Source organism: Ranitomeya imitator, chromosome 5 (assembly GCF_032444005.1).
Source record: "Ranitomeya imitator isolate aRanImi1 chromosome 5, aRanImi1.pri, whole genome shotgun sequence".
NCBI classification, from domain to species: Eukaryota; Metazoa; Chordata; class Amphibia; order Anura; family Dendrobatidae; genus Ranitomeya; species Ranitomeya imitator.
Window position 1 is genome coordinate 647,149,877 of NC_091286.1, and position 144,179 is coordinate 647,294,055.

The 144,179-nt window shown below is 43.5% G+C and overlaps 1 long non-coding RNA gene across 1 annotated transcript; it reads left to right on the forward strand.

Moving 5' to 3' along the window:
- The first annotated feature begins 24,765 nt into the window (after window positions 1-24,765).
- Window positions 24,766-103,120, forward strand: LOC138680953 (uncharacterized). Its single transcript, XR_011321853.1, has 3 exons — window positions 24,766-24,794; window positions 92,336-92,443; window positions 102,721-103,120. It is a non-coding gene; the product is annotated as an uncharacterized lncRNA (long non-coding RNA).
- The last annotated feature ends 41,059 nt before the right edge of the window (window positions 103,121-144,179 follow it).

Consider the following 144,179-nt stretch of genomic DNA (forward strand, 5'->3'; position numbering starts at 1 on the left):
ATTTTAGCATTTGTTTTTTTGTGGGATGAGTTGTATTTTTGAATTACACCATTATTTTATCATTTCATATATTGGCAAAATAGCAAAAAAATAAAGCACAATTCAGCAGTTGTTTTTTTTTTTTAATTTTCAGCATTAATTCAGCGCTGTAATATTTTCAGTTTTGGGTATATGGGGTTATGTGATGGCTTGATTTTTGCACCTTCAGCAAAATTTTTTATTTTATAATTTTGGAGTAGATGCATTGTTTTCATAGCCTGTCATTACATTTTTGTGTGTTGCTGCAGTTTTATTTATTTAATATATTTATTTTATTCAAAGACAGGGAAATGAGCAGTACATCTGTCCACAATGTGTAAAAATTAATTCATGCTTTATTAAAGATTCATTAAATACATGGAATCCCGCAGTTAACACCTGGGTTCGCTGTTTAAAAACCCATTTCTGACCTCGGACGGGATAGTACGTTCAAAGTCAGATCCCCTGCTTTGATGTGGGCTCCGGCGGTGAGCCCGCATCAAAGCCGGGACATGTCAGCTGTTTTGAACAGCTGACATGTGCCCGCAATAGCGGTGGGTGGAATCACGATTCACCCACCACTATTAACTAGTTAAATGCTGCTGTCAAACACAGTGGTATTTAACAAGCGCTTCCGGCCATCGGGCAGGTAATCTGTGCATCGCTGACCAAGTCATGTGATCGGGATCAGGGGTCAGCGCTGCGTTGGCATGACAATCAGAGATCTATTGAAAACCTCTAGGGTTGTTGATGCCGGATTGCTGTGAGCGCCACTCTGTGGCAGGTGCTCATAGCAATGCAGCAATTCTACTACATAGGAGCGATCTGAGATTCGCTCCTGTGTAGCAGAGGCAATTAGGCTATGCCAGCTTCTAGCCTCCCATGGAGGCTATTGAAGCATGGCAAAAGTAAAAAAAATGTTTTAAAAAATATGAAAAAAATATATAAAAGATTAAATCATCTTCCTTTCGCTCCATTCAAAATGAAGCAATAAAAAATATATCAAACCTACACATATTTGATATCGCCGAGTTCAGAATCGCCCGATCTATCAATAAAAAAAAAAGGATTAACCTGATCGCTAAACGGCGTAGCGAGAATCTGCACCAAAATGGTACCATTAAAAACATCAGCTTGGCATGCAAAAAAGAAGCCCTCATCCAACCCGAGATCACGAAATATGGAGACACTACGGGTATCAGAAAATTGCGGATTTTTTTTTTTTTTTAGCAAAGTTGAAGTTTTTTTTCACCACTTAAATAAAAAATAACCTAGACAAGTCTAGTACTGATGAACTCGTACTGACCTGGAAAATCAAAGTAGCAGGTCAGTTTTAGCGTTTAGTGAACCTAGCAAAAAAAGCCAAACAGAAAACCAGTGTGGGATTGCAATTTTTTTGCAATTTCACCGCACTTGAAATTTTTTTCCCGCTTTCAAGTACAAGACATGCAAAAACCAATGATGTCGTTCAAAAGTACAACTTGTATCACCAAAAATAAGCTCTCACATGGCCATATTGACGGAAAAATAAAAAAGTTATGGCTTTGGGAAGGAGGGGAGCGAAAAGTGAAAACAAAAAAACGAAAATACTCTGGGTTATGAAGGGGTTAAGAATGATTATCAATTTCTGTTGCAATTGGCATAGAGCTACAGTGGGGCAAAAAAGTATTTAGTCAGTCAGCAATAGTGCAAGTTCCACCACTTAAAAAGATGAGAGGCGTCTATAATTTACATCATAGGTAGACCTCAACTATGGGAGACAAACTGAGAAAAAAAATCCAGAAAATCACATTGTCTGTTTTTTTAACAATTTATTTGCATATTATGGTGGAAAATAAGTATTTGGTCAGAAACAAACAATCAAGATTTCTGGCTCTCACAGACCTGTAACCTTTGTAGAGGATGAAGATGGCACACCTAAGAATGAAGCAATACCAGCAAGCAAAAAAGAAAAGGGCACACAGCAACAAGTGACAGCAAAAAGTACAGCCAAGAAGCAACGAAGAGTGGTGGTGGTGGGAGACTCACTACTGAGAGGCACAGAAGCAGCCATCTGCAGACCGGACATAACTGCAAGAGAAGTATGCTGCCTTCCAGGTGCGATGATCAAGGATGTGACCGATAGGATACCAAAGCTCTTCAGCTCCAAGGACGTCCACCCATTTCTTCTGATACATGTTGGCACCAATGACACGGCAAGGAAGGACCTACCGACAATCTGCAAAGACTTTGAAGAGTTGGGGAAGAAAGTAAAGGAACTGGATGCACAGGTAGTTTTTTCTTCTATCCTTCCAGTAGACGGGCATGGCACCAGGAGATGGAACAGGATCCTTGATGCAAACAACTGGCTAAGACGATGGTGCAGACAACAAGGATTCGGATTCCTGGACCACGGTGTGAATTACTGGTATGATGGACTCCTCGCCAGAGACGGACTACACCTCAACAAACCTGGGAAACACACATTCGCCAGAAGACTCGCTACACTCATCAGGAGGGCGTTAAACTAGAAGAAGAGGGGACGGGAAGAAAAACATTAGACTTGAACAAAGACGACCCAGGAAAACATACTCAGAAGGGAGGTAAGAACATTTCTAAAACAATCCACAGTGAGGAGATTGGAACAAAACAAAATCCTCTAAACTGCATGCTCGCAAACGCCAGAAGCCTGACAAACAAGATGGAAGAACTAGAAGCAGAAATATCTACAGGTAACTTTGACATAGTGGGAATAACCGAGACATGGTTAGATGAAAGCTATGACTGGGCAGTTAACTTACAGGGTTACAGTCTGTTTAGAAAGGATCGTAAAAATCGGAGAGGAGGAGGGGTTTGTCTCTATGTAAAGTCTTGTCTAAAGTCCACTTTAAGGGAGGATATTAGCGAAGGGAATGAGGATGTCGAGTCCATATGGGTTGAAATTCATGGAGGGAAAAATGGTAACAAAATTCTCATTGGGGTCTGTTACAAACCCCCAAATATAACAGAAAGCATGGAAAGTCTACTTCTAAAGCAGATAGATGAAGCTGCAACCCATAATGAGGTCCTGGTTATGGGGGACTTTAACTACCCGGATATTAACTGGGAAACAGAAACCTGTGAAACCCATAAAGGCAACAGGTTTCTGCTAATAACCAAGAAAAATTATCTTTCACAATTGGTGCAGAATCCAACCAGAGGAGCAGCACTTTTAGACCTAATACTATCTAATAGACCTGACAGAATAACAAATCTGCAGGTGGTTGGGCATTTAGGAAATAGCGACCACAATATTGTGCAGTTTCACCTGTCTTTCACTAGGGGGACTTGTCAGGGAGTCACAAAAACATTGAACTTTAGGAAGGCAAAGTTTGAACAGCTTAGAGATGCCCTTAATCTGGTAGACTGGGACAATATCCTCAGAAATGAGAATACAGATAATAAATGGGAAATGTTTAAGAACATCCTAAATAGGCAGTGTAAGCGGTTTATACCTTGTGGGAATAAAAGGACTAGAAATAGGAAAAACCCAATGTGGCTAAACAAAGAAGTAAGACAGGCAATTAACAGTAAAAAGAAAGCATTTGCACTACTAAAGCAGGATGGCACCATTGAAGCTCTAAAAAACTATAGGGAGAAAAATACTTTATCTAAAAAACTAATTAAAGCTGCCAAAAAGGAAACAGAGAAGCACATTGCTAAGGAGAGTAAAACTAATCCCAAACTGTTCTTCAACTATATCAATAGTAAAAGAATAAAAACTGAAAATGTAGGCCCCTTAAAAAATAGTGAGGAAAGAATGGTTGTAGATGACGAGGAAAAAGCTAACATATTAAACACCTTCTTCTCCACGGTATTCACGGTGGAAAATGAAATGCTAGGTGAAATCCCAAGAAACAATGAAAACCCTATATTAAGGGTCACCAATCTAACCCAAGAAGAGGTGCAAAACCGGCTAAATAAGATTAAAATAGATAAATCTCCGGGTCCGGATGGCATACACCCACGAGTACTAAGAGAACTAAGTAATGTAATAGATAAACCATTATTTCTTTTTTTTAGTGACTCTATAGCGACAGGGTCTGTTCCGCAGGACTGGCGCATAGCAAATGTGGTGCCAATATTCAAAAAGGGCTCTAAAAGTGAACCTGGAAATTATAGGCCAGTAAGTCTAACCTCTATTGTTGGTAAAATATTTGAAGGGTTTCTGAGGGATGTTATTCTGGATTATCTCAATGAGAATAACTGTTTAACTCCATATCAGCATGGGTTTATGAGAAATCGCTCCTGTCAAACCAATCTAATCAGTTTTTATGAAGAGGTAAGCTATAGGCTGGACCACGGTGAGTCATTGGACGTGGTATATCTCGATTTTTCCAAAGCGTTTGATACCGTGCCGCACAAGAGGTTGGTACACAAAATGAGAATGCTTGGTCTGGGGGAAAATGTGTGTAAATGGGTTAGTAACTGGCTTAGTGATAGAAAGCAGAGGGTGGTTATAAATGGTATAGTCTCTAACTGGGTCGCTGTGACCAGTGGGGTACCGCAGGGTCAGTATTGGGACCTGTTCTCTTCAACATATTCATTAATGATCTGGTAGAAGGTTTACACAGTAAAATATCGATATTTGCAGATGATACAAAACTATGTAAAGCAGTTAATACAAGAGAAGATAGTATTCTGCTACAGATGGATCTGGATAAGTTGGAAACTTGGGCTGAAAGGTGGCAGATGAGGTTTAACAATGATAAATGTAAGGTTATACACATGGGAAGAGGGAATCAATATCACCATTACACACTGAACGGGAAACCACTGGGTAAATCTGACAGGGAGAAGGACTTGGGGATCCTAGTTAATGATAAACTTACCTGGAGCAGCCAGTGCCAGGCAGCAGCTGCCAAGGCAAACAGGATCATGGGGTGCATTAAAAGAGGTCTGGATACACATGATGAGAGCATTATACTGCCTCTGTACAAATCCCTAGTTAGACCGCACATGGAGTACTGTGTCCAGTTTTGGGCACCGGTGCTCAGGAAGGATATAATGGAACTAGAGAGAGTACAAAGGAGGGCAACAAAATTAATAAAGGGGATGGGAGAACTACAATACCCAGATAGATTAGCGAAATTAGGATTATTTAGTCTAGAAAAAAGACGACTGAGGGGCGATCTAATAACCATGTATAAGTATATAAGGGGACAATACAAATATCTCGCTGAGGATCTGTTTATACCAAGGAAGGTGACGGGCACAAGGGGGCATTCTTTGCGTCTGGAGGAGAGAAGGTTTTTCCACCAACATAGAAGAGGATTCTTTACTGTTAGGGCAGTGAGAATCTGGAATTGCTTGCCTGAGGAGGTGGTGATGGCGAACTCAGTCGAGGGGTTCAAGAGAGGCCTGGATGTCTTCCTGGAGCAGAACAATATTGTATCATACAATTATTAGGTTCTGTAGAAGGACGTAGATCTGGGTATTTATTTATTATGATGGAATATAGGCTGAACTGGATGGACAAATGTCTTTTTTCGGCCTTACTAACTATGTTACTATGTTACTATGTTACTATGTAACTTCTTCTTTAAGAGTCTCCTCTTTCCTCCACTCATTACCTGTAGTAATCGCACCTGTTTAAACTTGTTATCAGTATAAAAAGACACCTGTGCACACCCTCAAACAGTCTGACTCCAAACTCCACTATGGTGAAGACCAAAGAGCTGTCAAAGGACACCAGAAACAAAATTGTAGCCCTGCACCAGGCTGGGAAGACTGAATCTGCAATAGCCAACCAGCTTGGAGTGAAGAAATCAACAGTGGGAGCAATAATTAGAAAATGGAAGACATACAAGACCACTGATAATCTCCCTCGATCTGGGGCTCCACGCAAAATCCCACCCCGTGGGGTCAGAATGATCACAAGAATGGTGAGCAAAAATCCCAGAACCACGCGGGGGACCTAGTGAATGAACTGCAGAGAGCTGGGACCAATGTAACAAGGCCTACCATAAGTAACACACTACGCAACCATGGACTCAGATCCTGCAGTGCCAGACGTGTCCCACTGCTTAAGCCAGTACATGTCCGGGCCCGTCTGAAGTTTGCTAGAGAGCATTTGGATGATCCAGAGGAGTTTTGGGAGAATGTCCTATGGTCTGATGAAACCAAACTGGAACTGTTTGGTAGAAACACAACTTGTCGTGTTTGGAGGAAAAAGAATACTGAGTTGCATCCATCAAACACCATACCTACTGTAAAGCATGGTGGTGGAAACATCATGCTTTGGGGCTGTTTCTCTGCAAAGGGGCCAGGACGACTGATCCGGGTACATGAAAGAATGAATGGGGCCATGTATCGTGAGATTTTGAGTGCAAACCTCCTTCCATCAGCAAGGGCATTGAAGATGAAATGTGGCTGGGTCTTTCAACATGTCAATGATCCAAAGCACACCGCCAGGGCAACGAAGAAGTGGCTTCGTAAGAAGCATTTCAAGGTCCTTGAGTGGCCTAGCCAGTCTCCAGATCTCAACCCTATAGAAAACCTTTGGAGGGAGTTGAAAGTCCGTGTTGCCAAGCGAAAAGCCAAAAACATCACTGCTCTAAAGGAGATCTGCATGGAGGAATGGGCCAACATACCAACAACAGTGTGTGGCAACCTTGTGAAGACTTACAGAAAACGTTTGACCTCTGTCATTGCCAACAAAGGATATATTACAAAGTATTGAGATGAAATTTTGTTTCTGACCAAATACTTATTTCCCACCATAATATGCAAATAAATTGTTAAAAAAACAGACAATGTGATTTTCTGGATTTTTTTTTCTCAGTTTGTCTCCCATAGTTGAGGTCTACCTATGATGTAAATTACAGACGCCTCTCATCTTTTTAAGTGGTGGAACTTGCACTATTGCTGACTGACTAAATACTTTTTTGCCCCACTGTATATGAATAGATCACTCAGCATATTCTGCCATATGTATGACTAAGGGCACTTGGACACCGGAAACGCGTCAGTTTCTATATGTACAATTTGGATTCCATGTTTTAAATGAATCTCTAATAAAGCGTGAATTAATTTTTGCACATTGTGGACAGATGTGCTGCTCATTTTCCTATCTTTGAATTTGTGGCTTAACTTCACCAGCAGGACCAGCACCCGACACACAGATTCCAACCTCCAACATCAGACGACATGGCGTGGTGAGCTCTAAATATCACCCCCTCTGTTCTAATTTATTTTATATTTTGATATGACTTTTATGAAGGCAATTCTAAATATGTATTTTTTTTCCCTAACTTTTAATGGGAGAAAAGGGAGTGATTTTGAACTTTTATTTATATATTTTTTTCATATTTTTTGGTTTTACTGTTCACTGCATTTGCTAGTCCCTTTTGGAGATTTGAACTTGTGATCATCTTATTACATGCAGGTGTTATATACAGCATTGCTGTATGTAGTAAAACAAATCATGGTCTCCTATAAGCACCAGACAGGGGCTGGTTTTCACAGGTGCACCATCATGACTGGCAAGGAGGACATCAGAAGACCCAGGGTGTCGCGGCAACCCATCGGCATCATTTGGGAGCTCAATGGACGGTTAGAACCGCTTCACTCCAACTGCAGCTGCTATAGGTAGATGATATACAGAAAAACTTGACCAGCACCTCCTAAGTGTGAACATGTGCAAGCTGCCATACTGCATTAAATATAAAAAGAAGTAATAATAAAGAATAAGTTTAGGCCATGTGAAAACACAGAAAAACATTAAAAACATTCAACCTAGATTTTACTACTCAAAAAACATTTTTTCAAAAATTTTTTTTTTACTTATGGAAATTAATGAGAATGAGGTCACCTTGCGAGGTCACCTTGTGGTTGATGGGCATACATGAATTGGCCAATTTATGTACTAAGAACTTTCATTTTCATTCAATTCCGTAAATTAAAAAAAAACAAAATTAGAAAAAAAAATTTGGGAGTAGTAAAATATAGATTGAATGTTTTTAATGTTTTTCTGTGTTTTCACATAACCTAAACTTTTGCATAGTGCTGCTGTGCGTTCTTTTTTATAGGAAGATGATGGCTGAATATTTCAGCCATCATCTGATGGGAAAAATCTTGGTTCTGCTTGCGAGCTCGCATCTGAGACTGGGGAAGGGCATATGACATACATAATATGTCATATGTCATTAAATTAAATCAATTAAAAGTTAATCTCTTCAGCTTCTTTTGTATTTTCTGCAGCTCACAGTCTGCGCAGCATTTTCACGATAAGTTCCATTTTAACCTGCAGTTCCTTGCAGTGAATATTTACAATGTATTACTGTGAACTGTTTTGGAAAAAAAAACAAAACCATGTTCTTTGCCTGCATCCAGTGCTATAGTATCAATGGTGACATTCTGAAATATCAAAATGGTGTCATATTTAAAAACAAGGATCCTCGTTTTCTAATGATTTCTAACAATTTTTAATTCTCATGTGATATGTAATGAATACATTTTTTCAGACACATATGCCTCCTTCTTATAGACCTTAACAGTTTGTTCCTTTAATTACTTTTATTATTGTAATGTGTTCCATATTATGCAAGTGTCATGCTGATCTCCGTGGCATGGGGCAGGAATAAAATAGAGAAATCTCTTAAAACTGCATTGATAAATCATATAACGGAGTATGGTAATGCCGAAGAAGGTTAACAAGAAAATACTTTCTAAAAAAAAATTCATGAAGATTCAGGACACAAATCTCAAACCTTATCTAACCTTGGATAATCAGATCTTTCATAAATGTCCCATGGAATCACAATGGACGTTTCTATTGTAACATTTTGGCAATTTTTTTCATTAGAATCAAGTCATAGAATGCAGCTTCTCTCCCATGATAGTAAAGAATTGGCCATGTTGAAACCCCTCATGTATGATTTTTCTTTCCTTATGACATCTACCATCAAACCATAAAAGATCAGCCACCAATCCTGCTAAAACTTTCAGCTGTGTTTGGACTTTATGGCTTGTGTTAGTATTAACTTCATAAGAACAATTTTTTGTTTTTGCGTTTTCATTTTTTCCTCTCCCTATTGCAAGTGCCATAAGATGTTTATTTTCCAGTTGACATAGTCACATGAGGGCTTGCTTTTCTTGTGGAATGACCTTATAGTTTTGAACTACACCATTTACGTTAATATACAATATAGTGAAAAAACTGATAATATTTCAAGTGGGATGAAATGGGGAAAAAATGCAATTTCGTAATTGTTTATTGGGTTTTGCACGCACACATGATTATCCAGGTCTGTAAAATTTACGGTGACAACAATCTTGCATAGTTTTGTTTTTAGCTTTTTTTTAAATTAACTAATGAAAAAATAAGGAAATTGGTAAAAAAAACTTTTAGGGTTTGTGTTGCCAATACTCAGATATCCAAAAGGCTTTTATTTTCCCATCAACAGAGCTGCGTGAAAGCTTGTTTTCTTTCTTAGGGCATGCTTATTATTTTGTTGAAACCAATTTTGGATGGTTGCAAAGTTTTGATTGATTTCATTTAGGCCTGTCTCACACGTCCAGATAATTCCGGTACCGGAAAAATCGGTACCGTAATTATCCGTGTCCGTGTGCTCACGTTGAACATCAGTGTGGCACATGTGCGGCAGCCGTGTGCTGCCCGTGTCCCGACTGAGGACCACACGGACCGTGCAGGAGACAGCGCTAGAGTTAAGCGCTGTCCCCTGCATCTGGTGCTGAAGCCGCCATTCATTTCTTCTCTCCAGCATCGTTCGCTGGAGAGAAGATATGAAAAATCTTTTTTTTTTTTGGTGTTTAAAATAAAGATCCCTGTCCCCAACCCCCTCCCACCCCCTGTGCGCCCCCCCCGCTGTTAATAAAATACTTACCCGGCTCCCTTGCTGCTTCCTGTCCTCGCCGCAGCTTCTCCTGTATGACCGGTCACGTGGTGCCGCCTATTACAGTGATGAATATGTGGCTCCACCTCTCATAGGGGTGGAGCCGCATATTCATCATTGTAATGACCGGCACCACGTGACCGCTCATACAGGAGAAGCTGTGGTGAGGACAGGAAGCAGCGCCAGTGAGGGAGTCGGGTAAGTATTTTATTAACAGCGGGGGGCGCACAGGGGATGGGAGGGGGTTGGGGACAGGGATCTTTATTTTAAACACCCCCCCCAAAAAAAAAAAGATTTTTCATATCTTCTCTCCAGCGAACGATGCTGGAGAGAAGAAATGAATAGCAGCTTCAGCACCACGCTGGGGGGACAGCGCTTACTGTAGCGCTGTCTCCTGCACGGCACACGGACAACATCCGTGTGCGGTACGTGTTTTACACGGACCCATTGTTAGGAGTCGAGTTTCCTCTGCTGCACAGGGAGAATCTCGATCCGTCTCCGCTGCGGTCTCCCATTCTCCTCCAGCCGCAGTGGAGCCTGCTCAGCAGGGACGTCGATCCCAGCGTCTCGCTCAGTCTGACTCTGTGAGAAGAGTTACTGCTGCTTCTCCAGCTTCTGCCTTTAAAGCCAATACTGGTCAGCAGTGAGTGGACTTCTCTGGGACTAAGTCCTTGTCTGCGCACACTGAGCATGCCCAGGGCAAGATCTCCCTTTGGAGATCGAGGGTCATGTGCTCAGACTCTGCAGCGCATTCTATTGGTCCTCTTGGCAGGTCTTGGAAGGGCAAAGTTTCTGTGGCCGCTTCCTGTCCTGCAGCTATATAAACTGCGCATGACCGCACGGCCATGCGCTAGTGTACAACTTTATACGTGTGTTTGTTGTGAGTGCAAGTCGTCCTTTAAATACCCCTACCCTACTGTATGATTGTTCGCGTATGGTGTATGGCTGCTATCTAGCGCCCGACTTAACACTCAACGTGTCACACACGTGTCAGCGTCCTCTGCTGTGACCGCCAGTGCGGCGCCACGCGCCTGTGTGCGCTTACTGACCCATGTCTGGGTACTTAGTGGTGCCTGCCAGCACGGCACAGTTTGCACTTCGGTGCCTCTATTGTATATACTTTTCACACCCAGTTGTGGTGTAGTGCCAGCAAGGGTCTAATCGGACTACTATCCCTGTTGGGGTCTAGTTTGCTGACCACTTGCTCGCGCTCTATGTGCGGTACCGCGATCCTGTGACGCAACAGGATCGCTTTCTTCACGCTGGGTGAGGTTTAACCCACGCGCGTATACTTATGAGTACCGCCATATCGTCTGTCATGTCCTAGCAGCAGGTTTCACCTGCACGGTGGACCCCGGACTGCGAACGCATCCATTACATCTCTCTTGGTGCGTTCCGCCAGTCCTAACATTACACTAGCGCCAGGGTCTGGCTAGTGATGACAGACATACAGCAATCTCTGCGGCATATCCAGCAGCTGGAGGGTAGGTTGGCGGCTCTCGAGAGCGCGACCTCAGCTGTGGATGTTACTGCAGTAGCTGTACAGGCTGCCAGCGTGGCTGCAGCTACTATGTCCATTGCCACCCCTGTTCCGACATTATCTCACCTCCCGCTGCCAGAAAAATTTTCTGGTGATAGCAAGTTTTGTAGGGGATTTGTGAGTCAGTGCTCTATTCATCTCGAGCTCCTGGCTACATGTTTTCCCACAGAGCGGGCTAAGGTGGGATTTATTTTGTCTCTATTGTCGGACAGGGCGTTGGAATGGGCTACGCCGCTGTGGGAGCGTGGCGATCATGTGGTGCAGAGTGCTCCGCTGTTTCTGAGCGCTCTGAAACAGGTCTTTTTAGGACCTCAAGTCACCCATGATACTGCGCTCCAATTGCTGGCATTAACTCAGGGTGAGGCCTTGGTCAGTCATTTTGCCGTCCAATTCCGCACCTTAGCATCTGAGCTGGATTGGTCGGATAAAGCTCTTATCCCCATATTTTGGAGGGGCTTGGCTGACCACGTAAAGGATGCTCTGGCCACTAGGGAGATTCCTGCCACACTGGAGGAGTTAATAACTGTCTCCACTCGAATTGACCTCCGTTTTAACGAGCGGAGGTTAGAGCGAGCCCAGTGTAGGCAGAGGTTTCGGCTGGCTCCTACTTTTGCCAAACCTCTTGAATTTCCAGTCCTGGTTCCTGAGTCACATGAGGCCAGGGAGGTGTCACAAGCAGGATCTAAGTCCCGGACCGCTTGTGCACTCAGGGTCTGTCATGTTTGCCAGCAGTCAGGACATCTAGCCACCAGATGTCCTCAGCGGTCGAGGAAACGTCAGCGTCTAGTGGTAGTTGGTGGAGGTACACTAGACACGGCGACGTTTGCCTCTAAGTTGTCCTTTAAGGGGACAATTACTATTGGCTCATTTTCCCACTCGGTAGAGCTCTGCGTGGATTCTGGGGCGGAGGGCAACTTTATGTCTTCTGCCTTCGCCCAACGTCACGCAATACCCTTGGTTATGATTGCTCAACCAGTAACGGTGCGAGTGGTGAATGGGTCGACATTGCCCTCACAGATAACACACCAGACCATCCCTTTTACTCTGTCCATGTCGCCATCTCATCAGGAGATAATTTCTCTGCTCGTCATTCCGGAAGGAATTGATGAGATCCTGTTGGGAATACCTTGGCTACGGTACCACTCTCCTCATATCGAGTGGTCCTCAGGCAGAATTCTGGGTTGGGGTGAATCTTGTGGGGGTAGGTGTCAGAGGGAGTGCGTTCAGGTTGCTACTACTGAGGTATCCGCAGATCTATCCTCTCTCCCCAAGCAGTATTGGTCATATGCAGACGTATTCTCCAAAAAGGCGGCGGAGACCCTTCCGCCCCATCGCCCCTATGACTGTCCTATTGACCTCTTGCCTGGTGCTGAGCCTCTCCGGGGTCGAGTCTATCCGCTATCTCTCCCGGAGACGGAGGCAATGTCACAGTACATACAGGAAAATCTGGCAAGAGGGTTCATCAGGAAGTCAGTGTCACCTGCTGGGGCAGGATTCTTCTTCGTGCAGAAGAAGAGTGGGGAATTGCGTCCATGCATAGACTACAGGGGTCTTAACGCCATCACCGTTAAGAATAAATACCCTTTGCCTTTGATATCTGAACTGTTCGATAGGCTTCGGGGAGCAAGGGTATTTACTAAATTAGATCTGCGGGGTGCTTACAACCTGATTCGCATCCGTGAGGGGGACGAATGGAAGACGGCTTTTAACACCAGGGATGGGCACTATGAATATCTGGTGATGCCCTTTGGGCTCTGTAATGCCCCAGCCGTTTTCCAAGACTTTGTGAACGATATCTTCCGGGATATGCTTTCTACCTCGGTCGTAGTCTATCTGGATGATATTCTCATCTACTCTCCAGATATTGACTCCCACCGGAGAGATGTTTGCAAAGTCTTTGACCTCCTACGGGCAAACTCCCTCTATGCCAAGTTGGAGAAGTGCATGTTTGAGCAGGAGTCCCAACCTTTCCTAGGCTACATCATCTCAGCCCAGGGATTGGCTATGGATCCTGCTAAACTACAGGCTGTGATGGACTGGCAGGAACCTCATTCTCTTAAAGCGGTGCAGCGCTTTATGGGGTTCATCAATTATTATCGCCAGTTCATCCCGCATTTCTCAACTTTGGTAGCTCCCTTGGGGGCAAATCCTAAATTGTGGTCTGAGGAGGTCTCCAAGGCCTTTATCTCTATAAAGTCACACTTCGCTAGCGCTCCCATACTTCATCGCCCCGATGTTGATAAGCCATTTATCATGGAGGTGGATGCCTCTTCTGTTGGTGCTGGAGCAGTCCTCTTCCAAAAGGATGCTCAAGGTCGGAAGCATCCTTGCTTCTTTTTCTCCAAGACCTTCGCACCAGCAGAGAGGAATTATTCCATCGGGGACAGGGAGTTGCTAGCCATGAAGTTGGCTTTCTCGGAGTGGAGACATCTCTTGGAGGGAGCACGTTTTCCCTTCCAAGTCTTCACAGATCACAAAAATTTGGTGTATCTGCAGACAGCTCAGCGGTTGAATTCTCGCCAGGCCAGATGGTCCTTGTTCTTCTCCCGGTTTCATTTCACCCTCCATTTCCTTTCTGGGGAGAAGAACATTCGGGCCGATGCTCTCTCTCGCTCCGTTGTGTCATCTGCGGAGGAGGAGGAGGAGCCTCGGCTTATTGTCCCCACCGAGAGTTTGAGAACCGTGGCCCCGGTTTCGCTGGAGTCTGTGCCCCCGGGCAAGACTTTTGTTCCATCTAGTTTGCGGCCGGAGGTTCTCTCTTGGGCGCACTCGTCCAGGGTGGGTGGACATTTTGGTACTAAAAGGACATCTGAGTTACTGGCGAGGACATACTGGTGGCCGCATATGGCTCGTGATGTCGCGGAGTACGTTCGGGCGTGTGTCTCTTGCGCCAGGAACAAGACTCCTCGGCAACGGCCAGCTGGTTTGCTTTACCCTCTGCCCGTGGCTGACAGGCCCTGGGAGATGGTCGGGATGGACTTTGTGGTGGGCTTACCCAAGTCTCGTAATTGCACCATTATCTGGGTGATCACCGACCATTTCTCCAAAATGGTGCATTTGGTGCCTCTTCCACGGCTACCATCTGCACGGGCGTTGGCTGTCTTGTTTATCAAGCATATCTTTCGCTTACACGGTATGCCAGACAAAATTGTTAGTGACCGGGGTCCCCAGTTTGCGTCTCGATTCTGGAGGGAGCTATGTCGTTTACTCAGTATTGAGTTAAATCTCTCTTCGGCATATCATCCCGAGACGAATGGGTTGGTAGAAAGGGCCAACCAGACCTTGGTCACATATCTGCGACATTTTGTTTCTGCCAGACAGGATGACTGGGCATCCTTGCTACCGTGGGCAGAGTTTGCACTTAACAATGCCGTAGCCGACTCCACCGGTCAGACTCCATTCCTCTTAAATTACGGCCAGCATCCGCGTGTTCCAGTGCCCATGCCTGTGTCTTCCGCTGATCCCAGGGTGGCAGACTGGGCTGTGGAGGCACGGGACATTTGGGATCGCACGCAGGATGCCATTCGGGCCTCCAAGGAGAGAATGAGGTCCTCCGCCGATGTTCATCGGCGCCCTGCTCCGACTTTTGTCCCTGGCGACTTGGTGTGGCTCTCCGCCCGTAACATCAGGCTGCGAGTTGAGTCCACTAAGTTTGCTCCTCGCTACTTGGGTCCCTTCAAGGTTCTCGAACAGGTTAATCCTGTGGTCTACCGACTGGCTCTTCCTCCACGCTTGGGTATCACCGACACCTTTCATGTGTCCCTCTTGAAACCCGTATACATGTCCCGGTTTTCCGAGTCATCTGCCGGGACATCGGGTTCGTCTACGGACGATTACGAGGTGAACGCTATTTTGGGGTGTAAGGTGGTACGCGGCAAAAAGTTCTATCTGGTGGATTGGAAGGGTTATGGTCCAGAGAACAGGTCATGGGAGCCTGCTGAAAACATTCGGGCCCCACAGCTCATTGCTGCCATCGAACGTAGCGAGGCCCAAGGAGGGGGGGCCCTAGGAGGGGAGGTAATGTTAGGAGTCGAGTTTCCTCTGCTGCACAGGGGGAATCTCGATCCGTCTCCGCTGCGGTCTCCCATTCTCCTCCAGCCGCAGTGGAGCCTGCTCAGCAGGGACGTCGATCCCAGCGTCTCGCTCAGTCTGACTCTGTGAGAAGAGTTACTGCTGCTTCTCCAGCTTCTGCCTTTAAAGCCAATACTGGTCAGCAGCGAGTGGACTTCTCTGGGACTAAGTCCTTGTCTGCGCACACTGAGCATGCCCAGGGCAAGATCTCCCGTTGGAGATCAAGGGTCATGTGCTCAGACTCTGCAGCGCATTCTATTGGTCCTCTTGGCAGGTCTTGGAAGGGCAAAGTTTCTGTGGCCGCTTCCTGTCCTGCAGCTATATAAACTGCGCATGACCGCACGGCCATGCGCTAGTGTACAACTTTATACGTGTGTTTGTTGTGAGTGCAAGTCGTCCTTTAAATACCCCTACCCTACTGTATGATTGTTCGCGTATGGTGTATGGCTGCTATCTAGCGCCCGACTTAACACTCAACGTGTCACACACGTGTCAGCGTCCTCTGCTGTGACCGCCAGTGCGGCGCCACGCGCCTGTGTGCGCTTCCTGACCCATGTCTGGGTACTTAGTGGTGCCTGCCAGCACGGCACAGTTTGCACTTCGGTGCCTCTATTGTATATACTTTTCACACCCAGTTGTGGTGTAGTGCCAGCAAGGGTCTATTCGGACTACTATCCCTGTTGGGGTCTAGTTCGCTGACCACTTGCTCGCGCTCTATGTGCGGTACCGCGATCCTGTGACGCAACAGGATCGCTTTCTTCACGCTGGGTGAGGTTTAACCCACGCGCGTATACTTATGAGTAACGCCATATCGTCTGTCATGTCCTAGCAGCAGGTTTCACCTGCACGGTGGACCCCGGACTGCGAACGCATCCATTACATCTCTCTTGGTGCGTTCCGCCAGTCCTAACACCCATTGACTTTAATGGGTCCGTGTAATACGTGCGCTCCCACGAACACTGACATGTCTCCGTGTTTTCCAAACGGACACACGGTCCGTGAAAACACGCTGACATGTGCAGAGACACATTGATTTTAATCTGTCTACGTGAGTCAGTGTCTGCCTTACGTGAGGAAACTGTCACCTCACGTACCGGAGCCACTGACGTGTGAAACCGGCCTTATAGGGTGGGTTGTTGACCAAAATACACTATTCAGGTGTTTTAACATTTTTTATCACTTTACCATATTGGTGTATTCATTTTATGTTTCGATCGATCGGAATTTCAAAGTAGTAACAATATTAAATATGTTTATTTTTTTATTTTTAAAACAGGAAATGGTTGTGACTAAAAGTGTGTCATGAACTCCTATGAAGTCCAATTTGTGTTTCACCATATGACAAGAATTTTACAAACTTTAATACCAAATATGTATTTTTTATTTTGTTACTTTTAGAACGGAAAAAGGCAAGATTTACATTTTTCTAGATTTTTTATTATTTGCTTTATTTTACTTTTTACTGCGATTTTTAGTCCCTTTAGGAGACTTGAATCTGCAATTCCTTTGATCGCACCTTATATGTATATTCCATACCATAATATTGCAGTATACAGTGTATATATCATGGCCCTTTATGAAGTCCAGTTCGTGAATCAGCTTCATAGGATTACTGAGATGGCAAACAATGGAACCTTCAAAAGGTAACCCATTAGTAATCGTGGTGGATAGATGGGAGTTGATGCCTTTGCATAGGCGCATGTTCCATTTAGCGTAAATGCTACTGTCAGAATTGCCATCAAAATGGATAAACATCAGCATTCATTATCTGCTGTTAGAGAAACATGCCGGCATCTGCTGAGCATGAAGCGGGCTCAGCTCTTAAGTCACCTCCGAACTTGCATAACCCAGTGTCAAGGTACAGGTATTTCCATTTTGCACTCAGGGGTTAATTAATGCTTTTGTCAGTAGGGATTCTTCAATAGAAGATCATCACAAAGCTTCACTTTTGCCCAAAATTATGGAAATACTAATGCATTCTACATTTGTCAGTTGCATACAACGGATTAACATATTCAGAGACTTATGCCTCCTTCTTATAAACCAGTAACAGTTTGGTCCCATCATTAGTGTGAAAAATATTGTAATGTGTTCTACATTTCTGAGGAGTCATGCTGAGCTTTTCGGCACCAAACATGAATGAATTCAATCCCTTAACGTTGTATTGATAAATCACATTACGGGGTTGGGTAACGCTGAAGAATAATTTGACATTAATACTCTATAAGCCAACAGTTTGATCTTTCGCATTTGACCGGCCACATGACCATGGAACATTGAAGTCCTCGTTGCCACCTTTGGACACAACATTTTTTTTTCCCAAAAAATAAAGACAAAAAGGCTTTTCTCCTACAGTAACGGAATAAATTACTTTATTTTATACTCTAAATTTGACTTAAATGAGTGATATACAGCATATTACTCAGTGGTATAAAGACTGACTATTGAATGACTGCTGTTTCCGTTTTAATAAAACATCAACACTGATTGATCAACCGGAAGGATGATGGTGAGGAGCAGAGAGGCTGTAGAGGTGATCAGTAAGGTGAGCATAAGTGTTTTTTTTACATCTTATATTTGATATGCTATGGGGTCTGATGAGACCCCAGAACGTAGTAAGGGACATTGAGTTCACAGAGAATAACTTCTCTGCAAATTGGATTTACCTGGAAAAAATGTCTAAAGGTACCGTCACACTGAGCATCTTTTGAACGAAAACGATAGCGATTCGTGACGTTGCAGCGTCCTGGATAGCGATCTCGTTGTGTTTGACACGCAGCAGCGATCAGGATCCTGCTGTGACATCGCTGGTCGGAGCTAGAAGGCCAGAACTTTATTTCGTCGCTGGATCACCCGCTGTCATCGCTGGATCGGCGTGTGTGACGCCGATCCAGCATGTGTTCACTTGTAACCAGGGTAAACATCGGGTTACTAAGCACAGGGCCACGATATTTACCCTGGTTACCATTGTAAATGTTAAAAAAAAACACTACATACTCACATTCCGGTGTCTGTCACGTCCCTCGCCGACAGCTTCCCGCACTGACTGTGAGCGCCAGCCGTAAAGCAATGGTAACCAGGGTAAATATCGGGTTACTAAGCGTGGACCTGTGCTTAGTAACCCGATGTTTACCCTGGTTACCCGGGGACTTCGGCATCGTTGGTCGCTGGAGAGCTGTCTGTGTGACAGCTCTCCAGCGACCACACAACGACTTACCAACGATCACGGCCAGGTCATATCGCTGGTCGTGATTGTTGGTAAATCGTTTAGTGTAACGGTACCTTAACAAGGAGCTTCAAGTTATGTTTTTGCTTTTGGGTTACATTGGTTCAGTGTGCACATCTAATTAATGGCAGTATAATTTGGCTTCAGTGTTTGCTTGTTTTTAAATAAAAAATAGATGTATAAAGAACAGGCAAATTGTATCCCAAGAAAAGAAAAAAAAAATCTAACATCTCAGCTTTGTATATTCAGGTATCTTCAGCTGGGAATAAACTGATGGCATTACACTCTCTGGTACACAGGTTTTCACCTAAAAACTAATTTACACACCATTTAACCCCTTAGATTTCACTCACACTGGCTTATCGCATCCGATGATTGTCGCATGGGAGAGAATCAAATGCTATATGCAAATGACCCTCAGCTCAAACTCTGCTGTGAGCGCGAGCCAAGTGTCAGTCATTTTACTTTGATCCTCCGATTCTCTCGCATGCGAGAATCAGAGCTCATGTGCGGAGAAGATGGAAAACTTAATTTCTCCATCTTCTCCATTCTGTGGGTTGATATATATTGAACTGCATTCGGATGACCTCTGAATGCAAACCCAATGTTTTGCACGTGCTCGTAGACTTGTATGGGTGCACGCCGTCCAATAACCTCTGCTATTCGCAGCACGCAGCAATTTTTTCTGATGCCAACTCGACATGAGAAAAAAAAAATGCTAGAGCCAGTGCTATCTGATTAAACATTTCTATTGCATTTTTTAAGAAGCAGTTTTTGGCTATTTTTGCATTTTTTTATACTTCCTAGTATCTGGCTCTATCAAAAAACTTTATTGATACCGTTAGTTGTAGTTTACATAAGTATTAGTAGAAACATAATAAATTCATATGTGTTTTTTACCTGAGGATTTTCTGCATCTAATGCAATTTTATGGGGAAAATCAGGGCAGAAAACTCAGCACCTCCCTCATTGTTTAATGAGTGCCATATATGACTATTCATAAGAAAACTCAGCATACTCACAAAGATTTCTGTTGATATGATGCAGATTTCATCAACTTTTCTGTGTGTCTACCACATGCACTTGATACCAGAACCCCCTAAAAAATTTTCAAGCCAGAGGACATGTTGGTAAAAGTTCAATGTATAGGAGCGCATTCACACTGTGGCCATTTAACCAGCAGAACCTAAGATAATACCAAAATGAGAAAATACCCCACAGTAAGTAAATAAATAATAATAGTGCATATAAATAACTAGGGTACTTAAATAACCTTGTTTTGATCAAAAAAGTTATAAAAGTTTTCCCACGCAACAAGGTTGTACCCAATCGGGATGGTACCTAACCCTTGTAGCGCACCTCGGTTTGTGACTGTAGAAGTAAAAATAGGCAAGGGCAGAGTATGACCTGGGTCCCAACTCAGACACCTGCCTCTAGAAAGATATATAAACAAAGCTGCCCAAAAAATGGGGGAGCCATTCCATAGTTTGTACAAAGTACAAAAAACTAAGCCACAACCAAAACTTTTTTTTCGAGCCAGAGCAAATAAGTGTAGTGCATAAGTGTGAGGATTTTCTGCAACTAGGAAATCGGACACAAAAGATTTCAATGGATATGATGCAGATTTCATCAACTCTTCTCTATGTGTGTCTACCATGCCCACTTGGTTAAAAAAAGACTAGATTTATTTACAGGGAAGAGAGAGCTATATCGAAGGAACAAAAAAAAACATTGGCAGATTCAGAACAGCGGCAGTTACACCAAGTAGAAACCTTTTTATGCTAAGGGACAGGTCCTCTCTAAGTAGATATCCAGTTTAGAAAATCTATCATTTAGGGCTAGGTGATGTTTACGCACTGCCTTTTTGCTGTATTTTTTTATGCAGTAAATAATTAATAAAAGATGTACTATATTCTAACATTTAAAATAAAAAAAAAATGGTATAATTGCATCCAATTAAAAAATTAACTAGCTGGTAAAGTTATTAAAGTAATGATAAAGCTACAACCCTAGGGGGAAAATACCAGCTTGAGATGAGCTCAATAACAGGCGCCTACTTATAGGGACATTTTGCACAGCTACCATTGCATCATTACTCCATTCCCGTAGGCTTCTTGTCATCAAAACCTCCTGAGAAACCACCGTATATAATGGTGAAATGCGTTCGTGGAATGGTAGCTATATGGGATTTTATCGTATGTTTTGAGAGACATCTTCAGTAACTTTTATTCGCAAATATACTTTGTTATTTTCTCTATGCGACCGTGTATCAGACTCATTTCTGTAGATCCTTTGGAATCATCCACTTCTGAGCTCACTGGCTCTCATTTAATAACTATGATATGATATTTTTGCTTGCCTTTATACAGTTTGGCTATGACAAATATCCTGTTTATCTCTAGATTGCAGTTGCAAACATCTGCGGATAGTCACTCTTTGTCCATGATTCAGCGAATGTCTTTTTTTGTGTTTAGGGCAGAGACAGACTGCCGTATTTCTCGTGCGAGAATCGAATTGTAAACCTTGTATTGGCTCTCGGGTCTCCTGACCTGAGCACTTGACAGCCGCATAATAATCCATCACGCTGTCTTGCTCAGGTCAGGAGAAGTGCCAGGCCAATCCGTGCAGTGCGATGCGATTCTCGCATGAAAAATACGGCATCCTGTCTCTGCCCGAAAGGATATTTTGTTTTACTAGGACACTCTAGAGATCCCAAGGGTCAGACGATAGTGAGTGGGGGCTCCTATCTTGTGAGATTTGTAGGTGCCAATCTCCACAGTTAGGTAGGGTGCTATGTAGGGATTGACCTTTAGTGAAAACTATACGTTAACATTGTCTCTATGTTTCTAGGTCTCATCTCTTTAACCTCTTAATGATGAAGGCCATTTCTATTTTTACGTTTTCGTTTTTCCTCTTCCTTCTTCCCAGAGCCATAACTTTTTTTATTTTTCAGTCCAAATAAATAGGAAGACTTGTTTTTTATAGTTGAATTGTACTTTGGAATGACACCATTCATTTTACCACATAGTGTACTGGAAAATAGAAAAAAAAAATCAAATGGAGTGAAATTTTGGTAAAAATTGTAGATTCGTTCAATTAGGAATCAGTGTAGGGTTTTTTTTTACATTTAATTACCAGATTGCCGAAAGGCTAAAAAATGCTTAACTAAAGATTCTAAGATTAATACTTAACTTTTAATATGAAATTAATACTAATTAAGTGCTCATTAAAATTACAGTGCCTAACACACTTGGTTTTATTCGATTTTTGAATTATTAGTCTCAAGATATAGACTAGTTTTCAGCCGTAAAATTACCTTGCTTGATTAGATTCGTTATTATCTTTCTTGGGGGTAAGTATTATTCAATATTCCCCTTTTCAAGCATAGAATTACAATGGAAATTTCCACTATGTAAGCTGACCCACCATGGATTTCCTAAGGGGTAAATAATTTATAATTAAGTATTATTTAATTCTTCCTCTTTCAAGGATTAAGGTACATTGGGTAATTTCCACTGTTTGGCCTAACAGCGGTGGGGTGAAATGTTAGTAGTTTTCCCTCTAACAGTCTGATTATTCGTTGTCTGGTGACCAAAAGTCCATCTCATAATTGGGACATTGTTACAGAGTATGGTAAAGCTAAGAATGTCCTCGGACCTCGACTTAGCTGCTCTAAAAAGTTTAACCAACTGCCTCCCCTGGATTTTTAGGCACTGTAATTGTAATGCACACTTAATTATTATTAATTTTATATTAAAAGTAAAGTATTAATCTTAGAATCTTTAGTTAAGGGTTTATTTGCCTTTTGGCAATCTGGTAATTAAATTTGATAAAAAAGCACAATTTTGACATTGTTATTTGGGAATTGCTTTTACAGTGTACATTTTATGGTGAAATATACTTGGGAATATGATTTTGCTCATCAGTACGATTACATGAATATCGAAAATGTGCAGTTTTTTAGTATTTTAATGGTGACCATTTTTTTTAAGCTTAAAAAGAACATTTTTGAGGGGTTGTTTAACCATTTTCCAAGACTCATAAGTTAACGTTTTCATTGTTTAGCCAATGGAGCTGTAGGATGGTTTCTCTTCTGTAGGGTGAGACAATGTTTTTATTTATATCATATTGGAATAGATATGAAGTTTTTATCACTTGCTACAGCATTTCCTGTGGTATTGCAGTGACCAAGAAAAACAGTCCCCAAGTGCAGTTGCAAAAACCATCAAGCACTACAAAGAAACTGGTTCACATGAGGATCGCCCCAGGAAAGGAAGACCAAGAGTCACCTCTGCTTCTGAGGACAAGTTTATCCGAATCACCAGCCTCAGAAATCGTAGGTTAACAGCAGCTCAGATTAGAGACCAGGTCAATGCCACACAGAGTTCTAGCAGCAGACACATCTCTACAACAACTATTAAGAAGAGACTTTGTGCAGCAGGCCTTCATGGTAAAATAGCTGCTAGGAATCAACTGCTAAGGAAAGACAACAAGCAGAAGATACTTTTTGGGCTAAAGAACACAAAGAATGGACATTAGACCAGGAGAAATCTGTGCTTTGGTCTGATGAGTTCAAATTTGAGATCTTTGGTTCCAACCACCGTGTCTTTGTGCGACGCAGAAAAGGTGAACGGATGGACTCTACATGCCTGGTTCCCACCGTGAAGCATGGAGGAGGAGGTGTGATGGTGTGGGGGTGCTTTGCTGGTGACATTGATGGGGATTTATTCAAAATTGAAGGCATACTGAACCAGCATGGCTACCACAGCATATTGCAGCGGCATGCTATTCCATCCGGCTTGCGTTTAGTTGGACCATCATTTATTTTTCAACTGGACAATGACCCCAAACACACCTCCAGGCTGTGTAAGGGCTATTTGACCAAGAAGGAGAGTGATGTGGTGCTATGCCAGATGACCTGGCCTCCACGGTCACGAGAGCTGAACCCAATCGAGATGGTTTGGGATGAGCTGGACCGCAGAGTGAAGGCAAAAGGGCCAACAAGTGCTAAGCATCTGTGGGAACTCCTTCAAGATTGTTGGAAGACCATTTCCAGTGACTACCTCTTGAAGCTCATCAAGAGAATGCTAAGAGTGTGCAAAGCAGTCATCAAAGCAAAAGGTGGCTACTTTGAAGAACCTAGAATGTAAGACATAATTTCAGTTGTTTCATACTTTTTTGTTAAGTATATAATTCCACATGTGTTAATTCATAGCTTTGATGCCTTTAGTATGAATTTACTATTTTCATAGTCATGAAAATGCAGAAAAATCTTTAAATGAGAAAGTGTGTCCAAACTTTTGGTCTGTACTGAATATATATATATATATATATATATACCGTATTTTTGGGACCATAAGTTGCTTTTTTTCCTCCATATTTGGGAGGAAAGTGTGGGGTGCGTCTTATGGTCCGAATGTAATATGTGCTGAGTGGGCAGCGGGGTAGTGGGATTTCCCTGGCAGGGGGCAGAAAAATGTCGCTGCTGCAGGAAACCGGTGCTGGGGAAACCATGTAGTCCTGATGCTTAAAGTGAAGGAATATTCATTAGCTGCTTCCCCGCATACCTGTCAGCGCCGATCAGTGGGCGGGGAGCAGCAAATGAATATTCCTTCACTTACAAAGTGGACCCACATGGTTTCCCCAGCATTGGATTCCTTGAGTGGCTGAGGGGATCATGTGTCTGAAGGAGAAAGAGGTGGCAGGAACAGGGTGCCACAGGAGAGATTGCCACAATTGCATACCTGACAGCACAGCGTGGACTGTGCTGATACTGAGTACTCCCGTCATTATAGGACTTGTGGTAAGGTAATGAAGAAGGTGAGCTGGAGCATCACATGACAGCACAAAGCTCCCTGCAGACACTACACTAGAAACATTGCAACTTCCTCTTACAGGACCTGTGGTGAGATAATAAGAGGGAGGGCTCAGCTCGGTCATGTGATGCTTCAGCCCTTCATTACCTCACCACAGGTCCTGTAAGCTGTAGAGAGAAATACTTTCGGTTTTCTAGCGTGGCTGGCTGGCTGCATGACCTGCACCGATGTGAGCACAGCCTGTACAAGTAAGAATTAATTAGAAGTTTAGTAATTACAACACATAATAAAGCACTCTGCTACATTCTGGGGTTAACTATAACAGCCAGCATGCCCTGGATTATGCAGGACATGCTGGGAATTATATTTCTCCCATGGGATCTTAAAGTAGCAATCCAGTGTTATTTTTCAGTGCTGGAGTGGTGCTTTAAATATAAGCCCTGTGCCCCCATATAGTACCAACACCATACTGGTCCTGCATCACCATCTTCTACTCGTAGCTTCCAACATAAGAACATACTATTATATATAATAACACCACATATAATAGCATGTTATTTATGTTACTAAATATTTTACGCATGTAGAAAAGCCGCGGAGACACCATCATGTGTTTCTCAATGCAAGCAATGAATAGCCAGGTCTTTCACCGGGAAGGAACAACCACGGGAAGGGCAGCATCATAAAGGAAAACCACCTATGCCAAAACATGGTATCCATCCACAGACAGCTGTTTCGGGGTATTTGCCCCTCATCAGTGTGGAGTAGGAATCCGGCTATTAGGAGCAGTGCCTGGTAATCCATCCACAGACAGCTTGCGTTGAGAAACACGTGATGGTGTCTCTGTGGCTTTACTATATGCATCTGCATATTTTCCATAAGGGATGGGGCAGTGTTCTGGATCACTGAGTTGAAAAACACGTGATGGTGTCTCCACGGTGTTGGATGTTTTGATCTCCCCGAGGTCATTCATATTTATGTTTATAGTCCTTTTACTGAGCACTGCTCCTAATAGCCAGTTTTCTACTCCACACTGATGAAGGGCAAATACCCCGAAACAGCTGTCTGTGGATGGATACCATGTTTTGGCATAGGTGGTATTCCTTTTGGATGCTGCCCTTCCCGTGGTTGTTCCTTCCCGGTGAAAGACCTGGCTATTTGTTTGCGTTGAGAAACACGTGATGGTGTCTCCGTGGCTTTTCTACATGCATTTGCATATTTCCCATAAGCGATGGGGGCAGTGTTTTGGATCACTGCGTTGAGAAACACGTGATGGTGTCTTCGCGGTGTTGGATGTTTAGATCTCCCCGAGGTCATTCATCCTTATGTGTATAGTCCTTTTACCAGGCACTGCTCCTAATAGCCGGATTCCTACTCCACACTGATGAGGGGCAAATACCCCGAAACAGCTGTCTGTGGTTGGATACCATGTTTTGGCATAGGTGGTTTTCCTTTTGGGTGCTGCCCTTCCCGTTGTTGTTCCTTCCCGGTGAAAGACCTGGCTATTTATTGCTTGCGTTGAGAAACATGTGATGTGTCTCCGTGGCTTTTCTACATGCATTTGCATATTTCCCATAAGGGATGGGGCAGTGTTCTGGATCACTGCATTGAGAAACACGTGATGGTGTCTCCGTGGTGTTGGATGTTTTGATCTTCCTGAGGTCATTCATCCTTATGTTTATAGTCCTTTTACCAGGCCCTGCTCCTAATAGCCAGTTTCCTACTCCACACTGCTGAGGGGCAAGTACCCCGAAACAGCTGTCTGTGGATGGATACCATGTTTTGGCATAGGTGGTTTTCCTTTTGGATGCTGCACTTCCCGTGGTTGTTCCTTCCCGGTTAAAGACCTGGCTATTTATTGCTTGCGTTGAGAAACACGTGATGTGTCTCCGCGGCTTTTCTACATGCATTTGCATATTTCCCATAAGGGATGGGGCAGTGTTCTGGATCACTGCATTGAGAAACACGTGATGGTGTCTCCGTGGTGTTGGATGTTTTGATCTCCCTGAGGTCATTCATCCTTATGTTTATAGTCCTTTTACCAGGCCCTGCTCCTAATATCCAGTTTCCTACTCCACACTGCTGAGGGGCAAATACCCCGAAACAGCTGTCTGTGGATGAATACCATGTTTTGGCATAGGTGGTTTTCCTTTTGGATGCTGCATTTCCAGTGGTTGTTCCTTCCCGGTTAAAGACCTGGCTATTTATTGCTTGCGTTGAGAAACACGTGATGGTGTCTCCACGGCTTTTCTACATGCATTTGCATATTTCCCATAAGAGATGGGGCAGTGTTCTGGATCACTGCGTTGAGAAACACGTGATGGATGTTTTCATCTCCCCGAGGTCATTCATCCTTATGAATAAATATTTTACAACAATTTTTGCATCAAGTAATTTTTTCCCTTTTTCCCACCCCTAAAACCTGGGTGTATCTTACAGTCCGTTACATCTTATAGTCTGAAAAATTCAGTATATATTTTTATTTTCTTTATTTTTAACCACTTTACCCCCACGCGTGGTTTACACGTTAATGACCGGGCCAATTTTTACAATTCCGACCACTGTCCGTTTATGAGGTTATAACTCTGGAACACTTCAACGGATCCTGATGAATCTGACAATGTTTTCTCAAGACATTGTACTTCATGACATTGGTAAAATTTCTTTAATATTATCTGCATTTATTTGTGAAAAAATGAAAATTTGGCGAAAATTTTGAAAATTTCACAATTTTTCAACTTTGAATTTTTATGCCCTAAAATTACAGAGATATGTCACAAAAAATACTTAATAAGTAACATTTCCCACATGACTACTTTACATAAGCACAATTTTGGAACCAATTTTTTGTTAGGGAGTTATAAGGGTTAAAATTGACCAGCAATTTCTCATTTTTACAACACCATTTTTTTTAGGGACCACATCACATTTGAAGTCACTTTGAGGGGTCTAGATGACAGAAAATACACAAGTGTGACAACATTCTAAAAACTGCACCCCTCAAGTGCAAAACCACATTCAAGAAGTTTATTAACCCATCGGGTGTTTCACAGGAATTTTTGGAATGTTTAAAAAAAAGGAACATTTAACTTTTTTTCACAAAAAAATTAATTCAGCTCCAATTTGTTTTATTTTACCAAGGGTAACAGGAGAAACAGTACACTGATATCCCATATTTGGGGGTAAACCACTGTTTGGGCACATGGCAGAGCTTGGAAGGGAAGGAGCGCCGTTTGACTTTTCAATGCAAAATTGACTGGAATTGAGATAGGATGCCATGTTGCGTTTGGAGAGTCCCTGATGTGCCTAAACAATGAAACCCCCTACAAGTGACACCATTTTGGAAAGTAGATCCGCTAAGGAACTTATCTCGATGTGTGCTGAGCACTTTTACCCACCAAGTGCTTCACAGAAGTTTATAATGTAGAGCCGTAAAAATAAAAAATCATATTTCTTCACAAAAATTTTTTATTTTCCTAATGGTAACAGAAGAAATTGGACCAAAAACGTTGTTGTGCAATTTGTCCTGAGTACGCTGATATCCCATATGTGGGGGTAAACCACTGTTTGGGTGCATGGCAGAGCTCGGAAGGGAAGGAGCGCCGTTTGACTTTTCAATGCAAAATTGACTGGAATTGAGATCGGACGCCATGTCGGGTTTGGAGAGCCCCTGATGTGCCTAAACCTTGAAATCCCCACAAGTGACACCATTTTGGAAAGTAGACCCCCTAAGGAACTTATGTAGATGTGTTGTGAGAACTTAGAACCCCCAAGTGTGTCACTACAGTTTATAACACAGAGCCCTGAAAATAAAAAATCTTATTTTCCTACAAAAATGATTTTTTAGCCCCCAAATTTTTATTTTCCCAAGGGTAACAGGAGAAATTTGACCCTAAAAGTTGTTGTACAGTTTGTTCTGAGTACGCTGATACCTCATATGTGGGGGGAACCACCGTTTGGGAGCATGGCAGAGCTTGGAAGGGAAGGAGCGCCGTTTGGAATGCAGACTTAGATGGAATGGTGTGCAGGTATCACCTTGCATTTGCAGAGCCCCTGATGTACCTAAACAGTAGAAATTCTCCACAAGTGACCCCATATTGGAAACTAGACTCCCGAAGGAACTTACCTAGATGTGTTGTGAGAATTTTAAACCCCCAAGTGTTTCACTACAGTTTAGAATGCAGAGCCGTGAAAATAAAAAAATCTTTTCTTCCACAAAAATTATTTTATCCCCCAGTTTTGTATTTTCCCAAGGCTAACAGGATAAATTAGACCCCAAAAGTTGTTGTACAATTTGTCCTGAGTACGCTGATACCCCATATGTTGGGGTAAACCCCTGTTTGGGCGCATGGGAGAGCTTGGAAAGAAAGGAGCGCTGTTTTACTTTTTCAATGCAGAATTGGCTGGAATTGAGATCAAACGCCATGTCGAATTTGAGAGCCCCTGATGTCAACAGTGGAATCCCCACAATTCTAACTGAAACCCTAATCCAAACACACCCCTAACCCTAATCCCAAACCTATCCATAACCCTAACCACACCCCTAACCCGAACACGCCCCTAACTCTAATCCCAACCCTAACCACACTACTAACTCCAACACACCCCTAATCCTAATCCCACCCGTAACCCTAACCACACCCCTAACCCTGACACACCCCTAGCCCTAATACCAACCCTAATCCCAACCGTAAATGGAATCCAAACCCTAACCCTAACTTTAGCCCCAACCCTTAACTGTAGCCCTAACCTTAACTTTACCTCCATCCCTAACCCTAATGGAAAAATGGAAATAAATTCATTTTTGTAATTTTATTATTTTTCCCTAATTAAGGGGGTGATGAAGGGTGGTTTGATTTACTATTTATAGCGGGGTTTGTTCGCGGATTTATATGATTGGCAGCTATCACACACTAAAAGACGCTTTTTATTGCAAAAAATAGTTTTTGTGTCTCCACATTTTGAGAGCTATAATTTTTCCATATTTTGGTCCAAAGAGTCATGTCAGGTCTTGTATTTTGCGGGACGAGTTGACGTTTTTATTGGTACCATTTTTGGGCATGTGACATTTTTTGATCGCTTTTTATTCCGATTTTTGTGAGGCAAAAAACAGCTATTCCTGAATTTCTTTTGGGGGGGGCGTTTATACCATTCCACGTTTGACAAAATGGATAAAGCAGTTTTATTCTTCGGGTCAGTACGATTACAGCGATACCTCATTTATATCTTTTTTATGTCTTGGCGCTTTTATATGATAAAAACTATTTTATATAAAAAACAATTATTTTTGCATCGCTTTATTCTGAGGACTATAACTTTTTCATTTTTTCGCTGATGATGCTGTATTGGGGCTCGTTTTTTGCGGGACAAGAAGACGTTTTCAGCGGTACCATGCTTTTTTATATCGCGTGTTATTCTACTTTTTGTTTGGCAGTATGATAATTAAGCCTTGTTTTTTTGCCTTGTTTCTTTTTTTTACGGTGTTCACTGAAGGGTTTAACTAGTGGGACAGTTTTATAGGTCAGGTCGTTACGGACACGACGATACTAAATATGTGTACTTTTATTGTTCTTTTAGATAAAGAAATGTATTTCTGGAACAATATTTTTTTTCTTTATATAGGAATTTTTTTTTTACACATGTAAATATATATTTTTTTACTCTTTTACTTTGTCCCAGGATGGAACATCATGGTATAGTGTCAGATCACTGATCTGACACTTTGCAATGCACTGTGTCAGATCAGCAATCTGACAGGCAGTGCTGCAGGCTTGCGCGCCTTCTCTGAGCAGGCACTTGCAAGCTACCTCTCTGCAGAACCCTGAAGGAGCCCCGTGGCCATTTTGGATTCGGGGCCTGCAGGGAGGAGACGCTTGGAGCAACGTGATCACATCGTGTTGTTCCAAGGGTCTCAGGGAAGCCCGCAGGGAGTCCCCACCCTGCTTGATGCTTCTCTATGCCGCCAGAATGCTGCGATCATGTTTGATCGCAGTGTTCCGGGGGTTAATGTGCCAGGAATGATCCGTGACCGCTCCTGGCACAAAGTGCTGGATATCAGCTGTGATAGTCAGCTGACACCCGGCCGTGATCGGCCGCGCTCCCCCCGTGAGCGCGGCTGATCGGTGATGACGTACTATCTCATCATAGGGCCCACCCCACCTCGATAGGATAGTACGTCGGATGTCAGAAAGGAGTTAATGAGGCAACATTGAGAGTGATTTGAACTTATGTTTTTTATGATTTTTTTTAAGTAACATTTTTAATTTCCTTTACTGTTCTTGTTAGTTCCCTTAGAGGACTCGAACATGCCATTTTCTGATCGCTTGCACTATGTACAGCAATACCACATGTAATGACACGCTGGTAAAAACTTGGGGGTGTTGATTCACACTACCAGCATTTGTTAGAGGCAGGTCTTGGCTGCAATGCACAGCCATTACCTGCTCCATTCACCCGTTTGTGACTTGTGTCGTACGTGTACGGTGCCTGTCGTGACGTAGTTAATCACCATTTCCCCCAATATATGGATACATACGCATCTTTATCCTCTATTTATATTCTGGTTTAGATTGTGATCTAACATTGTGGTCACTTGAATAACTTTGCTAGCTTATTAGGTTTGTAATTGAGTAAAATTATATATATATATATATATATATATATATATATATATATATATACAGTATATATCTATATAATTTTTTCACTGTTAAATGTTGTAATAAAACACATCTTTTATGGGGTTTTTTTTCCTTATGTTAGATAGTTTTTTGAGACTCTGATGATATAATCCATTTGTTTGGGTTGTTTTGCAGTTTTTTTTTAATACAATTTAAAAGTTGCTTTTTACAGTACCAGCAAAAGCAATTTGATTTCAGAAATTTTGCGCGCACAGCTTGTTTTTTCTCCCCGACTGAATTGGAAAACAGCTGCATTTTTGATATGTGCAACATGTCAGTTAGTTCAATGTTTTTGTGGCATTGTTGCAGCACAAATATGCCATTTTTCAGAATTTTTGGCTCATAAAACCAATTTTATTACACATGTACTATAGGCAAATGATATGTATAATCCATACCAAAAAAATGCACCAATCAAGAAAATAAGGAGCAAAAAAGCAGCAAAACTTGCTTTTTGTAAACAGCATAATTACGGTCAGGAGAGCAGGTTTTAACTGCAGAAAAAAATGTTGCCATAACTCGTGTGAACATAACTTAAAGATGCTCACATGTTGTCCAGGTGCAGGGCAGTTCTATATAATCTCTTTCCTTCTGGAGGACCTAATTTACATAAATAACTTGTTGATTTGGATGATCAGTGTGTAATACTACATTTCCACTGTGGGAGTGCTGTTGTGAATCTGAACAGCAAAGGGGAGCCATTTGTAATCAGTTTATTTTCAGGGAGCCTATTTTAACCCCTTAGTGACAGAGCCAATTTGGTACTTAATGACCGAGCCAATTTTTGCAATTCTGACCACTGTCACTTTATGAGGTTATAACTCTGGAACTCTTCAACGGATCCCGCTGATTCTGAGATTGTTTTTTCGTGACATATTGTACTTCATGTTAGTGGTAACATTTCTTCGATATTACTTGCGATTATTTATGAAAAAAACGGAAATATGGCGAAAATTTTTAAAATTTTGCAATTTTCAAACTTTGTATTTTTATGCCCTTAAATCAGAGAGATATGTCACGAAAAATAGTTAATAAATAACATTTCCCACATGTCTACTTTACATCAGCACAATTTTGGAAACAAAATTTTTTTTTGTTAGGGAGTTATAAGGGTTAAAAGTTGACCAGCAATTTCTCATTTTTACAACACCATTTTTTTTTAGGGACCACATCACATTTGAAGTCATTTTGAGGGGTCTATATGATAGAAAATAATGAAGTGTGACACCATTCTAAAAACTACACCCCTCAAGGTTCTCAAAACCACATTCAAGAAGTTTATTAACCCTTTACGTGCTTCACAGGAACTGAAACAATGTGGAAGGAAAAAATGAACATTTAACTTTTTTTTGCAAACATCTTAATTCAGAACCATTTTTTTTATTTTCACAAGTGTAAAAACAGAAATGTAACCATAAATTTTGTTATGCAATTTCTCCTGAATACGCCAATACCCCATATGTGGGGGTAAACCACTGTTAGGGCGCACCGCAGAACTTAGAAGTGAAGGAGCGCCGTTTGACTTTTTCAATGCAGAATTGGCTGGAATTGAGATCGGACGCCATGTCACGTTTAGAGAGCCCCTGATGTGCCTAAACAGTGGAAACCCCCCACAAGTGACACCATTTTGGAAACTAGACCCCTTAAGGAACTTATCTAGATGTGTGGCGAGCACTTTGAACCCCCAAGTGCTTCACAGAAGTTTATAACGTAGAGCCGTGAAAATAAAAAAATCGCTTTTGTTTACACAAAAATGATTTTTTTGCCCACAAATTCTTATTTTCACAAGGGTAACAGGAGAAATTAGACCACAAAAGTTGTTGTGCGATTTCTCCTGAATACGTCGATACCCCATATGTGAGGGTAAACCACTGTTTGGGCGCACCGCAGAGCTTGGAAGTGAAGGAGCGCCGTTTTACTTTTTCAATGTAGAATTGGCTGGAATTGAGATTGGACGCCATGTCGCGTTTGGAGAGCCCCTGATGTGCCTAAACAGTGGAAACCCCCCACAAGTGACACCATTTTGGAAACTAGACCCCTTAAGGAACTTATCTAGATGTGTGGCGAGCACTTTGAACCCCCATGTGCTTCACAGAAGTTTATAACGTAGAGCCGTGAAAAAAAAAATCGCATTTTTTCTACAAAAATGATTTTTTGCCCACAAATTTTTATTTTCACAAGGGTAACAGGAGAAATTAGACCACAAAAGTTGTTGTGCAATTTCTCCTGAGTACGCTGATACCCAATATGTGGGGGTAAACCACTGTTAGGGCGCACCGCAGAGCTTGGAAGAGAAGGAGTGCCGTTTTACTTTTTCAATGTAGAATTGGCTGGAATTGAGATCGGACGCCATGTCGCGTTTGGAGAGCCCCTGATGTGCCTAAACAGTAGAAATCCCCCACAAGTGACCCCATTTTGGAAACTAGACCCCCCATGGAACTTATCTAGATGTGTGGTGAGAACCTTGAATGCCCAAGTGCTTCACAGAAGTTTATAATGCAGAGCCGTGAAAATAAAAAATATTTTTTTTTCCACAAAAAAGATATTGTAGCCCCCAAGTTTTTATTTTTACAAGGGTAACAAGAGAAATTGGACCCCAAAAGTTGTTGTCCAATTTGTCTTGAGTATGCTGGTACCCCATATGTGGGGGTAAACCACTGTTTGGGCGCACGGCAGAGCTCGGAAGGAAGGAGCGCCGTTTTGGAATGCAGACTTTGATAGAATGGTCTGCGGGTATTATGTTGCATTTGCAGAGCCCCTGATGTACCTAACCAGTAGAAACCCTCCACAAGTGACCCCATTTTGGAAACTAGACCCCCCAAGGAACTTATCTAGATGTGTGGTGAGAACTTTGAATGCCCAAGTGCTTCACAGAAGTTTAGAATGCAGAGTCGTGAAAATAAAAAATATTTTTTTTTTCACAAAAAAGATTTTGTAGCCCCCAAGTTTTTATTTTCACAAGGGTAACAAGAGAAATTGGACTGCAATAGTTGTTGTCCAATTTATCCCGAGTACGCTGATGTGCCATATGTGGGGGTAAACCACTGTTTGGGCGCACGGCAGAGCTCGGAAGGGAAGGAGCGCCTTTTTGGAATGCAGACTTTGATAGAATGGTCTGTGGGCATTATGTTGCGATTGCAGAGCCCCTGATATACCTAAACTGTAGTAACCCCCCACAAGTGACCCCATTTTGGAAACTAGACCCCCCAAGGAACTTATCTAGATGTGTGGTGAGAACTTTGAATGCCCAAGTGCTTCACAGAAGTTTAGAATGCAGAGTCGTGAAAATAAAAAATATTTTTTTTTTTCACAAAAAAGATTTTGTAGCCCCCAAGTTTTTATTTTCACAAGGGTAACAAGAGAAATTGGACCCCAGAAGTTGTTGTCCAATTTATCCCGAGTACGCTGATGCCCCATATGTGGGGGTAACCCACTGTTTGGGCGCACGGCAGAGCTCAGAAGGGAGGGAGCACCATTTGACTTTTTGAGCGCAAAATTGGCTGTCGTGTTTGGAGACCCCCTGATGTACCTAAACAGTGGAAACCCCCCAATTCTAGCTCCAACCCCTAATCCTAATCCCAACCTGATCCATAATCCTAATTACTAACCCTAACCATAATCACAACCCTTACCCCAAAACAACCCTAATGTCAACCCTAACCATAACCCTAATCAAAACCCTAAATCCAACACACCCCTAATCCTAATCTCAACCCTAACCTCAAACCTAACCCTAATCCCAATACACCCCTAATCACAACCCTAACCTTAACCCTAATCCCAAACCTAACCCTAATCCCAAGCGTAACCCTAATGCCAACCCTAACCCTAATACCAACCCTAATCCAAACCCTAAACCTAATCCCAGCTCTAACCCTAACTTTAGCCCCAACCCTAGCCCTAACTTTAGCCCCAACCCTAACCCTAGCCCTAGGGCTACTTTCACACTTGCGTTGTTTGGCATTCCGTCGCAATCCGTCGTTTTGGACAAGAAACGGATCCTGCAAATGTGCCCGCAGGATGCGTTTTTTGCCCATAGTATTGCCGACGGATCGTGACGGATGGCCACACGTCGCGTCCGTCGTGCACTGGATCAGTTGTGTTTTGGCGGAGCGTCGGCACAAAAAAACGTTCAATGAAACGTTTTTTTGTACGTCGCATCCGCCATTTCTGACCGCGCATGCGTGGCCGTAACTCCGCCCCCTCCTCCCCAGGACATAGATTGGGCAGCGGATGCGTTGAAAAACTACAGCTGCTGCCCACGTTGTGCACAATTTTCACAACGTGCGTCGGTATGTCGGGCCGACGCATTGCGACGGCCCCGTACCGACGTAAGTGTGAAAGAAGCCTAACCCTAAATTTAGCCCCAACCCTAACCCTAAATTTAGCCCCAACCCTAACCCTAAATTTAGCCCCAACCCTACCCCTAACCTAACCCTACCCCTAACCCTAACCTAACCCTACCCCTAACCTAACCCTAGCCGTAACCCTACCCCTAACCTAACCCTACCCCTAACCTAACCCTAGCCGTAACCCTACCCCTAACCTAACCCTAGCCCTAACCCTACCCCTACCCCTACCCTAACCCTACCCCTAACCCTACCCCTAACCCTACCCCTAACCTAACCCTAACCCTACCCTACCCCTACCCCTAACCCTACCCCTAACCCTACCCCTAACCCTACCCCTAACCCTACCCCTAACCCTACCCCTAACCCTAACCCTACCCTACCCCTAACCCTACCCCTAACCCTAACCCTACCCCTAACCCTAACCCTAACCCTAACCCTAATTCTAATTTTAGCCCTAACCGCTGTTCTCCTGCCGGCCGGCAGATGGAGACAGATGGCGGGCGCACTGGGCATGCGTCCGCCATGTTCTTCTGCCGGCGGCCAGGAGGAGCAGCAAGAGGATCCAGGGACCTAGGTGAGTATGCTAGGGTCCCCGAATCCCCCTATTTCTCTGTCCTCTGATGTGCGATCACATCAGAGGACAGAGAATTACACTTTACTTTTTTTTTTTTTTTGCGGTCGCCGGTAAACAGTTAATTACCGGCGATTGCAAAACAGGGGTCGCTAAAACCGACCCCCGATCATGCTCTTTGGGGTCTCGGCTACCCCAGGCAGCCGAGACCCCAAAGATTCTCCCGGTGCCGGCCGGCGGGCGCACTGCGCATGCACCCGCCATTTTGAAGATGGCGGCGCCCACCGGGAGACACGAGGAGCATCGGGGGAGCTAGGTGAGTATTGGGGGGCCACCTGGGACCCCTTTTCTCTGTCCTCCGATGTGCGATCACATCGGAGGACAGAGAAATTAAAAAGAGATCGCTTTTTTTTTTTTTTTTTTTTGCGATCGCCGGTAAACAGTTAATTACCGGCGATCGCAAATGCGGGGAGGGTTAAAAACCCCCCGAATCATGTTCTCTGGGGTCTCGGCTACCCTCGGCAGCCGAGACCCCGGAGAAAATCGGCCTGTGGGGGGCGCTATACACTTTTTCCACAGCGCCGTTAATTAACGGCGCTGTGGTTTAAGTACCCTTAGCGGCCGCCGTTAAAAGGCGTATCGGCGGTCGCTAAGGGGTTAAAGAAGAAAAAATTTCAAAAAAATGGAGATGGCCTAAAGAGGAACATTAGATGAACTTTTTGCTTCAGCCTTCATCCATTAAATATCTTTATATGCTTTGGGAATTAATATCAGACTCCTGCATGGATGTGAGCCATGAAATGAAAGACATTGAGCTTTGGTAAACAAAGATCTCTTCTTCCTTGAGGTATTTTGTAATCAATTTGCCGAGTTCACTCCTCGGGGGAGCCTCCTGTTATACCATGATGATTGCAGTGATAAATCCATCATTATGTTCAGTTCCGTGGAAAGCGCTTTGAGCCTTCCCAATTGTGGCAAATCTTGTGTACGGCAGTCTGATCAGTCCAGCTCGTGCTGACTGTGATTGATTCTGAACGAAATGTCATGAACAATCAAATACTGCTGTTTTATTTTCAGTAACAGAATAGAATTGTCACCCTTAATCTTTACAGAACTTAAAATAGAGCAAAGTGATTGCTTGAAACATATGGTAATTGTGAATCGCTGTCAATCTCCCAGCCTCTATGTCTTTATCTTATTTACCATCTACAGAACTAATTGTACTTTTTGGAGAGTTTCTCTGCCATTAAAAATCTGTGTCATTTGAGGTAGTAACTAGTTAAGTACTTGACATGCACTTTTCAACACAAGTATCGTATAAAGCAATGTAACACAGCGCTGTAACCAACTAAAAGTTGAAGTTATATATAAAAGTTTTATATTATCCATTTTATAACAGTTGAAGGTTTCTGTAAAAGTTTTATATTATCCATTTTTAAAAGTTAACCCCTTCAAGTCGCGGCCCTTTTTCATTTTTGCGTTTTCGTTTTTCGCTCCCCTCCTTCCCAGAGCCATACCTTTTTTATTTTTCCGTCAATATGGTCATGTGAGGGCTTATTTTTTGCGGGACAAGTTGTACTTTTGAACGACACCATTGGTTTTACCATGTCTTTTACTAGAAAATGGGAAAAAAATTCCAAGTGCGGTGAAATTGCAAAAAAAGTGCAATCCCACACTTGTTTTTTGTTTGGCTTTTTTGCTAGGTTCACTAAATGCTAAAATTAACCTGCCATTTTGATTCTCCAGGTCATTACGAGTTCATAGACACCTAACATGTCTAGTTTATTTTTTATCCAAGTGGTGAAAAAAAATTCCAAACTTTGCTTATAAAACAAAAAAGTGCCATTTTCCGATACCCGTAGCGTCTCCATTTTTCGTGACCTGGGGTCAGGTGAGGGCTTATTTTTTGCGTGCCAAGCTGATGTTTTTAATGATACCATTTTTGCGCAGATACGTTCTTTTGATTGCCCGTTATTGCATTTTAATGCAATGTTGCGGCGACCAAAAAAATGTAATTCTGGCATTTCGGATTTTTTTCTCGCTACGCCGTTTAGCGATCAGGTTAATGCTTTTTTTCAATTGATAGATCGGGAGATTCTGAACGCGGCGATACCAAATATATGTATGTTTGATTTTTTTCAATTGTTTTATTTAGGATGGGGCGAAAAGGGGGTGATTTAAACTTTTATATTTTTTATATTTTTTTCATATTTTTAAAAACATTTTTTTTACTTGTGCCATGCTTTAATAGCCTCCATCGGAGGCTAGAAGCTGGCACCACTTGATCGGCTCAGCTACATAACAGCGATCATCAGATCGCTGCTATGTAGCTGAAATGCAGGTGTGCTGTGAGCGCCGACCACAGGGGGGCGCTCACAGCAGGCCTGCATCAATAACCATAGAGGTCTCAAGGACCTCTATGGTTACATTCCTGATGCATCGCCGACCCCGATCATGTGACGGGGGTCGGCGATGACGTCATTTCCGGCCGCCCGGCCGGATGCGGTAGTTAAATGCCGCTGTCTGTGTTTGACAGCGGCATTTAACAGGTTAATAGCGGCGGGTGAATAGCGATTTCACCCGCCGCTATTGCGCGCACATGTCAGCTGTACAAAACAGCTGACATGTCGCGACTTTGATGCGGGCTCACCGCCGGAGCCCACATCAAAGGGGGATTCACGGCATGCGCCGTACATGTACGGCGCATGTCGTGAAAGGGTTAAAGGGAACCTGTCACCCCCAAAATCGAAGGTGAGCTAAGCCGACCAGCATCAGGGGCTTATATACAGCATTCTGTAATGCTGAAGATAAGCCCCAGATGTAACCTGAAAGATGAGAAAAAGAGGTTATATTTCCTGGGATGGCGGTCTGATCCGAAAGGCGTCGCGGTCCGGTCCGGGGCCTCCCTTCTTCTTACGATGACATCCTCTTCTTGTCTTCACACTGTGGCTCCGGCGCAGGCGTACTGTGTCTGCCCTGTTGAGGGCAGAGCAAAGTACTGCAGTGCGCAGGCGCCGGGCCTCTCTGACCTTTCCCGGTGCCTGCGCACTTCAGTACTTTGCTCTGCCCTCAACAGGGCAGACAAAGTGCGCTGGAGTCGCAGCGTGAAGACAAGAAGAGGACGTCATCCTAAGAAGATGGGAGGCCCCGGACCGCAGCGGGACCTCCCCTGGGTGAGTATAATCTAACCTCTTTTTCTCATCTTTCAGGTTACATTGGGGCTTATCTACAGCATTACAGAATACTGTAGATAAGTTCTTAATGCCGGTGGGCTTAGCTCACCTTCGATTTTGGGGGTGACAGGTTCCCTTTAAGTATTTCCATGAAAGTTATAAATTATCCATTTTTAAGGGTTCATTTTTTTCCACCCATCTTCCAAGAGCCATATCTTATTTTATTTATTTTTACGACAATTTAGCCATATGAGGGTTTTTTGTGTCATGATTTAGGCCGGCGTCACACTAGGCATAAGTAAATACTGTCTGTTTTTTACGGCCGTAATACGCAGTAATTGTCCCAAAACACTGTTCCGTATTCAATGCGAGGATGCGATTTTTACGCACAAATTTATCTGTGTGTCATCCGTATGGCTTCCATATGGCTTCCGTACAGCGATTTTTTCTCACAGGCTTGCAAAATGTGTATCACTGACATATATATATATATATATATATATATATACATACCTATACTATGTGTAGACATTTATTCTATCTATTCTATTCTGTCATTGTGATTTTACTGTACACTGCGCTGAATTGCCGGCTTTCTATAGAACACCGCTGCGTATTACTCGCAAGTCACAGTGTTGGTCCGTGTGTAATCCATAATTTTCTTGCCCCCATAGACTTTCATTGGCATATTTTTTGCGCAATACGCTGCCCCATAGAGAATCATTGGGCCGTGTGCAATGCGTATTTTCTGGATGTATTTTCTGCGCTCATACGTCCGTAAAACTCGCTAGTGTGACGCCGGCCTAATACTTTTGAATGACACCATTCACTTTACCATATAATGTACTGGAAAACAGGAAAAAAAAGAAGATAAGTGCAGTGACGATGTGAACAAAATTAAATTTTATCATTGCCTTTTTTGAGTTTTTTTTTTTTTGTGCAGGCAAGTGACCTATTAACATGATTTTTCAGGTCTGTATGACTATGTCAATACCAAACTTTTGTAAAGTTATTTTTTTTTTTTAAAACTTGAAAAAAAATTTTCAAAAATTTGTAATAGAAAAATAGTTTGTATTTGCCATTTTTAAACATTTTCCATTAACCTCTTAGTGAGCAACCCAATTTTATCCTAATGACCAAGCCATATTTTGCAAATCTGCCAAACGTCCATTCATGGGGTAATAAATCTGGAACGTTTCAAACTATCCCGGTGATTCTGTGAAAGTTTTTGAGTGGCACATTGCACTTTATGTTAGTGGTAAATTTAGGTCCATATATTTTGCATTTGTGATAATGTCAGAAGTTTAGTAAAAAGTTTGAAAAGCTTGCAAAATTCAAGTTTTCAGTCTGAATATCCTTAAATCAATCAGTCATACTGTACAAAATAATTCATAAATAACATTTTCCATGTCTATTTCACACCTGCATCCTTTTTAAAATTTAATTTTATTTGTTAGGATGTTAGACGGGGTTAAAGTCTAGCAGCAATTTCGACTTGTTTTCAAGATATTTACAAAACCTGTTTCTTTAGGGAACTTTTCAGATTTAAATTGAATTTGTAGGGCCTATGTGGTCAAAGCTTCCAAAAAGTGATACCATTTTAAAAATTGCCCCCCTCAAATACTACAAAACTGCTGTCCGGAATTTTTTTACACCCTTCAGGTGCTACACATGAATGAAAGAAAAGTTGAAAGAAAAATATTATGAAATTTTTACTCTAAAATATTACTTTAGCCCCATTTTTTTCACTTTTACAAAGAATACCACAATTTGTTACCTAGTTTCTTCTGAACGCGCTGATATCCGACATGTTTTTTTCAGGAAAATGTTGCTTTAACCCCAAATTTTTCACTTTTGCAAGAGGTAACATGAAAAAATGAACCACAGTTTGTTACCCACCTTCTTCTGAGCATGGTGATACCCCACATGTAGTCAAAAAGTTGTTTGGACACATGGCAGGGCTCGGAAGGGGAGAAGTAACATTTGAATTTTGGAGCACAAATTTGGTTGCAGTAAATTGCGGGCACCATGTAACATGTGCATGGCCCCTAAGGAAGATCCAAACAGCAGAAAACCCCCACATGTGACACATTTTGGGAACTAGACCCCTCAAGGATATTAGTCAGGGGTATAGTGAGCATTTTGAACTCACAGATAGGGATGGGTGGATCGGTGTATGTTTGGGTTCTGGTACATGTCCCGAGCTTTTTAGAAAGTTTTGTTCAGGTGGTAACAGAACAGTACCCACACTTCCACCAGAACTCGAACCCCATTGAAAATATAGGTACCCAGTAAGAAACTGGTAACTGATAAGAAAAGAGAAAAAAAAATCTCTTAAAATTTGATTCAGACAAAATCAGAAAAAAACTTTTAACGGAACAATACACCATAATTAGGCAGATGGAGAAACTTGGGATTCCATTTGGTGTCTGTTCTGGGTGTCTGGGTGTTCACAAAACTGTGATCGTTCAAACTTGTGCACTAGACCAGGGGTGTCAAACTGCATTCCTAGAGGGCTGCAAACAGGTCATGTTTTCAGGATTTCCTTGTACTGCACAGGTGATAATTTAATCACCTACACAAATAATGAGTTGGTGATTAAATTATCACCTGTGCAGTACAAGGAAATCCTGAAAACATGACCTGGTTGCAGCCCTCGAGGAATGCAGTTTGACACCCCTGCACTAGACAGATGGCTAAAGTGTTGGAATACTGCCGAAACAGAGACAAGATGGAGTCCAAAGGGACTCCATGTGTCTCATAACGGGATGGTTTTGTCTGGAATTTTGTCTGAATTGCAGATTTGGGGAACTTACACAGAATCACGATGTAAGTGCTCAGCCGAGACGATAGGATAAATGTGAGCCGAGCCTTGATCTGATTTTTGGAAAATGGAATGAACAAATAGACAGCAGTGCAAAAATAGTTCTTATTTTTGTGCAGTGCACCATGTGGTATAAGATTAGATTAATTTATTCTTTGGGTCAGTGCCATTACAGGGATACCAGATTTATATAGTTTTTTTTATGTTTTACTGCTATCTCACAGTAAAAATGCTTTTTTTAATAAAAAAAAATAGTTATTTCGTTGCCATATTCGGTAACTTTTTTATTTTTTGGCGAACAGAGCTTTGTGAGGGCTTCTTTTTTGCACGATGAGTTGGAGATTTTTTTATACCATTTTGGTGTACATAACATTTTTGATCACTTTTTATTCATATCTTTTAGACACAGAATAAACTAAAACCATCTATTCCAGAATAGTTTTTACCTAATTTTTTTAGGATCATTGTGCAGTAAAGTAATGAGTGATTTATTCTTCAGGATGGTACGACCACAGCGACACCATACTTATATATAATTAATGCTTTGCTATATTTACACATTAAAAACAGCATTTTATAAAAATGAATTTGGTTTAGTATCACCATATTCTGAGAGCTGTAACTTTTGTATGTTTCCTGAATGAGTGAAATTGGAGCTTGTTTTTTGCAGGAAGATCATGTGTTTTGTTAATTATCTTTTTTTTACATATCACTTTTTGATCGCTTTTTATAAAAAAATTTCTGTCAGTATGATAAAAAAGTGACATTTTTGAAGTGTTTTTTCAAAACAAAATTACGGTATAAATAACTTGCCAGTTCTATAGATCAGATTGTTCCGGAAGCAGCGATGCCAATGTGTACTTTTTGTGTTAATCTTTGTTTTATCACAAACAATGCATTTTTAGTTGTGAAACAGCTTTTTGCAAAATTTTTTCAAATTTTTGTACCCTTTTTATGATTTTTTACTATTTAATACATTTTTATTTTTTTAAATTTTTTACTTAGTCCCACTGTAGGACTTGTATAATTTATACTCTGATCGCTGGTCTCAGGCACTGCAGTACTCGTGTTCTGCAGTGCCTGAGACCTGTCAGTGAGTCAATGACTGTGCCTGTGAGACCAAACTTATGGCTGGATGCCACCGCAACCTGCGGTCATCAGATTAGGCCCAAATCAGCTTCAAAACTGTCCAGGGAAAATACCGCAGCGTGTCAGCTGTCATGTACAGATGTTACACGTGGGAATTTGGCCATGTGGTGGCTCTATTCTCTTATTCCTGATCGCCTTTTTAAAATGGCGATGAGGTAATAAGGCTCCTTAACGGCCGCCGTTATAATGCATATCAGGGTTTATTAAGGGGTTAATAAAGTTGAATATGGGTTTATTTAATTATTTGTTTTTACCAGTGAATTGTCATTTTGATTAGTACCATATTAGGATTCATACAATGTTTTGACCACTTTTTATTGCAATTTTTGGGGCGATGCGGTGACTAAAAAAAATGGCAATTCTGGTATTTCAATTTTTCAGCTTGTTGTCATTTACTGCATGGACAAAAACATTTTATGCTTAAATAGATGATTCTTGTACTGATGTGACAAGCAAAATGTTTATTTATTTAATCATATTTAGGCTTATTAAATAGTCAAAATTCCTAAAAACATTTTCTTCTATATTTTTTTTAGTCTCCATAAAGACTTGAACCAGCTATCATTTGTTATATATTATTGCTATTATTGCTTATTATAGCAACATTTATTCCATGTGAAAAGGGGTCTAAATAAAACAAACAGTACAGTAATCATTAAACAATACAAGTCACCAACTGGTACAGAAGGAGAGAGAGGACCCTGCCCGCGAGGGCTCACTATCTACAAGGGATGGGTTAGGATACAGCAGGTGAGAATAGAGCTGGTTGTGTAGCAGTATGGTGGGACAAGGGTTACTGCAAGTTGAATACTTGTCCGAAGAGGTGGTTCTTCAGTTTCCTTTTGAAAGTATGGTAGGCGAGAGTTTGATATGTTGCGGTAGAGAATTCCAGAGTAGAGGGGATGCATGGGAGATACTGTATCTTGTATGCGATTATGGGAAGAGGAGATTAGAGGGGAATACAGAAGGAGATTTTCTGAGGATAAGAGTTTGCGTGCAAGTAAGAACTGAGACTAGGTCACAGATGTATGGAGGATACAGATTGTGGGTGGCTTTCTATGCCAAGGTTAGGGTTTTGAACTGGAATTTCTGGGCAATGGGGTGCCAGTGAAGGGATAGACAGAGAGGAGAGGCCTGGGATTAGTGGGTAGATAGGTGGATTAGTCGGGCAGCAGAGCTTAGGATAGATTGGAGGGGTGCAAGAGTGTTAGAGTGGAGGCCACAAAGCAGGAGATTGCAGTAGTAGAGGAGAAAGATGATGAGAGCTAGTACTAGTGTTTTTGCAGATACTTGGTGGAGGAATGTGTGGATCCAGGAGATATATTTGAATTGCAGTCGGCAGGAAGTGGAAAGGTCTTGGATGTGTGATTTAAAGGAGAGATCAGAGGCAAGAGTTACCCCAAGGCAGCGGTCTTTTGGGAGGTTTGAGTAAGATGGTGGAAAGATGATGAATTCTGTTTTATCCATATTAAGTTTTAGAAATCTAGCAGAGAAGAAAGATGAAATATCAGACAGACATTGTGGAATTCTGGTTAGTAATGAGGTGATATCGGGTCCAAAGAGATAGATCTGTGTGTCATCAGCATATAGCTGATACTGAAAGCCATAGGACTCTATGAGATGTCCTAGGCCAAAGGTGTAGATGGAGAAGAGCAGAGGTCCTAGAACTGAACCTTGGGGGACACTGACATATGGGGCGAGAGGAGGAGGTGATGTGTGACTGGGAGATTCTGAATGTCCAGTCTGTTAGGTATGAATAGATCCAGGATAGGGCCAAGTCTGTGATGCCAATAGATGAGAGAATCTATAGTAAGATGGAATGATTCACTGTGTTGAAGGCAGAATACAAGTCCAGGAGTAGAAAGACAGAGTAGTGTCGCTTGGATTTTGAAGTTAGTAGGTTATTGGTGTCTTTAGTCAGGGCAGTTTCAGTGGAATGTTGCAGTCATAAGCCAGATTGTTAGAGGTCAAAGGGGGAGTGAGAGAACAGTTCAAAATGGATGTATTGTCCCAGTAGTTTTGAGGCATAGGGCAGAAGTGACATAGGGCGACAGCTGGACAGAGAGGATGGGTCAAGGGAGGGCTTTTTGAGGTATGTTTAAAGCATGAAGGGAAGACACTAGTTAGTGATAGGTTGAAGAGATGGGTTAGGGTTGAGATGAAAACCCGATTGAGGTTTGGGTTGAGGTGGGACAGTTTTGGGTCAAGTTCACAGGTAGTGAGATGTGATTTGGAGAGAATAGAGAAAAGTTGATCTTCTGTAATAGCGGAGAAGCTGGTTTTGGAGGGGGAGAATTGAGCAGTTATGAGGAGAGGCTGTGGGGATTTTAGGCAAAAGCTTTGCCCGATTTTGTCAATCTTCTGATTGAAGACTAAGGCAACGTCTTCAGCTAAGATGATGGGTGAGGGAGGGGGTGCTAGGGGATGGAAGTGAGAATTGAAATTGTTGAATAGCTGTTATGGTTGTGAGACAGGAAAGATATGAGAGATGAGAAGTATGTTTGATTTGGTGAAGTGAGTGTGGACTTAAAATTAGTGAGGGACTGTTTGAATGCAATGAAGTGCTCATTGGAATGGAACCTTTTCCATCTCTGCTCAGAGACCCTGGAAGCCTGCCTCAGTTCTGAAGTCAGGCTCTTGTGCCAGGGTTACTTGTTGATTGTGCAAGCTTTTGTATGTGTGAGGGAGCTGCAGCTATTGTAGTGTTATATAAAGTGGAATCAGCATCTGCATTGTGTAGGGAACTTATGTCTGTAAGAGTGAGAAGGGATTCAGAGAGTAAGTGTAGGTTGAGGCATTTGAGATTTCTGAGAGGATGTGCAAGATTGTGGAGTGGGGTTTGTATACTCGGAGAAGAGAGGGAAGAGAATATAAGTAGGTTGTCAGAAGGAGGGAGAGGTGAGTTCAAGAGGTTACATAGGGAACAGAGGCAGGTGAAGATGAAGTCAATTAATTAAAGGGAACCTGCCACCCCGTTTTTTCAGATTGAGATAAAAATACTGTTAAATAGGGCCTGCGCTGTGCGTTACAATAGTGTATGTAGTGTACCCTGATTCCCCACCTATGCTGCAAAATACATTACCAAAGTCGCCGTTTTTGCCTGTCAATCAGGCTGGTCAGGTCAGGTGGGCGTGGTGACATCGCTGTTTCTTCCCCAGCTTTCCATTGGTGGCGTAGTGGTGTGCGCATGTCCAAGTGCCGAATCCACTGTGCGCAGGTGAAGAAAAAGCGCGCGATCTGCGCTATTACCCTTGTCATCGGTGGGGGCGGCCATCTTCCTGAGGCCGCGCGTGCGCAGATGGAGTGCTCTGCAGCACGGGGCTTCAGGAAAATGGCCGCGGGATGCTGTGCGTGCGCAGATGGAGATCGCGGTGGCCATTTTCCCAAAGCCAAGTTTGCATCTCGGCTTCAGGAAAATGGCCGCCGCAGCAGAGCACTCCATCTGCGCACGCGCGGCCTCAGGAAGATGGCCGCCCCCACCGATGACAAGGGTAATAGCGCAGATGGCGTGCTTTTTCTTCACCTGTGTGCAGTGGATTCAGCACTTGGACATGCGCACACCACTACGCCACCAACGGAAAGCTGGGGAAGAAACAGCAATGTCACCACACCCACCTGACCTGACCAGCCTGATTGACAGGCGAAAACGGCGACTTTGGTAATGTATTTCGCAGCATTGGTGGGGAATCAGGGTACACTACATACACTATTGTAACGCACAGCGCAGGCCCTATTTAACAGTATTTTTATCTCAATCTGAAAAAACGGGGTGACAGGTTCCCTTTAATATTGCAGTATATAGTCTTAGATAAACTCAGAGGCGTAGCTAGGGTTTTGGTTCGGGGGTGAAACTTCTAAGTGGGCCAATAGCCAGGTAACCTTCTTTACAACTCAGTGACGCGCCCTAGTAGTGGAGGAGAACCTTAGCAGATGACAGCGCTATTACTGAAGATAATCTCTATATATAGATCAACATGGATATTACCGCCATATGGTCAGTGGTAGATACCAGTCCTACTGAACATATAAGAGATCACAGTACAGTTACAGATAATGACTTAACACTGACATTCTTTCTGATGGAATCGTTCACTTTTCCCATCTTTTCCATCTTGCCCAGACCGACATGACTACTTCTTCCAACCAGGACTCGGCTGCAGAGAATACAACAAAGACACCTTTCACTTCTCACATTCCAGCCATCACATCTATTCCCAACCTGCACAAACCCCTCATCCTGCTGATATCCCAAATACTGAGCACCTGCTTCCATATGTGCCTCTATTACTGCACCTGCTGTGTGGTTTTCTGTGCCTTCAAAATTCTAAAGCAACCCTCTATAATATAGTAATGCCGGGTGCAAGTACCGTAGAAAATAGTGCCCATATTTTTCTCCCTAGAAAGTAATAATGCCTTCTGTGTGCCCCTTTGAAAGTCACAGTAACCTGAGTTCCCCTGTAGCAATAAGTGCCCACTTTAGATTTAATAATGTCCAGAGTCTCCACTTTACAGCTCCCCTATACACAGTATGATGCTCTCTTACACACAGTATAATGTCCCTTCATTGTATAGTACCACCCACACAGTATATTGACCCCTTAGTAGCCCCCAAACTGTTTGATGGCTCCAACACTGTATGATAGCCCCTTCACTGTAATCTCCACACTGTATGATGGCCTCCTAGATAGCCCCCATATGGTATAATGCACCAGATCATCCTAAATATAGTATAATGCACTCCCCATAGGCCTCCTCTATATTGTGTAATGCACCCCATAGGCAGACTCTATAGCAAAAGGCAGTACCCATAGGCAGACTCTATAGAACAGGGCAGCACCCATAGGCAGACTCTGTAGTATAAGGCAGCACCCCATAGGCAGACTCTATAGCACAAGGCAGCACCCATAGGCAGACTCTATAGCACAAGACAGCACCCATAGTGAGACTCTATAGTATAAGGCAAACCCATAGGCAGACCCTGTAGTAGAAGGCAGCACCCCATAGGCAGACCCTGTAGTATAAGGCAGCACCCCATAGGCAGACCCTGTGGTATAAGGCAGCACCCCATAGGCAGACCCTGTGGTATAAGGCAGCACCCCATAAAAAAACAGTAAATAAACTCACCACTCTTCCTCCTTGGTCCCAGGCTGCCCCGAGCTCCTGCTCATCTCCTGACAGCGGGCCTCAGGTAGTGACATCATCGCACCCACTGCCAGTGTCGGAATCTATGACGTCAGAAGCTGACAGGGGGATGATGGGAGAAGGAGTGTAGCACAGCGCTCCTTACCTCATCAATGTAGTCAGCTGTATCGGCTAAATACCAAAACAGCTGACCTTGCAATGACGGACGGGAGGCCCCATAGAGGCAGAGCAGGGAGATTGATTCTCGCTGCTCTGCCGCAGAATGTACAGTAACTGTATTGGCATGCTGCATGCACCGATACAGTTACAGTAGCGTAGCTCTGGGTGGGTCCCCTCTGAGTACCGGGCCTGGAGCCATGGCCCCTTCTGCCCCCCGGCAGCTATGCTACTGGATAGTCTTCTATGTATCCAATTCTGTGGGTGGCTTCACAAGAGTGCCAACATGGCAACCAGAAACTGCATTGATTGAAGCAAACAATTTTTCACTATGTAGAGCATTCAGAGAAGCTGATCAGGCACCTGTCCCAGCATATGGCCTTGCAAATAACCTTAAAAGTCCTCACTTACACAGTAAAATGCTATATATCACACCTATAGGTGGTGCACTAGAGTTCCAAATTGAGCATCCAAGAAAAAAAGATGAAAAGCAGTATTCATCAGGTATGTGATTCAAAAAGTATTTTATTTCCAATTCATAGCAGAGCGGAGGGCAGGGTATGTGCAGGAGAGGAATAGAGAACGATGGCCGTTTTGCGCAGCTGCGCTTCAGTGGGTTCAACTCAGTCTCAGTCTCTTTGCCTACATCATGCTGCTTTCATATTTCACATTTAATTTGAGGGTATTCACATCCTAATTGGATTAAGGGTTAAGGAGTTGTAGTTCTTTAATTGTAGCTGACTCTTTTTAGAGAGACCAAAAGTAATTGGACAAGTATCTCAAAAGCTTTCAAATGCTCTGCATGGGCTATTCCCTCATTAATCCATTATCAATTAAGTAGGTAAAAGGTCTGGAGCTGATTCCAGGTGTGGCATTTGCATCTGAAAGCTGTTGCTGTGATCTCACAACATGTGGTCAAACTCAAAGGATCTCTCAATGGAAATAAAAAAAGACCATCAATAGACTTAAAAATAATACTAAATTCATCAGAGAAATAGCATAAATGTTATTAGTGGCCAAATCAACAGTTTGGTACATTCTACAAAAAAAGCACATTGGTGAGTTTGGGAAGTCAAAAAATCCTGGACAACCAGAGAAGAAAACAGTGGTGAATTATAGCAGAATCCTTTACATAGTGAAGAAAAACCTCTTCACATCATCCACCCAAGGGAAGAACATTATCCAGGAAGTAGGTGTTTCAGTTTCTAAGTCTCCCATAAAGAAAAGTCTTTATGAGAGTAAATACAGAAATACAAAAGGTTCACTTTAATTAATAAGCCTTAAAAACAGAAAGGCCAGATTAGACTTTGCCAAAAAATATCTAAAGGAAATGCCATTGTTAGGGCAGGTCCAGGAAGAGCTAGAAATTTACTTTAGTGTGTGTAATGCTGATTGTTGTACTGCTTGTGTGAAACGTCGGCTTTGAGATGATTATCAAGTGAAAATTGAGGCAAAATTGTGTTCACCAGTCCAGGCACTAAAGCCTGGCTCTGATCCCTTCTTCTATGCATGCCACCCTTTGCTGTGCTCAACAACAAGTTTCTCAAGTAAAATGGCAAATTCCTTTGACGTGATCACCCAAGTACTTTTATGGCCAAGTTAAACAGCTGTTTGTCCAAACAAGAAAAAAAAAAAAAAAAAAGTAAAGCTGCACAGCCGCAAATCAATGCCAGCCACAATCCACACGTGGTGTGATAGGAGAGCCCGTTCCTCAGAATGGAGGTGCTCGCATGAAGATAAATAGCAAATCCATGATAAACAGAAGAAAATGCGGCAGCACTCACCGAAGATAGCGTGGTCCAAATCCTTTATTGAAGACAATTATGAAAACAGTAGCATTTTCACGGCACGGGGGAGCAGGAGTAACGAGGAGGTGAGCAGGGAAAGACAACGGCCATTTTACGCCTACAGCAGCGCTTCAACGGGTCTCCAGCCGGACCCGTTGAAGCGCTGCTGTAGGCGCGAAACGGCCATTGTCTTTCCCTGCTCACCTCCTCGTTACTCCTGCTCCCCCGTGCCGTGAAAATGCTACTGTTTTCATAATTGTGTTCAATAAAGGATTTGGACGACTCTATCTTCGGTGAGTGCTGCCGCATTTTCTTCTGTTTATCTTAAACAGCTGTTTGCCCTCTGAGTAATCAATGGTCTTCAGGAGTTTACCTCACTGTCAATTTTTCCAAGCTGACTAATCATCCCATCAATGACTTCTTGTTCCTTATCATCTATCTGCATTTATTTCCTGGCTCAGGCTTGTGGTTAACCATTTATTTAGAATTTGTAGCAAGCATTACAAACTGTTCACTGCTAATACTGGTAATTCACTTAACAACACCACTGCAACACTGTGTAATCTTTTCTACAAGCAAGTATTCAGTTTGCATATTCATTAATACTAATCTGCAGTAAGCCCTTCTCTGTTTGCATTTGTCTCTGCCATTGACCATTAGTATAGTGATAGCATGCAATTACCCATTTGATTGTGGCAAGTCTTGGACTGACGCTCCCGTTTTAACTGCTCTGCTTGTGTGCATGCCATACTGCTTACCCTGCTGTCCTTGTCATTGCTGATCCACGTGCTGATGAGCAGTTCCTGCCTACAGTGCCATCCACTTCTATCCATATTTCTCTGCTTCACCACTAGGTGGACTAATGACACAAAAAAGGGAAAAAATGGATGCCACAAATTTAGAATTATTATTACTATTATTATTATTTATTATTATGGCGCCATTTATTACATGGCGCTTTACATGTGAGGAGGAGTATACATAACAAAAACAGGTACAATAATCTTGAACAATACAAGTCACAACTGGTACAGGAGGAGTGAGGACCCTGCCCGCGAGGGCTCACAATCTACAAATTCTACCTATATCTTTGGCTATGCTACAACAAATGCCTGTGCTTATTTTTAAGACAAGACACCGAGTAGCACTGGCATGAGCCCCACTTGGCACCCATGAAAAGATGTATTGCAACTAGTGATGAGCGAATATACTCGTTACTCGAGATTTCCCCAGCACGCTCGGGTTTCCTCAGAGTATTTTTTAGTGCTCGGAGATTTAATTTTTCTTGCCGCAGCTGAATGATTTACATCTGTTAGCCAGCATAAGTACATGTGCGGGTTGCCTGGTTGTTAGGGAATCCCCACATGTACTTATGCTGGCTAAGAGATGTAAATCAATCAGCTGCGGCAAGAAAAACTAAATCTCCAAGCACTAAAAAGTACTCGGAGGAGTATATTCGCTCATCACTAATTGCAACATGTAACTACATTAGGTGACTGCTTAGTGGCTTAGAGATGTGTCTACTTTTACCTTGTGTGGTGCGGTATCCCATGTTACAGCCAGGGGGCGCTGTGTGTGCTTCGGGATGCGCTTGGAGGCATAATTATGGTGATGGGACAAAGTCTGGCAGAATTGTAAATGGCCGATATGTGTCGCAGAGGTGCTCTGCGCTGTAAGCCCTAAATGATATGGTTATGCTGGGATTTATAGTTCCACAAGAGTTTGTTGTGTTTACTTATAAGGGTGGGCTTATAGGGTTCGCTAGTGAGCTGGGTGGGATGTGCTAACCACACATTCTCCCATCTAGGGGAGTGGTTACAACCATATAATGTGACTAAGGTCTGGTCACATGGTCAGAGTGTATGGATCTGTTGTTTAATCCATGTGCAAGGTCCTGGACGGTCTGTGTTGGAAGCTCCTGTGAGTGGAGACTTCCTGGAAGCACCTAAGAGACCGTGAACCTGAATGCTCAGGATGTTGGATTGTCCCGGAGTGGACTGGAGTCCTGCAAGCACCTGGTGAGACCATGGACTTATGGCCTGTGTGTTGGAAGTGCCTGTGACTGGACTTCCTGAAAGCGCATGGAGAGGCTGAGATGTCTTCTGTGTTGGGGAAGCTACAGTTCTTACTGTGGGTCTGAATTATCCGAGGTGCCCTGGTCACAAGGACGGTGATCCCAGTGAGGCAGCTTTCCCCTGTGAACCAGCACTGGCAGGAGTCAGTGTGTGGAGCCGGAGCTCCTGTAAGGTAACTCAAGGTAACAAGGGGTTACGGGCAGACACGGATCTGCCATTGGAACAGACTGTCGATGGTTAACATGTTCTGTTGATGTATGTAATGAACTGTTTGTGTTATGGTTTATGATGTCTAATAATCCGAATAACACTGTTTACGTGGAGAAACTGTGCCTGAGTGCTTAAATCCCGTGCCAAGCGAGTGTTCACCAACCCACTCAGGAAGCGTTTCACTGCATTTGACATGTATTTTTAAATTCACACAATATAAATTCAATGGAAAATGCTGACATCATAGCTAACCTCTCAAAATATTGACACATAGAAGACAAACAACCCAGAACAAAATATAAAAAAGTCTTATTATTCAAAGTTGATCAATTCATGCCAGTCATCATGTCAATATGTTAAACAAAGAGGAAAGATGAGGACGAATACATCCGTATACCTTTACTGTTTGGCTCTCATATTATAGCCACGGCCAGACTAGGCTTCAGCTGAAGCCCATAAATTAGAGAGGAGCAGATCTTTTGAAATTTATTTGCCGTGATTAATTTTGCAAGAACCTCAATAATGAATAGCTTGCAATTGCTTGGAAATTACACATGGGGAGAGGATAGAGAGAGCACCCAGCTGACCATAAGAACTTACATTCTACAGATGATAGATTGGACCCCACTGACCATAAGAGCTTACACTCTACAGGAGAGAAAGACCTGCTTATTATAAGAGCTTGCACTCAACAGTAAAGATAACTCTACTGACCATAAGAGCTTATATACTACATTAAAGAGTAAGAGAGTACCCTGTTAACCATAAGAGCTTATGTGGCGCCCCTGAGGGTCCAGTCATCACAGAGGTACTGCATCTCAGCCAGAGGTGTGGTGCCCCAACTCTCTGGTAAGGAGGGGACACTGTACAGAACCCTAACACTTGCATCCATCACTAGACCTCCCCAGGCCAGGGATGAATTAGGTAGAGGGTGTGGGTGGAGAAAGTAAACAAGGGGAGGAGAGAGTGAGGAAGTCAGTCAGTCTGTGGGAAGGAAGAGAGGAGAGCAGACATAAGTTGATGAGAAGAAGTGGAGCAGAACAGATGTGTAGGTCTGAAACTCCTGGAGGGAACAGGTCGCAGGAGGGGAACTAGACCCTGAACTAGTGGAGGAACTACAGGTCCCAGCTAGGAACCCGGAGGCTGTCGTGACTGTAAGTGCGACAGCCAGACTCACAACCATTTCGCTTAAAAGGTGGACACAGAGGGTCCAGGGGACAGTGAAGACGTCACCCGACAGGACCCATGATTACCGGCTTGGGTGTGCAGAGCAGGGCAGGAGAGGAGAGAGCCAGCGCAGTGGGTCAGGCAGGAAAGGCACATACAAAGGGGGTTCTGGATGAGTTCCCTAAGCTACTGGAGAGTTTGCTGGATCACTGACATGGAGGACACAGCACCCCGGCTGGGGAATAACATCCGAACTGTGAGTAAAAGGGTGGAAACTGCACCCTGCTGTGTCCTCTCCATTCTATACTGCGGCACCTGCCCTACACCATCACATCCTTCATTTCAATTAACACCTTTAACTGCCCTGGGGTCAAGCTCTGCCTGTGGAGAGCTGTAACAACTTTGCTGCCTCCCCATCTGCCCCAGAGGACCTGAACTGCAGCATCGGCTACTTGTGGCCGAATGCCACAGGTGGCATCACAAACAATCCCCTTTCCCTATCCAAACTTTATTCTCATTTCCACCTTCATCGATTTTCTATTCACAATCCCTTTAATTGCGCACCCAGGGCCACAGACCGGGTCACCGCTGCCATGACCACCCCTTTAAGAACCGTCCGACCCGGTTCCGAGAACCCCACGGCCCTAGCGGTTGCTGCACTTACACTCTACAGGTGAAAGACTTACACAGTGACCATGGAGACGGAAAATCACTCTGCCGTGCTCCACTGAGAACCACTGATCTGTGGTGACCCAGATACTGACCACCACTGTACACGTTATAAACTGCTCGATGTCATAGATGCAAGGCATCATACTTTATCAATGTGGGAAAATGGTATCAGGCAATTTTTTTTTTGCAAACTGCAAATTAAATCTCAATATATTTGACTTCTTGAGAAACCGTCATTTTCAGGAAATTCAACTCAAACTTTATCCTCCGTCTATTGATTGGTTTATGTCTACTGTCAATGATTCAAAAATAGAATTGACGTAAGTAAAACTTTGACTTGCAAGATTGCCTGGTTCTGACCAGACCTAACACTGCATTTTTTGCCTTTGTTTCAAGGTAAAGTATCTTAAAGAAGCTCTCAGAGCAATTTTTTCACTAATCATCTCTAAATGTTTATGTAATGCAGTGTTGGTGTTTTAACGCACTTACCGATCACTGTCTTTCCTGTTTCCAGAGCCAATCCGGGCTACTTTTGGACCACGTGACCTTAAATTAGAATATCCGGCTCACAATGGTGTATAAAGTAACTTTCTCAATGTAAGTCTATCGAGCTTCCTTCTGAGTCCCATAGATTTACATTGAGAAAGGAGACACCGCTCCACATAGTAGACCCTGTGTGAACCAGCAAAGCTGGAAAGTGGTCCCATGGTCCAGAAGAGGACTGGAGCAGCGCTGGAAACTAGAGAAGATGGCAATTGGTGAAGATCTTAAAACACACTTTGTCACATAAATATTTTGAAAGTATTAGCGGAATAAAATGTCGGGAGTACTACTTTAAAAGACAAGAAACTGTTCAAGTTGAGAATTTTTCTACTCTTAGAATTCATTTTTCTTCATATTTCAAAGAAATATCACATGCCGAGTCTGTTTTGCCAGAAAAATGTAATTTTGTCTATGTGTTAATTAAAATAATTTAAATAAGATAATAAAAATATCACTATATGTCTTTTCACTTTATATTTTGCTAATACTAATATAAAAAAATAAACTATTGGTTTTCGGATTTCCTTTATAGTTGGAGGTATCACTTTTAAATTATAGTACAGAACATTCAAAAAGTCATTTAAATGGAAATTTCTTAGATTTTACTCTAAATGTCGCCTCTTTCTGCTGACACTGGCTATTTTAGCGGTAGTTACATTACAGCTTCAGACAATCATTTTTCCTCTGTGATACACTATCAGGCTCTGCATAACTAGTAGTCCCTTTCCTTTAATATTTTAATCTGTCAAAGATAAATTGGTATCATTATTTCTATTAAAGTTAATGTAAAACCTCCTGTTCATTTCTTAGACCCGTGGAATGACGAGATTTGAATCAAAAACTTCCTCGAAACAAGTCAGATGATTTAGAATAGCTAATGCTAGTGCACAATAGGGAAATTAATTCCTGGGATATGTGGGTCAATGTATGGTGTTATCTGTACACAATTTATATGGAATGGATTCCATTAAAATCTAGCATGCAAAGATGGTTTCCTCTAAAAGGAAGAGAACTGACTCTTCTCTGTGCCTTGCATGCAAATCAATGAAAAACCCCTTAAACGGACAGTTGAGCAATTATATTATTTTTCTGCCCAAAGTTTATAAAGTTTTAAAAAATGAAAGCAGCCGCATTTCCCTACAGATGGAAAAAGAAACAAGCGCCAAATTGCTTCTTTCTTTTATTTTAGCCTATTATGAGCTTTAAAAAAAAGTTTACCAACCAGACAACCCTTTCAATAAGGGTATTTTCACATCTTCACCGGTATCTGCCCTTGTGATGTCTGCTTCTATTGACAGGTCCAGCCATATTTATTCTGCAGACAGTGCTTTTGATGGAAGAGATGTTGGAACAAGAAGTTTTAGAAGGCGCAAGCTCTGTCCAGTCACTAAGATTAGTATAGCTGAGACCTGCAGTGCTGCCCTGTGTAACAATATGGGTGTGTGAGCACCACACCTTACTTAAGCTTCCAGCTTACTGCTGGAGGCTGCCAGATATACCCTTGCATTCTACTGGTTGATTGTCGGGAGTTCAGGGTGTTGCATGAATATGAAAGTAGTGCACCACTTTCTTTAAGTGTTTATTATTAGGGATGAGTGAGCCCAAAAATACTCGGATGTTCGTTACTCGAACCGAGCAATGCCTAATGCTTGAATTCTCATTTTGAGTAAAGAGTATAATGGGAGTTAATAGGAAATCAGAGCACTTTTCCACCAGTCCCTACAAGGTTGTCTGGGAGAGCAGTGGAAATGATGGAAAAAGTGCTGAATGTAAGGAGAATAGCATATTATATATCGCTATTGAGAACAATAATGTCACACTTCTACTTCACTTTAAGTACTGACAATAAAACATTCAAAAACGAACATAAATTGGTGTTTACAAGAAAAATAATGTTAAGAAACATTCTTTCCTGTATAATGATGTGTATATAAGGCAAAATTAAAAAAGATTAAAAAAAATAATAATTTAAGTAAACCAAAATTTAATTCTTCATGAAAAAAAAAATGGAAATTTCAATGTAATTATGTAATTTATACAGGAAGAGCTGCCAGACATTTGATGGCAGAGGGATTCAGATACACTTTGTTTTAGACATAAAGGCTGGCCTCATAGATATTCTTTTCAAATTGTCGTGTAGTGGTACTCCTATACTCATAAAGGCTATGTACTAAGAGCAAAGGCTGCCAAAGCTTAGAAGCAGATTCATTCATACACACTTGAGGGCACCAACTGTATTACCTAATTTAAATATTGTGATCCATAGACCACTGAAAGGCAACAATGGTTGAGCATCATTCAAATATTTTGAAAGTGTAGTTGATGTACTCCAAGTCTCCTACACTCATAAAGGCTTTTCACAAAAGTGCAAAGCCAGGAAAAGATGATAAGTAGGGTAATACAGTCATCCTTAGACCATTGAAGGCAGCAACTTGTGGGCCTCATTAAAATATTTTGAAAGTGTAGTTGATGTACTTCTACACTCATAAAAACTTTATTCAAAGTACAAAACCAGGAAAGGCAACAACTAGCGAGACTCATTCAAATATTTAAGATAAAAAATATTTTACCTGCTACTGTAATCTTTATGTGCTGTGCCTGTCTGTTTTTACCCCCCCCCCAGCGGCACTAAAAACCCACTCAGACAAGATGCTATCAGCAGGACAGCAGAACACCTCCAAAGCATAGAGGGACAGCTCATGCCAGGTGTTAAGCTTTGTGTCCCAATAGTTGAAGGTCACAGAGGAATTAGGGAGTACGCTAGTAGGACAAGTATTGCTTGAGCATCTTTAAAAATGTTCCTCATCAAAAATACCTGGTCATCAAGAAATGGACTCTGGGAGGGCATCATGAAATGGCCTAGGCCTTTGACTGTACTCCTGCCTATGCTGTAACTGGTGTGTGTTTCTCTTGCCTCTCCTTCTTAGTTGGGCAAGGAAGCTTGCCCCCTCTCTATAGCATTGTTTGATAGGAATTTTATCAACATATTTTCCACAATGGGCCTCTGGTTTATCACCATTTTAATAGACCTCTCTAACTCAGAAAGGATAGATGCTAGGTTCTCCTTTTAGCATGGGTCTAGCGGGTTGAACATCCAGTGCTCTTTTTTGGCCAAGATAAATGTAACATGAGGGTCTGGTACATTAAGTCAGCCATATTTGCCAGGCTCCCTACAGTCAAGACTTCCTTGTCTCCATCATGATGACTACTCTCCTTGTCCTCCTCCTCCATCTCTTCCTCCTCGTTCCCCTCCTCAGCTCATCCAAGTAGGAGAGATGGAACGAAGCTTGTGTGGGTACCAGCCTCTGTTGCACCATCAACCATCTCCTGTTCCTCCTCCTTAGCCTCCATATTGTTACCCAATATGCACTGAGGTGAGATGAGGCTGGGCTGGGTGGTATACTGACGGGTGTGTGGGAGGTGGTATTTAACAACTGGCCTCTGCTGCTCACAAAGACTTGCCAGTATGTACATTGTGGAGTTTCAGCATGTGGTGATGTCACACACCAGTCGGTGAGCTGGCACTTGCATGCACTGCTGCAACAATGCCGGCGCATCGACAGCTGAAGCCAACTTGCAGAAAAGGGCCAATGGCCAAGCAGTTTTTAAAATTCTTTACCATAATTTTACACAACAGGCACTGTTAGTGGCAATCAGTTGATCACCTGGAGAATGTGCTTATAGAATTTAAGGTGGAACATTTCTGGGAACATTTTGGGCTGGAATCCCACCTGGACCAGTCGGGGTATGTGCCCCAGACTTAGATGCCATAAAGGAGGACTGGGGCCATGATAGCATTGAATATTTTTATCCAGACCATCACTAGCAGCTTCAGATGGTAGAGTTTCCTGTGGATTGCATAGAAAGTTTTGCACGTCTTGTCCTCCAATGTCTGCATGGCTTGTTTGAAGCTCCGTGACTGGTGAATATCCAGGCCCAGGTAAGTGTATTTGTCCTTTCCTATAAGAGGGCAGTTGTTTAGCACAAAGGAAGGGTGCTTGCCCGATCTTGTCTTTCTCATCTGGAACACCATTATGTTGCTTTTTGCTTGGGTTGATGGGCAGTGTTCATGTGGAACTGAATTCCTCCAAGATTTTCAGGTTGTCTTGGAGACATTTCTTGGTTGGTGACAACAGCAGTAGGTCATCTGCATACAGCAGGAATTTCACCTGAGGGTCATGTAGTGTGAGACATGGTGCCAGGGAGGATTCCAGAGAAGTAGCCAGTTTGTTGATGTGGATGACAAAGAGCGTTGGACTTAGGCTGCAGCTCTGTCTGACTACTCAGCTCTTTTGGAAATAAGATATTCTCTTCCCATTCACCATGCTGCAGTTCTCGGAGCAGGAGCTTTTGATGACATTATATGTCTTTCCTTCTATTCCACTCTCCAGTAGTTTTAGGAACAGGCTCAGGTGCCATACTGAATCAATGGCCATTTTAAGCTCTACAAAACAAGCTTATATCCTCCTGTGTTTTGTGTTCTGGACGTTGCTCTGAATAAGGCTTTGCTGGGTGTAAATGTGGTCGGTGGAGCGGTGGTTTGACATGAATCTTGCTTGGATTTTGCTCTAGACATCGTGCTCGGTGAGGAAACTGGGAATTGTCTTGTTCAGAATGCTGTTGAACAGTTTTCCCATGTTGCTGCTGACACACATGCCTCTGTATTTGACAGGGTCATTACTGTCCTCACTCTTGTGTGTGATGAGTGTTGGGTGTGATGAGGCCTTGGTTCCAGGTACAATGAAAGTAGCCAGCGCTCAGCACAATATTAAACAGTTTAACAATTGCAGCCTGTGTTTCTGGTGGGCTGTATTTCAGCATTTTTGGTGAGATTCCATCCATGCCACTGGCTTTTCTACTCCTCAGATATTTTCTCTATAACTTCCTGTAATTTGATTGGTGTATCCAGAGGATTTTAGAAATTTTGGACGTTTTCCTCCATTGCCTTTAGTTTTGCCATTTGTGCCCATGTGATTCCATAGTTCTCAGAAGGAGTTGTCTTAGAGGGCATCTTGGAGATTGTTACATTTGGTGTAGATGTAACCCTGCTTCTTCCTCCTGAGGATGATTTTGTATTGTCTTTGGTGTCTTGGCATCCCTCAGACTCAGGTGGTTGAGGTCTCTGAGTTTCTTGTTTGAGGCTGTTCTCAGGGTCTTCCAAATAGCTTTACATTGTCTGTTAAATCAACCATTGATCTGTTTTTCTTTTGGCCTCTTGTAGTTAACGTTTTTAAGTTCGGACAATTCGGCCATGGTGTATTATCATTGTGGATGAATGTGTATCATTGAGGTCTCTTGCAGTTTGACGCACTCCTTCTGGGCCTGACTTGTACTCATAGTTGCAGAAGTGGTGGAGCATAGCCTGTGTTTGGAACCTCTTTATAATTTACTGCCGACATCGTGGACCATTTATAGGATGAAGGCTGCTCTAGTAAGGCTTTAATGTTGATTTCTTTGTAGATTTCATATACAGAAGAAGTTGGCTGTCATCTGTTAGGTGCTTTTGTGGGGTAACTGTGAAGGCGCCAATAATTGCCGGGTACATATCTGTAATGACATAGTCTACTACACTCCATGCATGGAAGTTTAATGTATATCTTTCTAGAAAATTTCTATAGCTATATATGTACTTGTATCTATATATCTATATCTATCAATAAATAGATACTGGAGATAGATAGATAGATAGATAGATAGATAGATAGATAGATAGATAGATAGATAGATAGATAGATAGATAGATAGATAGATAGATAGACCTGGCATCAGAGCGGCGCGTGGCTCAGATGATTCAAATGAGCTTCTCACAGCAGAGAGAGAGAGAAAATGCCTCCAGAGTTCTTCAACTAACAAAGAGTCCGGCTGACAGAGGAGTCCTTTCTTTCCCAGCTGGGGAATTCCTGGCTTCAGTGTGGAGGGGGGCTCAAATGAGCTTATTACAGGGACCCGAGCACTCCAGCACTATGTGATACTTGGCACTGCTTGATACTCGATCAAGCGCCAAGATGATTGAGGAGCACACTCTCACATCACTATTGTTCAATACTTGTTTTTTATATTTTTTTACATTTTTAAATACTTTATAACCTATATTTAAATAGTTTAGGTCATTGGGTGAATTGGTCAATTACTTTAGAATAATAGTTTTAATACACGTTGGAGATGAAGAGTTATTAAAGTAATTTGTAGCAATGGTTACCTGTTTCACTGAAAATTTTAGAATGTGTCCTTGGATGCCCATGAATTACACATTTATCCTATTATAACAGGTTAAAAATATTAAGAATTCAGTTAAGCTTTTTTGTTTTTTTTTTGCCAATCCTCTCTTATGTACAGGATCACTTACGTTAATGTACTGTAAATCCGGCTTTACACATGAATTTTAAGAGATACTCAAATTATTCTCCAAAGTCATGACAAAGTCATATAGTGGTTCTCAGATTTTTTTTCCAGAGGTTCATTTAAATTCAACTTAAGTCAAATGAGGTTGGCTAATCTGATTCAGACTCACCATTAATTTTGTAGTGAATCTTTTTATACAAAATAAAATCAAATAAAATAAGTTATTGTGTTTTTTTCTCTAGTTTTGAAAGAACATTTTCACAGATACCTCCCACAGATATTGTAAAGATCATCTCAAAGACATTTCACTACGTATTCTGAATGGAAAATACTGCTGTGTACAGCTTTACAATCCAAATTATTCCTTGGGGCTAATTCTTTTATCAGAAATTTTGAGTTGCCAGAGCCCTGGAATATATTCTTCTCCAAGTTTATCTACACTATATTTTATATTTAATTAAAACAGTAGTTGGATACAATAATTCATTAATTGCAACCAAATTATTCACATGATTTCCTGCTGTCCTGTATTCTAGGACTCCAATTAAATATATGTTTCAGGCCTTTCACATTCCATTTTTTACTTGTGGTGGTTCATGTGTATAGAACCCATGGGGGACTTACTGTATCCTTCTGTCTCTCCTATTGTAATATCCGTTCATAATTTGCCATATGCTATATTAAATTAGGTAAAACTTACTTGACATGAGCAAGTCTATGCTAAATTCACTGTAAATTTACTGAATTTGTTTAAAATTTCCTAAAATTTGTGGATTTAGGGAAATCAAATTCCATTGGATTTGCTTTGCTCAAATCCAAAGAAATATGCCCCTCAATAAGTTGGTATACGTGCAAAGCATAAGAGTACATTCACAATGTGGCCATTTCACAAACAAAACTCAAGAAAAAAAAATAAAAAAACAAAATGAGCATAAAGAATATTCTACAGCAAGTAAATAAGTATATAAATAAATAGTAATAGTACAAGAAAATAACATGCACTATTAGACCATGTTCACACGATCAGTATTAGGTCAGTATTTTATCTCAGTATTTATAAGCAAAAATCAGGAGTAAAACAGAGGAAAAGTAAAAATACGTGCACCACTTCAGTATCTTTTGCCCACTCCTGATTTTGGCTTAGGTAAAATACAGACCAAATACTCAACTTGTGAACTTGGCCTTACGTGTACTACCATTTCTTTGGTTTGCTGTAAGCCCTTGTAGTTTGTACAAACAAGTGTGTGGCTCCCCTTTCTGGACTAAGGATTTATTCTGTACCCTTATTCACGTTGATGTCATTTGACACATAATAGGGTTTTAATACGATAGACAAGTTAGGACCATTTCGATGCATATGCCTTGTCACAGTGGAATGTTTTTTATGCCTTTTTTAAATTAAAATAGCATTGACTAAGTACCTTATGTTATTTCCATGTATTACTACTTTTCACTTATTTAAATTCTGTAAGGTATATGTTCATTTAGTTTTTTTTTGCTTTTTTCAAGGGTTTTGTCTGTGAAATGGCCACAGTGTAAACAAGCTCTTACACTTTGCGCATATACCAGCTTATAGTCAAGCTCATTTTTTTAGTTTTGCTGTAATCTCTTGTACTTTGTACAAACAGAGGCCTTTCTGATCTAAGTATTAAATTTGTATAGCCTGCCATGAATGGGTGTCTCTGCTCTGCCTGCAAAGATTCCACCCCTCAGTGTGCCTGGGATGCAGTTACTGGTGGCTCAGCTATCCAATCTGGTACAGGTGTGTGCTGAAGCTGTCAGTTCTTTGATTGATCATCTGGGACAATGAACACCTGAAGACAGCTCAGCATCTCCAAGTATCAGATTGGAAGTCGGAGCTGTCAATAAAAACACCGACAGCTCAGCACCCCCCTGAACCAGACTGGAGACTGAGCTGCAGGACGTTGATTGGCAGATCGGATGTCCAATCTGAGACTTGGAGGTGCTGGGTTGTCTTCAGGTGTTCATTGTCCCAAGTGATTGCCTGACTACTTAGCTGGGCTTGTAGTCCCAGACCTCTGCCAGACATAGCTTCAGCTAAGTGGGGTTGGGTTCCCTGTGCCTTATGGTTTGCTTGATGATATTTCATTGAGTGAAATTGGATCTTATTCTGACCCTCGATCTGTTTATCCTCTTTGTTCTGCTATCCCCCTAATATTTTGACCTTGTCTCTTCCTTCTGTTTATGACTTAACCTCCTGGCTTTTGACCTTTGACTCCTTGCTTATCCTAACTCATCGTCACACTAACCTTTATTCACTTTGATGTTGTTTGACACTTAGTAATGTTTTAATACTAGAGACAGGTTAGGACTGTCCAAATTTTGCACACCTTGTCACGGTGGGATGGCTTTTATGTGTTTTTGATCAAAGTAGCATTGACTAAGTTTCTTATGTTATTTACACATACTCATATGTATGAATGTATATTATTTACTTAATTACTTGCTGAAGGTTATATGTGGAGCGCCAACTAGGGCCATGGGGTACTTGGGCAGGGTCCGACAGTTCTTAAAGCGGTGGTCATGGCAGCAGTGACCTGGTCCATGGCCCTGGGCGTCCAATTAATTAATGAAATGAAGGGGAAATAGAGTCTATAGGGAGTTAGTTCGTGACGCCACCTGTGGTGTTCTGTAATGGATGGCCGACGCTGCTAAGGGGACTGCTGGGGCCGATGGTGACACAGCTGGGATGGTTCTGCTCCCCACAAGTGGAGCGTGGCCCCAGGGTGACTGGTATAGTTGGTAAGGGATAGTAGGCGATGGGCAGCTGGACTGAGGGTGTAGGAAATGACTGGCGGACACAAGGATTGCAGTTTCCTTTACTTGATATTTGCGGGTGCAGTCCGGGACATGGGTCACAAGTGATGATGGGGTCTGGACAGACTGGAAGCAAATTAGGGTCAAGCTAGCCAGGTGGGTTTAGAGGCCTTCCTTCTGCACTATTCTTTAGGTCCTTGCTGCTTTAATCTCAGTTCAAGTTCCTCTCCTTCGTGTTGCTTCTAACCTGTATGGCAGGCAGCGTGAGCCTGTCATGGGCACTGCCTTTTCACTGGCAGCCCCAGCTCTTTTTCTGCGAGGGTGCCTCCAGGCATTCAGTGTGGCTAGGGAGCTAGCAGCTTCCTGCCCTCCAGATTCAGTTTTCGGGTTGTACAGCACCCACACAGCCAAGGACTCTGGCGTCCTCTTTGCCAGTGCTCTGTTCTGGGGTGAGCATATCTACAGCTCCACTCCCCAGGTTCTTCTCTACTAGCCTGCTCTCCTCTCCCTCTCAGACTCCTCACTAGACTGGACTGACTCTGCCTCCAGGCCAGAACTTATAGGGAATCTCCCCTGAAACCGGGTGTTAGAGCTTCCCTTTCTGGTCTGGAGTAAGGAAGGTGTTGGATGCTGGTATCACCTGGTAAGGGGACCCCTCCTTGCTTCCAGGCATGACATCACCCCTTGTGAGGGAGGCAATGTCACTGTGGCAACCGGACTCTTGGGGTGCCACATATGCTCACTTTATGGGTTTTTTTGTTTTGTGTAAATCTAGCAAAGTACCAAATCATCCACTGAATTGAGCACAAAATTAAATTTGGCAACATTTACTCACCTCTAAAACATATAGTTTAGAATTTTGTGTTTGGATTTGTCATTTAAGTTAAGATAGTGCAGCATTTTAATGACTTGGGAACAGAAAAGGACCAAGTTTTTTTTGTGAACAAGCTAATAGAAAATACGTTATTATACTTGCTAGTAGAGTTGAGTTAATTTGTTCAGGTCCCCACTTATTCGGCAAGCTATAGCGCTTACCAAATAAGCTGCAGAGGGAATCTGGATACATGGAGTGTGCGGCTGATCAGCTGATCAGCGTCGCAGCTGCATGTGTTGCGGCTGTTTAACAGTCACAGCTAGAGTTGAGCGACCTTGACCTTTTTAGAGTCGAGCCGGGTTTCGCGAAACCCGACTATCTCAAAAGTCGGGTCGAGTGAAATCGGCCGATTATGACGTAAAGTCGGGATCGACCGAAACACGAAACCCAATGCAAGTCAATGGGGCAGCATAGTCGGCAGTGAGTGGGGGCCAGGAAAACACCTAGAGTGCCCATTTTAATGTCAAAACCATCCATTCTTCTTAATGAAGCTTGTCAAGCGTAATTTACCTTATAATAATTGGAAGGCATTTGAAATTGGGGGTCATTTGGCTAAAGTTGTAACATAGTAACATAGTAACATAGTTAGTAAGGCCGAAAAAAGACATTTGTCCATCCAGTTCAGCCTATATTCCATCATAATAAATACCCAGATCTACGTCCTTCTACAGAACCTAATAATTGTATGATACAATATTGTTCTGCTCCAGGAAGACATCCAGGCCTCTCTTGAACGCCTCGACTGAGTTCGCCATCACCACCTCTTCAGGCAAGCAATTCCAGATTCTCACTGCCCTAACAGTAAAGAATCCTCTTCTATGTTGGTGGAAAAACCTTCTCTCCTCCAGACGCAAAGAATGCCCCCTTGTGCCCGTCACCTTCCTTGGTATAAACAGATCCTCAGCGAGATATTTGTATTGTCCCCTTATATACTTATACATGGTTATTAGATCGCCCCTCAGTCGTCTTTTTTCTAGACTAAATAATCCTAATTTCGCTAATCTATCTGGGTATTGTAGTTCTCCCATCCCCTTTATTAATTTTGTTGCCCTCCTTTGTACTCTCTCTAGTTCCATTATATCCTTCCTGAGCACCGGTGCCCAAAACTGGACACAGTACTCCATGTGCGGTCTAACTAGGGATTTGTACAGAGGCAGTATAATGCTCTCATCATGTGTATCCAGACCTCTTTTAATGCACCCCATGATCCTGTTTGCCTTGGCAGCTGCTGCCTGGCACTGGCTGCTCCAGGTAAGTTTATCATTAACTAGGATCCCCAAGTCCTTCTCCCTGTCAGATTTACCCAGTGGTTTCCCGTTCAGTGTGTAATGGTGATATTGATTCCCTCTTCCCATGTGTATAACCTTACATTTATCATTGTTAAACCTCATCTGCCACCTTTCAGCCCAAGTTTCCAACTTTTCCAGATCCATCTGTAGCAGAATACTATCTTCTCTTGTATTAACTGCTTTACATAGTTTTGTATCATCTGCAAATATCGATATTTTACTGTGTAAACCTTCTACCAGATCATTAATGAATATGTTGAAGAGAACAGGTCCCAATACTGACCCCTGCGGTACCCCACTGGTCACAGCGACCCAGTTAGAGACTATACCATTTATAACCACCCTCTGCTTTCTATCACTAAGCCAGTTACTAACCCATTTACACACATTTTCCCCCAGACCAAGCATTCTCATTTTGTGTAGCAACCTCTTGTGCGGCACGGTATCAAACGCTTTGGAAAAATCGAGATATACCACGTCCAATGACTCACCGTGGTCCAGTCTATAGCTTATCTCTTCATAAAAACTGATTAGATTGGTTTGACAGGAGCGATTTCTCATAAACCCATGCTGATATGGAGTTAAACAGTTATTCTCATTGAGATAATCCAGAATAACATCCCTCAGAAACCCTTCAAATATTTTACCAACAATAGAGGTTAGACTTACTGGCCTATAATTTCCAGGTTCACTTTTAGAGCCCTTTTTGAATATTGGCACCACATTTGCTATGCGCCAATCCTGCGGAACAGACCCTGTCGCTATAGAGTCCCTAAAAATAAGAAATAATGGTTTATCTATTACATTACTTAGTTCTCTTAGTACTCGTGGGTGTATGCCATCCGGACCCGGAGATTTATCTATTTTAATCTTATTTAGCCGGTTTCGCACCTCTTCTTGGGTTAGATTGGTGACCCTTAATATAGGGTTTTCATTGTTTCTTGGGATTTCACCTAGCATTTCATTTTCCACCGTGAATACCGTGGAGAAGAAGGTGTTTAATATGTTAGCTTTTTCCTCGTCATCTACAACCATTCTTTCCTCACTATTTTTTAAGGGGCCTACATTTTCAGTTTTTATTCTTTTACTATTGATATAATTGAAGAACAGTTTGGGATTAGTTTTACTCTCCTTAGCAATGTGCTTCTCTGTTTCCTTTTTGGCAGCTTTAATTAGTTTTTTAGATAAAGTATTTTTCTCCCTATAGTTTTTTAGAGCTTCAATGGTGCCATCCTGCTTTAGTAGTGCAAATGCTTTCTTTTTACTGTTAATTGCCTGTCTTACTTCTTTGTTTAGCCACATTGGGTTTTTCCTATTTCTAGTCCTTTTATTCCCACAAGGTATAAACCGCTTACACTGCCTATTTAGGATGTTCTTAAACATTTCCCATTTATTATCTGTATTCTCATTTCTGAGGATATTGTCCCAGTCTACCAGATTAAGGGCATCTCTAAGCTGTTCAAACTTTGCCTTCCTAAAGTTCAATGTTTTTGTGACTCCCTGACAAGTCCCCCTAGTGAAAGACAGGTGAAACTGCACAATATTGTGGTCGCTATTTCCTAAATGCCCAACCACCTGCAGATTTGTTATTCTGTCAGGTCTATTAGATAGTATTAGGTCTAAAAGTGCTGCTCCTCTGGTTGGATTCTGCACCAATTGTGAAAGATAATTTTTCTTGGTTATTAGCAGAAACCTGTTGCCTTTATGGGTTTCACAGGTTTCTGTTTCCCAGTTAATATCCGGGTAGTTAAAGTCCCCCATAACCAGGACCTCATTATGGGTTGCAGCTTCATCTATCTGCTTTAGAAGTAGACTTTCCATGCTTTCTGTTATATTTGGGGGTTTGTAACAGACCCCAATGAGAATTTTGTTACCATTTTTCCCTCCATGAATTTCAACCCATATGGACTCGACATCCTCATTCCCTTCGCTAATATCCTCCCTTAAAGTGGACTTTAGACAAGACTTTACATAGAGACAAACCCCTCCTCCTCTCCGATTTTTACGATCCTTTCTAAACAGACTGTAACCCTGTAAGTTAACTGCCCAGTCATAGCTTTCATCTAACCATGTCTCGGTTATTCCCACTATGTCAAAGTTACCTGTAGATATTTCTGCTTCTAGTTCTTCCATCTTGTTTGTCAGGCTTCTGGCGTTTGCGAGCATGCAGTTTAGAGGATTTTGTTTTGTTCCAATCTCCTCACTGTGGATTGTTTTAGAAATGTTGTGGTGGGTAGGGCTGGTTCAAGTAATTAGTGGGCCCAGGAAATCTGGACCACGTCACGGCAGTGGAGCAGGGAGAGGTAAGTATTTCAACTTTGCAAGTGCTGTGAACCTGAGCAAGCAGGGGGGGCCCACTCGTTGGCATTGGCACTGGCACAGGGCCCCTCAAAGTACAGCGGTGTGTTTGCACGGCGGGGGCGCCTCCCACCGGCAGCAACACTTTTGCGTACCATGAGAGGCCCTGTGCCAGTGACGTCGCCAACTAGTATTCCTCCCCCCACCTGATGAAGGAACCTGCACTTTCATCTGCACCTTCCTGTTTGTCCCCGTGTAAGGTGGTATGGTATGCGGGAAGGGGGACCTGACTTTCAGCAGGGTCACAATCTTGCAGTGTAGCGTGCACGGGAAATGTTGCGTTATGGGTCAATGTACCAGCAGACTCATCTATCACTGGCTGGGCAATGGGCAGGATGAGGAGGAAACACAGATATAGGCCCAAAGAATAAAGTGGGCTAAATGCAGTTCAAAATTGGTAACACAGGACTAATCAGGGGGCATTGCAGTGGAGGACAACTGGAATGAGAGGCTGACACAGAGAGTAGGCCCAAATCAGTAAGTAGTCGAAATGCAGTTCAAAATTGGCAACAGTAGTAAACAGGCGGCACAGCTTTGTTCAGTGGAGGAGAACAGCAAGGAGTGGCAGACACTAGTGTTGAGCGATACCGTCCGATACTTGAACGTATCGGTATCGGATAGTATCGGCCGATACCCGAAAAATATCGGATATCGCCGATACCGATATCCGATACCAATACAAGTCAATGGGACATCAAGTATCGGAAGGTATTCTCATGGTTCCCAGGGTCTGAAGGAGAGGGAACTCTCCTTCAGGCCCTGGGATCCATAGGGATGTGTAAAATAAAGAATTAAAATAAAAAATATTGATATATTTACCTCTCCGGCGGCCCCTGAACTCAGCGCGGGTAACCGGCAGGCTTCGTTGTTCAAAATCAGCGCTTTTAGGACCTGAGAATCACGTCCCGGCTTCTGATTGGTCGCGGGCCGCCCATGTGACCGCCACGCACCAATCACAAGCCGCGACGTCACCGCAAGCTATTAACGCGCTCATTTTTAAAAATGAGCGCGTTAATGGCTTTCAAAGACGTAGCGGCTTGTGATTGGTCGCGTGGCGGTCACATGGGCGGCCCGCGACCAATCAGAAGCCGGGACATGATTCTCAGGTCCTAAAAGCGCTGATTTTGAACAACGAAGCCTGCCGGTTACCCGCGCTGAGTCCAGGGGCCGCCGGAGAGGTAAATATATCAATATTTTTTATTTTAATTCTTTATTTTACACATCTCTATGTATCCTATACCGATACCCGATACCACAAAAGTATCGGATCTCGGTATCGGAATTCCGATACCGCAAGTATCGGCCGATACCCGATACTTGCGGTATCGGAATGCTCAACACTAGCAGACACCGATAGTAGGCCCCAACCCAACTAGTAGGCCAAATGCAGTCTAACGTTAAGAACTACTTAACGAGCGCCTGAAAACGGAATTTCAGGACAGGAAACCAGGAGAACAGCAAGGAGCGGCAGACACCGACAGTAGGCCCCAAACCAACTAGTACGCCAAATGCAGTTGTTCCGTTTAACCACAATTTAATGAGAGCCTGAAGATAGAAGTTCAGGAAAGGCAACCTGGAGAACACCTTGGAGTGGAACACACCATCTCTCTACACCCCATACCCAATTTGTACGTCTAATGCAGCGTAGTTTCCAACAACTACTAAACGAGAGCATGATGATCGAAGCATTGGCGAGGAAACCTGGGGAACACCTTAGAGTGGAACACACCATCTCTCCACACCCCATACCCAATTTGTAGGCCTAATGCAGCGTAGTTTCCAACAACTACTAAACGAGAGCATGATGATCGAAGCATTGGCGAGGAAACCTGGGGAACACCTTGGAGTGGAACACACCATCTCTCTACAGTGGAACACACCATCTCTCTACACCCCATACCCAATTTGTAGGCCTAATGCAGCGTAGTTTCCAACAACTACTAAACGAGAGCCGGAAGATCGAAGCTCAGGAAAGGCAACCTGGAGAACACCTTGGAGTGGAACACACCATCTCTCTACACCCCATACCCAATTTGTAGGCCCAATGCAGCGTAGTTTCCAACAACTACTAAACGAGAGTCGGAAGATCGAAGCAATGGAGAGGAAACCTGGGGAACACCTTGGAGTGTAACACACCATCTCTCTACACCCCATACCCAATTTGTAGGCCTAATGCAGCGTAGTTTCCAACAACTACTAAACGAGAGCCGGAAGATCGAAGCAATGGAGAGGAAACCTGGGGAACACCTTGGAGTGTAACACACCATCTCTCTACACCCCATACCCAATTTGTAGGCCTAATGCAGCGTAGTTTCCAACAACTACTAAATGAGAGCCGGAAGATCGAAGCTCAGGAAAGGCAACCTGGAGAACACCTTGGAGTGGAACACACCATCTCTCTACACCCCATACCCAATTTGTAGGCCCAATGCAGCGTAGTTTCCAACAACTACTAAACGAGAGCCGGAAGATCGAAGCAATGGAGAGGAAACCTGGGGAACACCTTGGAGTGTAACACACCATCTCTCTACACCCCATACCCAATTTGTAGGCCTAATGCAGCGTAGTTTCCAACAACTACTAAACGAGAGCCGGAAGATCGAAGCAATGGAGAGGAAACCTGGGGAACACCTTGGAGTGTAACACACCATCTCTCTACACCCCATACCCAATTTGTAGGCCTAATGCAGCGTAGTTTCCAACAACTACTAAACGAGAGCATGAAGATCGAAGCAATGGAGAGGAAACCTGGGGAACACCTTGGAGTGGAACACACCATCTCTCTACACCCCATATCCAATTTGTAGGCCTAATGCAGCGTAGTTTCCAACAACTACTAAACGAGAGCATGATGATCGAAGCATTGGCGAGGAAACCTGGGGAACACCTTGGAGTGGAACACACCATCTCTCTACAGTGGAACACACCATCTCTCTACACCCCATACCCAATTTGTAGGCCTAATGCAGCGTAGTTTCCAACAACTACTAAAAGAGAGCTGGAAGATCGAAGCTCAGGAAAGGCAACCTGGGGAACACCTTGGAGTGGAACACACCATCTCTCTACACCCCATACCCAATTTGTAGGCCTAATGCAGCATAGTTTCCAACAACTACTAAACGAGAGCCGGAAGATCGAAGCAACGGAGAGGAAACCTGGGGAACACCTTGGAGTGTAACACACCATCTCTCTACACCCCATACCCAATTTGTAGGCCTAATGCAGCGTTTTTTCCAACAACTACTAAACGAGAGCCGGAAGATCGAAGCAATGGAGAGGAAACCTGGGGAACACCTTGGAGTGTAACACACCATCTCTCTGCACCCCATACCCAATTTGTAGGCCTAATGCAGCGTAGTTTCCAACAACTACTAAACGAGAGCCGGAAGATCGAAGCAATGGAGAGGAAACCTGGGGAACACCTTGGAGTGTAACACACCATCTCTCTACACCCCATACCCAATTTGTAGGCCTAATGCAGCGTAGTTTCCAACAACTACTAAACGAGAGCATGAAGATCGAAGCAATGGAGAGGAAACCTGGGGAACACCTTGGAGTGGAACACACCATCTCTCTACAGTGGAACACACCATCTCTCTACACCCCATACCCAACTTGTAGGCCTAATGCAGCGTAGTTTCCAACAACTACTAAATGAGAGCCGGAAGATTGAAGCTCAGGAAAGGCAACCTGGGGAACACCTTGGAGTGGAACACACCATCTCTCTACACCCCATACCCAATTTGTAGGCCTAATGCAGCGTAGTTTCCAACAACTACTAAACGAGAGCCGAAAGATCGAAGCAATGGAGAGGAAACCTGGGGAACACCTTGGAGTGTAACACACCATCTCTCTACACCCCATACCCAATTTGTAGGCCTAATGCAGCGTTTTTTCCAACAACTACTAAACGAGAGCCGGAAGATCGAAGCAATGGAGAGGAAACCTGGGGAACACCTTGGAGTGTAACACACCATCTCTCTACACCCCATACCCAATTTGTAGGCCTAATGCAGCGTAGTTTCCAACAACTACTAAACGAGAGCCGGAAGATCGAAGCAATGGAGAGGAAACCTGTGGAACACCTTGGAGTGTAACACACCATCTCTCTACACCCCATACCCAATTTGTAGGCCTAATGCAGCGTAGTTTCCAACAACCACTAAACGAGAGCCGGAAGATCGAGGCAATGGAGAGGAAACCTGGGGAACACCTTGGAGTGTAACACACCATCTCTCTACACCCCATACCCAATTTGTAGGCCTAATGCAGCGTAGTTTCCAACAACTACTAAACGAGAGCATGAAGATCGAAGCAATGGAGAGGAAACCTGGGGAACACCTTGGAGTGGAACACACCATCTCTCTACACCCCATACCCAATTTGTAGGCCTAATGCAGCGTAGTTTCCAACAACTACTAAACGAGAGCATGATGATCGAAGCATTGGCGAGGAAACCTGGGGAACACCTTGGAGTGGAACACACCATCTCTCTACAGTGGAACACACCATCTCTCTACACCCCATACCCAATTTGTAGGCCTAATGCAGCGTAGTTTCCAACAACTACTAAACGAGAGCTGGAAGATCGAAGCTCAGGAAAGGCAACCTGGGGAACACCTTGGAGTGGAACACACCATCTCTCTACACCCCATACCCAATTTGTAGGCCTAATGCAGCGTAGTTTCCAACAACTACTAAACGAGAGCCGGAAGATCGAAGCAATGGAGAGGAATCCTGGGGAACACCTTGGAGTGTAACACACCATCTCTCTACACCCCATACCCAATTTGTAGGCCTAATGCAGCGTAGTTTCCAACAACTACTAAACGAGAGCCGGAAGATCGAAGCAATGGAGAGGAAACCTGGGGAACACCTTGGAGTGTAACACACCATCTCTCTACACCCCATACCCAATTTGTAGGCCTAATGCAGCGTAGTTTCCAACAACTACTAAACGAGAGCCGGAAGATCGAAGCAATGGAGAGAAAACCTGGGGAACACCTTGGAGTGTAACACACCATCTCTCTACACCCCATACCCAATTTGTAGGCCTAATGCAGCGTAGTTTCCAACAACTACTAAACGAGAGCATGATGATCGAAGCATTGGCGAGGAAACCTGGAAAACACCTTGGAGTGGAACACACCATCTCTCTACAGTGGAACACACCATCTCTCTACACCCCATACCCAATTTGTAGGCCTAATGCAACGTAGTTTCCAACAACTACTAAACGAGAGCCGGAAGATCGAAGCTCAGGAAAGGCAACCTGGAGAACACCTTGGAGTGGAACACACCATCTCTCTACACCCCATACCCAATTTGTAGGCCCAATGCAGCGTAGTTTCCAACAACTACTAAACGAGAGCCGGAAGATCGAAGAAATGGAGAGGAAACCTGGGGAACACCTTGGAGTGTAACACACCATCTCTCTACACCCCATACCCAATTTGTAGGCCTAATGCAGCGTAGTTTCCAACAACTACTAAACGAGAGCCGGAAGATCGATGCAATGGAGAGGAAACCTGGGGAACACCTTGGAGTGTAACACACCATCTCTCTACACCCCATACCCAATTTGTAGGCCTAATGCAGCGTAGTTTCCAACAACTACTAAACGAGAGCATGAAGATCGAAGCAATGGAGAGGAAACCTGGGGAACACCTTGGAGTGGAACACACCATCTCTCTACACCCCATACCCAATTTGTAGACCTAATGCAGCGTAGTTTCCAGCAACTACTAAACGAGAGCATGATGATCGAAGCATTGGCGAGGAAACCTGGGGAACACCTTGGAGTGGAACACACCATCTCTCTACACCCCATACCCAATTTGTAGGCCTAATGCAGCGTAGTTTCCAACAACTACTAAACGAGAGCCGGAAGATCGAAGCTCAGGAAAGGCAACCTGGGGAACACCTTGGAGTGGAACACACCATCTCTCTACACCCCATACCCAATTTGTAGGCCTAATGCAGCGTAGTTTCCAACAACTACTAAACGAGAGCCGGAAGATCGAAGCAATGGAGAGGAAACCTGGGGAACACCTTGGAGTGTAACACACCATCTCTCTACACCCCATACCCAATTTGTAGGCCTAATGCAGCGTTTTTTCCAACAACTACTAAACGAGAGCCGGAAGATCGAAGCAATGGAGAGGAAACCTGGGGAACACCTTGGAGTGTAACACACCATCTCTCTACACCCCATACCCAATTTGTAGGCCTAATGCAGCGTAGTTTCCAACAACTACTAAACGAGAGCCGGAAGATCGAAGCAATGGAGAGGAAACCTGGGGAACACCTTGGAGTGTAACACACCATCTCTCTACACCCCATACCCAATTTGTAGGCCTAATGCAGCGTAGTTTCCAACAACTACTAAACGAGAGCCGGAAGATCGAAGCAATGGAGAGGAAAAGTGGGGAAAACCTTGGAGTGTAACACACCATCTCTCTACACCCCATACCCAATTTGTAGGCCTAATGCAGCGTAGTTTCCAACAACTACTAAACGAGAGCATGAAGATCGAAGCAATGGAGAGGAAACCTGGGGAACACCTTGGAGTGGAACACACCATCTCTCTACACCCCATACCCAATTTGTAGGCCTAATGCAGCGTAGTTTCCAACAACTACTAAACAAGAGCCGGAAGATCGAAGCAATGGAGAGGAAACCTGGGGAACACCTTGGAGTGTAACACACCATCTCTCTACACCCCATACCCAATTTGTAGGCCTAATGCAGCGTAGTTTCCAACAACTACTAAATAAGAGCATGAAGATCGAAGCAATGGAGAGGAAACCTGGGGAACACCTTGGAGTGGAACACACCATCTCTCTACACCCCATACCCAATTTGTAGGCCTAATGCAGCGTAGTTTCCAACAACTACTAAACGAGAGCCGGAAGATCGATGCAATGGAGAGGAAACCTGGGGAACACCTTGGAGTGTAACACACCATCTCTCTACACCCCATACCCAATTTGTAGGCCTAATGCAGCGTAGTTTCCAACAACTACTAAACGAGAGCATGAAGATCGAAGCAATGGAGAGGAAACCTGGGGAAAACCTTGGAGTGGAACACACCATCTCTCTACACCCCATACCCAATTTGTAGACCTAATGCAGCGTAGTTTCCAGCAACTACTAAACGAGAGCATGATGATCGAAGCATTGGCGAGGAAACCTGGGGAACACCTTGGAGTGGAACACACCATCTCTCTACACCCCATACCCAATTTGTAGGCCTAATGCAGCGTAGTTTCCAACAACTACTAAACGAGAGCCGGAAGATCGAAGCTCAGGAAAGGCAACCTGGGGAACACCTTGGAGTGGAACACACCATCTCTCTACACCCCATACCCAATTTGTAGGCCTAATGCAGCGTAGTTTCCAACAACTACTAAACGAGAGCATGATGATCGAAGCATTGGCGAGGAAACCTGGAAAACACCTTGGAGTGGAACACACCATCTCTCTACAGTGGAACACACCATCTCTCTACACCCCATACCCAATTTGTAGGCCTAATGCAACGTAGTTTCCAACAACTACTAAACGAGAGCCGGAAGATCGAAGCTCAGGAAAGGCAACCTGGAGAACACCTTGGAGTGGAACACACCATCTCTCTACACCCCATACCCAATTTGTAGGCCCAATGCAGCGTAGTTTCCAACAACTACTAAACGAGAGCCGGAAGATCGAAGCAATGGAGAGGAAACCTGGGGAACACCTTGGAGTGTAACACACCATCTCTCTACACCCCATACCCAATTTGTAGGCCTAATGCAGCGTAGTTTCCAACAACTACTAAACGAGAGCCGGAAGATCGATGCAATGGAGAGGAAACCTGGGGAACACCTTGGAGTGTAACACACCATCTCTCTACACCCCATACCCAATTTGTAGGCCTAATGCAGCGTAGTTTCCAACAACTACTAAACGAGAGCTTGAAGATCGAAGCAATGGAGAGGAAACCTGGGGAACACCTTGGAGTGGAACACACCATCTCTCTACACCCCATACCCAATTTGTAGACCTAATGCAGCGTAGTTTCCAGCAACTACTAAATGAGAGCATGATGATCGAAGCATTGGCGAGGAAACCTGGGGAACACCTTGGAGTGGAACACACCATCTCTCTACACCCCATACCCAATTTGTAGGCCTAATGCAGCGTAGTTTCCAACAACTACTAAACGAGAGCCGGAAGATCGAAGCAATGGAGAGGAAACCTGGGGAACACCTTGGAGTGTAACACACCATCTCTCTACACCCCATACCCAATTTGTAGGCCTAATGCAGCGTTTTTTCCAACAACTACTAAACGAGAGCCGGAAGATCGAAGCAATGGAGAGGAAACCTGGGGAACACCTTGGAGTGTAACACACCATCTCTCTACACCCCATACCCAATTTGTAGGCCTAATGCAGCGTAGTTTCCAACAACTACTAAACGAGAGCCGGAAGATCGAAGCAATGGAGAGGAAACCTGGGGAACACCTTGGAGTGTAACACACCATCTCTCTACACCCCATACCCAATTTGTAGGCCTAATGCAGCGTAGTTTCCAACAACTACTAAACGAGAGCCGGAAGATCGAAGCAATGGAGAGGAAAAGTGGGGAACACCTTGGAGTGTAACACACCATCTCTCTACACCCCATACCCAATTTGTAGGCCTAATGCAGCGTAGTTTCCAACAACTACTAAACGAGAGCATGAAGATCGAAGCAATGGAGAGGAAACCTGGGGAACACCTTGGAGTGGAACACACCATCTCTCTACACCCCATACCCAATTTGTAGGCCTAATGCAGCGTAGTTTCCAACAACTACTAAACGAGAGCCGGAAGATCGAAGCAATGGAGAGGAAACCTGGGGAACACCTTGGAGTGTAACACACCATCTCTCTACACCCCATACCCAATTTGTAGGCCTAATGCAGCGTAGTTTCCAACAACTACTAAATAAGAGCATGAAGATCGAAGCAATGGAGAGGAAACCTGGGGAACACCTTGGAGTGGAACACACCATCTCTCTACACCCCATACCCAATTTGTAGGCCTAATGCAGCGTAGTTTCCAACAACTACTAAACGAGAGCATGATGATCGAAGCATTGGAGAGGAAACCTGGGGAACACCTTGGAGTGGAACACACCATCTCTCTACAGTGGAACACACCATCTCTCTACACCCCATACCCAATTTGTAGGCCTAATGCAGTGTAGTTTCCAACAACTACTAAACGAGAGCTGGAAGATCGAAGCTCAGGAAAGGCAACCTGGGGAACACCTTGGAGTGGAACACACCATCTCTCTACACCCCATACCCAATTTGTAGGCCCAATGCAGCGTAGTTTCCAACAACTACTAAACGAGAGCCGGAAGATCGAAGCTCAGGAAAGGCAACCTGGGGAACACCTTGGAGTGGAACACACCATCTCTCTACACCCCATACCCAATTTGTAGGCCTAATGCAGCGTAGTTTCCAACAACTACTAAACGAGAGCCGGAAGATCGAAGCAATGGAGAGGAAACCTGGGGAACACCTTGGAGTGTAACACACCATCTCTCTACACCCCATACCCAATTTGTAGGCCTAATGCAGCGTTTTTTCCAACAACTACTAAACGAGAGCCGGAAGATCGAAGCAATGGAGAGGAAACCTGGGGAACACCTTGGAGTGTAACACACCATCTCTCTACACCCCATACCCAATTTGTAGGCCTAATGCAGCGTAGTTTCCAACAACTACTAAACGAGAGCCGGAAGATCGAAGCAATGGAGAGGAAACCTGGGGAACACCTTGGAGTGTAACACACCATCTCTCTACACCCCATACCCAATTTGTAGGCCTAATGCAGCGTAGTTTCCAACAACTACTAAACGAGAGCCGGAAGATCGAAGCAATGGAGAGGAAAAGTGGGGAACACCTTGGAGTGTAACACACCATCTCTCTACACCCCATACCCAATTTGTAGGCCTAATGCAGCGTAGTTTCCAACAACTACTAAACGAGAGCATGAAGATCGAAGCAATGGAGAGGAAACCTGGGGAACACCTTGGAGTGGAACACACCATCTCTCTACACCCCATACCCAATTTGTAGGCCTAATGCAGCGTAGTTTCCAACAACTACTAAACGAGAGCCGGAAGATCGAAGCAATGGAGAGGAAACCTGGGGAACACCTTGGAGTGTAACACACCATCTCTCTACACCCCATACCCAATTTGTAGGCCTAATGCAGCGTAGTTTCCAACAACTACTAAATAAGAGCATGAAGATCGAAGCAATGGAGAGGAAACCTGGGGAACACCTTGGAGTGGAACACACCATCTCTCTACACCCCATACCCAATTTGTAGGCCTAATGCAGCGTAGTTTCCAACAACTACTAAACGAGAGCATGATGATCGAAGCATTGGCGAGGAAACCTGGGGAACACCTTGGAGTGGAACACACCATCTCTCTACAGTGGAACACACCATCTCTCTACACCCCATACCCAATTTGTAGGCCTAATGCAGTGTAGTTTCCAACAACTACTAAACGAGAGCTGGAAGATCGAAGCTCAGGAAAGGCAACCTGGGGAACACCTTGGAGTGGAACACACCATCTCTCTACACCCCATACCCAATTTGTAGGCCCAATGCAGCGTAGTTTCCAACAACTACTAAACGAGAGCCGGAAGATCGAAGCTCAGGAAAGGCAACCTGGGGAACACCTTGGAGTGTAACAAACCCTCTCTCTACACCACGGAAGGGCTGATTCTTAGGAAGGAAGGCTGTCGGAAAGAAGCAGGGCGCGTCCGAGGGTGATTATATTCTTATTAGGTATATACTCACCCTCGGACGCGCCCTGCTTCTTTATTTGTAATGAATGTTTATTTGCAATGTGGTTTTGACTTACTCTATTTTTTTGGTAAATAATGATTTTATTATTTTCATTGTTTTGCATCTTCTTGGCAATAATATAAAGAAGACGCGACAGGACGACACTCGGTGGATGCCATATCTGTGTTTAAAATTGAAAAAACCTTTCAGTTAACTACTTGCAGGAGAAAGTTATTGTAGCTGGTGGCCATTTTTAGTACTGTACCAGATTTTTGTTGTATGTGTTTGTTTTTAATGTTAAAATGTCTGCATTTGATATCTCTCCAGTATTTTCTTTTTTACAAGCAAAATACTTATTTTTATATTTTCTGATGTTGGTTCCAGGGGTACACGGGCAGCAGTGGTGTGGTCAGTGGAGGCATAGTGGAAGGAGTCACCGCAGACAGGCATCGAAGGCCTAAAATAATAACACATGGCTGTAGGCAATTTTAAATTGGTTCCAGGGGTACACGGGCAGCAGTGGTGTGGTCAGTGGAGGCCTAGTGGAAGGAGTGACCGCAGACAGGCATCGAAGGCCTAAAATAATAACACATGGCTGTAGGCAATTTTAAATTGGTTCCAGGGGTACACGGGCAGCAGTGGTGTGGTCAGTGGAGGCCTAGTGGAAGGAGTCACCGCAGACAGGCATCGAAGGCCTAAAATAATAACACATGGCTGTAGGCAATTTTAAATTGGTTCCAGGGGTACACGGGCAGCAGTGGTGTGGTCAGTGGAGGCCTAGTGGAAGGAGTCACCGCAGACAGGCATCGAAGGCCTAAAATAATAACACATGGCTGTAGGCAATTTTAAATTGGTTCCAGGGGTACACGGGCAGCAGTGGTGTGGTCAGTGGAGGCCTAGTGGAAGGAGTGACCGCAGACAGGCATCGAAGGCCTAAAATAATAACACATGGCTGTAGGCAATTTTAAATTGGTTACAAGGGTACACGGGCAGCAGTGGTGTGGTCAGTGGAGGCCTAGTGGAAGGAGTGACCGCAGACAGGCATCGAAGGCCTAAAATAATAACACATGGCTGTAGGCATTTTTAGTACTGTACCAGATTTTTGTTGTATGTGTTTGTTTTTAATGTTAAAATGTCTGCATTTGATATCTCTCCAGTATTTTCTTTTTTATAAGCAAAATACTTATTTTTATATTTTCTGATGTTGGTTCCAGGGGTACACGGGCAGCAGTGGTGTGGTCAGTGGAGGCATAGTGGAAGGAGTCACCGCAGACAGGCATCGAAGGCCTAAAATAATAACACATGGCTGTAGGCATTTTTAGTACTGTACCAGATTTTTGTTGTATGTGTTTGTTTTTAATGTTAAAATGTCTGCATTTCATATCTCTCCAGTATTTTCTTTTTTATAAGCAAAATACTTATTTTTATATTTTCTGATGTTGGTTCCAGGGGTACACGGGCAGCAGTGGTGTGGTCAGTGGAGGCATAGTGGAAGGAGTCACCGCAGACAGGCATCGAAGGCCTAAAATAATAACACATGGCTGTAGGCAATTTTAAATTGGTTACAAGGGTACACGGGCAGCAGTGGTGTGGTCAGTGGAGGCCTAGTGGAAGGAGTGACCGCAGACAGGCATCGAAGGCCTAAAATAATAACACATGGCTGTAGGCAATTTTAAATTGGTTCCAGGGGTACACGGGCAGCAGTGGTGTGGTCAGTGGAGGCCTAGTGGAAGGAGTGACCGCAGACAGGCATCGAAGGCCTAAAATAATAACACATGGCTGTAGGCAATTTTAAATTGGTTCCAGGGGTACACGGGCAGCAGTGGTGTGGTCAGTGGAGGCCTAGTGGAAGGAGTCACCGCAGACAGGCATCGAAGGCCTAAAATAATAACACATGGCTGTAGGCAATTTTAAATTGGTTCCAGGGGTACACGGGCAGCAGTGGTGTGGTCAGTGGAGGCCTAGTGGAAGGAGTCACCGCAGACAGGCATCGAAGGCCTAAAATAATAACACATGGCTGTAGGCAATTTTAAATTGGTTCCAGGGGTACACGGGCAGCAGTGGTGTGGTCAGTGGAGGCCTAGTGGAAGGAGTGACCGCAGACAGGCATCGAAGGCCTAAAATAATAACACATGGCTGTAGGCAATTTTAAATTGGTTCCAGGGGTACACGGGCAGCAGTGGTGTGGTCAGTGGAGGCCTAGTGGAAGGAGTCACCGCAGACAGGCATCGAAGGCCTAAAATAATAACACATGGCTGTAGGCAATTTTAAATTGGTTCCAGGGGTACACGGGCAGCAGTGGTGTGGTCAGTGGAGGCCTAGTGGAAGGAGTCACCGCAGACAGGCATCGAAGGCCTAAAATAATAACACATGGCTGTAGGCAATTTTAAATTGGTTTCAGGGGTACACGGGCAGCAGTGGTGTGGTCAGTGGAGGCCTAGTGGAAGGAGTGACCGCAGACAGGCATCGAAGGCCTAAAATAATAACACATGGCTGTAGGCAATTTTAAATTGGTTCCAGGGGTACACGGGCAGCAGTGGTGTGGTCAGTGGAGGCCTAGTGGAAGGAGTCACCGCAGACAGGCATCGAAGGCCTAAAATAATAACACATGGCTGTAGGCAATTTTAAATTGGTTCCAGGGGTACACGGGCAGCAGTGGTGTGGTCAGTGGAGGCCTAGTGGAAGGAGTGACCGCAGACAGGCATCGAAGGCCTAAAATAATAACACATGGCTGTAGGCAATTTTAAATTGGTTCCAGGGGTACACGGGCAGCAGTGGTGTGGTCAGTGGAGGCCTAGTGGAAGGAGTGACCGCAGACAGGCATCGAAGGCCTAAAATAATAACACATGGCTGTAGGCAATTTTAAATTGGTTCCAGGGGTACACGGGCAGCAGTGGTGTGGTCAGTGGAGGCCTAGTGGAAGGAGTGACCGCAGACAGGCATCGAAGGCCTAAAATAATAACACATGGCTGTAGGCAATTTTAAATTGGTTCCAGGGGTACACGGGCAGCAGTGGTGTGGTCAGTGGAGGCCTACTGGAAGGAGTGACCGCAGACAGGCATCGAAGGCCTAAAATAATAACACATGGCTGTAGGCAATTTTAAATTGGTTCCAGGGGTACACGGGCAGCAGTGGTGTGGTCAGTGGAGGCCTAGTGGAAGGAGTGACCACAGACAGGCATCGAAGGCCTAACATAACAAAAATGTCAATACAATGGTATTGTCTGTGGCAGGCATTGAAGGATGTCAGCGCATAGACTAAACATTGGTGGAGCTGTGAGATAATTTTGCAAGTGGTAGAGCACTGTTTGAGCTGGGGTGGGGGGAAACTGTCTTGTGGCCGGCGGTACAGGCCCAGGGCCCCTCATATTACAACGGTGTGTCTGACGTTGGGTGCGCACCACCACCGCCAGAGACACTTTATTGTACTAGGAGGGACCTAGTGGCAGTGCCGTCGACCAAAAGCGGGCTCACCCACCTCTTCAGACAAACTGCACTCTCACGGGTGCTGTCGCCAAGTGTCGATACCACGGCCCCGTGTGGGGAGTTTGGCCATTTAGTGAGGTGTAAACATGTCGTATGCTGGACAATCAGGTGCAGAAAATTACGAGATTGGAAAAGGCATTCAGAATAGTCCACAGGCAAGACCTTTTCATAGGAAAGCTAGGTGTCAGCCGGGCAAGGTGGGGCAAAAGATTTCGAAATCCAGTTGTGGTTCATTTTAATGAAGGTTAGATCATCTACATTTTGGGTAGCCAGATGAGTCCTTTTTTCTGTTAGTATTGAACCTGCAGCACTGAATACTCTTTCCGATAGGACACTAGCTGCCGGGCAAGCAAGCTCCTGCAATGCATATTCTGCCAATTCTGGCCAGGTGTCTAATTTTGATGCCCAGTAATCAAATGGGAATGACGGTTGAGGGAGAACATCGATAAGGGATGAAAAATAGTTTGTAACCATACTGGACAAATGTTGTCTCCTGTCACTTTGAATTGATGCTGCAGTACCTGTCCTGTCTGCGGTCATAGCAAAATCACTCCACAACCTGGTCAGAAAACCCCTCTGGCCAACGCCACTTCTGATTTCTGCCCCTCTAACTCCTCTGGTCTGCTGGCCCCTGCAGCTCGTGTGAGAACGATCACGGGCGCTGTGTGCAGGGAATGCCAGAAGCAAACGGTCAACAAGAGTTGATTGTTTGGTTGCTAATATTAGTTCCAAGTTCTCATGTGGCATTATATTTTGCAATTTGCCTTTATAGCGAGGATCAAGGAGGCAGGCCAACCAGTAATCGTCATCATTCATCATTTTAGTTATGCGTGTGTCCCTTTTGAGGATATGTAAGGCATAATCCGCCATGTGGGCCAAAGTTCCAGTTCTCAAATCTGCGGTTGTGCTTGGTTGAGGGGCAGTTTCAGGCAAATCCACGTCACTTGTGTCCCTCAAAAAACCAGAACCCGACCTTGCCGCGCCACCAATTTCCAGTGGCCCCGGAAAAGCTTCCTCATTAAAAATATAATCATCCCCATCATCCTCCTCGTCCTCCTCCTCCTCTTCGCCAGCTACCTCGTCCTGTACACTGCCCTGGCCAGACAATGGTTGACTGTCATCAAGGCTTTCCTCTTCCTCAGCTGCAGACGCCTGATCCTTTATGTGCGTCAAACTTTGCATCAGCAGACGCATTAGGGGGATGCTCATGCTTATTATGGCATTGTCTGCACTAACCAGCCGTGTGCATTCCTCAAAACACTGAAGGACTTGACACATGTCTTGAATCTTCGACCACTGCACACCTGACAACTCCATGTCTGCCATCCTACTGCCTGCCCGTGTATGTGTATCCTCCCACAAAAACATAACAGCCCGCCTCTGTTCACACAGTCTCTGAAGCATGTGCAGTGTTGAGTTCCACCTTGTTGCAACGTCTATGATTAGGCGATGCTGGGGAAGGTTCAAAGAACGCTGATAGGTATGCATACGGCTGGAGTGTACGGGCGAACGGCGGATATGTGAGCAAAGTCCACGCACTTTGAGGAGCAGGTCGGATAACCCCGGATAACTTTTCAGGAAGCACTGCACCACCAGGTTTAAGGTGAGAGCCAGGCAAGGAATGTGTTTCAGTTGGGAAAGGGAGATGGCAGCCATGAAATTCCTTCCGTTATCACTCACTACCTTGCCTGCCTCAAGATCTACAGTGCCCAGCCACGACTGCGTTTCTTTCTGCAAGAACTCGGACAGAACTTCCGCGGTGTGTCTGTTGTCGCCCAAACACTTCATAGCCAATACAGCCTGCTGACGTTTGCCAGTAGCTGCCCCATAATGGGAGACCTGGTGTGCAACAGTGGCAGCTGCGGATGGAGTGGTTGTGCGACTGCGGTCTGTGGACGAGCTCTCGCTTCTGCAGGAGGACGAAGAGGAGGAGGAGGGGGTGCGAACGGCTACAGCCAATTGTTTCCTAGACCGTGGGCTAGGCAGAACTGTCCCAAAATTGCTGTCCCCTGTGGACCCTGCATCCACCACATTTACCCAGTGTGCCGTGATGGACACGTAACGTCCCTGGCCATGCCTACTGGTCCATGCATCTGTTGTCAGGTGCACCTTTGTGCTCACAGATTGCCTGAGCGCATGGACGATGCGCTCTTTAACATGCTGGTGGAGGGCTGGGATGGCTTTTCTGGAAAAAAAGTGTCGACTGGGTAGCTCGTAGCGTGGTACAGCGTAGTCCATCAGGGCTTTGAAAGCTTCGCTTTCAACTAACCGGTAGGGCATCATCTCTAACGAGATTAGTCTAGCTATGTGTGCGTTCAAACCCTGTGTACGCGGATGCGAGGCTAAGTACTTCCTTTTTCTAACCATAGTCTCATGTAGGGTGAGCTGGACTGGAGAGCTGGAGATCGTGGAACTAGCGGGGGTGCCGGTGGACATGGCAGACTGAGAGACGGTGGGAGATGGTATTTTTGCCACCGGTGCCCTAGATGCAGTGTTTCCTACTACGAAACTGGTGATTCCCTGACCCTGACTGCTTTGGCCTGGCAAAGAAACCTGCACAGATACTGCAGGTGGTGCGGAAAATGGTGGCCCTACACTGCCGGAAGGGATGTTGCGTTGCTGACTAGCTTCATTGGCCGAGGGTGCTACAACCTTAAGGGACGTTTGGTAGTTAGTCCAGGCTTGCAAATGCATGGTGGTTAAATGTCTATGCATGCAACTTGTATTGAGACTTTTCAGATTCTGTCCTCTGCTTAAGGTAGTTGAACATTTTTGACAGATGACTTTGAGCTGATCAATTGGATGTTGTTTAAAAAAATGCCAGACTGCACTCTTTCTAGCATCGGATACCTTTTCAGGCATTGCAGACTGAGCTTTAACCGGATGGCCACGCTGTCCTCCAACAGGTTTTGGCTTTGCCACGCGTTTTGGGCAAGATACGGGCCCGGCAGATGGAACCTGTTGCGATGTTGATGCCTGCTGCGGCCCCTCCTCCTCCGCTTCAGAACTGCTGCCGCCTGCACCCTGTTCCCCCAATGGCTGCCAATCGGGGTCAAGAACTGGGTCATCTATTACCTCTTCTTGTAGCTCGTGTGCAACTTCGTCTGTGTCACCGTGTCGGTCAGTGGTATAGCGTTCGTGATGGGGCAACATAGTCTCATCAGGGTCTGATTCTTGATCAGCACCCTGCGAGGGCAATGTTGTGGTCTGAGTCAAAGGACCAGCATAGTAGTCTGGCTGTGGCTGTGCATCAGTGCACTCCATGTCAGATTCAACTTGTAATGGGCATGGACTGTTAACTGCTTCACTTTCTAAGCCAGGGACGGTATGTTTAAAGAGCTCCATGGAGTAACCCGTTGTGTCGCCTGCAGCATTCTTCTCTGTTGTTGTTTTTGCTGAAGAGGGCAAGGAAGCGACTTGTCCCTGACCGTGAACATCCACTAACGACGCGCTGCTTCGACATTTACCAGTTTCACGAGAGGAGGCAAAAGAGCTAGAGGCTGAGTCAGCAAGATAAGCCAAAACTTGCTCTTGCTGCTCCGGCTTTAAAAGCGGTTTTCCTACTCCCAGAAAAGGGAGCGTTCGAGGCCTTGTGTAGCCAGACGACGAACCTGGCTCCACAGCTCCAGACTTAGGTGCAATATTTTTTTTCCCACGACCAGCTGATGCTCCACCACTACCACTACCCTCATTACCAGCTGACAATGAACGCCCCCGGCCACGACCTCTTCCACCAGACTTCCTCATTGTTTTAAAAACGTTACCAAATGAACGGTATTTGTTGCTGTCACACAACTTACACGGTGAGCTATAACTTCAGTATGATTTAGCTACCCCTTTACAGGTGAGTGAGACCACAACGAAAATCAGGCACAATGTTACACACTCTGTTGTTGGTGGCAACAAATGAGAGAGATGCCACACACGCAGGACTGTCACTGAAGCACAAATGTAAATATTAATCTCCCACTGATTTTTTTTTTTTTTTCAGGGAGACTTTAGAAAAAAAAATAATAGAATAAAATGATTTTTTCAGGAAGAATTTAGAAACCAAATAAAATAAAATGATTTCTTCAGGGAGAATTTAGAAAACAAATAAAACAAAAAATAGGCTTTCTATGGCCCACTGAGTGAGAGATGACACACACAGGAGTCAGGAGTGGCACACAAGCCCAGAGGCCAATATTTATCTCCCACTGATTGATTTAGTGATTTTTTCAGGTAGATTTTGGAACCCAAATCAAGCAAAAAAAATAATAGGCTTTCCATGGCCCACAATTGGAGAGAGAGAGAGAGATGGCACACCCAGGAGTCAAGACTGGCACACAAGCAGAAAGGGCAATATTAATCTCCCACTGATTTGTTTTTTTTTGTTTTTTTTTTCAGGGAGATTTTAGGAAAAAAAAAATAGAATAAAATGATTTTTTCAGGAAGAATTTAGAAACCAAATAAAATAAAATGATTTTTTCAGGGAGAATTTAGAAAACAAATAAAACAAAAAAAAGGCTTTCTATGGCCCACTGAGTGAGAGATGACGCACACAGGAGTCAGGAGTGGCACACAAGCCCAGAGGCCAATATTTATCTCCCACTGATTGATGTAGTGATTTTTTCAGGTAGATTTTGGAACCCAAATCAAGCTAAAAAAATAATAGGCTTTCTATGGCCCACAATTGGAGTGAGAGAGAGAGATGGCACACCCAGGAGTCAAGACTGGCACACAAGCAGAAAGGGCAATATTAATCTCCCACTGATTTGTTTTTTTTTTTTTTTTTTTCAGGGACATTTTAGGAAAAAAAAAATAGATTTTTTCAGGAAGAATTTAGAAACCAAATAAAATAAAATGATTTTTTCAGGGAGAATTTAGAAAACAAATAAAACAAAAAAAGGCTTTCTATGGCCCACTGAGTGAGAGATGACGCACACAGGAGTCAGGAGTGGCATACAAGCCCAGAGGCCAATATTTATCTCCCACTGATTGATTTAGTGATTTTTTCAGGTAGATTTTGGAACCCAAATCAAGCAAAAAAAATAATAGGCTTTCTATGGCCCACAATTGGAGAGAGAGAGAGATGGCACACCCAGGAGTCAAGACTGGCACACAAGCAGAAAGGGCAATATTAATCTCCCACTGATTTGTTTGTTTTTTTGTTTTTTTTTCAGGGAGACTTTAGGAAAAAAAAAAAATAGAATAAAATGATTTTTTCAGTAAGAATTTAGAAACCAAAGAAAATAAAATGATTTTTTCAGGGAGAATTTAGAAAACAAATAAAACAAAAAAAGGCTTTCTATGGCCCACTGAGTGAGAGATGACGCACACAGGAGTCAGGAGTGGCACACAAGCCCAGAGGCCAATATTTATCTCCCACTGATTGATGTAGTGATTTTTTCAGGTAGATTTTGGAACCCAAATCAAGCTAAAAAAAATAATAGGCTTTCCATGGCCCACAATTGGAGAGAGAGAGAGAGATGGCACACCCAGGAGTCAAGACTGGCACACAAGCAGAAAGGGCAATATTAATCTCCCACTGATTTGTTTTTTTTTGTTTTTTTTTTTCAGGGAGATTTTAGGAAAAAAAAATAGAATAAAATGATTTTTTCAGGAAGAATTTAGAAACCAAATAAAATAAAATGATTTTTTCAGGGAGAATTTAGAAAACAAATAAAACAAAAAAAAGGCTTTCTATGGCCCACTGAGTGAGAGATGACGCACACAGGAGTCAGGAGTGGCACACAAGCCCAGAGGCCAATATTTATCTCCCACTGATTGATGTAGTGATTTTTTCAGGTAGATTTTGGAACCCAAATCAAGCTAAAAAAATAATAGGCTTTCTATGGCCCACAATTGGAGTGAGAGAGAGAGATGGCACACCCAGGAGTCAAGACTGGCACACAAGCAGAAAGGGCAATATTAATCTCCCACTGATTTGTTTTTTTTTTTTTTTTTTTTCAGGGAGACTTTAGGAAAAAAAAAATAGAATAAAATGATTTTTTCAGGAAGAATTTAGAAACCAAAGAAAATAAAATGATTTTTTCAGGGAGAATTTAGAAAACAAATAAAACAAAAAAAGGCTTTCTATGGCCCACTGAGTGAGAGATGACGCACACAGGAGTCAGGAGTGGCACACAAGCCCAGAGGCCAATATTTATCTCCCACTGATTGATGTAGTGATTTTTTCAGGTAGATTTTGGAACCCAAATCAAGCTAAAAAAATAATAGGCTTTCTATGGCCCACAATTGGAGAGAGAGAGAGAGATGGCACACCCAGGAGTCAAGACTGGCACACAAGCAGAAAGGGCAATATTAATCTCCCACTGATTTGTTTTTTTTTTTTGTTTTTTTCAGGGAGACTTTAGGAAAAAAAAAAATAGAATAAAATGATTTTTTCAGGAAGAATTTAGAAACCAAAGAAAATAAAATGATTTTTTCAGGGAGAATTTAGAAAACAAATAAAACAAAAAACGGCTTTCTATGGCCCACTGAGTGAGAGATGACGCACACAGGAGTCAGGAGTGGCACACAAGCCCAGAGGCCAATATTTATCTCCCACTGATTGATGTAGTGATTTTTTCAGGTAGATTTTGGAACCCAAATCAAGCTAAAAAAAATAATAGGCTTTCTATGGCCCACAATTGGAGAGAGAGAGAGATGGCACACCCAGGAGTCAAGACTGGCACACAAGCAGAAAGGGCAATATTAATCTCCCACTGATTTGTTTTTTTTTTGTTTTTTTTCAGGGACATTTTAGGAAAAAAAAAATAGATTTTTTCAGGAAGAATTTAGAAACCAAATAAGATAAAATGATTTTTTCAGGGAGAATTTAGAAAACAAATAAAACAAAAAAAGGCTTTCTATGGCCCACTGAGTGAGAGATGACGCACACAGGAGTCAGGAGTGGCACACAAGCCCAGAGGCCAATATTTATCTCCCACTGATTGATGTAGTGATTTTTTCAGGTAGATTTTGGAACCCAAATCAAGCTAAAAAAATAATCGGCTTTCTATGGCCCACAATTAGAGAGAGAGAGAGAGATGGCACACCCAGGAGTCAAGACTGGCACACAAGCAGAAAGGGCAATATTAATCTCCCACTGATTTGTTTTTTTTTGTTTTTTTTTTCAGGGAGACTTTAGGAAAAAAAAAATAGAATAAAATGATTTTTTCAGGAAGAATTTAGAAACCAAAGAAAATAAAATGATTTTTTCAGGGAGAATTTAGAAAACAAATAAAACAAAAAAAGGCTTTCTATGGCCCACTGAGTGAGAGATGACGCACACAGGAGTCAGGAGTGGCACACAAGCCCAGAGGCCAATATTTATCTCCCACTTTTTTTTTTTTGTTCCAGGGAAAATTTATAAACCCAATAAAAAAAATAATAAATAGGCTTTCTATGGCCCACTATCTGAGAGACAGAGAGAGATGGCACGCTTAGTACTGGCACACAAGCCCAAAGGCCAATATTAATCTCCCACTGATTGATTTATTGATTTTTTCAGGTAGAATTTAGAACCCAAATAAAGCAAAAAAAAAAAAAAAATGGGCTTTCTATGGCCCACTGAGTGAGTGAGTGAGTGATGATGCACACAGGAGTCAGGAGTGGCACACAAGCCCTGAGGCCAATATTTTTCTCCCACTGATTGATGTAGTGATTTTTTCAGGTAGATTTTAGAACCAAAATCAAGCAAAAAAATTAATAGGCTTTCTATGGCCCACTGAGTGAGTGATGATGCACACAGGAGTCAAGAGTGGCACACAAGCCCTGAGGCCAATATTTTTCTCCCACTGATTGATGTAGTGATTTTTTCAGGTAGATTTTATAACCCAAATCAAGCAAAAAAATAAATAGGCTTTCTATGGCCCACTGAGTGAGAGATGACACAGACAGGGATGGCACTCTAGCAGAAATGTCAATCTTAATCTCCCACAAAAAAAAAAAAAAAAACAGGGAGTGTCCTTCAATTACTATCTCCCTGCAGTAATCTCAGCCAGGTATGGCAGGCAGCAATAAGGAGTGGACTGATGCACAAATTAAATAAAAAGTGTGTACAAACCAAAAAGATAGCTGTGCAGAAAGGAAGGAACAAGAGGATTTGTGCTTTGAAAAAACAGTTGGTTTGCACAGCGGCGTACACACAGCAATGCAGCTATCAGGGAGCCTTCTAGGGCAGCCCAATGAGCTACAGCGCTGAGGGGGAAAAAAAAAAAAAGTAGCTTCCACTGTCCCTGCACACCGAAGGTGGTGTTGGGCAGTGGAAATCGCTACAGCACAAGCGGTTTGGTGGTTAATGGACCCTGCCTAACGCTATCCCTGCTTCTGACGAAGCGGCAGCAACCTCTCCCTAAGCTCAGATCAGCAGCAGTAACATGGCGGTCGGCGGGAACGCCCCTTTATAGCCCCTGTGACGCCGCAGACAGCAAGCCAATCACTGCAATGCCCTTCTCTAAGATGGTGGGGACCAGGACCTATGTCATCACGCTGCCCACACTCTGCGTTTACCTTCATTGGCTGAGAAATGGCGCTTTTCACGTCGCGTACCGCATGGCCGACCCCGCACAGGGGTCGGATCGGGTTTCATGAAACCCGACTTTGCCAAAAGTCGGCGACTTTTGAAAATGAACGACCCGTTTCGCTCAACCCTAGTCACAGCACATGTATGGAGAGCCTGAAAGGTGTGTGCAGGGGAAAGCAGAGTTTCAGACTGGCTGGTATTATTTATTTTATACACTCTAATTAACTGCACCTTTGGATTGATGCTTGCTGACCACATGGTTATTTAAATGTACACTATAGCTATTACGCTTGTCTATTAATTTTTATCACTTCATGGCATGGTCCTTTTATTAATTGTTTTATACATTCTGGCTAAAATATGTGCACTATAACTAGTTTGTATCGACATTAATTTTTATTCATCAATTATATGATTTTCTTGATTGATTGTTTCATTTTTTCATTGTTGTGTACACATTTATTTTTATTATTTTTTAATATTTTTCTCCACTTGGTATTTATTACTTATTTTTCATTCACTATTCTTCACATTTTTTCATGTCCCACATGGTATGGTTATAGGGGTCATATTGGTGCATTATTTTGAATTTATTTATATATTATCTATAATAAAAAATTTTTATATATAAATATATTTTTTTACCTCACAGTCTGATTCCTTTTTTAACATTGTTTTGTGTTACTATTTTTAAAATAAATTCTTTTTGTGACATCAATTTTTTCCCGTATGTGCATATTATTTTATCAATATTTTTTGTTGTTTTGTGGAATCATGTTTTTATAATTATCAATAAAGCAATATATTTCTTATTAGGCACCGTAGGGACACTGGAAGCACGGGTGCAGATGGGACCGGCTGAGGAACAAAAAAGTACTGGCATGTGGGGGCTGGACTAGGTGTTACACAGATGGGCATAAACAGGTATGAGCAGATGGGTATAGAGTAGACAAGCAGATGGGTACATAATAGACAAGAAGATGGGTAGACCTGGGGAACATGATAACTAGCAAGCATGCAAGGCAAACTAGCAACATTGTTCAGACACACAGCCACTAAATGGCAAGGTGATATATGGCATGCTGAATCACATTAGCAACTGGCAAAAAAATGTTTTACTGTACGACAGCTCTACACAAAGAACAATTTCACCACCATAACATTACAACAAGGAATATGGCAGGCTATATCACATTTAGCAAAACAGAATTTTTTTTTAATCTGCAATTTTGCATGAGCTATGCAAACAGTTCAATTTTATCGCCATTAAATGACAAGGTAATATATGTCATGCTGAATCACATTAGCAACTGAAAACAAAAAAAAGAAAAACTGTACATCAGTTCTACATACAGAACAACTTCACCGCCACAAAATTACAATGTGGGATATGGCAGGCTGTATCATGTTTAGCAACAGAATTACATAGTAACATAGTAACATAGTTAGTAAGGCCGAAAAAAGACATTTGTCCATCCAGTTCAGCCTATATTCCATCATAATAAATCCCCAGATCTACGTCCTTCTACAGAACCTAATAATTGTATGATACAATATTGTTCTGCTCCAGGAAGACATCCAGGCCTCTCTTGAACCCCTCGACTGAGTTCGCCATCACCACCTCCTCAGGCAAGCAATTCCAGATTCCCACTGCCCTAACAGTAAAGAATCCTCTTCTATGTTGGTGGAAAAACCTTCTCTCCTCCAGACGCAAAGAATGCCCCCTTGTGCCCGTCACCTTCCTTGGTATAAACAGATCCTCAGCGAGATATTTGTATTGTCCCCTTATATACTTATACATGGTTATTAGATCGCCCCTCAGTCGTCTTTTTTCTAGACTAAATAATCCTAATTTCGCTAATCTATCTGGGTATTGTAGTTCTCCCATCCCCTTTATTAATTTTGTTGCCCTCCTTTGTACTCTCTCTAGTTCCATTATATCCTTCCTGAGCACCGGTGCCCAAAACTGGACACAGTACTCCATGTGCGGTCTAACTAGGGATTTGTACAGAGGCAGTATAATGCTCTCATCATGTGTATCCAGACCTCTTTTAATGCACCCCATGATCCTGTTTGCCTTGGCAGCTGCTGCCTGGCACTGGCTGCTCCAGGTAAGTTTATCATTAACTAGGATCCCCAAGTCCTTCTCCCTGTCAGATTTACCCAGTGGTTTCCCATTCAGTGTGTAATGGTGATATTGATTCCTTCTTCCCATGTGTATAACCTTACACTTATCATTGTTAAACCTCATCTGCCACCTTTCAGCCCAAGTTTCCAACTTATCCAGATCCATCTGTAGCAGAATACTATCTTCTCTTGTATTAACTGCTTTACATAGTTTTGTATCATCTGCAAATATCGATATTTTACTGTGTAAACCTTCTACCAGATCATTAATGAATATGTTGAAGAGAACAGGTCCCAATACCGACCCCTGCGGTACCCCACTGGTCACAGTGACCCAGTTAGAGACTATACCATTTATAACCACCCTCTGCTTTCTATCACTAAGCCAGTTACTAACCCATTTACACACATTTTCCCCCAGACCAAGCATTCTCATTTTGTGTACCAACCTCTTGTGCGGCACGGTATCAAACGCTTTGGAAAAATCGAGATATACCACGTCCAATGACTCACCGTGGTCCAGCCTATAGCTTACCTCTTCATAAAAACTGATTAGATTGGTTTGACAGGAGCGATTTCTCATAAACCCATGCTGATATGGAGTTAAACAGTTATTCTCATTGAGATAATCCAGAATAACATCCCTCAGAAACCCTTCAAATATTTTACCAACAATAGAGGTTAGACTTACTGGCCTATAATTTCCAGGTTCACTTTTAGAGCCCTTTTTGAATATTGGCACCACATTTGCTATGCGCCAGTCCTGCGGAACAGACCCTGTCGCTATAGAGTCACTAAAAATAAGAAATAATGGTTTATCTATTACATTACTTAGTTCTCTTAGTACTCGTGGGTGTATGCCATCCGGACCCGGAGATTTATCTATTTTAATCTTATTTAGCCGGTTTTGCACCTCTTCTTGGGTTAGATTGGTGACCCTTAATATAGGGTTTTCATTGTTTCTTGGGATTTCACCTAGCATTTCATTTTCCACCGTGAATACCGTGGAGAAGAAGGTGTTTAATATGTTAGCTTTTTCCTCGTCATCTACAACCATTCTTTCCTCACTATTTTTTAAGGGGCCTACATTTTCAGTTTTTATTCTTTTACTATTGATATAGTTGAAGAACAGTTTGGGATTAGTTTTACTCTCCTTAGCAATGTGCTTCTCTGTTTCCTTTTTGGCAGCTTTAATTAGTTTTTTAGATAAAGTATTTTTCTCCCTATAGTTTTTTAGAGCTTCAATGGTGCCATCCTGCTTTAGTAGTGCAAATGCTTTCTTTTTACTGTTAATTGCCTGTCTTACTTCTTTGTTTAGCCACATTGGGTTTTTCCTATTTCTAGTCCTTTTATTCCCACAAGGTATAAACCGCTTACACTGCCTATTTAGGATGTTCTTAAACATTTCCCATTTATTATCTGTATTCTCATTTCTGAGGATATTGTCCCAGTCTACCAGATTAAGGGCATCTCTAAGCTGTTCAAACTTTGCCTTCCTAAAGTTCAATGTTTTTGTGACTCCCTGACAAGTCCCCCTAGTGAAAGACAGGTGAAACTGCACAATATTGTGGTCGCTATTTCCTAAATGCCCAACCACCTGCAGATTTGTTATTCTGTCAGGTCTATTAGATAGTATTAGGTCTAAAAGTGCTGCTCCTCTGGTTGGATTCTGCACCAATTGTGAAAGATAATTTTTCTTGGTTATTAGCAGAAACCTGTTGCCTTTATGGGTTTCACAGGTTTCTGTTTCCCAGTTAATATCCGGGTAGTTAAAGTCCCCCATAACCAGGACCTCATTATGGGTTGCAGCTTCATCTATCTGCTTTAGAAGTAGACTTTCCATGCTTTCTGTTATATTTGGGGGTTTGTAACAGACCCCAATGAGAATTTTGTTACCATTTTTCCCTCCATGAATTTCAACCCATATGGACTCGACATCCTCATTCCCTTCGCTAATATCCTCCCTTAAAGTGGACTTTAGACAAGACTTTACATAGAGACAAACCCCTCCTCCTCTCTGATTTTTACGATCCTTTCTAAACAGACTGTAACCCTGTAAGTTAACTGCCCAGTCATAGCTTTCATCTAACCATGTCTCGGTTATTCCCACTATGTCAAAGTTACCTGTAGATATTTCTGCTTCTAGTTCTTCCATCTTGTTTGTCAGGCTTCTGGCGTTTGCGAGCATGCAGTTTAGAGGATTTTGTTTTGTTCCAATCTCCTCACTGTGGATTGTTTTAGAAATGTTCTTACCTCCCTTCTGAGTATGTTTTCCTGGGTCGTCTTTGTTCGAGTCTAATGTTTTTCTTCCCGTCCCCTCTTCTTCTAGTTTAACGCCCTCCTGATGAGTGTAGCGAGTCTTCTGGCGAATGTGTGTTTCCCAGGTTTGTTGAGGTGTAGTCCGTCTCTGGCGAGGAGTCCATCATACCAGTAATTCACACCGTGGTCCAGGAATCCGAATCCTTGTTGTCTGCACCATCGTCTTAGCCAGTTGTTTGCATCAAGGATCCTGTTCCATCTCCTGGTGCCATGCCCGTCTACTGGAAGGATAGAAGAAAAAACTACCTGTGCATCCAGTTCCTTTACTTTCTTCCCCAACTCTTCAAAGTCCTTGCAGATTGTCGGTAGGTCCTTCCTTGCCGTGTCATTGGTGCCAACATGTATCAGAAGAAATGGGTGGACGTCCTTGGAGCTGAAGAGCTTTGGTATCCTATCGGTCACATCCTTGATCATCGCACCTGGAAGGCAGCATACTTCTCTTGCAGTTATGTCCGGTCTGCAGATGGCTGCTTCTGTGCCTCTCAGTAGTGAGTCTCCCACCACCACCACTCTTCGTTGCTTCTTGGCTGTACTTTTTGCTGTCACTTGTTGCTGTGTGCCCTTTTCTTTTTTGCTTGCTGGTATTGCTTCATTCTTAGGTGTGCCATCTTCCTCCTCTACAAAGATTTGATATCGGTTCTTCAGTTGTGTGGTTGGTGATTTCTCCATGGTCTTCTTGCTTCTTTTGGTCACATGCTTCCACTCATCTGCTTTTGGAGGTTCTCTGACACTTTTTGCACCTTCTGTGACCAGTAGAGATGCTTCTGTTCTGTCTAGAAAGTCTTCATTCTCTTTGATGAGTTTCAAAGTTGCTATTCTTTCTTCCAGACCCCGAACCTTTTCTTCTAAAAGGGCCACTAGTCTACACTTCTGACAGGTGAAATTGGATTCTTCTTCTGGTCGATCTGTGAACATGTAGCACATGCTGCAGCTCACCATGTAGGTTGTCACATCTGCCATGTTGCTCCTAGATCCTGCTGACTTGCTGTGTGTTTTCCTCCTTGTGTAATCTACTCAGCCAAGCTCTCTTGCAATAATGTCCTACAGGCAAAAATTCGCGCGCCGTACGGCGCGCGGTTTGGTGATGCTTTCGAAGCAGCTGGTCCCGGCTGTACCCAACGATCTTCTAGCTTAGGGAGACTTCGCTTCTCCCAGAAGGCACCTGGAATATGCAAATTAGCCTCCTGAAGCTTGAATCCCTGGTTTGGTGATGCTTTCGAAGCAGCTGGTCCCGGCTGTACCCAACGATCTTCTAGCTTAGGGAGACTTCGCTTCTCCCAGAAGGCACCTGGAATATGCAAATTAGCCTCCTGAAGCTTGAATCCCTGGTTTGGTGATGCTTTCGAAGCAGCTGGTCCCGGCTGTACCCAACGATCTTCTAGCTTAGGGAGACTTCGCTTCTCCCAGAAGGCACCTGGAATATGCAAATTAGCCTCCTGAAGCTTGAATCCCTGGTTTGGTGATGCTTTCGAAGCAGCTGGTCCCGGCTGTACCCAACGATCTTCTAGCTTAGGGAGACTTCGCTTCTCCCAGAAGGCACCTGGAATATGCAAATTAGCCTCCTGAAGCTTGAATCCCTGGTTTGGTGATGCTTTCGAAGCAGCTGGTCCCGGCTGTACCCAACGATCTTCTAGCTTAGGGAGACTTCGCTTCTCCCAGAAGGCACCTGGAATATGCAAATTAGCCTCCTGAAGCTTGAATCCCTGGTTTGGTGATGCTTTCGAAGCAGCTGGTCCCGGCTGTACCCAACGATCTTCTAGCTTAGGGAGACTTCGCTTCTCCCAGAAGGCACCTGGAATATGCAAATTAGCCTCCTGAAGCTTGAATCCCTGGTTTGGTGATGCTTTCGAAGCAGCTGGTCCCGGCTGTACCCAACGATCTTCTAGCTTAGGGAGACTTCGCTTCTCCCAGAAGGCACCTGGAATATGCAAATTAGCCTCCTGAAGCTTGAATCCCTGGTTTGGTGATGCTTTCGAAGCAGCTGGTCCCGGCTGTACCCAACGATCTTCTAGCTTAGGGAGACTTCGCTTCTCCCAGAAGGCACCTGGAATATGCAAATTAGCCTCCTGAAGCTTGAATCCCTGGTTTGGTGATGCTTTCGAAGCAGCTGGTCCCGGCTGTACCCAACGATCTTCTAGCTTAGGGAGACTTCGCTTCTCCCAGAAGGCACCTGGAATATGCAAATTAGCCTCCTGAAGCTTGAATCCCTGGTTTGGTGATGCTTTCGAAGCAGCTGGTCCCGGCTGTACCCAACGATCTTCTAGCTTAGGGAGACTTTGCTTCTCCCAGAAGGCACCTGGAATATGCAAATTAGCCTCCTGAAGCTTGAATCCCTGGTTTGGTGATGCTTTCGAAGCAGCTGGTCCCGGCTGTACCCAACGATCTTCTAGCTTAGGGAGACTTCGCTTCTCCCAGAAGGCACCTGGAATATGCAAATTAGCCTCCTGAAGCTTGAATCCCTGGTTTGGTGATGCTTTCGAAGCAGCTGGTCCCGGCTGTACCCAACGATCTTCTAGCTTAGGGAGACTTCGCTTCTCCCAGAAGGCACCTGGAATATGCAAATTAGCCTCCTGAAGCTTGAATCCCTGGTTTGGTGATGCTTTCGAAGCAGCTGGTCCCGGCTGTACCCAACGATCTTCTAGCTTAGGGAGACTTCGCTTCTCCCAGAAGGCACCTGGAATATGCAAATTAGCCTCCTGAAGCTTGAATCCCTGGTTTGGTGATGCTTTCGAAGCAGCTGGTCCCGGCTGTACCCAACGATCTTCTAGCTTAGGGAGACTTCGCTTCTCCCAGAAGGCACCTGGAATATGCAAATTAGCCTCCTGAAGCTTGAATCCCTGGTTTGGTGATGCTTTCGAAGCAGCTGGTCCCGGCTGTACCCAACGATCTTCTAGCTTAGGGAGACTTCGCTTCTCCCAGAAGGCACCTGGAATATGCAAATTAGCCTCCTGAAGCTTGAATCCCTGGTTTGGTGATGCTTTCGAAGCAGCTGGTCCCGGCTGTACCCAACGATCTTCTAGCTTAGGGAGACTTCGCTTCTCCCAGAAGGCACCTGGAATATGCAAATTAGCCTCCTGAAGCTTGAATCCCTGGTTTGGTGATGCTTTCGAAGCAGCTGGTCCCGGCTGTACCCAACGATCTTCTAGCTTAGGGAGACTTCGCTTCTCCCAGAAGGCACCTGGAATATGCAAATTAGCCTCCTGAAGCTTGAATCCCTGGTTTGGTGATGCTTTCGAAGCAGCTGGTCCCGGCTGTACCCAACGATCTTCTAGCTTAGGGAGACTTCGCTTCTCCCAGAAGGCACCTGGAATATGCAAATTAGCCTCCTGAAGCTTGAATCCCTGGTTTGGTGATGCTTTCGAAGCAGCTGGTCCCGGCTGTACCCAACGATCTTCTAGCTTAGGGAGACTTCGCTTCTCCCAGAAGGCACCTGGAATATGCAAATTAGCCTCCTGAAGCTTGAATCCCTGGTTTGGTGATGCTTTCGAAGCAGCTGGTCCCGGCTGTACCCAACGATCTTCTAGCTTAGGGAGACTTCGCTTCTCCCAGAAGGCACCTGGAATATGCAAATTAGCCTCCTGAAGCTTGAATCCCTGGTTTGGTGATGCTTTCGAAGCAGCTGGTCCCGGCTGTACCCAACGATCTTCTAGCTTAGGGAGACTTCGCTTCTCCCAGAAGGCACCTGGAATATGCAAATTAGCCTCCTGAAGCTTGAATCCCTGGTTTGGTGATGCTTTCGAAGCAGCTGGTCCCGGCTGTACCCAACGATCTTCTAGCTTAGGGAGACTTCGCTTCTCCCAGAAGGCACCTGGAATATGCAAATTAGCCTCCTGAAGCTTGAATCCCTGGTTTGGTGATGCTTTCGAAGCAGCTGGTCCCGGCTGTACCCAACGATCTTCTAGCTTAGGGAGACTTCGCTTCTCCCAGAAGGCACCTGGAATATGCAAATTAGGCTCCTGAAGCTTGAATCCCTGGTTTGGTGATGCTTTCGAAGCAGCTGGTCCCGGCTGTACCCAACGATCTTCTAGCTTAGGGAGACTTCGCTTCTCCCAGAAGGCACCTGGAATATGCAAATTAGCCTCCTGAAGCTTGAATCCCTGGTTTGGTGATGCTTTCGAAGCAGCTGGTCCCGGCTGTACCCAACGATCTTCTAGCTTAGGGAGACTTCGCTTCTCCCAGAAGGCACCTGGAATATGCAAATTAGGCTCCTGAAGCTTGAATCCCTGGTTTGGTGATGCTTTCGAAGCAGCTGGTCCCGGCTGTACCCAACGATCTTCTAGCTTAGGGAGACTTCGCTTCTCCCAGAAGGCACCTGGAATATGCAAATTAGCCTCCTGAAGCTTGAATCCCTGGTTTGGTGATGCTTTCGAAGCAGCTGGTCCCGGCTGTACCCAACGATCTTCTAGCTTAGGGAGACTTCGCTTCTCCCAGAAGGCACCTGGAATATGCAAATTAGCCTCCTGAAGCTTGAATCCCTGGTTTGGTGATGCTTTCGAAGCAGCTGGTCCCGGCTGTACCCAACGATCTTCTAGCTTAGGGAGACTTCGCTTCTCCCAGAAGGCACCTGGAATATGCAAATTAGCCTCCTGAAGCTTGAATCCCTGGTTTGGTGATGCTTTCGAAGCAGCTGGTCCCGGCTGTACCCAACGATCTTCTAGCTTAGGGAGACTTCGCTTCTCCCAGAAGGCACCTGGAATATGCAAATTAGCCTCCTGAAGCTTGAATCCCTGGTTTGGTGATGCTTTCGAAGCAGCTGGTCCCGGCTGTACCCAACGATCTTCTAGCTTAGGGAGACTTCGCTTCTCCCAGAAGGCACCTGGAATATGCAAATTAGCCTCCTGAAGCTTGAATCCCTGGTTTTTAATGTGTGTGAGGACTGCAGACAGCTTAAGTCCACCTCTATAAAATTACAATGTGGGATATGTCAGGCTGTATCATGTTTAGAAACAAAAAAATATATATTTTTTTATTGCGAATGAGCTCTGCAGACAGCTTCATCTCACCGCCACAATTTACAAAGTGGGATATGGCGGGCTGTATCACTGTAGCAACTGCCAAAAAAATTTTTTCATGCCCAACAGCTCAAATCACAGAACAATGCCACCACCCCACTAAATGACAAGGTGCATATTGAGAAGGTGACATATGCCTTGCTGTATCACATTTAGCAAGTGAAAAAATAAGATTTAGAACACTATACTCATGCATGGAGCACAATAAAAGCAGGGCACAACACACTTCTATGAACTGTGCCTTGCTGTCAATGAATGTGGACCTCAGCAATGGTATAAAAGAAAACAGCTGGAAAGGTCGATTTCATAGCCACACAGGACACTGGCCTTCTAAACTATCTGACTAAGGCACAACCGCAGAGCTAACTAGCTAAAATCTATCAGAATAGACCTTACCCTTGTCAGGAGCAGCCTCTCTGCACTGCTACAATGTCAAAATGGCACTAAAACAAGATGTCCCCTCTTTATAAAGAGAGGGACGTGATTACAGCAGCCAATGACACAAGCTGTTGTGTCAGCACATTGTGGATGTTTCCTGCTCCCTGATTGGCTAGCCGCAATCTGCACACATAAAGTTAGGGAAAAAAGTTTACAAGCACGCTGCTCCTCTTAGCCCTGCCATCCACCTACCCTCATCAAACATTTGACCAACGCTCATCATACACCACCTTTATGGTAGCCAAAGTGATCAAAATACTTAAGTGGCAATGCAAATATTTTCCTGCACCTTTTACCAAATGTTTTTTATTTTTCCCGATTTTATAAAATTGTGCTCGTGTTTCTGATCATGAATTCCATATTTGTGCCGATTTTAAGTTTGGTGATCGTTTTTCGAACAAACTCACTCATTACTACTCAGAACCCTTTTATTAGGTACGGTAATAACACTTGAGGTTGTAGTAGAACAGTGCCTTAAAGAAACACTCATATTAACTTTTTTTACTCCTAAACTTGTGTAAATGTTAATGATTTTTTTCCAGTACCCAGTGCCATTTCACTTATCTTTTGAACCATGTGATGTTGATTCAGACTCTCCAGAACACACTGCCTCCATGAGTGAGCCGGAAGTCTCATGTGCAATGTAGGCTATGGAGCCTTGTTCTGCTGCTCAATAGGCTTACATTGTGAATAACGCATCTGGGACAGATAGTGTAGTGTGACCAGTTACGGATTGGGGCTGAAATTCAACCCTGGCATTTTAAATCACACAGGCCCAGGTTGTCCCCATAAACCAGATTGGATATATTACTAATATTACCCTGGATGGAGGAAAGCAAGATTTATTACAAGTCCTATATTTCTAATGATACCCGTGGCCTGCTGGGGTAAGTGACTTTGTGTTCCATCACAACTCTTAATAATGGGTGTCGTGAGAACACAGATTCTGTTAACAACGTAGCAGACAAGGCAGCCCATGACCAGACAGGCCCTTCTGGCATTTGCCAGAATTGCCAGATGGCCAGTCCGGCCCTGAGTGGGACTCAGAAAGCCTGAATAGCCTTTAAGTGACCCAGAATAGCACTGGAATGGCACTGAAAACCAGAGAAGATGGCAATCGGTGAGTATATTAACACATTGACACAACATTAACATTTACCCAGGTTTAGAGCAAAAAAGCTAATGAAGAAGCTTCTTCAATGCTACAGGTGATGGTATTGCACTTCATATTTAGTTATTTTTCAATTTTATTATCTTGTCCAGTTCATTGATGATCCATTGCTTTAATTCTGTTAATTTTTACAGCAGGTGGGATAGCCAAGTAAAGAACTACGGTGGCCCAACTCAACCATGAACAAAACCTCAACTCTGCTGCTAAAAGACCTCCCTAAAATTCTGCTGCTTATTGGATGCCGCCCAGCATGTGAAACACAATATTTTCAATAGCATAGATGGAGAGCACATTAGCAACAAAGATATGATGGAAGCAAAGTAATGTGTGGCAATGTAGTATTGGATTGAATGAGAGAGCAAATATTCACATATTGAAAGAGAAGGATATCAAACAGTACATAAACAATGACATGATCATATGCCTGCATGGAAGCCTTGATTGCAGATGCACTCCAGCAACAGACAGTGCATTAAACTAAGTGCACACAATTTGTTAAAAAAAAATCAGAAAACACCTATAATTGCATGCATCCACATGGTAAATCCAGAGATTAGCCCAGTGCATATTGAGCAGTGTGCAGGGAAGGAAAGGGCATGAGATGGATTATTCCTGACATACTTTCATTGGTGGATCCTGTGTTATCTGCCTCCACTGTTATGATAGGGGTCTTACCTTACATTATAATTATATTTGTAATGAAAATAAAAGATAGATAATATTTAGATGAGGGTTTTGTGGGGGCAATATTATTACTTTCAGAACTCTTTATTCTTCTTAACACTTATGTTAGTTCTTAATTACATTGGCTGTAAGTTTAGGGTTGTTGTCCTTCTGAAGAATAAACTTGGTGCCAATCAGATGCTGATGATATTGCATGATGTATAAGTATCTGCATGTGTTTCTCAGCACTGAGGACACCAACAAATGGGCATGTTGAGGAACGCAGATGCAGAAGACGGGCAAGGAAACTTAGTGCATCAGATGAAAGGCACATCATGCTTACTTAATAATCTAATATATAATTGAATACTACTTCCTGCAATTTGTGCCAACTTCCGTGGCTTTGTCCGGAGCTAATGTCCGGAGCTAATGTCCGGAGCTAATGTCCGGAGATCAATTGCCTAGAATACTACTTCCTGCAATTTGTGCCAACTTCCGTGGCTTTGTCCGGAGCTAATGTCCGGAGCTAATGTCCGGAGCTAATGTGCGGGGATAATGTCCGGAGCTAATGTCCGGAGCTAATGTCCGGAGATAAGTGACGTCAATAGTGTCCAGTGTCTGATTGGTTGCCGCCTGCTGCGAGCGACCAATCAGAAACGTGCCGTACTGTGACACACTCCGCCCGCCATTTTGGTGTGATTTTTGAATTTTTACCTCACAGCAAGTTTCTACTGCGTGGAGGCGGGCCCAGTGACGTTGCTCTTCAAGCTCCTGCCGAATTTCAAGTATATATGGATTCTAGACTCCCGATTCTTTAGAATCGGGCTGCCATCTAGTAAATAATAATAATCTTTATTTTTATGTAGCGCTAACATATTCCGCAGCGCTTTAAAGTTTGCACACGTTATCATCGCTGTCCCCGATGGGGCTCACATTCTAAATTCCCTATTAGTATGTCTTTGGAATGTGGGAGGAAACCGGAGTACCCGGAGGAAACCCACGCAAACTCTTTGCAGATGTTGTCCTTGGTGGGGTTTGAACCCAAGACTCCAGCGCTGCAAGGCTAGCCACTGCGCCACCGTACTTCACTTTGAAGTTGATCTCCAACAATGTCATCAGCTTAGAACTGACTGCAATCAGTGTGATCACCTAGTGTTCAACGAATTTTGGCTAGAAGTGTTAGTCACGGAAGCATTGCAGCTTGATGCCCATACCTTCAAAATGGAAGCATGGCAAAGCAACTCAAAGTTTTCATGAGAACATAGGAACTGAAATTTAGAAAAATGTTAGCTAGTACTCTCGTCAGCTAGTACTCTCGATTAATATGTCAAAATTTTAAATATTTGTCTGTAACAGAGGATAGTTTGTTGTTTGCTGAGAAATACAGCCAGATACTTATCAATCATGCAATAGCACTAGGTAGGCATTTGATTTGATAGTACTTTATTTTGTAGCAGGATAACAATTCCAAACATACAGCCAATGTATTTTAAGAAGTATCTTCAATACAATTCAAGTGGAAGTGATGATACGGCCCCCACGAGACCTGAATTTACCACTGTGTATGTCTGGGATTATATGAAAAGAAAGAAGAATTTGCATGACTGACATTCAAAGACAATCTGTAGTTAGTTCTCCAAGATGTTTGGAACAACCTCTCTTCTAAGTTCCTTCAAAAACTGTGTGCAAGTGACAAGTACCTAGAATATTTGATACTTTTATGTTGTTTAACAGGATCAATGAAAAAGTGTTTGGTGGTGTGTACATTTTCTCCAAGTCACTGTCTTGTACTGTACATATAAACCAGCCAGGGAGTTTGGTAGCACGAATTTGCCAAATTTTCTGGAAAAATTTGATTTGCGAGAAATAAACTCTCTCAAATCTCAATACTGATCAACACCTCAGATGACTTCTTTAGATTGCTGAAGAGACTTTGGAGCAGGAATCTATCCCAAACATAAGTGTGAATGTTTACATTGCCCAAATGAAGGATAAAATTGACACCCCTTGTAAAAGAGCACTTACAGCAAACCCAGGAGAGTCACACCTGAGTTTAGAATAGGTCTGCTAAAATTAGGAGCTTCAATTCCAGGGTCTTGGTTCCCACAGTGGGGAGTACATCTCTGGCTAAATTGTAAAGAGTAGACCTTATGAAATTATGGAGAAGGCATGAGTGGTAAATGATCGGGTACATTGGCCAGATATAAGTACAAATATAAAGTAAGGATTATTGAAAATGACCCTTCAGGCATAGCAGGCATTCTGGAACATAAAGCAAACTCTGTGTGCCAGCTGGTGTTAATAATACCAGATTTCCAAAAAGAGCTTGTTCTGCAAACTGATACCTCGGATGTGGGTGCAATAGTGGTACTGTCACCAGTGAGGTGTAGAGAAAAATTATCCCATTGTGTAAGAGAGTTTGGAAATTAAATATTCATTGAAAGTTAGTCGCCCGTCAGGGCAGTGGGGATACTCGGTACTGGGTCTTGTCACAATTAAAGGGGTGGTCAGACTAGGTTCGTGGCCCTGGGCGCCCAAGTAAAATGGATGGTCTATAAAGGAGTTGTGGAAATAATAAAAGTTTGTGGTGCCACCTGTGGTTTCTGCTTAAAGGTGTCCTCTGGGGGCAATGGTGCTGCAGCAAAGATGGTGTCACTTCCCACAGGTGAAGAGGGATCCCCAGGGCTCCTGCTGTGTTTGACAGGTATGGTCAATGCCGGCAGATAAAAGGAGGACACAGGGTTGCAGTCTTTACCTGGTTTACTGGTGTTAAGCAGCCTCAGTCCAGGGTACCGGCAACAGTTGTAGATGGAGTCCAGGCAGCCGGAAGACAAGTGGAAATCCCTTTGACAGATCAGTTTGGGAGCCTTCCACAATGCGCTGGCCTGTAGTCCCTTGCTGCCTGTAGTTGTGTAACAAGGTCCTCTTTTTCCCCTGTCCAGGGACAGTACCTGAATGGTAGGCAACATGAGCTGTCTCTTTGGGGTCTCTGTCCATGATGACTCTGGGCTCTGATTGTTGCTATACCTCAGGTATTATGTGGGCAAATCCCTTTTAGTTTACTGCCCTCTGGTTCTGCCGTGGGACCTGTAGTTCCTCACAATCTGGGCTCCCGGTGCCCAGTTTCTATGCTCCTACACTGTCTGCTACCAACTGTCAACTGTCTGTTTGTCTGCACCAGACTATCTGACTCCTCCTCCAGACCAGGATGTATATAGGGAAGTTCCCCTTAAACCGGATTTAGAGCTCCCCCTTCTGGCCTGGAGTCAGAAAGTGTTGCATGTATGATTACCTGCCAAAGGGATCCCTCCTGTCTCCAGGCATGGCACTACCCTTCCCGAGAGGAGCAGCACCACTGTGGTACCCAAACTCCAGGGGTGCCACAGAAGCGCTCAGGTATTACTTGATAAGGAGAACATTCAAATTGGTTACAAACCATGCCCTGTTCAAATGGATGAATCAGAACTGGAAGAAAAACAGACAAATAACCAGCAGTTTCATGTCATGTCATTACAATATTTTAGTATTTTTGTTGTGTATAGACCTGGATGTCAGCTTGGCAATTTAGTTGCCCTGGAGAAACAAAAAACAGGTGGCACATGAATCCACCAGATAAGAAGAGATTCCAGACATTTTAAAGATAAAAACAATATATTTTCATTAATTCACAAAATAAAAACTATTTAAAAAGACAGGGGATATGACCTCCAAAAAGGGAGGGGAAAATGCTGCAAGGCGATGGATAACCTGTTAATAATAAGGAATGCAGAATGTGTGCCGTTTCACTATTGCTTTTTCTGGGGGCATGTGAAGAACATACATGCATGTGGGTACCCGCCCCTGGAAGAAGTAATAGCAAAATGGCTCCTATCGGGTGTTAGGGGATCACTGCATGCCATCCTGACATTACTACCATCTTTGGGCAGGAAAATACTTACAGTTTCATGTCTATACAGCATTGTATGCACTACAGAGGGAAGTGATTGGATTTCTAACCAGTTTATATGCAAATTGCCTCTTCAGAGAAAAAGAGGACTTAAACTCTATAGCGCCACCTGTTGGAAGTAGCGATCCTACAAGTCACAATCAACCCTTTAATGAGTCATGCAATATGACTTAGGATAAAAGCCAAATCAGTATCTCAATTTGCAGACACAGTATTTCAGGCTGTTGGCCCTCGTCAGTGCAAAGCATGAGAACTAATTTGGCTAGGTGAGAGGCTCTGGACTGGGGTCTAAGGGGAAAGGTTTCTCCTTGTGGAGAGTGACATACCATCTCTGGCTTGTCAAGGTAAGGAGGCTTATTCGCCGTGCAATGCTCCTCTGGGAAATTTAATATTCAAATTGCCTCTTTAGAGAAAAAGAGGACTTAAACTCTATAGCGCCACCTGTTGGAAGTAGCGATCCTAGAAGTCAAATCAACCCTTTAACGATTCATGCAATATGACTTAGGATAAAAGCCAAATCAATATCTCAATTCACAGACACAGTGTTTCCGGCTGTTGGCCCTCGTCAGTGCGAAGCGTTAAAACTAATTTGGCTAGGTGAGAGGCTCTGGACTGGGGTCTACGGGGTAAGGTTTCTCCTTGTGGAGAGTGACATACCAGCTCTGGCTTGTCAAGGTAAGGAGGCTTATTCTCCGTGCAATGCTCCTCAGAGAACCAAAATACTGTGTTTGTGAATTGAGATACTGATTTGACTTTTATCCTAAGTCATACGGCACGACTCGTTAAAGGGTTGATTGTGACTGTACATTTCTCCTAGGTTCCTGTATTATTCTGTGTAAATAAATCAGCTAGGGAGTTTGGTAACAGGGATCTGTGTATTTATCTGCTCTATTTAGCCACTCCTAGTTTTTATAATACTCGTGGCAAATCACCTGCAATTTCTAGGTATGTTAATAAAAGGGCAAAGCGTCTACAAGCTAATGCCTCCAGGAAAAACTGCTGTGTGAGTGAAGCAATTGTTTGTTTGTTGTACAGATAGTAGCTAGCCGGCCTAGGATTTTATTTTATACTAGATGGTGGCCCGATTCTAACGCATTGGGTATTCTAGAATATGTATGTATGTATGTATATAGCAGCCACATAATATATAGCAGAGGCCATGTAGTATATAGCAAATACAACGTGGCCTGTGCTATATAATATGTGGCTGCTATATACGTACATACTGTACATATTGTAGAATACCCGATGCATTAATACAGACCACGCAGTATATAACAGTGGCCACGCAGTATATAACACAGCCCACATACTATATAACACAATCCACGCAGTATATAGCAGCCACGCAGTATATAACATAGGCGTCGTAGTATATAACACAGGCCATGCAGTATATAACACAGGGCACTTAGTATATAGCACAGCCCATGCAATATATCACACAGCCCACAGAGTATATCACACAGCCCACGTACTATATAACATAGCCCACGTACTATATAACACAGCCCACGCAGTATATAACACAGGCGATGCAGTATATGACACAGGCGATGCAGTATTTAACACAGCCCACGTAACATATAACACAGGGCACGTAGTATATAGCACAGCCCACGCAGTATATCACACAGCCCACGGAGTATATAACACTGCCCATGTAGTACATAGCAGCTACGTGGTATATAACACAGCCCACACAGTATTTAGCAGTGTGGACACATATCCCTGTTAAAAAAAAATAATTAAAATAAAAAATAGTTATACACTCACTCCCTGGGATCCAGCGAAACTCTGGCGATGCGCGCGCGGTTGCCGCCATCTTCCGTTCCCAGGATGCATTGCGAAATTACCCAGATGACTTAGCAGTCTCGCAAGACCACTAAGTCTTTTGGGTAATTTCGCAATGCATCTGTAGGAACGGAAGATGGCGGCCGGCGCGAGCGCATCGTCGGACTACGAAAGGTGAAAATAGCAGTTTTTGTTTTTTTTAATTATTTTTAACCCCTTAGCGACCGCCGATACGCCTTTTAACGGCGGCCGCTAAGGGTACTTAAACCACAGCGCCGTTACGGCGCTGTGGAAAAAGTCCATAGCGCCCCCCAGAGGCCGATTTTCTCCCGATTTAACCCACCCCGCATTTGCGATCGCCGGTAATTAACCGTTTACCGGCGATCGCAAAAAAAAAAAAAAAAAGCGATCTCTTTTTAATTTCTCTGTCTTCCGATGTGATCGCACATCGGAGGACAGAGAAAAGGGGTCCCAGGTGGCCCCCCAATACTCACCTAGCTCCCCCGATGCTCCTCGTGTCTCCCGGTGGGCGCCGCCATCTTCAAAATGGCGGGCGCATGCGCAGTGTGCCCGCCGGCCGGCACCGGGAGAATCTTTGGGGTCTTGGCTGCCGGGGGTAGCCGAGACCCCAAAGAGCACGATCGGGGTCGGTATTACCGACCCCTGTTTTGCGATCGCCGGTAATTAACTGTTTACCGGCAACCGCAAAAAAAAAAAAAAAAAAGTAAAGTGTAATTCTCTGTCCTCTGATGTGATCGCACATCAGAGGACAGAGAAATAGGGGGATTCGGGGACCCTAGCATACTCACCTAGGTCCCTGGATCCTCTTGCTGCTCCTCCTGGCCGCCGGCAGCAGAACATGGCAGACGCATGCCCAGTGCGCCCGCCATCTGTCTCCATCTGCCGGCCGGCAGGAGAACAGCAGTTGGGGCTAAAATTAGGGGTAGGGTTAGGGTTAGGGGTAGGGTTAGGGTTAGGGGTAGGGTTAGGGTTAGGGTTAGGGGTAGGGTTAGGTTAGGGTTAGGTTAGGGGTAGGGTTAGGTTAGGGTTAGGGGTAGGGTTAGGTTAGGGTTAGGGGTAGGGTTAGGGTTAGGGTTAGGTTAGGGTTAGGTTAGGGGTAGGGTTAGGGGTAGGGTTAGGTTAGGGTTAGGGGTAGGGTTAGGGGTAGGGTTAGGGGTAGGGTTAGGGGTAGGGGTAGGGTTAGGGTTAGGTTAGGGTTAGGGGTAGGGTTAGGGGTAGGGTTAGGTTAGGGGTAGGGGTAGGGTTAGGTTAGGGGTAGGGCTAGGGTTGGGGCTAAATTTAGGGTTAGGGTTGGGGCTAAATTTAGGGTTAGGGTTGGGGCTAAACTTAGGGTTAGGCTTCTTTCACACTTACGTCGGTACGGGGCCGTCGCAATGCGTCGGCCCAACATACCGACGCACGTTGTGAAAATTGTGCACAACGTGGGCAGCAGCTGTAGTTTTTCAACACATCCGCTGCCCAATCTATGTCCTGGGGAGGAGGGGGCGGAGTTACGGCCACGCATGCGCGGTCAGAAATGGCGGATGCGACGTACAAAAAAACGTTTCATTGAACGTTTTTTTGTGCCGACGCTCCGCCAAAACACAACTGATCCAGTGCACGACGGACGCGACGTGTGGCCATCCGTCACGATCCGTCGGCAATACAAGTCTATGGGCAAAAAACGCATCCTGCGGGCACATTTGCAGGATCTGTTTCTTGTCCAAAACGACGGATTGCGATGGAATGCCAAACGACGCAAGTGTGAAAGTAGCCCTAGGGCTAGGGTTAGGGTTGGGGCTAAAGTTAGGGCTAGGGTTGGGGATAAAGTTAGGGTTAGAGCTGGGATTAGGGTTAGGGTTTGGATTAGGGTTCGTATTAGGGTTAGGGTTGGCATTAGGGTTACGCTTGGGATTAGGGTTAGGTTTGGGATTAGGGTTAAGGTTAGGGTTGTGATTAGGGGTGTATTGGGATTAGGGTTAGGTTTGAGGTTAGGGTTGAGATTAGGATTAGGGGTGTGTTGGATTTAGGGTTTTGATTAGGGTTATGGTTAGGGTTGACATTAGGGTTGTTTTGGGGTAAGGGTTGTGATTATGGTTAGGGTTAGTGATTAGGATTATGGATGAGGTTGGGATTAGGGTTAGGGGTGTGTTGGGGTTAGGGTTGGAGCTAGAATTGGGGGGTTTCCACTGTTTAGGTACATCAGGGGGTCTCCAAACACGACAGCCAATTTTGCGCTCAAAAAGTCAAATGGTGCTCCCTCCCTTCTGAGCTCTGCCGTGCGCCCAAACAGTGGGTTACCCCCACATATGGGGCATCAGCGTACTCGGGATAAATTGGACAACAACTTCTGGGGTCCAATTTCTCTTGTTACCCTTGTGAAAATAAAAACTTGGGGGCTACAAAATCTTTTTTGTGAAAAAAAAAAATTTTTTTATTTTCATGACTCTGCATTCTAAACTTCTGTGAAGCACTTGGGCATTCAAAGTTCTCACCACACATCTAGATAAGTTCCTTGGGGGGTCTAGTTTCCAAAATGGGGTCACTTGTGGGGGGTTACTACAGTTTAGGTACATCAGGGGCTCTGCAATCGCAACATAATGCCCACAGACCATTCTATCAAAGTCTGCATTCCAAAACGGCGCTCCTTCCTTCCAAGCTCTGCCGTGCGCCCAAACAGTGGTTTACCCCCACATATGGGGTACCAGCATACTCAGGACAAATTGGACAACAACTTTTGGCGTCCAGTTTCTCTTGTTACCCTTGTGAAAATAAAAATTTGGTGGCTAAAAAATCTTTTTTGTGGAAAAAAAAATATTTTTTATTTTCACGGCTCTGCATTATAAACTTCTGTGAAGCACTTGGGCATTCAAGGTTCTCACCACACATCTAGATAAGTTCCATGGGGGGTCTAGTTTCCAAAATGGGGTCACTTGTGGGGGATTTCTACTGTTTAGGCACATCAGGGGCTCTCTAAACGCGACATGGCGTCCGATCTCTATTCCAGCCAATTCTACATTGAAAAAGTAAAACGGCACTCTTTCTCTTCCAAGCTCTGCGGTGCGCCCAAACAGTGGTTTACCCCCACATATTGGGTATCGACGTACTCAGGAGAAATTGCACAACAACTTTTGTGGTCTAATTTCTCCTGTTACCCTTGTGAAAATAAAAATTTGTGGGCAAAAAGATAATTTTTGTAGAAAAAATGCAATTTTTTTTTTCACGGCTCTACGTTATAAACTTCTGTGAAGCACATGGGGGTTCAAAGTGCTCGCCACACATCTAGATAAGTTCCTTAAGGGGTCTAGTTTCCAAAATGGTGTCACTTGTGGGGGGTTTCCACTGTTTAGGCACATCAGGGGCTCTCCAAACGCGACATGGCGTCCAATCTCAATTCCAGCCAATTCTACATTGAAAAAGTAAAACGGCACTCCTTCTCTTCCAAGCTCTGCGGTGCGCCCTAACAGTTGTTTACCCCCACATATTGGGTATCAGCGTACTCAGGAGAAATTGCACAACAACTTTTGTGGTCTAATTTCTCCTGTTACCCTTGTGAAAATAAGAATTTGTGGGCAAAAAGATCATTTTTGTGTAAACAAAAGCGATTTTTTATTTTCACGGCTCTACGTTATAAATTTCTGTGAAGCACTTGGGGGTTCAAAGTGCTCACCACACATCTAGATAAGTTCCTTAAGGGGTCTAGTTTCCAAAATGGTGTCACTTGTGGGGAGTTTCCACTGTTTAGGTACATCAGGGGCTCTCTAAATGTGACATGGTGTCCGATCTCAATTCCAGCCAATTCTGCATTGAAAAAGTCAAACGGCGCTCCTTCACTTCTAAGTTCTGCGGTGCGTCCTAACAGTGGTTTACCCCCACATATGGGGTATTGGCGTATTCAGGAGAAATTGCATAACAAAATTTATGGTTACATTTCTGTTTTTACACTTGTGAAAATAAAAAAAATGGTTCTGAATTAAGATGTTTGCAAAAAAAAGTTAAATGTTCATTTTTTCCTTCCACATTGTTTCAGTTCCTGTGAAGCACGTAAAGGGTTAATAAACTTCTTGAATGTGGTTTTGAGAACCTTGAGGGGTGTAGTTTTTAGAATGGTGTCACACTTCATTATTTTCTATCATATAGACCCCTCAAAATGACTTCAAATGTGATGTGGTCCCTAAAAAAAAATGGTGTTGTAAAAATGAGAAATTGCTGGTCAACTTTTAACCCTTATAACTCCCTAACAAAAAAAAAATTTGTTTCCAAAATTGTGCTGATGTAAAGTAGACATGTGGGAAATGTTATTTATTAACTATTTTTTATGACATATCTCTCTGATTTAAGGGCATAAAAATACAAAGTTTGAAAATTGCAAAATTTTAAAAATTTTCGCTATATTTCCGTTTTTTTCATAAATAATCGCAAGTAATATCGAAGAAATGTTACCACTCACATGAAGTACAATATGTCATGAAAAAACAATCTCAGAATCAGCGGGATCCGTTGAAGCGTTCCAGAGTTATAACCTCATAAAGTGACAGTGGTCAGAATTGCAAAAATTGGCCTGGTCATAGAGTACCAAATTGGCTCTGTCACTAAGGGGTTAACAATACATCTTTTTACTATTGATGCTGCAAAGGCAGCATCAATAGTAAAAAAGTTGGGGACACACAGGGTTAATAGCAGCGGTAACGGAGTGCGTTACCCGCGGCTCGTTACCGCTGGCATTAACCCTGTGTGAGCGGTGACTGGAGGGGATTACGGAGCGGGCGCCGGGCACTAACTGCAGGGGAGTAGGGGAGGGACTAATCGGACTGTGCCCATCACTGATTGGTCACGGCAGCCATGACAGGCAGCTGGCGAGACCACTCAGCGACGCGGGATTTCCGTGACAGAAGTTGCCGACAGAAAGACGGAAGTACCCCTTAGACAATTATATATATAGATCCTTTACGTTTTACTTTTGCTTATTTATATACCCAACTAAACCCATCTAAACTAATAAAACTGATTTCTGTCACTTGCTTCAAACTTGTCAGTGAACAAATCACCTAACACATCTCAGCTGTTTTGAAAGCAATGTGCGGTCATACCAAAGTTAAATTGTTTTAGTTTCCCCTTCCTCTCATTCACGTTACATTTTAATTGACAAAAATGAGCTATTAACACTTCTATAACTGAACAAATTCGTACTTTGCAGCATTTTTTCCACACCTGCCTAAAACTTTTGCATGGTACTGCATATGTTAAAACTAAACTTCATTTCAATTTTTAAAACAGTGATACCTTAAACTTGCATTTACAAATCTCCAATTGTAACAGGTGCGGAATTCATATTTTTTACATTTAATAATGGTTTAAAATACCAAGTATAATTACTATATGCCTCAATGCTATATCAGTTGTTCATTGGCCTTTTTGTCCTATTCTTCCTAGAAGGTTCTCTATTTTTATTTCATAACATTACTGTAAGCTGTAACCTTCAAGCCTCCCTGACATAACTCCCAGTAAATGTCCTTATTGTGTCATCCTTTATAACATTTGTTTGGGCTTTCTTTAATAATTTATGAACTGCCTAATGTACCATCTGTCATGGAAGAAAATCAAAGATAAAAATCACTTAGTCATAATCACAGATTTCATTTTTTTTATGCTATTCCATGGCTTTTATTTCCGTGTAGATTCGTAGATCGGGAAGTTTTAATGTATCATATCTATTTCCATTTGCGTTTGAAACATAAAATAGATTTTCAGAATAAACAGAGCTGAGAAATGATAAAATACTGAATTTTTTTAAGGGTACCGGAGAATGGCGTATGCTTAAAATGTCTCAACCTGAAAATATAACTTTAGTCATCATTACTGTGCCATATGGTGTGAACTCATGAAGTCTGTTACATTACAAGGGAGGATGAGACTTTTAAAGGCAGTCAATAGGTTTATGTTCCATCTGAATATGCATTTATGTAAATGTGTATCATAAATTTGTACCATAACTAATACAACATTTCAATTACAGAAGCCGCCAGGTTAAAAAACTTTAGATAAATCACCTACGTTTGAAACAGAACTTCTTGAACCAGCAAAACAAAACAAAAAAAATGCTGTCCAACATTGCAGTTAATTCTTTTTGACATGTTTTTATGTTTTGTTACAGGAAATGTTAAATAAGATTTTGGGGAACTTGATTTCCGTGGCAGATATATTGTGGCATAGCACGCAACTTAATGAAGAATTTATGTTAGAGGAGTCAACTGGAGTTTATTCTGGAGGTGTCATGAATGGTAGACCAGATAGTGGCCAAATAGAAATATACATTGTTGTTGCTAAAGATTACCTTAGGTCAATATACTCGTATAATTACATTCATGGGATTAAAGTAATTTATAATTATGTTCTACATATATTTTCAGAGAGGTTGTTCTCCCGGTTCCAACTTACCTACATGAGTAAAGATTCTAACTAAAGAATTAAGGACAGAGCCTTAGTTGGACTTTCACCTGGCGTAAAGTTTCAGTATGCTATCTTAACTGTGTATCTGGCCAAGGCCAAGTGTCTTTTTGGTACCCCGGTGGCACTCAAGACTTATGGCTAGAGATAATCGAATCAATCCACAAAGAATGGACTTTGAGTGGAATTTCCAGAAATTTCCGTTTACTGTGAAATCAGTTTGTGATTCAATTGGCCCCCAAAAATAAATGTCTAGTGCCAAGTCACACACCACTGCTCCACATTCGATTCGACAGATAGACTTAAGGCCCCTTCACATTTAGCGACGCTGCAGCGATACCGACAACGATCCGAATCGCTGCAGCGTCGCTGTTTGGTCGCTGGAGAGCTGTCACACAGACAGCTCTCCAGCGACCAACGATGCCGGTAACCAGGGTAAACATCGGGTAACTAAGCGCAGGGCCGCGCTTAGTAACCCGATGTTTACCCTGGTTACCATGCTAAAAGTAAAAAAAAACAAACAGTACATACTTACCTAAAGCCGTCTGTCCTCCAGCGCTGCGCTCTGCTTCTCTGCTCTCCTCCTGTACTGTCTGGGAGCCGGAAAGCAGAGCGGTGACGTCACCGCTCTGCTTTCCGGCTCACAGCCAGTACAGGAGGAGTGCAGAGCGCAGCGCTGGATCACAGACAGCTGTAGGTAAGTATGTACTGTTTGTTTTTTTTTACTTTTAGCATGGTAACCAGGGTAAACATCGGGTTACTAAGCGCGGCCCTGCGCTTAGTTACCCGATGTTTACCCTGGTTACCAGTAAAGACATCGCTGGATCGGTGTCACACACGCCGATCCAGCGATGTCAGCAGGAGTCCAGCGACGAAATAAAGTTCTGGACTTTGTTCAGCGACCAACGATCTCCCAGCAGGGGCCTGATCGTTGGTCGCTGTCACACATAACGATTTCATTAACGATATCGTTGCTACGTCACAAATAGCAATGATATCGTTAACAATATCGTTATGTGTGAAGGTACCTTTAAGCAATTTCAAATTAGACATCTTATATCATGCAGTAGCACAAATGTAATCTCTTATACTACATGCGGTTGCCCACTAGTGTATGTGGGCTTGACATCTAGAGAACATCAAGTACGGGTGTGGGAACATGTGAGGGACATTGGTGCAGCCAACACAGTGTCCAACCCCTCTGATCCCAAAGCAATCCCCCGGCTTTTTAAGGCTTACCACAACTGTGATCCTAAATCATTCATGGTTAGGGAAATTGATGTTATCCATAGTGGGAACAGAGGAGGAAATATAAAAAAAAACCTGTTCACCTTATGCATTGATATTACATCTCCGGATGGAACTGTTGTGCGCATCATGCTGCCATTTGTCCCACGTACAATCTAGCCTCTACATGCCTTCTACGCATAACCATGTGCTGTGAATCTTCATATGCCCTCGCGGGTGCGTGTTTACGCTTGGTGCCATGGCACGTTTGGGGGAGCGGAGCGAATGCGCTTTAGGAGCTTTTCCATTTGCTCATCATGAATCACTTTGTTGACTATGTGACCCATTACCAGGGAGAAAAATATAGCAGCCCGCAGCCGTTACAGAAAAGGCTCATCTATTAACCACTAACAGCAGCACCATCGGCACTTCTGGCAGAAATCAGCTCGTCTGTAGTAGTACAAAACACACATAATAATTAGCCAATTTTGTCTGTTGCAAACATAGGAGTGTGGATAAAGCAAAGGGTGTAATGGAATATATGTCACATTGCTAGTATGAGTCACGTCAAGTTGACTTACTGGAGGAGATAAACATTCATCATTAATGAAGAATTTATACTGGAGGAGTCAACTGGAGTTTATTCTGGAGGTGTCATGAATGGTAGACCAGATAGTGGCCAAATAGAAATATACATTGTTGTTTCTAAAGATTAACTTAGGTCAATATATGATTACATTCATGGGATTAAAGTAATTTATAATTATTTTCTACATATATTTTCAGAGAGGTTGTTCTCCCAGTTCCAACTTACCTACATGAGTAAAGATTCTAACTAAAGAATTAAGGACAGAGCCTTAGTTAGACTTTCACCTGGTGTAAAGTTTCTGTATGCTATCTTAACTGTGTATCTGGCCAAGGTAAAGTGTCTTTTTGGTACCCCGATGGCACTCAAGACTTATGGCTAGAGATAATCGAATCAATCCACAAAGAATGGACTTTGAGTGGAATTTCCAGAAATTTCCATTTACTGTGAAATCAACCAGTTTGTGATTCAATTGGCCCCCAAAAAATAAATGTCTAGTGCCAAGTCACACACCGCAGAAGAGTCACAAAGTCCACTAATGGTTTCAGACATGGCTGGGCTGGCTATACCAATAATGCCCTGCAGTTGTCACTTCACATGGTTTAGTGTAATTAATCAAGTGGGACTATCTCAGCTAGTATAAAAGATGAGGGCCGGCCAAGGAGTGAAATTTTATGTTTTTACAATGTAGGGATAGGAGGTCACAGTACACAACGCATTCAACGCATTCTCCATATGCCCTCGCGGGTGCGTGTTTACGCTTGGTGCCATGGCACGTTCGGGGGAGTGGAGCGAATGCGCTTTAGGAGCTTTTCCATTTGCTCATCATGAATCACTTTGTTGACTATGTGACCCATTACCAGGGAGATAAAAATAGCAGGCCGCAGCCGTTACAGAAAAGGCTCATCTATTAACCACTAACAGCAGCACCATCGGCACTTCTGGCAGAAATCAGCTCGTCTGTAGTAGTACAAAACACATATAATAATTGGCCAATTTTGCCTGTTGCAAACATATGAGTGTGGATAAAGCAAAGGGTGTAATGGAATATATGTCACATTGCTAGCATGAGTCACTTCAAGTTGACTTACTGGAGGAGATAAACATTCATCATTTATACTTGGAATATATGGAGCCGGTGGAGATGGAGGATCCAGTTCTAACACCAAGCTGGATTGCTGGCTCTGCAAGCCATGAGGTAGGTGCACTCGCATTAATAGTAGCACTCTGAGCCAGTAGAAATCTCACGGTGAAATTCAGGTTGGTGAGAAGAGCTCATCCCATTTACCGCATAAACGTAAATGATATTCGAATTCACGATGATGATGATTCTATGGTGAACAAGACCTGGAAACCAGACAGAAATGCTAAGGGAGTGAGGTTATCAGGGGAGGCGGGTGTTGGCCTTGTTGATGCACAGTGCAGGTGATGTGCAAATAATAGAACATATTTGGCAAAATTCTGCAGTCAGCTCAAGAGCAGATGATGTCAGGACCGCTATTGTTGAAGGAGGCTCAGCAGTACCTGTAAGTTAAGGTGGTTGTAATTCCAAATTTTGGGCATCTTGGGTGTGGGAATTCTTTTCCCCTTGCCTGTGTACTAATCAGTTGCAGTGTACAAGCTGTGCTGTCAAAAAATAAGCAGGGTACATCCTGACACACATGGATTAGTAATTATGTCACTCTTTCACCACATGAAAATGCATCACCTGTGCATATGGAGAAATCAAGCTGACCAGAAACTTGAATAGAGCTTAAGCTGTTCTATATGGAGAAAGCTATCTGACCAGAAAAATGAGCAAGGCTTAAGTTGTACTGCTCCTTCTACTCTTGAATAACTTTCTGTTAGTCAGTCTGAATCTGCAATTAGTGACTTGTAGTTGCTGAAAGCAACTACATCATCATCCTTATCTACTGCTTTCCATACACTTACTCATCTACCACAATAGCATCATTGATTCTACTTTTTGTGCTCCCAAAAACATGTGATCAGTCCTCCATTTATGTGGAAATTGTCATCCCATATGTCCACCATAATTAATTCTAGACCTCCTGGATGACATTGCCTTTTGCGAATGAATTGCATATGCTCAGCATCAAAGAGAAATACCTATCCACCATTTTTTGTATCAAAAAAGCTGTCGCTGCATGGGTTTGGCACAAAATACTAAATATTTTAATCAAACAAAATTCATAGTGTTACAGTAAGTGTTACATCAATTTTGTATACTACTCACTTATGTAGCTTTTGGTGATATTAAATTATATTGTGACTGCATCTGGTGTGGCTTTCCCTGGTAGCGGCGCATGCGCAGATGGATATCTCAGCACCAATATCTCAGGAGATGAGATCTCAATGCTGAGCCATACGCCGGGCCAATCTTACACACATGCCTTGCATGGCGTGCATCCTCAACCTGATGGTACAGCAATTTCTCCCCCACTGGATGCACTGCTGCAGAAACCACTGTCGTGCTGAATTCTACCTTTCCAAAGACAGTGGAGGACTGCCATATCGGAGGCCTACTGCTACAGGCAACACACATAAAGGCGACCCAACATGGAATGTATACATTTACAAAAATTTGTGTTAGACACTAACAAAGTGGCATCAATTTTACCACAGTAGTAATAGTATAATAGGGACTTACAAGTCTTCCACTACACCCAACCCGGCAGATGGACACGCAAGCAGGAGTGTTCACATTTCCACAAATTATTGTTAACATCTCCAGCAGCAGCAGCAACAGCAGGCACATAAGCCCCACTAAAGATATCGGAGACTACAATTACACAAGAACAATGCAGCACACTAAGGACTACAACATCCAGTAACAGAAGTTGTCAGTTGTCCTTGCATAGGACGTCACATTATTGGATCACTAGTGCTTTCAGAAACATTAACACCTACCCCATATACACCTCCAACACCAAGCCTAATCCCCCTTCCTCCACAACCTCGCTTTTTAACAGTCATGTTGCTCAGATAGTGTGGTAGGAGCACACTATTAGCAGCTAAAAATAGATTTTTCACTCTGCATAACCTCTGCACAAAGCTGAATTTCAGCTGCACAAAATTAGAAGATGAAATATAGCGTGATTAATAGTGATGAGTGAATATACTCGTTACTCAAGACTTCTCGAGCATGCTCGGGGGTCCTCCGAGTATTTTTTAGTGCTTGGAGTTTTAGTTTTTCTTGCTGTAGCTGAATGATTTACATCTGATAGGCAGCTTAAGTACATGTGGGGATTCCCTAGCAACCAGGCAACCCCCACATGTACTTATGCTGGCTATCAGATGTAAATCATTCAGCTGCGGCAAGAAAAACTAAAACTCTGAGCACTAAACTCAGAGCATGCTCGAGAAATGTCGCGTAATGAGTATATTTGCTCATCACTAGTGATTAATCATGTTACTCACAGCAGCAAGAATTGTTTCAGTGTCGAAAGAAGCCTGTATGACAAAGAAGATCTGCTCCAAAAAATTTCAAAGTGAGATGTCCCCTACTGTATAGCATTAGTAACAGATTTTTTTTGTTTGGTGTGGATGAGGCCTGTATAACATTGACTAGATGTCCCTTACTGTATGACATTATTGACAGAAGAGTTTTTGGCGGGCCTGTCGATAAGGCCTGTATAACATTGACTAGATTCTCCAAACAATTTCAATCTGACATGTCAACTACTGTTTGACGTTAGTAACAGAAGAATTTTCGGGGGGCCTGTCGATAAGGCCTGTAAAACATTGAGTAGATGCTCCAAAAAAAATTCAAAGTGAGATCTCCCCTTCTGTATTTGGTTTGTAACATAATTTATTTTCTTCCTGTGGATGAGGCCTGTATAATGTAGAAGATTATCTGTGGCGTTGGAATACCCTCTTTCCTACAGTTGCTGCTGGTAAGGTGCAGGTTTGCTGGAGAAATATGGCCAACTTGACATTACATGAACTGAAAGGGCCATGATGACGGTGAGAATGGGAACATACAACAGGATCAATAACAGGATGGCTACGGGAAGTACGAGATCCAGGATCCAACCTACAACTTTTACTCATCTGCCCAACACCAATTACCACAGAGCATTTGATGCTCGTCAGAAGATAGGTGTAACAGATGTGCGTCTCAAGCTAGCAATAAAAGATGCCGATGAGAAATTGGATGCCAAAGATGCACATAATCTAGAAAATAGACTCCAAACAATTTCAAACTCAGATCTTGGGTGCTGTATCACAGTTGTAAAAAAAATAAAATAAATTAATTTCAATGTGCAACAGCTCTGCACACAGAACAATTTCAACACCACTAAATGAAAAGGTTGGATATAGCGGGCTGTATCACATTTATCAACAGAAAAAAATAAATATTTTAATGTGCTTAAGGTCTGCAGTCAGTTTCATATCACCGCCACAAAATGACAATGTGGGATACCGTGGTCTGTATCACATTCAGCAACAGAAAAAATGTGAATTTTTCTTAATGTGCGTGTTAGGTGTTGAGTTCCCACCACTGCACAGGGGAATCTCGAACCATCTCCGCTGTGGTCTCCCATTCTCCTCCAGCTGCAGTGGAGAATAATCGGCAGAGACATCAGTCCCAGCGTCTGGCTCAAGCTGATACTGTGTGGCTGGTTAGTGCTGTCCTTCCAGGCTCAGCCATTGTAACCAGTACTGATCAGCGGTGAGCAGGCATCCCTGGGACTATTTCCTGCTTTTCTTCTTCTGAGCATGCCCAAAGGGATGACTTCTCATTGGACGTCGGGGGTCACATGCTCAGGCCCTGTAGCAGCTCCTATTGGACCACTAGGAAGGTGTTGTGAATTCTGTGGCTGAATTCACTCCTGTGGTCACAAGTGGTACTGCAGCTTCTGAGCTTCCTCCCTCAGGTGTTCTGGTGAGCTCGTTGGCTGCTTTGTTATTTAACTCCACCTGATTCTGTCTTCCTTGCTCCTTGTCAATGTTCCAGTGTTGGATCTGAGCTTCTGGATCTTTCCTGTGGCCTGCTGCTCTGCTTAGATAAGTGCTTCTTTGCTTTTGTTGCTACTTTTTCTGTCCAGCTTGTTAATTCGTTTTGCTGGAAGCTCTGAGACGCAAAGGGTGTACCGCCGTGCCGTTAGTTCGGCACAGTGGGTCTTTTTGCCCCCTTTGCATGGTTTTTTGCTTTAGGGTTTTTTGTAGACTGCAAAGTTCTCTTTGCTATCCTCGCTCTATCTAGAATATCGGGCCTCAATTTGCTGAATCTATTTCATCCCTACGTTTGTCTTTTCATCTTGCTAACAGTCATTATATGTGGGGGGCTGCCTTTTCCTTTGGGGTATTTCTCTGAGGCAAGTCAAGCTTGTTTTTCTATCTTCAGGCTAGTCAGCTCCTCAGGCTGTGCCGAGTTGCATAGGTAGTGTCAGGCGCAATCCACAGCTGCCTTTAGTTGTGTTTAGGATAGGTTCAGGTATCAGAGCTCGTTCTATTGTTTTTTGGGTTATTGTCAGATCACTGTATGTGCTCTGATTGCTGGCACACTGTGTCACTGGATTGCCTACATAACAGTACAAGGAGCCAACCTAATGATTCTCAATAGAGGGAAAAAAGAAGTTCTGACATCATTTTTTTTTCTCAGCTCTGTGTTCAGTCTTTTTTTTCCCCTAGACATTTGGGTGTTTCAGGACACAGGTGTGGACATGGATATTCAGGGTCTGTGCTCTTCAATGGATAATCTCGTTACAAATGTACAAAGGATTCAATATACAATCGATCAGAAATCTATGTTAGAACCAAGAATTCCTATTCCTGATTTGTTTTTTGGTGATAGAACTAAGTTTCTTAATTTCAAAAATAATTGTAAGCTATTTCTGGCCTTGAAACCTCATTCTTCTGGTAATCCTATTCAACAGGTTTTGATTATTATTTCTTTTTTGCGTGGCGACCCTCAGGACTGGGCATTTTCTCTTGCGCCAGGAGACCCTGCATTGAGTAATGTCAATGCGTTTTTCCTGGCGCTCGGATTACTTTACGATGAGCCTAATTCAGTGGATCAGGCTGAGAAAAATTTGCTGGCTTTGTGCCAGGGCCAGGATGAAATAGAAGTATATTGTCAGAAATTTAGGAAGTGGTAAGTACTCACTCTGTGGAATGAATCTGCGCTGGCAGCTTTGTTCAGAAAGGGTCTCTCTGAGACTCTTAAGGATGTCATGGTGGGTTTTCCTATGCCTACTGGTTTGAATGAGTCTATGTCTTTGGCCATTCAGATCGGTCGACGCTTGCGCGAGCGTAAATCTGTGCACCATTTGGCGGTATTGTCTAAGATTAAACCTGAGCCTATGCAGTGCGATAGGACTATGACCAGAGTTGAACGGCAAGAACACAGACGTCTGAATGGTCTGTGTTTCTACTGTGGTGATTCCACTCATGCTATTTCTGATTGTCCTAAGCGCACTAAGCGGTTCGATAGGTCTGCCGTCATTGGTACTGTACAATCCAAATTCCTTCTGTCCATTACCTTGATATGCTCTTTGTCATCGTATTCTGTCATGGCGTTTGTGGATTCAGGCGCTGCCCTGAATCTGATGGATTTGGATTATGCTAAACGTTGTGGGTTTTTCTTGGAGCCTTTGCGGTGTCCTATTCCGTTGAGAGGAATTGATGCTACACCTTTGGCCAAGAATAAACCTCAGTACTGGACCCAGCTGACCATGTGCATGGCTCCTGCACATCAGGAAGTTATTCGCTTTCTGGTGCTACATAATCTGCATGATGTGGTCGTGTTGGGGTTGCCATGGCTGCAAACCCATAATCCAGTATTGGATTGGAACTCTATGTCGGTATCCAGCTGGGGTTGTCAGGGGGTACATGGTGATGTTCCATTTTTGTCTATTTCGTCATCCACTCCTTCTGAGGTCCCAGAGTTCTTGTCTGATTATCAGGATGTATTTGAAGAGCCCAAGTCCGATGCCCTACCTCCGCATAGGGATTGTGATTGTGCTATCAATTTGATTCCTGGTAGTAAAATCCCAAAAGGTCGATTATTTAATTTATCCGTGCCTGAACACGCCGCTATGCGCAGTTATGTGAAGGAATCCCTGGAGAAGGTACATATTCGCCCATCGTCATCACCACTGGGAGCAGGGTTCTTTATTGTCGCCAAGAAGGATGGTTCGCTGAGACCGTGTATTGATTACCGCCTTCTTAATAAAATCACTGTTAAATTTCAGTATCCCTTGCCATTGTTATCTGACTTGTTTGCTCGGATTAAGGGGGCTAGTTGGTTCACTAAGATAGATCTTCGTGGTGCGTATAATCTGGTGAGAATCAGGCAAGGAGATGAATGGAAAACTGCATTTAATACGCCCGAGGGTCATTTTGAGTATCTAGTGATGCCGTTCGGACTTGCCAATGCTCCATCTGTGTTTCAGTCTTTTATGCATGACATCTTCCGTGAGTATCTGGATAAATTCCTGATTGTTTACTTGGATGACATTTTGATCTTCTCAGATGATTGGGACTCTCATGTGAAGCAGGTCAGAATGGTTTTCCAGGTCCTGCGTGCTAATTCTTTGTTTGTGAAGGGATCAAAGTGTCTCTTCGGTGTGCAGAAAGTTTCATTTTTGGGGTTCATCTTTTCCCCTTCTACTATCGAGATGGATCCGGTTAAGGTCCAAGCCATCCAGGATTGGACTCAGCCGACATCTCTGAAAAGTCTGCAAAAGTTCCTGGGCTTTGCTAATTTTTATCGTCGCTTCATCTGTAATTTTTCTATCATTGCCAAACCATTGACCGATTTGACCAAGAAGGGTGCTGATTTGGTTAATTGGTCTTCTGCTGCTGTGGAAGCTTTTCAGGAGTTGAAGCGTCGTTTTTGTTCTGCCCCTGTGTTGTGTCAACCAGATGTTTCTCTTCCGTTCCAGGTCGAGGTTGATGCTTCTGAGATTGGAGCAGGGGCGGTTTTGTCACAGAGAGGTTCTGGTTGCTCAGTGTTGAAACCATGTGCTTTCTTTTCCAGGAAGTTTTCGGCTGCTGAGCGTAATTATGATGTGGGCAACCGAGAGTTGCTGGCCATGAAGTGGGCATTCGAGGAATGGCGTCATTGGCTTGAAGGAGCTAAGCATCGCGTGGTGGTATTGACTGATCATAAGAACTTGACTTATCTCGAGTCTGCCAAGCGCTTGAATCCTAGACAGGCCCGTTGGTCGTTATTTTTTGCCCGCTTCGATTTTGTGATTTCGTACCTTCCTGGCTCTAAAAATGTGAAGGCGGATGCTCTGTCTAGGAGTTTCGTGCCCGACTCTCCGGGTTCATCTGAGCCGGCGAGTATCCTCAAGGAAGGAGTCATTGTGTCTGCCATCTCCCCTGATTTGCGGCGAGTGTTGCAAAAATTTCAGGCGAATAAACCTGATCGTTGTCCGGCGGAGAAACTGTTCGTCCCTGATAGGTGGACTAGTAAAGTTATCTCTGAACTTCATTGTTCGGTGTTGGCTGGTCATCCTGGAATCTTTGGTACCAGAGAGTTAGTGGCTAGATCCTTCTGGTGGCCATCTCTGTCACGGGATGTACGTACTTTTGTGCAGTCCTGTGGGATTTGTGCTAGGGCTAAGCCCTGCTGTTCACGTGCCAGTGGGTTGCTTTTGCCCTTGCCGGTCCCAAAGAGGCCTTGGACACATATTTCGATGGATTTCATTTCTGACCTTCCCGTTTCTCAAAAGATGTCAGTCATTTGGGTGGTCTGTGATCGCTTTTCTAAAATGGTCCATCTTGTGCCCTTGGTTAAATTGCCTTCCTCCTCTGATTTGGTGCCTTTGTTCTTCCAGCATGTGGTTCGTTTGCATGGCATTCCTGAGAATATTGTTTCTGACAGAGGTTCCCAGTTTGTTTCAAGGTTTTGGCGAGCCTTTTGTGGTAGGATGGGCATTGACCTATCTTTTTCCTCGGCTTTCCATCCTCAGACTAATGGCCAGACCGAACGAACCAATCAGACCTTGGAAACATATCTGAGATGTTTTGTTTCTGCAGACCAGGATGATTGGGTGTCCTTTTTGCCGTTGGCTGAGTTCGCCCTTAATAATCGGGCCAGCTCGGCTACCTTGGTCTCTCCATTTTTCTGCAATTCTGGGTTCCATCCTCGTTTCTCTTCAGGACAGGTTGAGTCTTCGGACTGTCCTGGTGTGGATTCTGTGGTGGACAGGTTGCAGCAGATCTGGACTCAGGTAGTGGACAATTTGACCTTGTCCCAGGAGAAGGCTCAATTTTTCGCTAATCGCAGACGCCGTGTGGGTCCCCGACTTCGTGTTGGGGATCTGGTTTGGTTATCTTCTCGTCATATTCCTATGAAGGTTTCCTCTCCTAAATTTAAACCTCGTTTTATTGGTCCGTATAGGATTTCTGAGATTCTCAATCCTGTGTCTTTTCGTCTGACCCTCCCAGACTCCTTTTCCATACATAATGTATTCCATAGGTCGTTGTTGCGGAGATACGTGGCACCTATGGTTCCATCTGTTGAGCCTCCTGCCCCGGTTTTGGTGGAGGGGGAATTGGAGTATATTGTGGAGAAAATTTTGGATTCTCGTGTTTCTAGACGGAAACTCCAGTATCTGGTTAAATGGAATGGTTATGCTCAGGAAGATAATTCCTGGGTTTTTGCCTCTGATGTCCATGCTCCAGATCTTGTTCGTGCCTTTCATGTGGCTCATCCTGGTCGGCCTGGGGGCTCTGGTGAGGGTTCGGTGACCCCTCCTCAAGGGGGGGGTACTGTTGTGAATTCTGTGGCTGAATTCACTCCTGTGGTCACAAGTGGTACTGCAGCTTCTGAGCTTCCTCCCTCAGGTGTTCTGGTGAGCTCGTTGGCTGCTTTGTTATTTAACTCCACCTGATTCTGTCTTCCTTGCTCCTTGTCAATGTTCCAGTGTTGGATCTGAGCTTCTGGATCTTTCCTGTGGCCTGCTGCTCTGCTTAGATAAGTGCTTCTTTGCTTTTGTTGCTACTTTTTCTGTCCAGCTTGTTAATTCGTTTTGCTGGAAGCTCTGAGACGCAAAGGGTGTACCACCGTGCCGTTAGTTCGGCACGGTGGGTCTTTTTGCCCCCTTTGCGTGGTTTTTTGCTTTAGGGTTTTTTGTAGACTGCAAAGTTCTCTTTGCTATCCTCGCTCTATCTAGAATATCGGGCCTCACTTTGCTGAATCTATTTCATCCCTACGTTTGTCTTTTCATCTTGCTAACAGTCATTATATGTGGGGGGCTGCCTTTTCCTTTGGGGTATTTCTCTGAGGCAAGTCAGGCTTGTTTTTCTATCTTCAGGCTAGTCAGCTCCTCAGGCTGTGCCGAGTTGCATAGGTAGTGTCAGGCGCAATCCACAGCTGCCTTTAGTTGTGTTTAGGATAGGTTCAGGTATTGCGGTCTACAGAGATTCCACGTCTCAGAGCTCGTTCTATTGTTTTTTGGGTTATTGTCAGATCACTGTATGTGCTCTGATTGCTGGCACACTGTGTCACTGGATTGCCTACATAACATGAAGGTCCTGGAGAGCTTCCGCTATAAAAGGTTCGCATGGCAGCTCGGCCATGCGCTAGTATAAACTTATTAATGTGTGTGTGTGTGGATGTATGCCTGTCGATGGATGAAAGCTCCGATTCATTCCCATTCCTAGTGTTGTTGACTGTTTGTGAATGTTTGAAGCTACCTAGCGCTGGAGAGTGCTATCCCGCACAGCTAGCACACGATCCAGCTTCTGATAGCAGTGACCGCCAGTGCGGCACCGTGCACTAATAGAGTGCTTTCCTGGCCCAAGTCTGGGTGGTTCGTGGCGTCCACCAGAGCCGCACTGCATGCACTCTTGTGCAGTAAATTATTAGTTCTGTTAATCTCTGACACCCCAGTAGCGGTGTCGAGCGCAAGAGGTCTAGAGGAACTCTTTCCCTGAGTCTTGGGACAGAGTTCTGTGACTCTTTGCTTGCGCTCTTTGTGCGGTACTGCGGCCTTGTGACGCAACAGGCTTCGCTTCCTTCGTACCGTGTGAAGCTAACCCATGTGTATATCCACATTATACCGCCATATAGTCCATCGTTACTCATCAGCAGGTTCCATCTCTGCATGGTGGAACCCGGGATGTAAATGCACCTTATACCATCCTTATAATTATTTGGTGTGTTCCGCTAGCCATAACAGGCATTAGGTCTGCAGACAGGTTCATAATACTGTCAAAACATGACAATGTGGGATACGGCAGGCTGTTTCTCATTCAGCCAAATATTATAATTTTTTTTAATGTGCTTTTGGTCTGCACACAGGTTCATATCACGCCACAAAATGACAAAGTGGGATACGGCATGCTGTTTCACATTTATCAACTGAAAAAATTATATTTTTTTTTAATGTGCCTTAGGTCTGCAGACAGTTTCATATCTCCACAGCACTAAATTACAAGGTGGGATACAGCAGGCTGTTTCACATTTAGCAATAGAACAAATCAGAATTTATTTTTAATGCGCGTTAGATCTGCAGACAAGTTCATATCACCGCCACAACATGACAATGTGGGACACGGCGAGCTCTATCACATTCAGCAACAGAAAAATTTAGACTTTTTTTAAATGCACGTTATGTCTGCAGACAGGTTCATATCACGGGTACAACATGACAACATGGGATACGACAGGCTGTTTCACATTTAGCAACAGAAAAAAATTACATTTTTTTTAATGTGCCTTAGGTCTGCAGACAGTTTCATATCACCACGGCACTAAATGACAAGGTTGGATACAGCAGGCTGTTTCACATTTAGCTAGTGAAAAAATATTAATTAGAATGCTATACTCTTGTATGCAGCACAATAGAAGCAATGCACAACATGTGCCCTGCTGGCATTCTTTGTGGACCTCAGAATGGCAAAAAAAAAGAAAAAAAGTGCTGGAAGGTAAATTTGACAGCCATCCTAGCCACTAGCTACCTATAGGATCTGACTGATATACAACCACCTATCTAAGTAGCTAAAATGTGGATACAGCAGGTTTTTTCACATTTACCTAATGAAAAAATATTATTTAGAATGCTATACTTGTGCATGGAGCACAATAGAAGCAGTGCACAACAGACTTGTAGGACATGTACCCTGATGGCTTTGTCTGTGAACCTCAGTAATGGCGGGAAAAAAAATCCGGAGGGTAATTTTTACAGCCACACAGGACACTATGTAGCTGCACTATCTGACTAGTGTACAACCGCCTAACTAACTAGCTAAAAGTGCCAGCGTTACGAGCAGCCTCTCTGCACTGTTACAGTGTCAAAATGGCGCTAAAACAAGATGTCCGCTCTCTATATGGAGAGGGACATGTGATTTCAGCAGCTGATTGGCTAGCTGCAATGTGCATACATAAAGTTAGGAAAAAAAATAAAAATGACTGCTTACAAGAACGCCGCACTTCTGAGCTCTGCAAACCCCTCCCCTCATCAAACACGTGCCAAACGCTCATGATTCACCACCATTATCATTGCTAAAGTGCTAAAAATAGTTTTGCGGCAACGCAAATATTTTCCTGCACTTTTACCGATTGTTACCGATTTTAAAACATTTTGCTCGGGATTCCAATCATGAATCCAAATGTGCCACATTGTCATATCGAACGCTATTTACACTAGGGCGTCCGACAGACAGCGGTAATTCCGCATTCCTCCACTATGCGCTCAGTGGCGCCGGCTAGATTTTATCAAGGTTGTCCGGAGTTAATCTAGCTGGTACTCGGATTGGAGGCTGGGTCACGCCCTCTGCCTTTAAATAGTTCTGCTGAACTTTGGGCATCGCCGATTATAGCTTGTATCTTGTGCCTGGTGATCTCGGTCTGGAGTGGTGGTCTAGGAGAAGGAATATCGTATCTGGTGGTGTATTATCCTTTGTCATATTTCTCCTTCCTATATTTGTATTTGTTTTGCCCTGTGCACATTTTCGTGTATTCCTGTGTGACTGCGGAGTGGTGCGTTTTTCAGTTTTCCCTGTCTGTGCTTTCTGTGGGGATTGGTGTGTGGTCTCTTCACTGTGTGACGGGAGGTGGTTTCAGCTTGGGGCTGAAACAGGAGACAGGGTGAGGCCTGGCGGCCCAGACATGCACACCTTTAGTGTAACTTCTGGGAGAGGGTCAGACAGGGTTTTCCTAGCCTGAAGGATATCACAGGGGCCCGGGTAACCAGCCTAAGTCTACCCAGTACTCCTGTGACACATATTCATGATGAATTTATGTATGGCGATCATTTTCCAAGCAAATTCGCTCATCACTATTCATTAGTTCAGCTTACTAGGTGAAACTTTCTTTTATAACCTGCTCTATAAATTATAAATGCCATATTCCATTGCTGCAATTGAAAAGGTATCCTCGCTGCCAAAAGTTCAACGTACTATCAAAGACAAAAAATGAGGTATGGCTGCAGTTTATTTCATCAACACGTTTCAAGGTTTGCAAATCTTCTAATCAGGAGAAAACCTCAATGAGCTAATTTTTATACATGTTTGTTATGGGATAAGAGCCTAGCGTGAGCTTCTTGTTTCTCTCCAGTTTCTCTATTTTATACATGATCCCCAGTTAATATATTACAATTTTGTTTACCTTCAGTCGCAACTAGAAGGAGATTTTTGCGTACTCAAAATTTTTGCATTCCAGAAAGTGATGGGCAAGCGTGCTTCCAACTACTCCAGTATCGCATGGTGCTCGAGTGCTTTGGTCCCTTAGCCATGCAGCTCTCTTTCCTTTCTCTCTCATCTGACCCCACCTTAGCTATATAGTAAAAATCTGCCAGAAAAATACTCGACTGGTTTATTAAGCATTATGCTCGTTACTCAAATCAAGCACCTGAGTATTCCAAAGTGCTCGATTAAAGTCACTTTTTAAAGTGCTCATCTATTTTTTTGCAATCGCCACTTTGGTTGACATTTAGGGTTTAGAGTTGTTTTTGCCTGATTCATCATTTGCAACTTTTTTTAAAAAGTCACAAAACTTGTTGCAAATGTAGTTTTAGTCTTCCTCCTGGAGTGACTTAATGGTTCTCTAAAATTGTATTGCAATTTTGCAATTGTAGTAGAACGTATGACTTTCTGCACTGAAAAGTTGTAAGACAGGTTAAAGACAAAAATAATGAGCATGTTTTGATTTTGCACAAATACTTTGAACTGGGTACAACATTTTGTATGAATTTGGTGCAGGGAAGGTCAACGAATATCGCAAAACATAAAGATAAATAGTGACTTAAAAAGAGGCAGCACAGTTCTCCTACAGGGCTATGGTCTTGGGATGAAATCCCACTAAGGACATCATTTACAAGGAGTTTGTATGCTCTCCCCGTATTTGTGTGGGTTCCCCCTGGCTCTCATTTTCCTCCCAAACTACAAGGACATATTGGTAGGGAACTTAGATTGTGATTGTGAGCCCCAATGGGGACAAAGATGAAATTGTTTATACAACAAGGTAGAATTAAGGTGGATACACTTAACAATAAATGACTTGAGCACTAGATATTCTAATAATTTCATTCTTTCTATACAAAATGATAAGGAGCAAACACATATTGCTTTAATACATTGACTGTAAGTAAACTGTATGGCTTATAATTCAGGAATTAGCATAAATGAGCGTTAAGCGAATGCAAACAAGACCTCACAGCACAGCATGGAAATTATTACCACATGGTAACAGCCAGAAGGGCAGAAGCTTCAAAATGTTCAGTTGAAGTAACAGCAGGCAATAGAGCTGGTTCCCGCTGTTTTGAAAATCCTTTTTAATATTTTTTTTATTATATAAAAAAGGCAATTGAATATTTTGGCAATCAGACAAGCTATAAAATAAATTATAGATATGAAAATTCCAAAGAAGATGTAAAATACAGGCAACAAAGAATGGGGCGATTTCTTCACCGTTGACGACACACTAAATAATCTTCTTACATTTTTCTATAACGTTATGCATTCTGTATGTTTAACATTTTTGGATGTAAAATGTTAACTAACTGTACAATTTTTGCCACCTATTAAATAGATGATTTTGGTGTCTTGCACAATAGTTTGCACTTATCAGAAATCTGTAAAATCTAGACTACACATCTGCATGCTATACAAAAGTCTCCATGGTAACAGACTACAAACAAACTGTGTAGTCTGATCCTGTAGTCATAAAATTTTGAGAGGTTCCAGGACTCATGAACTCAGGTTTTTAATCGAAAAAACACATACTGTTAATCCTATTAGGACAAATTTCAGCCCATCCCAGACCTTCCTTGTTGATGAAAGCCTTAAGGTACCTTCACACTGAACGATATCGCTAGCGATCCGTGACGTTGCAGCATCCTGGCTAGCGATATCGTTCAGTTTGACATTCAGCAGCGATCAGGATCCTGCTGTGACATCGTTGGTCGGAGCAGAAAGTCCAGAACTTTATTTCGTCACTTTACCTCCTGCAGACATCGCTGAATCGGCGTCAGTGATGTCTTCACTGGTAACCAGGGTAAAAATCAGGTTACTAAGCGCAGGGCCGCGCTTAGTAACCCGATGTTTACCCTGGTTACCAGCGTAAAAGTAAAAAAAAACAAACACTACATACTTACCTTCCGCTGTCTGTCCCCCGCTGTGCTTCTCTGCACTGTGTAAGCGCCGGCCAGCCGGAAAGCAGAGCACAGCGGTGACGTCACCGCTCTGCCTTCCGGCCGCTTTGCTTACACAGTGCAGAGAAGCACAACGCCAGGGGACAGACAGCGGAAGGTAAGTATGTAGTGTTTTTTTTTTTTTACTTTTATGCTGGTAACCAGGGTAAACATCGGGTTACTAAGCGCGGCCCTGCGCTTAGTTACCCGATGTTTACCCTGGTTACCGGCATCGTTGGTCGCTGGAGAGCTGTCTGTGTGACAGCTCTCCAGCGACCAAACAGCGATGCTGCAGCGATCAGGATCGTTGTCTGGATCGCTGCAGCGTCGCTTAATGTGAAGGTACCTTTAGCATGGGTTGAAATGTACGCTAATTGGATTATTGTATTTAATGGATTAAAAGCATGATTCAATTTGTGAGTGCTGAGATCTGTTTGCATTTTATGCATTGTATTTTCCTGTAGCACTACTTCACATGGAGTGCTGATCCAGTGATAAAGTGATCCTACAGTCATGACCCTTACAATCTGTCCTTGTCCCTTTTAGTGTGAAGCTAAAAGGGACCATGACTGCAGGGTCAGACCATGCCGGGTAAGCATAGTATATCTATAAAAAAAAGTAGATTTTTTTTTTAATCAAGTCTATTTACATTTTTTAAGCAGGTAAAATAGTGTTTATATCCATCAACATATCTTTTAGCATTTTGTAACCCAATGGTCCAAATCCCGAGATCTAGGCAAATAAGTTGCTACTCACTTTTTGCGTATAATAAATGACTTTTTCCCCCCAAAATGTAAAGTTTAATTGTATTTCCAATGATTTCGTTACAGCAGCACAATCTTCCGAGTACTAAAATTCATCCTTTGTATCTCTGAGGTTGATACAAAATTATGAAGTGTGAAATGGAAATGACAAAATGAGAGATGCACATTGCGAGGCATCACTTAGCAACTCCAAATACTGTACATAGACAACGGCTATTTAGACTGAAATGGATAATATGAAAGACCCTGGAAAGAACAAGAGTCCTGAATTATTCTTTAAGTATATCATTATGTCAGAAATAATGCATAGCAGAAAAGCGCAATCTATCAATATAAATGTAACATAGTAACATAGTTAGTAAGGCCGAAAAAAGACATTTGTCCATCCAGTTCAGCCTATATTCCATCATAATAAATCCCCAGATCTACGTCCTTCTACAGAACCTAATAATTGTATGATACAATATTGTTCTGCTCCAGGAAGACATCCAGGCCTCTCTTGAACCCCTCGACTGAGTTTGCCATCACCACCTCCTCAGGCAAGCAATTCCAGATTCTCACTGCCCTAACAGTAAAGAATCCTCTTCTATGTTGGTGGAAAAACCTTCTCTCCTCCAGACGCAAAGAATGCCCCCTTGTGCCCGTCACCTTCCTTGGTATAAACAGATCCTCAGCGAGATATTTGTATTGTCCCCTTATATACTTATACATGGTTATTAGATCGCCCCTCAGTCGTCTTTTTTCTAGTCTAAATAATCCTAATTTCGCTAATCTATCTGGGTATTGTAGTTCTCCCATCTCCTTTATTAATTTTGTTGCCCTCCTTTGTACTCTCTCTAGTTCCATTATATCCTTCCTGAGCACCGGTGCCCAAAACTGGACACAGTACTCCATGTGCGGTCTAACTAGGGATTTGTACAGAGGCAGTATAATGCTCTCATCATGTGTATCCAGACCTCTTTTAATGCACCCCATGATCCTGTTTGCCTTGGCAGCTGCTGCCTGGCACTGGCTGCTCCAGGTAAGTTTATCATTAACTAGGATCCCCAAGTCCTTCTCCCTGTCAGATTTACCCAGTGGTTTCCCGTTCAGTGTGTAATGGTGATATTGATTCCCTCTTCCCATGTGTATAACCTTACATTTATCATTGTTAAACCTCATCTGCCACCTTTCAGCCCAAGTTTCCAACTTATCCAGATCCATCTGTAGCAGAATACTATCTTCTCTTGTATTAACTGCTTTACATAGTTTTGTATCATCTGCAAATATCGATATTTTACTGTGTAAACCTTCTACCAGATCATTAATGAATATGTTGAAGAGAACAGGTCCCAATACTGACCCCTGCGGTACCCCACTGGTCACAGCGACCCAGTTAGAGACTATACCATGTATAACCACCCTCTGCTTTCTATCACTAAGCCAGTTACTAACTACTAACTAAATGCATCGAATCCATAGTAGATGAGTAGGGGTGCTAGCAATAATTCGGTTTCTCTAATAGGAAAAGTGAAAAAGCCACACAAATAATGTTAGAGATCAGCTTACATATGGCTTACGCTATTTAAAAGGGACTACTCACTTTAAGAGGTTGTGTCATGTTTTACAGGGAATTTGTCATTAAAAACAACCTATACACTGGCAACTTTCATTTAAAATAAGCTCTGGGGACAGATTCTTGAGGAGATCTATGCCTGACCCATAAATCTTAGCAGCTCATTTACATATTAAAATAAAACATGGATTTCTCTGGAATAAGACATCAGATTGCAGAAATAAAGGTATAATTTTATTCATCTTTCTATGATGTACATGCCCATATAGGCAGCTTAGGAGGGTTGATTCCATTTTAACCCCTTCACCCCAAAGCCTGTTTTCACCTAAGTGACAGGGCCAATTTTTACAATTCTGACCACTGTCACTTTATGAGGTCATAACTCTGAAACGCTTCAACGGATCCTGGTGATTCTGACACTGTTTTCTCGTGACATATTGTACTTCATGATAGTGGTAAAACTTCTTCGATATGACTTGCATTTATTTGTGAAAAAAACAAAAATTTGTCGGAAATTATGAAAATTTAGCAATTTTCAAACTCTTAGTTTTTATGCCCTTATATTAGAGAGTTATATCACATAATATAGTTAATAAACAACATTTTCCACATGTCTGCTTTACATCAGCACAATTTTGGAAACATAATTTTTTTTTGTTAGGACGTTATAAGGGTTAAAAGTTGACCAGCGATTTCTCATTTTTGCAACAAAATTTGCAAAACCATTTTTTTACGGACCACCTCACACTTGAAGTGACTTTGAGGGGTCTATATGACAGAAAATGCCCAAAAGTGACACCATTCTAAAAACTTCACCCCTCAAGGTACTCAAAACCACATTCAAAAAGTTTATTAACCCTTCAGGTGCTTCACAGGAATTTTTTGAATGTTTAAAAAAAATGAACATTTAACTTTTTTTTCACAAAATTTTTACTTCAGGTCCAATTTGTTTCATTTTACCAAGGGTAACAGGAGAAATTGGACCACAAAAGTCGTTGCACAATTTGTCCTGAGTACGCCGATACCCCATATGTGGGGGTAAACCACTGTTTGGGCACATGGCAGAGCTCAGAAGGGAAGGAGCGCCATTTGACTTTTCAATGCAAGATTTGCTGGAATTGAGATCGGAGCCCATGTCACGATTGGAGAGCCCCTGATGTGCCTAAACAGTGGAAACCCCCACAAGTGACACCATTTTGGAAAGTAGACCCCCTAAGGAACTAATCTAGATGTGTGGTGAGCACTTTGAACCTCCAAGTGCTTCACAGAAGTTTATAATGTAGAGCCGTAAAAAAAAAATTTATATTAATTTTCACAAAAAATGATCTTTTTGCCCCAAATTTTTTATTTTCCCAAGGGTAACAGGATAAATTGGACCCCAAAAGTTGTTGTGCAATTTGTCCTGAGTACGCCGATACTTGATATATGGGGATAAACCACTGTTTGAGCGCATGGCAGAGCTCGGAAGGGAAGGAGTGCCATTTAACTTTTCAATGCATAATTGGCTGGAATTGAGATCGGACGCCATGTCGCATTTGGAGAGCCCCTGACGTGCCTTAACAGTGGAAACCCCCCACAAGTGACCCCATTTTGGAAAGAAGACCCCTTAAGGAACTTATCTAGATGTGTGGTGAGCACTTTTAACCCCCAATTGTTTCACTAAAGTTTAGAATGTAGCATTGTGAAAATTAAAAAATCATTTTTTCTTTCCACAAAATGATGTTTTAGCCCGCAATTTTTTTTTCCCAAGGGTAACAGGAGAAATTGGACCACAAATGTTATTGTCCAATTTGTCCTGAATACGCTGATACCCCACATGTGGGGGGAACCACCGTTTGAGTGCATGGCAGAGCTCGGAAGGGAAGGAGCACCGTTTGAAATGCAGACTTAGATGGAATGGACTGCAGGTGTCATGTTGCATTTGCAGAGCCCCTGATGTACCTAAACAGTAGAAACCCACCACAAGTGACCCCATATTGGAAACTAGACCCCCCAAGGAACTTATCTAGATGTGTTGTGAGAGCTTTGAACCAACAAGTTTTTCACTACAGTTTATAACGCAGAGCCGTGAAAATAAAAAATATTTTTTTTCCACGAAAATGATATTTTAGCCCCCACGTTTTTATTTTCCCAAGGGTAACAGGACAAATTAGACCCCAAAAGTTGTTGTCCAACTTGTCCTGAGAACGCTGATACCCCATATGTTGGGGGGAACCACTGTTTGGGCACACAGGAGAACTCGGAAGGGAAGTAGCACTGTTTTACTTTTTCAAAACAGAATTGGCTGGAATTGAGATCGGACACCATGTCGCGTTTGGAGAGCCCCTGATGTGCCTAAACAGTGGAAACCCCCAATTATAACTGAAACCCTAACCCCAACCCGAACCCTAGACCTAATCCTAACCCTAGCCCTAACCCTAGCCCTAACCCTAGCCCTAACCCTAGCCCTAACGGGAAAATGGAAATAAATACATTTTTTTACATTTTATTATTTTTCCCTAACTGAGGGGGTGATGAAGGGGGGTTTGATTTACTTTTATAGCATTTTTTTGGCGGATTTTTAGGGTGGGCAGCTGTCACACACTAAAAGACGCTTTTTATTGCAAAAAATAGTTTTTGCATCACCACATTTTGAGAGCTATAATTTATCCATATTTTGGCCCACAGAGTCATGTGAGATCTTGTTTTTTGCGGGACGAGTTGACGTTTTTATTGGTAACATTTTCGGGCAGATGACGTTTTTTTATCGCTTTTTATTTCGATTTTTGGGAGGCGGAATGAACAAAAACCAGCAATTCCTGAATTTCTTTTAGGGGGGCGTTTATACCGTTCCACGTGTGGTAAAATGGATAAAGCAGTTTTATTCTTCAGGTCAGTACGATTACAGCGATACCTCATTTATGTAATTTTTTTTATGTTTTGGCGCTTTTACACAATAAAAACTATTTTATATAAAAAATAATTGTTTTTGCATCGCTTTATTCTGAGGACTATAACTTTTTTATTTTTCTGCTGATGATGCTGTATGGTGGCTTTTTTTTTGCGGGACAAGATGACGTTTTCAGCGGTACCATGGTTATTTATATCTGTCGTTTTAATCGCGTGTTATTCCACTTTTTGTTCGCCTGTATGATAATAAAGCAATGTTTTTTGCCTTGTTTTTTATTTATTTTTTTTGCGGTGTTCACTGAAGGGGTTAACTAGTGGGACAGTTTTATAGAGCGGGTCGTTACGGACGCGGCGATACCAAATATGTGTACATTTATTGTTTTTTTTTAATTTACATAAATAAATGGATTTTTTGGGAAATGTTTTTTCTTGGGGGGGGGGGGATTTTTTTTTTTTTTACACATTCTATTTTTTTTTTTACTTTCTACCATTGTCCCAGGGTGGGACATCTCTGTATTAGATCAGATCGTTGATCTGACACTGTGCATAGCACAGTGTCAGATCAACGATCTGACAGGCAGTTTAGCTGGCTTTCCAGCGCCTGCTCTCAGCAGGCGCCGGCTAGCCAGGTCATTTCATGACCCGGAAGGAGTCCGGCGGCCATCTTGGATCCGGGGACTTTTTCTGGGTCACCGGAGCAACGCGATCTCATTGCGTTGCTCCGGTGGGAGAGCGCAGGGAGCCCCCGTCCCTGCACGATCCCCCTCTATGCCGCTGTCACTACTGACAGCGGCATCAGAGGGGTTAAATGCCCGCGATCGGCGATAGCACCGATTGTGGGCATTGCTGCGGGGTGTCAGCTGTCATATACAGCTGACACCCGCACCCGATCACCGCGGCGCTCAGCGCGAGACCGCGGTGATCGGTGCGCCGCACTACTACTGCTGCTGGCACAAATGCAGTGCCGGCAGCGCAGTACTAGTACGGCGCGTGGCGCGAAGGGGTTAAAATTCTCACCAGAAATAAGCAAATCTGCAGAAATTCTGCCTGGAAATCAAATTCTCATTTATTTGTTTGATGCAATTCGAATTCTGCTCAGTCCCTGTGTAGGGGTTTACTCGCTGGTACTATTTAGGAGGAATTCTTTGTCTCGGTCTAGGGGGGTTTCCCTGTGGGCCTACTTGTTTGAAGTCACCAATAAAGACTTGCAATTTATCTTACATCCTTGTCTGGCTGGTTCCTTGGGTTCTTCTTCCACAGTATACTCTGTGGTCCAGTGGGTTCACTATCCCCATTCTGCCTGCCTCAGAGTGACAGATTTTGCCCAGGCCATGGACCCCACTGATACACAATTTTACACCCAAAGGGAGCTAGCCAGTCTGCAACAAAGTCAGGACCAACTGGTGACTTTCATGCAGACGCTGGATGCTCGTCGCAGTTCCCTTCAGGCTGCTGAACTCACCAATGCTACCCAACTTGCAGATCTACATCTGAAATTTAACCGGCAATGCGAGATGCAGACCCGGATGCTGAATTTCATGTCTTCTCATGTCTGCAAATAGCTGCCACCTCTCCTTCTGTTTAAGTTCCAGTACTTAATTCAGTGGTCGTTGCTGCATCCGGTCCAGCTCCTCACCTCTGCAAACCCACTCAGTATTCTGGTTATCCTAAGCTGTGCAGGGGGTTTCTCAATCAGTGTCAGTTGCACTTTCAGTTGTTGCCCAAGCAGTATCCAACAGACATTGCTAAAGTGGCATTCTTAGATTCCCATTTGGAGGGAGAGGCCTTGGCGCGGTTTAATCCCTTACTGAACTGGAATGATCCCATTGTGTCTCATCTCCAAGACTTCCTGGATACCTTCCACAAGATCTTTGACAAGCAAGGAAGAGTGTCGTCGTCGATGGAGGCTCTCTTCAACCTACAACAATGTTCTCTCTCGGTCAGTCAGTATGCCATCCAGTTTCGTACTCTGGCTTCTGAGCTACAGTGGACCAATGAACCTTTGATTGGAGTCTTCCAACGTGGACTATCCGGGAGACTAAATGACGAATTGGCGGTTTGGGAGCTACTCGATACCTTGGATGACTTAATCTCTCTTGCAATCCAAATTGATCATCGCATAGAGGAACAGACCAAGGAAAGAACCCATGAAAGGCTAGCTCCATCCTTCCATAGCCTCCTCATCCTGTCAGTTCCTACTCCAACTTTGAGCCTATGGAGGTTGACTGCATCAAGTTGGATGAACGTGATTGTGGGAAAAGGTTTGCCAAAAAACTCTGCCTATACTGTGGGAGTGCTACCAATTTTTGTGGCCGGTGTCCCAAAAGGCCGGAAAACTTCATCGCCTAGGTCAGGTAAGACAGGCCTTTCTAGGTAAGAGTGATTCCTCTCTATCCCTTACTGTCTCAATACAGGTGTTGACTGGAGGCGAGAGATTTTCCAACAGCATACTTGAATTCCGTTTCTGCAGGTAATTTCGTGCAGCAAGCTGTGGCTCTTCAGTTTGGGATTCCAGTTGTTCCTTTGCAGCATCCTCGCCTTATCAGCTCCATAGACGGAAGACCACTGCAGGACTATATCTTGGGCATCACTGAGGAGGTGGAACTTTAGATTGGGGCTCTCCAAAAGGAGAGGATCGCCTTCTATGTACTGCAAAACCTTTCTCCTCCATTTCTGCTAGATTTTCCCTGGCTTCGCATACACAAACTGGTTCTGGATTGGCGAACAGGAGGCGTTCTTCATTGGGGAAGTCATGTCATCATCACTGTCTCACACCTATGCAGCCAGGTTACTGTCCACGACCTCCTCCAGCCCTTCCCAAGTTACCTGCGGCCTACTGGTTCTTTGCAGATGTGGTCAACAAGCGTAAGGCAGAGACCCTACCACCACACAGGCCGTATGACAACCTTATCGATCTCATTCAAGGTTCCACTCCTCCCAGAGGCTGGATTTACCCTCTGTCACCTGTCAAGACTCAAGGTATGTCTGACTACAACAAGGAGAATCTGGCTCGAAGACTCATTCGGAAATCCTCCTCCTCTGCTGGTGCGGGGTTCTTCTTTTTAAAGAAGGACGGATCTTTGCGTCATGCAGTGACTATCAAGGTATTAATGCCATTACAGTAAAGAATAAGTATCCTCTGCCACTTATTCCAGAGTTCTTCGTTCACCTTCATTGATCCAGAATCTTCACCAAGTTGGACTTTCTAGGAGCCTAAAATCTTGTCAGGATCCATTCCGGAAATGAGTGGAAAACGCCTTCAACCCTTGTGATGGACATTACGAATACCGGATCTCTCTACTCATAGAAGAAATTTCTACCAGGTCCTTCTACGTTTGAGGGAGAATCGTCTTTATGCCCAGTTTGACAAGTGCCTCTTCGAGTGGAGCTCTCTACCTTTCCTGGGTTACATAATTTCTGAAACAGGTCTTGAAAAGGATCCTGAGATGGTGTCGGCTGTTCTCAAGTGGCCACATCCCATTGGAGTCATAGCCACTCCACGATTCCTAGGGTATGCCAACTACTACCGGCAGTTTATCCCGCACTTCTCGGATCTGACCAAACAACTTACTGCTCTGCCTCGAAAAGGGATCCAATCCTAAAGAGTGCTTCCAGAGGTGGAGTCTTCCTTTTTGTCCCTCAAACAAGCCTTCTCTACTGCCCCCATTCTCCATAGGCCAATGGTCAATAAGCAGTTCTTCATGGAGGTGGATGCTTCCTCTTCTGAAGCCGGAGCCGTTCTCATGCAGAAGCTTTCTTCTGGAAAGATGGTGACCTGTGGGTTCTTCTTTAAAGCGTTCTCGTTCTGTGAATGCAACTACTCCATTGGTGATAGAGAATTGTTGGCCGTCAGGTTGGCCTTACAGGAATGACATTATCTCTTGAAGGGTGCAGTTCATCCGGTCATTATCTACACCAATCATAAAAACTTCGCCAACCTTCAGTCGGCTCAGAGGCTTAATCCTCATCAGGCTAGGTGGTCACTATTCTTCGCCCGTTTTGACTTCCATCCAGCTGAGAATAACATCAATGCTGATGCTTTATCCAGGCATTTTATCTCCGATGACCAAGAGGAGGACCCCACCACATTATTGATCCATCTAGAATGGTCACTTTTGCACCAGTCAGGTTGTCGCAAATACCTCCGGGCAAGATGTTCGTTTCTGTTCCAGAAAGGAGACATATACTGCTGTGGGGGCATTCTTCTAAACCTGCTGGGCATGCAGGGCTGAGAAAGACCATGCAGCTGATTTTGCGGCACTACTGGCTGCTCAAGATGCATCTAGATGTCAGCGATTTTGTTGCCGCCTGTCCCACATATGCTCACAATAAGACCCCCAAAGGCTTCCCACTGGTCATCTTCTGTCTCTTCCCATGCTGTCTGCCTCCTGGAGGCATATCGCTAAGGACTTTTTCACCGATTTGCCCATTTCTTCCGGTTGTCCCATGATATGGGTCGTGGTGGATCTATTCTTCAAGATGGGTGACTTCTGTTAGGGTTGGCGGAACGCACCGAATATATTTATTAAGTGAGATTGGTGCGTTCGCAACCCGTGATCTACCATGCAGGAAAGAACCTGCTGCTAAGTAAATGGCGGCACTATATGGCGGTATGAACCAGCTCTGTTAGCTTCACAGAGCAGCCAAGAAGGCAAAGCTCTATGCCCTGTTAGACTTTCACAGAGGCACAGGCTAACCACCCAATGAGAGCAGTCAGTGGTCATGCATGCACACAAAACTCCTCGCCGGAGAAGCCAGCATTCTAGGGGCTTATTTCAGCCGGGTCCCTGAACACACATAAAAACAAACTCCTCGCCGATGGTGCCAGCATTCTAGGGGCTTATTTCATCTGGGTCCCTGAACACAGGCAAACACATGACCATACTGGCGCAAAGCACATAACATATGAAGATACTAGCACATGGCCATGCGGCCATGCGAGCCTTAAATAGTTGCAGCACGTTCAGGACCTTTCAAAGAAGGACCAATGGAGTTGCTGCAGTACCTGAGCATGTGACCCTAGATCTCCACTGAGAGAACTTGCCCTGGGCATGCTCAGTGTGTGCAAAGCAGAACTTAGTCCTAGCACCTTCAGGACCTTCCAAGAAGGACCAATGGAAGTCGCTGCAGTACCTGAGCATGTGACCCTAGATCTCCACTGAGAGATCCTGCCCTGGGCATGCTCAGTGTGTGCAAAGTAGGACTTAGTCCCAGAAAAGCCTGCTCACCGCAGAACAGTGCAGGGTACAATAGCAGAGCCTGGAAAGGCAGTAGTAGCCCTTTGCACAGTACCAGTCTCAGCGAGACGCTGGGAGCAATGTCTCCGCTGAGCAGGCTCCACTGCGGCCGATGCAGAATGGGAGACCACAGCAGACACGGATCGAGATTCCCCCTATGCAGCAGAGGAAACTCGACTCCTAACATTACCTCCCCAGGGCCCCCCCTCTTTGAGCCTCGCTATACTCAAAAGCTGCAATGAGCAGCGGAGCCCGAATGTGATCCACAGGCTCCCAGGTTCTATCTTCTGGACCGTGACCCTTCCAGTCCACCAGATAACATTTCTTGCCACGTACCACCTTGCACCCCATGATAGCATTCACCTCAAACTCATCCGTGGATGAACCTGATGTCCTGGCAGATGACTCAGAAAACCGGGACAAATGAATGGGCTTCAAGAGGAAAACGTGAAAAGCATTGGTGATACCAAAGCGTGGAGGAATAGCCAAATAGTAGACCACAGGGTTGACCTGTTCCAGAACCTTGAACGGGCCAATGTAGTGAGGAGCAAACTTAGTGGACTCAACTCGCAGCCTGATGTTACGGGCGGAAAGCCACACTAAGTCGCCATACGTACGTCTGACCACCCGTCAGTTAAAGGTCAGAATACGTGAACATGTTCTTGGAATCTTGGCTGCCAAGGATGCTCAAGACATATCGTTACTTAAGACCTTGCTGAAACACTTTAAAATATGTCATAATTCTGATGCTTCACTGTTACGTGTAATCGGTATTGATATGATTACATCCACTCCCAGAGCAGGCAAGATTAGTATGCCCTTGGTTAGGTTGGAATCTAAGTGGATCTGGACTCTCAAAACAGTTTCACCCCTGGGTTTAAATGAAAATTTT